Source organism: Perognathus longimembris, chromosome 17, assembly GCF_023159225.1.
Source record: "Perognathus longimembris pacificus isolate PPM17 chromosome 17, ASM2315922v1, whole genome shotgun sequence".
NCBI classification, from domain to species: domain Eukaryota; kingdom Metazoa; phylum Chordata; class Mammalia; order Rodentia; family Heteromyidae; genus Perognathus; species Perognathus longimembris.
The window spans coordinates 40,777,257-40,918,951 of NC_063177.1; the positions used below are offsets into that span (position 1 = coordinate 40,777,257).

Sequence of the window (141,695 nt, forward strand, 5' to 3'; positions counted from 1 at the left end):
GCAGCCTGGTCCCAGCCGCCTCTGCGCTTGTGGGAAGCGCTGACTCTTGTCCCTGCACATCTGCCTGTTGGAGGTAGGAAAAGGTAGTACTTGGGGGTCACAATCACTTTTTTTTTTAATTTGGTGGCTGTGTGCTGGTGGTTTATGTCTGTAATCCTACCTACTACTCAAGGCTGAGATCTGAGGACCGAGGTTCAAAGCCAGATAGCACAGGCAAAAAATCCATGAGATTCATCTCCAATTAACCACCAAGAATTCAGAAGTGGCAAAACAGCGGCCTTGAGTGAAAATGCTCAGGGATCACACCCGGGCCCTGAGTTCAAGCCCCAATACCACGCACATATAAAACGAAAAGCCCGGGGCTGGGAATATGGCCTCGTGGCAAGAGTGCTTGCCTCATATATATGAAGCTCTGAGTTCGATTCCCCAGCACCACATATATAGAAAATGGCCAGAAGGGGCGCTGTGGCTCAAGTGGTAGAGTGCTAGCCTTGAGCAAAAAGAAGTCAGGGACAGTGCTCAAGCCCTGAGTTCAAGGCCCAGGACTGGCAAAAAAAAAAAAAAGAAGAAGAAGAAGAAGAAAAGAAAAGCCCGACGGGACACACGTAGAGGTGCAGGGCCCTGGTCACATCCTGGGTAGCTGGTTCTGCCAAAAGCCAGAGCCCTGGTGTGGGCAATTTATATCAGGCACCGGCTTGAGCCTTTCTGATCCTCAATTTCTCCTCCAGTGCAGGGGAGCACTGAGGACCAGACCCCCCCCATCCCCCAGGCTAGCCTTCTGAGAGAGCAGAAAACTGCTGGCCTTGGGCTCTCCTGGAGTCCTCTCCCAGAATCCTCTGCCTGGCAGACTTTCTCCTTGTCCCTCCCCCACCCTGGAGAAGTCCAGAAAAGATGGATGACTGGGTGACTTTGGCTCATGTCAAGGGGCAGGGTCTCCTTTGGACTCTGACTCACCCTACCCCTCTCATCTCCTGTGGCCAAGGCCTGCCAGCAGCAGGTCAGGTGCCCCATGAGGAGGGCAGGCGCCTGGAACTGGGGTAACAGTTGCTCATCATAGAGTGACTCAGGCAGGCAGAGGTGGAGGGAGGGGGAGGACAGCTGGGTTGATGCCCTCTCTGTGACCTTAACCTTCCAGGGTGGCCAAATTTAGCAAACAAAATACTAGGTTGCACGCTGAAATACGTCTCTGATATTGTACTGGACACATTTATATGAAAGAAAATCCACTGTTAATCTGGCAATTAAAATGTAACTCAGCATTCTATCTGAAGATCCTGGAGAGGGGCAAACCCCTGTCCCGAATCAGCTGTGGCCCCTCTGTGTAGTCATTCTGGATGAAAAAGCTCTCAATGGACCCGGACCCTAGTGGCTCACCCTGTAGTCCTAACTACTGAGAAGGCTGAGATCTGAAGATCTCGGTTTAAAGCCAGCCCAGGCAGGAAAGTCCATGAGACTCTCAATTAACAACCAGAAAAGCAGAAGTGGAGCTGTGGCTCAACAGTGGTAGCTCTTTACATATTTATAACAAATCAAACCTAGGACCTTATGCTTGGTATGCATGCACTTCACCAACAAGCAGTCCAACCCAGAATTTAAATATTTGTAACCAGGGGAAAGGGGGACGGTAAAAAGCAGAAGTCACAAAGGATTGACCAATAGATGCTAGATGACAAAACAATGCTTTAAAATACAATGACAGGGCTGAGAATATGGCCTTGTGGCAAGAGTGATTGTCTTGTATACACGAAGCCCTAGATTCCATTCCTCAGCACCACATATACAGAAAAAACACACAGAAGGGGCACTGTGGCTTAAGTTGACAGGGAGCAAAAGAAGCTCAGAGACAGTGTCCATGCGCTAATACTGGTAAAAGAAAAAGAAAGCCAAAAGGAAGAATAATGAGGGAGAATAATAAAAGGGGTGACACAGATCAAGATATTGTACTCATAACCTGCCTTATGGAATTGTAACTACCCTGTACAACTACTGAATAGTAAAATTAAAAAGAAAACAAGGAAATGAGAGAAAAAAGGGAGGATCTGAGCAAGGAAATGTGGTTCTGTAGAGCAGATTATCCAGAGTTCTTCAACCCCACACTACCAGCACGCCCAGCTTGTGTCTGTCACCCACCTACACCCAACCCCCTTGCTTGAACATGGTATAACCTGAGTTTCAGGCCAGAGATCCAATCTAGTTCCAGTAGGTTAGGTCCCACTGCTCTCCCTAATGCAAAACACAGTAGCAGTGGAGGACAGAGAAAAGAGGTTGATTAACAGACATATCGCAGAAGATGCCGAGTGAGCACGTCTGCCCATATGTGGAATACAGGTATGACTTTTAGGTTTAAGTAGAAGAAGAAGGGATGGAGGTGTGGTTTAAATGGTAGAGCACTTGCCTAGCAAGCACAAAGCTCTGAGTTCAAACCCCAGTAAATGCAGCAAAAAATAGAGGAAGAATTCAGGCTGTGTGTGTGTGTGTGTGTGTGTGTGTGTGTGTGTGTGTGTGCAAAAGGTATGTGTAATTCAATAGTCCTGGAAAAACCGCAGTCAGTGGTTGTTCATTGTCCCGGGATTGATCAGGCACGGCCTGGTGGCACACAGTAAGTCATTGTTGCTTGGGGAGTAGCTTAGACTCTTGACAAAAGATGTTTATCCATCAGTCCTGACCTTCATGGACTCCAAGGTGACTGTAGGAGAGAATGGTTCAGAGAAAAGACAAGAAAGAGGAAGGTAGGGATGTCAAGATTTAATCTCGCTTTCAGTGAACTTGAGATCTCAGGAGTCAGTGCTTTTAGCAAAAACAAGTTCTAAATATCTGTAACAGCCACATCCCTGGCCTGTAACTGCTTTTCCTTTGTGGTTTTTCTTTCTTTTCTTTTATTTTTGGTCGGTTGTGAGGCTTGAACTCAGAGCCTGGGCGTTGTCTTTGAGCTTCTTTCTCTCTAGGCTAGCAGTCTATCACATTGAGTCAGTCACAGTGCCACTTCCTCCCACCTGGTTTTCCAGACTCTTCTTGACACCTCTGGGCAGCCACTGTTCCAAATCCTCCCCTCTTGCCACTTAAAACCCTCTTGGAGTCAGACCAATTCAGTGCTCCCAGGGTGGATTTAAATCTCTTCCTCCCAGCTTTGAGGCCATCTCCAGCCTCTTCCTTAAACACAGCCATAACTCCCGGCACACACGACCCTGAACCATAAATTACATTTAGTCTGAGACATGCGCGTCACTAATCCCCAGCGCCTGCAGGAAGCAAGGCCTGGAAGCTGTTTATCTTTGTCTTGAGCTTCCTTCCAGTCCCCACTGCCTAGCATTAAATCAGAGTTCGTGGAACAGAGCTGAAAGAGAAAGCCCAACTTTCTGCACCCAGACTCTGATGGACACCCCGTCAACGCCCGGAACTGCGCCTCCCAGGGGGGCAGCACTGTCTGCGGTCAATGTCCTCATCTCCAGGAACCCACGCCCCAGCGCTAGGAAACTGTCCCGGGAATCTGTAGGACCAGCAAAGGCCATCGACGGAGCGAGCACCGGCCACCCTGTGGTTACGGCCGCGGTGTCATATGATTCTCGAATCACATGATCCCAGAGAAACCGGGTGCGGGGAGAGGAAATGGAGAGGAGAGCGAATTGAGTGAAAAAGAAACTCAGCCTTCCAGGACAGCCCCGCCTCCATATCGGGGAAGGAGCCAATAGGAGCGCGGCATCCCGCACCCCTGGCCAATGGGAACCGCCGTGGGCGGGGCGCCGCGCCGAGGGCTGCCAGGCCGGGAGCGGACCCGCGGTGGCTGCCCAGGGAGCTCGGACGCGGCCGCAGGTAGGTGGGAAGGTGCGGGTAAGCACCCCGCTTCTGCTCCTGGCCCAGGGGCCTGCCGGAGGCGTGTGTGCTTGAGGCTCCCCTGGGGTCTCAGCCCCGAGACAACAGAAGACCCGCGCTGATAGCAGGACTGGTGCACGAGAGGGGAGGGGTTTTGTTTTGGGGGAAGGGAGATGAGGAGTAATTGCAGAGACCCCACCCCGTTAAAAAGGAGGTCTCTCTAGCCGGGAAGGCGGGGAGCGCTTTGTCCTCGGACCAGCACTTCTGCCTCGGTCGACAGGTGCCAGCTCGTTCCCTTTCTGGTGGTGGTTGGTGGTGGGTGGGCCTCCCCGTGGCTTGGAGTTGGGGGGCGCCCACCCCCTAGCCGGGGGCTCCGAGGGGCCGGAGTGGGAACTGGGAGCCGTGGCTGCCCGCCTGCCTCTGATGCAGGGTGGGACAGCTAACTTCGGCCTCTCCCCGCCCCTTTCCCCTGCCCCTTCGCAGCTGGGCTGGCTCGCCTTTCAGGGGTTCCTCGCCCCTGGACACTCGGGGTTGGGGGTGCCCTCTAGCGGAAGACTGCTGAGCTAGGGGCGTGGACAGCTTGCTGCCCCCGGGCTGCCTGGGCACCGTGAGGTGGGGCTGAGGGTGGGAGCCGCTCCGAACCCTACTAAGAGGAGCTAAGCCCCGTCCCGCGTTGTTTGTGCGCCTGCGCCGTGTTCCGCCGGAGCGGACGCCCAGCTCCTGCCCCTCGGGCTAAACAGGAAGGGAAGTAAGAATAAACCAGAAGAGCGCCACAGTCATCTCTGCTGCCGGCTGGGAGTCGCCCTCCGGAAGGCGCTGGATGCTTTACCTGAGAGCTGTGGCTTTTCCCCTCCGACCTGGCCAGGAAACGTTCATTGCGTTGGGGGTGGGAGGAAGCCAGGTGAAGGCAAGGCTAAGTAGGGAACCCTCCCAGCAAGGTCCACACGTTGGGTAGGGGTCCCCGCTAACCACACACGGGAGAAGTGAGGCACCTAGACCAGAAAGGAACTTCTGAGACCCTCACAATTGGTCGGTGGCGATTTCAGGACGAGGGCTTAAGTGGAATTTCTAGGCAGTCTCTGAATCCTTGGCTCTACCTACGCCCATGTCCCTCTCCCTGCACCTGGATCTCAGGCCTCTGTCCCCTGGGCCTTGGGGTCTGTTCCCTGGCAGTGTCTAGGGTGCCCCTGGTGATAGGAACCCTGGTCCAACATGCTCGGGAGGCATGTAGGACAGGGCGTGTAACAGTATTTCTGAATTTGTTTTCCCCTTTGAGAAATGAAGGTGGTGGTTACTGGTTTGGATTACAATGAGAAAAGTTGTAACTGGGTCCTGGGAGGTTCACTACATTGCTGGTTTTGCTCCCCCAGGCTGGGTAACATCTCTCTAGTTGCTCCAAGCTTGTTAGGGAAGTAAGAGACTGCCACCCTGAAGACACGGTTCACTTCTTCCTGCTGAGTCAGATGGGCAACCCAGGGGACACAGTGTCTTTCTACAAACTCTTGAGTTTGACTCCCAGGGTAGGAGGGAAGGCAGAGGTAATTGGTATATCTGGGGGTTTCACGAGGGCCCCTCATAGTGTTGGGGGGTGGGGGCTTCAGAGCATAATTATCTCAAAGGACGACCAGCCTGTGTCCCCTTTCCTGGCTGGAGAGAGGACAATGTGGACAGGCAGTGACTGGCTTCTGGGGTAGGGGGTAGACTCTGCTGCCACTTTGCTTCCTTTTCACATGTCCTCAACCCTGCGGTTTCCCATGTGATCACGTGATTGCCCCAGTCTGAAAGCTTTAGCAGGATGCAGATGGGAGCATAGCATCAACCAAGCAGGGGCCTGGCTGGCAGTGGAAAGGGAGCTCTGGTAGGAGGATTCCCTCCTTGCACCCCTGTACTTCCCACTGCCTCTGAGGCCTTCCTCATATCCTCAGATTTGGCCCACATCCTCATAGTCCAGACCCACAAAAACCACATGCCTTCCTTATTCTCCTAAGCCTGTATAGCACACCCACAGACTCTTGGACCAGGAGTTGGGCCATCAATCTCCACATGTGCTAATGGCAGCGTTCATGCTCATGTGTACATGCAGGTGCATGGATGATATATGCAAGGGATGCATGTAGGAAGCCATGCTTCTTTCCTCCTGCCTGCAGCTGGTGGGGAGGTGCGGTGAGTTCTGGCGTGCACCTTAGTGAGCACAGCCTCAGAACTGAGGATGGCCTGGGCTTAAGCGGGTTGATGAACATTCCTTGTACTCTGCAGGAAGACCATGTGGACCCTGGTGATCTGGGTGGCCTTAATGGCAGGCCTGGTGGCTGGAACACAATGCCCAGATGGCCAATTCTGCCCTGTGGCCTGTTGCCTGGACCCAAAAGGAGCTGGCTACAGCTGCTGCAACCCGGTGCTGGTGGGTGCCCTTCCTGCTCTAGCTAGACCAGAACCGATAGCCTTGGCTCTTTGGCTGGAGTGGAGATGCCTTGCACAGGTCCTTTGGTTTATCCTCTCTCTTCCCAGGACAAGTGGCCTACAACACTGAGCCAGCGTCTGGGTAACCCTTGCCAGACCCATGCCCACTGCTCTGCTGGCTACTCCTGCATCCTCACCATCACTGGGACCTCCAGCTGCTGCCCCTTTCCAAAGGTGAGAGTGCCACTTCCTTGATGGAGGGGCTTAGAGCTGTGTGCGCCCTTCTACTCTGGTGAAAGGGCCTTGCCCACACAGGCTTCTTTGTGTCCCGCAGGCCGTGTCATGTGGGGATGGCCACCACTGCTGCCCCCAGGGCTTCCACTGTAGTGCTGATGGGAAATCCTGCTTCCAGAGATCAGCTGCGGCAGAGGTTGGGGGTGAGCAGGCAACACATAGGAGCCTAGAGTGCTCAGGAGCCCAGTCAGCTGGGTGGGTGGCCCTGACTCCTGTCCTTGTGCTGTCATTCATGTGATATGTGTACTATGTAAGCTACTGCTTTGACTGGGCAGCTCCGGGGACAGGAGGGAGCAGGAGAGGATGCAGGTATTGTGGGGTAGCAAGAGGCCATGCTGGGCTAATTCAGTGACAGCCTACTTTCACTGGAGGCCCCATACCCTGTCATCTTTCTTTCTTTTTTTTTTTTTATCAGTTGTGAGGCTTGAACTGGGCCTGGGTGCTGTCCCTGAGCTCTTCAGCTCAAGGCTAGTGCTCTACCACTTGAGCCACAGTGCCACTGCTGGTTTTCTGGTGGTTAACTGGAGATAAGAGTCTCACACACTTTCCTGCCTGGGCTGGCTTTGAGCCGACATCCTCAGATCTCAGCTTCCTGAGTAGTTAGGATTGCAGGTATGAGCCACCAGCACCCGGCTTACCCTGTCACTCTTTCTGAGGCAGAGACTGGCTTACAGGGAAAGTGGATTACAGGACGTTGGGCTCTAGTAGCAACCCCTACAACTCCTGGAGCTGGACCTACAGGCCCTGAAGCCACAAGCTCTTTGAGTGATGGGGAACATGGCCTTCACTGGCTGGGCTGGTGGAATCCTGGATCATCTTGTCCACAGATAACCACTTCTTGGGTGCTGTCCAGTGCCCTGGTAGCCAGTTTGAATGCCCCGACTCCTCCACGTGCTGCATTATGGTTGATGGCTCCTGGGGATGCTGCCCTATGCCCCAGGTACAGGTGTGGGGAGATGGGAGTGGGGAGGTATGAGGGGCAGGGCAGGGAGCAAAGGCACATCCGTGACTATTTTTCTCAGGCCTCTTGCTGTGAAGACAGGGTACACTGCTGTCCCCATGGGGCCTCCTGTGACCTGGTTCACACCCGCTGTGTCACACCCACAGGCACTTCTCCCCTAGCAAAGAAGTTCCCTGCACAAAGAAGTACTAACAGGGCAGGTGAGGAGGTGGGAGAACCTCAGGCCGGGGTTTGGGGTGAGGCCTCATCTGACTCCTGGCTGAGATAAGTTCTCTCCACTTGGCCATCTCTCAGGCCTAGTTCCTCTTCCAGTGGCTTTGCCCACCTCAGTTGTATGTCCTGATGCACGGAGCCGGTGCCCTGACGATTTCACCTGCTGCAAGCTGCCCAATGGAAGCTATGGATGCTGCCCAATGCCCAATGTGAGTGAGGGCTGGAGCCAGCTTGGCTGTGTACCTACAGCCACCCAAGCCTGGACACTGCTTTACAGGGGTTCGGGGGGCTGGGGTCAGTTGGCTGGTTGCTGGAGCCTAGCTGACTCTGGGCTCATGCTGCCCCCTAGTGGGGGGACTGGAGCAGTGCCAGGCATAGGCTTGGCTGCTCCCTATGCTCACTGAAGACTGAAGTTAAGACTCACCCCTGGTCCTCACCTAGGCCATTTGCTGTGCCGACCACCTGCACTGCTGCCCCCAGGACACTGTGTGCGACCTGACCCAGAGCAAGTGCCTCTCCAAGGAGAATGGCGCTACAGACCTACTGACCAAGCTGCCTGCACACACAGGTAGCATAGGCAAAGCCCATTCCACCAAGCTGTTCCATGATGAGATGCGGGGATGGGTGCTAGTCCCAAGGAGAGATTAGGTAGCAGCAGCCTCTCCACATTGGCCTTGCCTTGGAATCTCTGCGGGGTGGTATACATCCTGCCTTCCATCTTCAACATCTGGTTCCAGCTGTGGAGACTGCAACTGAGTAGGCCCCACCCACTCCACCCACAAGCCTGACCTGTCCTCTCTATCACACAGTGCAGGATGTGAAGTGCGACATGAAGGTGAGCTGCCCAGATGGCTACACCTGCTGTCGCCTCCAGACAGGAGCCTGGGGCTGCTGCCCATTTACACAGGTACCCAGGAAGGCGGGGGGGAGAGCTGAGCAGAGGTGGCAGCAATCTGAGCCCTTGTGCTCACTGGCCCTGTTGTCTGCTCTAGGCTGTGTGCTGTGAGGACCACATACACTGCTGCCCGGCAGGGTTTACGTGTTACACAGAGAAGGGAACCTGCGAACAGAACGGCTTCCAGGTGCCCTGGGTGAAGAAGATCGCAGCCCACCTCAGCCTGCCAGACCCACAGTTCTTGAAGAATGATGTTTCTTGTGACGGTGTCACCAGCTGCCCCCCCTTCAGCACCTGCTGCCGACTCATATCTGGGGAATGGGGCTGCTGTCTTTTCCCAGAGGTGCATGGTTTGGGGGGAGGAGGGAGAAGAACAGTACTCGGGCCACAGTACCTTGGCCTGGTCAGAGGGTGTACTCTGCCTAGCCCGCACTAGCACTCAGCTCAGATTCAGCCCCCAACTGGAGCAGCTGTAGACGGGAGACATGGCCCACATAGCAACTTCTAGAACACCTTTTCTGCCTGTCCCCCAGGCTGTCTGCTGTTCGGACCACCTACACTGCTGCCCCCATGGCTACATGTGTGTGGCCAAGGGAGGGTGTCAGAAGGGAAACAAGATAGTGGCTGGACTAGAGAAAATGCCTGCCCACCAGGCTCCCCGGAACCACACAGGAGACACTGGCTGTGACCAGCATACCAGCTGCCCAGTGGGGCAGACCTGCTGCCCAAACCTGAGTGGGGGCTGGGCCTGCTGCCAGTTGCCCCATGTGAGTGCCTGTATGACTGACCTGGGATAAGGGGGCTCGGTGTGGAGGAGAGGCTGAGTGTGACGTCACTCCATCGCCCCTGCCCCAGGCTGTATGCTGTGAGGACCGGCAACATTGCTGCCCGGCGGGCTACACCTGCAATGTGAAGGCCCGAACCTGTGAGAAGGAAGTGGATGCTGCCCATCCTGCTGCCCTCCTGCTCCTCAGCCCGAATGAGGGTGTGGATGATGTGGAGTGTGGATCAAGGCACTTCTGCCATGATAACCAAACCTGCTGTCGAAACAGCCAAGGGGACTGGGCCTGCTGTCCCTACCGCCAGGTTAGTGCTAACCCTGACCCTGGCTCTGGGTATGGGCATGGGTCAGGTGCTGCCTTGTCTAACTCTGTTATCCCCCTCCCCCCATCCATTCAGGGTGTCTGCTGTGCAGATCGTCGGCATTGCTGTCCTAGTGGCCACCGCTGTGGGGCCAAGGGAACCAAGTGCTTACGCAGGCCCAACCTGCGCTGGGATAACCCTGCGGCTGCCCCAGCCCCCAGACAGCTGCTGTAAGGAGGGGCTGAGGTCCAAAGACACTTCACAGCCCTCTGGACCCTGTCCAGGGAGCGTCCACCTGCTCAGGCCTCCCTAGCTCCTTTCCCCCCTAATTTCCCTCTGACTCCCCCACTCTGAATCACCCCATTACTGTAGAAGGCGAGGGCTTCAATTGAAGGCCTTCCTCATCTAGGGGACAGTGGCAAAAGCCACATTACAATACAAACTGCCACCCCTTCCCCCGATTTCTTTGGACCCTGTGGCCAGGTGCTTTCCCCTATCCACAGGTGGTGTGTGTGTATGTGCGCGCGTGTTCTCCAATAAAGTTTGTACACTTTCTTAGCTGTCTGATTTGGCCGCCCTGCCTTACCTCCCCAGAAGAGCCCTGAATGGGGATCCTTGTCCAGTGCCAACATTCGCCCTACACAGAAAGACACACAAGGCGTTCACCTCACCATTCTATATTTGCTGTTTCCCACAGCGGGGGCCCCCGTCTGTCACCTTATCCCCTAGTCCCCAGGCCTACCCCGGTCACCGGCCCCGTGACATGGCAGCCCAGCGATGAGCCGGTCAGCAAGCAGCACCCCTCCCCTCCCAAGGGTCCACAGAGAATGCCCCTCCCTTCCCAGCCCTCACTAGTAGCCCAGGCTGGGCCACCAACCCCTCCTTCTCTCCCAAGATAGAACTTTCTATGTACAGCCACGTTTATACAGGCACTGCTTCCCCCCCACCCCCAGCCCTCGTCCCCAGCACCTCCCAGTGGGGGGCCTGTCCCCTCCCACCTCCCCCCAGCTCGGAGGCAGATCGATCCAGGGCCCCTTCCCAAGACTTTACCCCCCCGCACGCACGCACGCACGCACGCACGCACCTACCACGGCACAGCCTCGCAGGCGCAGGCCCCGGGACGGACGCCGCTCCGGGCCTAGGCGCGCGCGGCCCCGCGGCTCCCGGGGGCGCGCACCCTGGGGGCGAGCCCGGGCGGGAGGGGGGGCGGCGCTACTTGACGTTGAACACCATCAGCGGCCGCTCCTCCCGCCGCTGCCACGGGCTCTTCTTGTCGCCGGCGTCGTCGCCCACCTCGGCCCCCAGCTCGTCCTCCGGGCTGGTGAGCGAGTCGCGCCGGAGCTCGCTGGCACTGCTGCGGGAACTGTCCCCGCGGCTCCGGCCTCGGCCCCGGGGCACCGTGGCCGCCCGGCCCTCGGGCGCCGCCACCTCGTCCAGCAGCGGCGTCAGCGAGTTGTCCTCCGGCGAGCAGAGGCCCGTGCGGCTCTCGCTGCTGCTGGGCTCCGTGTCCTCGCTGAGCGCCAGGCGCGGCGGCGCGGGCGGCGGCGGCGGCACGGCGGCGGCGGCGGCGGCGGCGGGGGCGGGGCCGCGCTCGCGCTCCTCCCGCGGGGGCCGGCGGCGCGCGGGCCGCGCCTCGTGCACGTCGACGCCAGAGTCCAGGCTGGCGTCGGTGCTGCGGCCCCCGCCGCCCGCCTGCAGGTCGATGTACGAGTGGCGCACCTGCGAGTTGGAGCGCCCGTCCAGCGACACGAACCAGGCGCGCGGGTGAGGCTTCACGCCCAGTTCCAGCAGCTTCTTCTCGGTCAGCGCCTGCAGCTCCCCGTTGAGCTGCGCCATGGTGGACTCGTTGAACAGCACCGGGATGGTGACCGAGCCGCTGACGGGCGCCGAGCGCCCGCCGCCCCAGCCCTCGCCGCCGCCGGCCCCGCCGCCCTCGCTCCCCGCGCCCGGGTGGCCCTGGTGGATCAGCGGGCGCTGGGGGTCGGGCTGGGGGAAAGGGCGCGCGGGGCCGGCGGCGGAGCCCTCGGGCGGGGTGGGCTCGTCGCCGACCCCCGCGGCGCCCGCCTCGCCGCCCAGGCGCACGTAGTGCGCGGGGATCACCAGCGTGGGCATGACGTTGCGGTAGACGTTGTCCTTGAGGTGGTCGATGGAGCCGCAGAAGATGAGCTGCCCGGCCTGGCTGAGCGACGGCGGCCGCGCCAGCTGGTCCACCGACTGCGACAGCAGGAAGTCGGGCGTCTTGCTCTCGGCCGCCCCCTTGTGGCCCAGGTAGTGGTCGAACGGGGGCGGCGGCGAGGGGGGCTCGTGCAGGAAGGCCGCGGCCCCCGCCGGGCCCCGCCGGTACTCATCCAGGCCGGGCTCCAGCCCGCCAGGGCCCTCGACGGAGCGGGCGCCCTTGAGCCCCGCGGCCTCGGCCCCCCGGACACCCGGAGGCTCGGTGGCTGGGCGGCTGGACGAGCGCGGTTTGGCACGGAAGAAGTCATCCCGGGAGGAGGCTAAGTCTCTGGAGCTGGAGAAGGCCGAATGGAGGGGTCCCGGGGGTGGGGCCTCGGGGTCCCCCGAAGAGGCAGGTTCCAGGGGTCCCCCACAGATGAGGTGCAGCTGGGACATCGAGGTGGCCTGATCGCGCTTGTTACCGTCAGAGGGCCCGGAGAGCTGCAGTTTGCGGTGCTGCTGCCTGGGCTTCAGGCAGCGCCTCCTGGGGAGGACAGAGGGGGGACCATCAGGAAAAGAGGAAGTGCTCTAACCCTCCTCACCCTACACCCCTCATTTCAGGACGAGAGGTGAAGATAGAGGATGGAGTCCAATGCCTGGCGCTGTCAGAAAGGAAGAACTTGGGGCTGGGAATGTGGCTTAGCGGTAGAGCGTTTGCTTAGCATGCATGAAGCCCTGGGTTCGATTCCTCAGCACCACATAAACAGAAAAAGCCAGAAGTGGCTCTGTGGCTCAAGTGGTAGAGTGCTAGCCTTGAGCAAAAAGAAGCCAGGGACAGTGCTCAGGCCCTGAGTCCAAGCCCCAAGACGAGCAGAAAAAAAGAAAGAAGGGGGGGGGGGGGGACTTGTGTAGCAGAGGCCTGGGAGAAGGTTGTGGAAAGCAAGGGCCCTGTCCAGCAGTTTCATTTAGGTTCCCATGGGGCAGAAGTGCCTAAGCCAGCGAGGAGTGGGTCTGGCTTAGGTGTAGAGCAGATCGTTTGAGGTGAGAGCAGTGGAGGGCCAGGGCCGAGGCGCGGGCACACTCACCGGCAGTAGTAGATAAGCAGACACAGCAGTATGAGCACCAGCAAGGCCAGGGCTGCCAGGATGGTGAGCAGAAAGATGGTGTGGTAGGTACCAATGTCTTGGATGCCTGACGTGATGGTGACCAGCCCTGTGCCAGGCAAGGGTTTAGTGTTTGGGGATGGATGGCCCTTCCTGCTGTTCACCAGGTCTCCTCTTCCCTCCCCCTGCCCCGCTAACCCACCACTCTCACCAGCCGTGGGGGAGGCCATGGCAGCCACCCAGCACCCCAGCTGCGAGGAGACGAAGGTCCAGTAGAGCTGCCGCCCTTCCTTCCGGATCACCCCGGTGCCGTTGCGTACCCACAGTCCTAGGAGAAACCAGGGTGCATCAGTCTCCTAAACATTCTCCCTACTCCACCCCCCAACTCCAGTACTGACAAGCCGCGAGACACTTACCACTCTTGGGGTCAAACCGCCAGGCTGGAATACTGGTGCCCACAGCCAGGGCACGTGGCTCCGAGGGCACTGGCAGGGACAGGTGAATGGGGCCTGAGAGGGGCACTTCTGTCCCATTGCCTGTCAGCAGGTGAACACTCACAGCAGCCAGGGGGAGCAGCTCGAGCCAGGAGCCATTGCCTGAGGGAAGAAAACAGGAGAGCTGAGGAACTGGACTGGGAATGTGGCTTAGCGGTAGAGCGCTTGCCTGGCATGCATGAAGCCCTGGGTTCAATTCCTCAGCACCACATAAACAGAAAAAGCCAGAAGTGGCACTGTGACAGTGGTACAGTGCTGGCCTTGAGCAAAAGAAGCTCAGGGACAGTGCCAAGCTCTGCATTCAAGCCCCAGGAATGACAACAACAACAGAAAAGCTGAGGAATTGAACTGCGGGGAAGGGTTCCACATCAGCCACTTGGCTTACCTGAGCTGGAGGCCTCTGTGCCCAGGAAGGCAGGGAAAGCCCTCATTTCCTGCGGGGTGCTGGCAGGTGTGAGCGATGCCCAGAGCTGGCTGTAGGTGGAGCTGACTGGCAGGCGGGCCGCCCGGCGCTGAAACTGCACCCAAGGCTGAGAGCGGGCACCTGGATGGAGAGAGGGGCTGCAGTGGCCTGGCGAGGGATCAGAGCAGAAAGCAGGTATGGAAGAAGAGGAGCCATTGGGGGAGGCCAACTGAAAAGGCCAGGGATGTGGCGACCTGGAGAGAACAGGGCAGCCATAGGTGGTGGACTTGTTAGGGACGTGAACCTGTGACCTCCCATCCTGATTGTGACCCGCAGCAAGTTGCTTGCTTGTTGTGAAACACCATTTCCTTATACACCTATAAAATAAGCAGGGGATGGCATGGTGGAGCAAACTCGGAGGTAGAATGGTAGGAAGATTCTTGTCTAAATCTGTATCTGTGCAAAAGAAAGACCCTATCTGAAAACTAAGTAGAGGAAAATAAAAAAAGTTCAAACCCCAGAACTGCCAAAATAAATAAGTAAATATAGAATCCTACAAAATAATGAGGCTCAGGATCTCAAGCAATTAGCAGCATCTCTTCCATGGCAGGCAGTGGCCTCCATCCTAGGATACAAGGATAAGACAGACAGTTCCCTGCCTTCAAGTTCATGGTCAAGTGCAATGCTGTCCTTCATGGTACCATGAGAACTTCCTTCAGAGAATGTATCTGGGCCATCCATCATGGTCTGACAGGACCCTATTACTAGTACTTTTAATTTTTAAGCATTTAATGAATTCTTCCTGGGTGCTGGTAGCTCACGCCTATCATCCTGGCTACTCAAGAGGCTGAGATCTGAGGATCACGGCTCAACACGAGCCTGGGCAGGAATGTCTATGAGACTCATCTCCAATTAACCACCCCAAAACTGGAAGTGGAGCTCAAGTGGTAGAGTGCCAGCCTTGAGCAAAAGAGCTCAGGGACAGTGCCCAGGCCCTGAGTTCAAGCCTTAGAACCAGAACCAAAACAACAACAACAAAAAAGAATCCTTAATTTTTTCAATTAAGTAGACATAAATAGCTAATGGGGGGGGGGAGAGGACAGACATATAAATAATTCCAATATAGTGTGACAGCATTAAGCTATATGAGATGCTGGGCAGATTACCGGTAGTAACCCCTGTAATAAGTGTAACAGTATCTGAGGTAGAAGCTTTTATTATTAACTACATTTTATACATGCAGGGGCCCAGGCCCCTGGTGCCATGGCTCACCTACTTGTCCCCACCCCATCCTGTCTCTCTTAAATGCTGGGAGCTTGGCCCAGCCCTCAGCAGGGAAGGCCAACTAAGTGAAACTCATCCAGGAAGGAAAGTGGGAAAGGCCTTCTAGGAGGACAGGCAGGAGAAGGGTCTGGAGGCCTCAGGAGCAGGCTGTGCTGAGATGGCAGCTGAAGTCTAGAAGACACCGTCAGCTTTCCTTTTTATGACACTGCACGCTGTACTTGCAGCACACCCCCCTTTTTTATTGCCAGTCCTGGGGCTTGAACTCAGGGCCTGAGCACTGTCCCTGGCTTCTTTTTGATCAAGGCCAGCACTCTACCACTTGATCCACAGAACCACTCCCAGCTTTTTCTATGTATGTGGTGCTGAGGGATCGAACCCAGAGCTTCATGCATGCTAGGCAAGCACTCTCCCCCTAAGCCACATTCCCAGCCCTGCTTTTTGTTTTTTGAGATGGAGTCTTGATGACTTTGCCTGAGCTGGCCTTGATCTTCTGATTCTCCTGCCTCTGCTTCCTGAGTAGCTGCGATCAGACTCACACCGCCATGCCTGGCTGCACTGCCAACTTTGTGAAGGGACCTGGGCTTTACACTAAAACCTGTGGGAACTATGGAAGCCCGGAAGCTGGATGGCAACAGAGCCCATTTGGCATTTGGCATTTTAGAATCCTCTTGGGACATTTAGAAGCCTCTAGCCCACAAGGCTCAGAGGGATAGAGAGAGTAAGCAAAGCTGGGTGTGGTGGCTCATACCCATAATCCTAGCCACTCAGAGGCTGAGATTTGAGGATTGTGGTTCAAAGCCAATCCAGGCAGGAAGTCCATGAGACTCTTATCTTTTTTTTCTTCTTCTTTTTCAGTCCTGGGGCTTGAACTCAGGGCCTGGGCACTGTCTCTGAGCCTCGTTTTGCTCTACCACTTTGAACCACAGCTCCACTTCCAATATTTTTGAGCAGTTAATTGTCTCACAGGGCCTTTCCTGCCTGGTCTGGCTCCAAACCATGATCCTCAGATCTCAGCCTCCTGAATAGGAAGGATTACAAATGCGAGCCACTGGTGCCCCACAAGACTTTGGATCTCTAATCACCAAAAAGCTAGAAGTGGAGCTGTAGCTTAAGTGGTAGAGTGCTAGCCTTGAAACAATAAAGCTAAAGACAGCATCCAGGCCCTGAATTCAAGCTTCAGTACACACACACACACACACACACACACACACACACACACACACAGTAAGCAAGAGTAATTTGGAGTAATTTGCCAACTGGGACTCAAGCTAAGAATTTAGATGGGGGAGGGGCGGTCTTTCCCACTGTGGCTGTCTAATATTAGCCACACAGTGTCTAGCCTCTGTGCTACTCAGAATGTTCTCAGCCCTTGCTCATTGCCCCTCCTGCCTGGTCCCTGATGACTCCCAGGTCCTCCTCTGCTCGCTTTCCCCTCCAGCGCTCACAGGGTCCACTCTCCCTTCACTGAGTTCCTATCCATTCTGCCAGCTTCCACTCCAAGGGCAGGGGCGTCTCAACACCAAGCATGGCTGCCTTCTCCTCTGCTGCCTGGCCACTCTCGTAGCATTTGCAGTGGCATTTGTCTGACTTCCTACTTGCTTGTGAATTCCACAAGGTAGGGAGCAGAGCTGTTCTTCCCTACCACTGTGGTCGGCACCGGCCATCATATCATACCTGGCATGGGGCAGGAGTGGAAGGAAGTATTAGCTGAGTGGGACTGAAAACCTGTGCATACACAAGGACCCCTGCATGTTGCTCTGGGCCTTGTACTGGGTGAGAGTCCCCTGTGTATGGAGGACTCTCTCATGGCTTTCTCCCATTGCCAGGCACCCAGTATATAGGTACACAACAAGCAGGTAGAGATCCACTGCAGATAAAAGGTGGCAGGGAGGTAGGAACTGAGGGAGAGGAGAAACCACGAGAAACCCCAACACACTGGAACCATTTATTAAACACCTTTTGTTGGCAGGGTTGATGAGATTCAATCCTTATTTCAATTCGGTGATGTAGAGAACTACCTTCCACTCCTTTCACATGAACAGGTGTGGCTCAGAGAGGTTAAGTGACTTGCCCAAGGCACCCAGCTAACATGCAAAGAAGTAGAGGTCTCAGGTTGGGGGGGGCCAGGGAGGGGAGCTGGTGTGAAATGAAGGGCGGGGCGGGGGGCTTACCAGGAGAGCCTAGGAGAATGTGTACAAGGTCCTCATAGAGGATGAGAGTGGCTGGCCGCTCAGGGAGCAGGTAGAGGCTGACGGATGCGTACACTGCAAGAGGGTGGGCCTGTCAGTGCCAGAAAAGCCCCCGACCCTGCCTCCTACGCACCCGCCTCCCAGTGGCGTCCCTCTGCATACCCCAGCCCAGGCAGCAGCTGCTATCAAGTGTGCCTGCCCCCCTCCGCCCCCAAGGACTATTTTGGGTAGGGGCTGAGGGAGGGTCAGCTGCTGCCCCCCCTCCTCCACCTGCTCCTGCACTCACAAGGCAGCTTGTCAACACGCCAGGGCACAGAATTGGTGAGGAAGCCAGGGCGGGCAGCGGTAACCAGCACCCAGGTGCCCAAGCGGTAATTGAGGGGCAGTGTGGCCACACCCTCCGAGTCCGTGGTGCCAGCAGCCAGCAGGGTCCGGTTCCCAAACACGTCCACAGAGGCCCTGGCCAGGGGCACGAGCTCCCCACTCACATAGACCTGCACCTTGATCAAGATTTCTGTAGGCAAAACAAGGGGAGGAGGTGAGAAGGAGATGGGGGGAGGGGGAGGAGAACTGAGGGCAATCCAGCAATGGGGGGGGGGGGGGCTGTTGGTTACAAGAGGTTTGGGGGCTGATTCCAGAGTAGATATACTAAAGTAAGAGCTAGCATTTGTTTATGTTTTGCCATATTGGGGGTCAAACCTGGGGTTTTGAGCATGCTAAACATGAAACATACCAGTAAGCTACACCCTCAGCCACAGCCAGCGGCCTGAGAAGATGGTGGCAGGCTTACTGTATTTCATCAACTCTAACATATGCATGTTTTCACGGTTTAACATTTCTGCACCCAGGCTATGTCTGTGATTGATGATGTCATAATGACACCTGACAGCATTGTTCCCATTCTTACTGGTGCATGAAATAACAATGTGTCTTATAGTCCATGATGTATTAACTTTGATAAAACGTACCCTTAGCCCATTTTACAGACAACAAAACTGAGGGTCAGCGACTAAGTATGTGGCTAGTGTTCAGTGAGAGATAAGTCTACCTTTAAGATCTAAATTCTTAGCCACTTGTCTGGGGAGAGGAGAGGAAGAGAGGGCTGAGGAGGGATGCATAAGGGAGGAGGCAGGGCCCGACAACAGGGGAGAAGTCAAGATGGAGCAGTTTGGAAGGTAGATGGAAGTGGGTCTGAATTTAAGATCTCAAGAAAAACATGGAGAAGGGGATACAAGAAATTGTTCATTCCCATCACTCATCCTTTCCCCAGAATCCTTTGCACACACCTGTTTTCCTTTAGATTTAAGGACTCATCCCAACCCTTAGACCCAAGCAAGTATCTCCTGACCCTTCCCCCTCATGTCTATAGCTGGTCAGCAGCAGTCACCATGGCAACGCCCTCATTCCTCCCAGATCAGGCAGGGAGCTGGGGCCCCTGGCAAGGAGAATCCAGGGGCCTGCTGAGGTCCAGGGGAAACCAGTGTGGAGGGGGCTGGGAAGGGAAGTCTGTGTCTTCTTGTTTCCAGGGCTGCTTGTAGCCCGAGACAGTCCAGACAGGTTGGCCTTGCAGGTGTCCTGGGCTCAGAGGGGGTGATAGGGCCTCTGCTACTATTCCTCTCCACTCCAACCAGCCCTCCCTCAAGACCATGCCTTGCTCTTTGCCTTGAGGCTAAGAATGGATATGGCTGAAAAGGTTCAGAGGCCTCACTCAGTAAGGGGCCCAGGAGGTTAGGAGGGAGGGAGGGCACTGGGGGCTCAGGTACAGAAGGAAGTCTGAGAGCAGCAGGCCATAGGGAGGTCTGGAGCCTCAAAGACTTCAGGAAGGCCTTACATGTGGTGCCCGACACTCAACAGTGACAGGTGCCTTAGCTCAGGCGTCAACTCAGAGCTAGTGCCACGCCTGCCCCTGGCATCCCATCCAGCTGTTCACCAGAGCCCACCTCCCTTTCCCCTGTCAGGACAGCCTAATGGTGCTGACTGGGGCACACTGGACCCACTGGCGCGCGCGCGCGCACACACACACACACACACACACACACACACACACATCCAGTAGGAATTCTGGGAAGCTGGAAGGGCCTGACTGCTCTTTGGCCCTACCCAGGGCCAGGAGCAGCTGGACAGAGCAGCTGGGAAGAGGGGACCCAGGAGTCTGAAATGTGCTCACTTGAGGGAATGCCTTGGGCTCAAAGGCCAGGGCTTGGAAGAGGGGAGGGGTCTGGGGAGGCCAAACTGAGGTGGGCAGGTAAGGCATGAAACAGGCATTAATGCCAGGCTAGCAGATTCCCTTCCCCCTTTCCCTCAACCTGGGCTTCCAGCCAGCTGCCTGAGAGAGCCCCCTATCCTGGCTCCTTGCCAGGCAATTCCCTGGGCCCTCTCCCCTGGGGTGCAGGGCCTTGAGGGAGGGGCCTCACGGGAAACTAGAGCCTCTTCCTACCTGGCAAAGCCTCCTCTCTTAGAGAGAGCAGGAGAGACGGAGGCAGGAGAGACCCTTTCCCAGTTTCAAAGGCTGACAATCCACACTGTGTTAGCCTCATTTCAGAAGGAAATCCTACCTCCTCCTTCCTTCATCCGGACCCTACTTCCCTCAACAAGACCCTCCCCCCGCCCTTCCTGTCAGCTCCTGCGGGCTGGGGGAAGGCGTGGAGAACACTGCTTCGGGCAGGGATGGGGCGCACTGGCAGCGGAGGGGGGGCGGTCGCGGGGTGGTGGCGCAGTAGCCGGGGAGGTGGGCACAGGGCTGGGGTGGGTGGAGGCGCGGGAGCTCCCAGGGACCGGGCGTGGAGCCGTGGCCTCTCCCACCGCAGGAGCCGGCCCCACCCCCATCCCACACACCCACCTGGGCCGGGGAGAAGTGATGTGAGGAGGGGGTGGTCTGGAAGCGGTCAGAGGACAGGAGTGGCAGGAGGCCGGCTGGACGGGGACCCAGACACCTGCCCTCCCAGCTGGCACTGCCCACAGCCAGCCAGCTCAGCCTGGCTCCGCGACCACAGCCCAGCCGTGCGCCTAGAGTTGGGAATCCCAATGTACCCCCTTTTCTCAGGGCCCTCCAACTGCAGCCTTCTCTCCACCATGGGCTGATCAGCGCTTATTTGGTGCTCCCCGAATTCTAAACCTAGGTTCTGGCTTGAAGCTGTCAGACTCCCGGGCGAAGAACCCCATTCGAGCAGTCAATCCCGCCCACAGCCTCACCCACTCCCCCTCCTCCCTTCCCCCCTTCAAGCCCATCTCTAGGCTCCCAGCCCCCGTCCGGCCCAGGGTGGCAGCCGATGCCTGCACCCCCCACCCAGCCAGAGTCGCAAGCGAGAGATTCGCGGGGGGCCGTGGAGCGGGCGCCCGCCCCAGCCCGCCCCTGGGCGGGTGTCTTCGGTAGACAATGGCTCAGGCAGCAGAGCCTCGAGGATCAGGAGGGAGAAAAACAAGTCAGGAGGGGGTGGCGACGCCGAGCTTGGGGACCCCCCCGTCCTCCCCCATTGTGTCTCCCCGAGACCCGCGCCCCAGACAGTTCCCCCCCCCACTTTCCGCCCTAACAGCCGACCCCAGGTCGCTCAGCCCCCCCCCCCATCCCAATGCAAGGGACAGAATGCACCCCGATCCACTAGCACCACGAAGAGGAGGCTACTGGCAGGGGCCCGATCCCGGGGCGCAGGCCCACGACCGTCGCCCCTCCGAGCCGAGACTCACCCTGCGGGCTGGGGGGCTCCGGCGGCGACTTGCCGGGAGCCCGGGAGGCACCGCCGAGCAGTAGCCCCAGCAGCGGCAGCAGCCGCGCGAGGACGCTGGGGCCACTGGGCGGCGGCATCGCGGGGCTCCGGCCGGCCCTAGCGGTCCATAGCTGCCGCCCGGCCCGGCAAGGCCGGCCCCGCTCAGCCCCAGCTCTGCGCCTCGCCGCGCCGCGCCGCGCCGCTCGGGCTCGGGCTCCGGCTGCGGCGCCCGCTCCGCGCGATTGTCTCCGCCCGGAGCCTCCGCCAGCGCCCCCTGCAGGCGGCGCCCCGCACCGCGGCTCTCCCGGCGCCGCCCCTCCGCGGCCCCGCTCCGCCCGCCGCCCCCTAGCTCCGCCCGGACCGCAGCCCTTGCAGCAGCCCCCACCTCGCGCTCCCACACTCGGCGCTGCACGCCAGTTTAGCAATTAGGGTTAAGTCGCCAAGCTTGGAGATTCTAGAGGAGCTGACGTTCGGTGCACCATGTGGGGTGGGGAGCCTGGCTGTAGCTCACTCTCGAAGAAGTACGGTCATGAGTGTCTCAAAAAAGCGTAATTACTCCCCGCCCCACCGTCCACTCTCTCCACGCTGACCACCGCGCCCTGCACCCCCCCCCCCCAAACACCGGAAATCAGAGCTGGGGGCCCAGCCAGCCTACCTTTAAGGCACAAACGAGTTCCTTAGCCTTCTGATCCTCAGTCATCCTTTTTTTTTTTTTTTTTTTTTTTTTTTTTTTTGGCCAGTCCTGGGCCTTGGACTCAGGGCCTGAGCACTGTCCCTGGCTTCTTCCCGCTCAAGGCTAGCACTCTGCCACTTGAGCCACAGCGCCGCTTCTGGCCGTTTTCTGTATATGTGGTGCTGGGGAATCGAACCTAGGGCCTCGTGTATCCGAGGCAGGCACTCTTGCCGCTAGGCTATATCCCCAGCCCCTCAGTCATCCTTTTGAATGGGAATTGTAATCATTTCTACCTAGTAGGGTTGTTGCGACGATTAAAGTAAATAATGATGTGGATAATCTGGTTGCAAGTATGCAAGTATGTAATAAGCAGTGGGGACGTCGCTGTTCTTCCCTTAGGTAATGCGAGCCTTTCTGGGGCCACCATCATGGTGGGCAAGTTCCTCCAGAGGCGGAAGCAGATTGCTCGCTCTCTCTCTCTCACAGTTACCCACTGGTCCCACTGGTTTTGATTTTGTGAATGACAGCCTAGATCTTTCCTTCTTCCTCAGTCACTGGACTCCCCACAGCTGAAGACTGTTCCCAGCCAACCTTTCTTTCATGCTATTTCATTACTTCTGGTTGTCATGGCTCAAGTTCTGCTGTGCACATTCAAATCCTCATGGAAGCAGTTCTGCAGCCTCCTCTTGGTCCTCTCTGGCTTGCTTCTTTCTCTATCGCGTGCCCAGAGAGGACTGGACACTTCACACAAGGACCTCATCACCCAGGGGACAGCACGGGTTGGCCCCTGGTTGGAACCATTTGTTGAGTCTTCTGATTTAAGGAGACTTCAGAATGAGCTGTGGGCTCCTTTTCACTTCTTTCCCTCTTCCTCTTTCTCTATCCCGCCCCCCCACCTTTGACAAGGTCTTGCTATGTAGTCCAGGTTGGCCTTGAACTCAAGATCCACTCTCCGCAGACTCCCAAACAACTGGGATTACAAGTGTGCACCTCTGTGCCTACATCACTTCCTTTTTTTTTTTTTAAACAGAAATTTCTGCCTAACCAGATTTCTCCATCCTATTCTTATGTAACCAACTTTCTGGAACCTAAGCACAGGATTTAGCACTTTTCCCTGGTGAATTTCATCTTGCTGGTTTCAACCCAACTTTCCAATCTGTCAAGGCTGCTTTGAATCTGCTTCAGTCACCCATTGTATTGGCGTCCCTCCCTGCCCATCTGCAGAGTGAAGAGTGACTTCTTCTGCCTCCCCTCCAGGAACTCGTGTTGATGCCAGCCAGCCCAGGGTCAGGATGGAGCTTTGAGACACCCTGTGGAGCTCTCCTTCAGCTTTAGCAGAATTGTTCAGGTCTAAATCTGGATCTCTCTGATCCAGGTCATATTTCTTCCTTGTCTATAAGGACACATGCCAAATGCTTTGCTGGATCAAGATAAGTTGTTTGGGGCTATCCAATCCCAAGGTTGGAGTGGAGAGGGAATTGGCTGGTGTTCAATCATCATGGCTTAATCTTTTCTTAAATGTTTACACTCACCCAACTAGAAACCGGTTCCAGAACTTGTCATGCATGGATGTCAGATTATTCTTTTCAGAATTTACTTTTTGTGAGTGTGCCAGCCCTAGGGCTTGAACTCAGGGCTTTGGCACTGTCCCTGAGCTTTTGTGCTCAATTCTAGTGCTCTATCTACCATTTAAGCCCCAGCTCCACTTCTGGCATTGGGTTGTTAATTGGAGATAAGAATCTCACAGGCTTTCCTGTGTGGACTGGCTTAGAACTGCAATCCTCAGATCTCAGCCTCTTGGGTAGTTGGGATTACAGGTGTGAGCCACCAGTACTCAACTCAGCATTTACTTTTTTTGGGGTGTGTATGCCAGTCCAGGAGCTTGAACTTAGGGCCTGAGCACTGTCCTGGCTTCTTTCTGCTCAAGGCTAGCACTCTATCACTTGAGCCACAGCTCCACTTCTGGTTTTTTCTGTATATGTGGTGCTGAGGAATCGAACCCAGGGCTTCATGTATGCAAGGCAAGCTCTCTACCACTAGGCCATATTCCCAGCCCAGCATTTACTTTTTGTGAGGTAAATTTGTACATCAATGGCTTCCCCATCATTTAATGTCCAGTTCAAAGTTCTACCCAGGGCTCACCCTGTAATCTTACCTACTCAGGAGACTGAGATCTGTGGATCGAGGTTCAAAGCCAGCTTGGCAAGAAAGTCAAGAAAGTCCGTGAGACTTTTTTTTTTTTTTTTTTTTTTTTGCCAGTCCTGGGCTTGGACTCAGGGCCTGAGCACTGTCCCTGGCTTCTTCCCACTCAAGGCTAGCACTCTGCCACCTGAGCCACAGCGCCCCTTCTGGCCGTTTTCCATATATGTGGTGCTGGGGAATCGAACCGAGAGCTTCATGTGTAGGAGGCAAGCACCCTTGCCACTAGGCCATATTCTCAGCCCCATCCATGAGACTCTTAGCTCCAATTAACCACCAGAAAACTGGATGTGGTGCTGTGGCTCAAGTGGAAGAGTCCTAGCCTTTAGCTGAAGAGCTCTGGGACAGTGTCCTAGCCCAGAGTTCAAGCCCTACGACCTACAACAAAAAGCATAGTTCTAACCAGGGCCACAAGGTATGCCCACTTTTCTGCTCTCCCCTGATTGTCTAACATTATGTCTGGCCCTTTGCCTGCTCCCCTCACCTCAGAGCCATCTTCCCTGACCACAATCCATAAAATGGCAGTGCCCCAATACCCTCATGCATTCTAGCACTGTTTCCTTCCCTTCCCTTCCACATACAGCTCTGGCCACCACCACCACATATTGATTTCTTGGTTTAAACGTAAGTCCCAGAGGGCACCATTTGCCACTTCATCCTGGCACTGGAACAACAACACATGGTAGATGCTCAATAAACACAAGTTAACAAATCCTTCAGGATACCAGGGAACACCCACTGTTGTCTCCCAACTCCATTCTATGCAGCTGGAGGGTAGTCTTATACTCCTTCCCCCTTTCCTAACAGAGGAGCGCTCTCAGTGGAGAAGAGGAGGCAACATCTGCTATCCCCTCCTTGCTATGACACTGTCCTCAGGCTGAGAGATTAGGCAGCTCCCCTCTTTTCCTCCTCACTGTAAACACAGGTTGAAAGCCTATTTGGGGAGAGACAGGGAAAACATGTTATTTTCTCATGCCGTGCATCATCTGGAGGTTTGTTTATCCAAAGCCATGAAAAATATACTTCATCTATTTTTATTTTGACAGTACTCAGAACTTCATGCTTGTTTCACTACTTGAACCATGTCTTCCGCTTTTTTGTTCTCATTAATTTTTAGATACAGTTTTGTGGTATTTTTTCCCAGGGCAGGCCTTAAGCTATGATCTTCCTACTAAGGCCTTCCTTGTAGCTTTGATTACAGATGGGAACCTCCTCCATATCTGGATTATTTGCCTTAGCTGTCGTGTGTGTGTGTGTGTGTGTGTGTGTGTGTGTGTATGTGTTGGTCCTAGGGCTTGAACTCAGGGCCTAGGAGATAGCACCAAGGCTGACACTCTACTAGTTTAGGAACAGCTCTATTTTTGGCTTTTTTGTGGTTAATTGGAGGGGAGAGTCTTACAGCCTTCCCCCCTCCCCCAGGCTAGCTTCAAATCACAATCCTTAGATCTCAGCCTCCTGAGTAGCTAGGATTATAGGCATGAGCCACTGGTGCCCAGCCTGAGCTGTCTATTTTTTTTTTGGCCAGTCCTGGGGCTTGAACTCAGGGCCTGGGCACTATCCCTGAGCTTCTTTTTTCTCAAGGCTAATACTCTACCACTTAAGCCACAGCGCCACTTCCAGCTTTTTCTGTTAATGTGGCACTGAGAAATTGAACCCAGGGTTTCATGCATGCTAGGCAAGCACTCTACTGCTAAGCCACATTCCTATCCCCCTGAGCTGTCTATTTGTGTGTGTGTGTGTGTGTGTGTGTGTGTGTGTGTGTGTGTGTGTGTGTATACCAGTACTTGGCTTGAACTCAGGATCTTGTGATATCATTTGGCCCTTTCACTCAAGGCTGGCATCTGCCCCTTGAGCCACACCCCTGTTCCAGCCTTTTGCTGGTTAATTAGAGATAACAGTCTCACAGGTTTGTCTGCATGGGTTGGCTTTGAACTAAGATCTTTAGATCTCAGCTTCCTGGGTAGCTAGGATTACAGGCATGAGCCACCAGCACCTAGCTCTGAGCTGTCTTCAAACTGCCATCCACTCCATCTCTGATTCCTGAGTATTTCTGATTATAGGCATGAACCACTGTACCACCAAAAAATACATTTTAAAAAGCTTCCCAGTGGAACCCAGTCTTCCTTCTCTGGGGCTCCCAAACCCATTCCTACTACCTACATCCAACACCCTCACCCTCCTTCAGTATCACCCAGAAACCCTGTCTGCCATCCTTTCTCCCTCACTCCCTCAATCTTGCCACACCCACCCTCTACTCCCTGACAGTAATTCGCAGCCTTTATCCTGGCAGAGACCCACTCTGTCCTGCTCCCCACTCCAAGCATTCCACAGTCCCTTTCCCTCCTCTTGTCCCAAGGGGAGGCAGCACTCTGGGTTTGGGGGATCTGCTTCTTTATTATGCAGCAGGAAAGGGAGAAAGACTCCAACCATGGAGGTCAGAGCCAGGAGACAATTAGCTGGAGATGGAGCAAGTGCCAGCCCCCCACCATCCCACTATCACTCCTCCTCTTCATCTTCCTCTAGGGGTGGCCGATTCCGCTTGAAGAAGCCAACCTGGGGATGTGCAGGGGTCAGGTTAGAGAGATCAGAGCCCCAATGAGGAAGAAGCTAGAATCCGGCAAGCCACCAAGGCCTCTCCCTGGACCAGAACAGAACTTGAGCACACACAGGTCTTTCCTCATTTATAGATAATGCATGTAACAAGAAGTTGGGTTTAAAATGCGGGGGGCAGGTTCTCCCATGTATTTTTCTTAAATACTGGAGGTTGTGACTTATGGTTGTTTATTATAGGTCCAATATAGGTTTTCCCTAAACGCACCATGTCTTCTCAAAGCATGGACCTAGTTACCCAGGTGCAGAGCAGCAAGTGGCCCTCCAGAGTCTGCCTTCTACCTCCATCACTCAAGGGGAAGATAGACCAGAGGAGGAACTGAGCCCTTTCCTCAGCAGCCAGTTCTCCAAGGTAGGCCTCATTGCCTGTGACTTCCTTGCAGGGAGAAAAGGCTCTCCCAGGGGAATGGACCCTGGGTGGGAGAGATCCTCAGGAGAATGACATTCCAAGAGTGCACACCTTCCTGCTTCCTAGTCTGTACCCACTTGGGGACTCTGTCACCCTTCCCACCTTACCTTCCACATGAGCAGGACCAGGAGGGTGAGCAGCAGCAGGCCACCTAGCACGCCCACCAGCATCCACCAGATCGGGACGGCCCTTTCCTCCAAGGCACGCAGCAGCTGGGTCTGCACCTGGAGGCAAATTCCATGTCCCCTCAGTCCCTTGACACCTGCCTCTCAAGACTCCAACCTGGGCCCTGTGACTCCTAGCCAAACCACCTTCCAGCACGACCCCTCAGCCTCAGGGAGGCCCTGGGTGACCCAGAGTCCTGCAGTGTGCTTTTCCACCTGGGATCCCCCTCACTCACCAGAGCGTCCCCACTAGGCAGACCAAGCGCAGGAACAGCGTAGGGCAAGGAGGAGACGTTGAACCATCCGTGCGACTGCAGCACAAACGGCTCCAGCGGCCTCTGCAGGCAGCAGGGGTGCAAGCCACTTTACATCACCCACAAGGTCCTAGCCCTGGACGCCCTGCTGGAGAGCCCCGCCCCTGACTTTACCTAGCCCCGCCTACAAGGTAAATCTGGTCCTGGCCTCCACCAACCTCTTGAAGCCCCGCCCACGTCCAGAGCAACCCGCTCCTGTAGGCTCCGCCCCTCCACCATAAGGCCCGGCCCACCCTATCCCCTCCTCACCTCTCGGAAGCTGGATAGCTGCAGGAAGCCCAACACCGTGACCATGGCCCGCTGCCCACGTGTCATCTCCTGCAGCTCACACTGCACCACTGTACAGGGTGCTGAGTCGCAGCTCTGCGGGGACTTGACATCAGTCCCCCCGCTCCTCTGGGTCCATCCCCCTTTTACGCCCTCTTCACCTCAATGAGCCAACACAGCCCCTCACAGAGAGTGAGGACTCTCCAGCCACCCCCTCAGGAGGAGTCTTGGATTCAAGCTTCACCTCTATGTGTGCTTGCTTAACAGTCTCTGACATGCAAGGCTGGAAGGAGGGAGTCGTCAAGGGGTTACCCAGAATCTGGGTAGCCCTTGCTTTGACCTTTTAAAATGTACTGAGAAGGGGCTGGGAATATGGCCTAGTGGTAGAGCTCGCCTCTTATACATGAAGCTCTGGGTTCGATTCCTCAGCATCACATATACAGATAAAAGCCAGAAGAGGTGCTGTGGCTCAAGTGTAGAGTGCTAGCCTTGAGCAAAAAGAAGCCAGGGACAGTGCTCAGGCCCTGCGTCTATGCCCCAGGACTGGCAACAAAAACAAAACAAATAAACAAAATAAAATGTGCTGAGAAGCTTAAGAATCCAAGTGTCCCAGGCCCACCCTACATGCCAGTCCAGCATCATCTTTCAAGTTTATCTGGAGAACTCCGTGGGAGCAAGAGAGACCCCAGAGAGGCCCACATCCCACACCCAGCGGTTCTCCCTGCCACCCATCCTCTCTGTCTCCCAGGCCCCAGTGAGGCCCCAACTGGAACCCACAAAGCCTGCTCACCACCAGAACTGGCTCCTGCTCCCCCAGTGGCTTCGGCCCACGCAGGACAGCCTGTCTGCGCTCTCGCTTGTGATGTGCCGGGCCAGTGGGGGAAGGGCTGGGGGTGGGTAGCCTCCACTCCAGCTGGGGGGCAAAGACACAGTCACTTCTCCAAGTCTACACTCTCATCTCTGAGGTGAGCTAGCCAGAGATCTGGGGATGTCCCAAAGCTCCTTCTCCCACCCCGGGCCTCTCACCTTGAGGGGATTGGGGGAGGGCTGTGGGGAGCACTGGAGGCCCCCCTGCGGCTGTATGTCCAGGATGTAGAGCAGGTCAGAGGGCTGAGACTGGCCAGGGAGGTAAATGCTGAGGCTGAGGCCACTCACAGTGCCAGGGCCATCATTGTGGAGCTGGAGGGTGGTGACAGGGTGAAGGGGCTCAGCACACAGCCCGCAGGTCCCAGGACCATCTCACCCTAGCCTAGGACATGCAGGCTCCTCCATACCTCATACGTATGCTCCACCCTGAGGACCGAGGTGTCCAAGCCATTCTGCTCCTTGTCACCTTCTTCAGCTGCCACCACCAATGAGGCTGGAAAGGAGTTTCTAGGGGTACCCATGCCCCAGAGTGAGTCAGGCTTGTGAGGAATACTCCATGATTGGCTGAACTGTTTTTGTTTCATTGTTGTTTGTTTGTGTTTGGTACTTAGAACCTGACACATGCTACCTTACCCCTGAGCTATAGGGGGTCCCCAGTTCCCCACCTGAGTGGTAGAGTGCTGCCTGCCATCTCCTTTTCCCACTCCTGGCCTCTTACCCTCGAAGCTCCACTCTGGCATCCGCCCGGACTGGCACATCCAGCGGTACTGCCTCGCTGTTTGGATTCTGGCTGTTCTTGCTGGAGGGGGGCGGTGAGAAGAGGCAAGTGAGGCACACCAGATCTTTTTAGGATGGCGCCAGAGTTTTGAAAGGCTCAGAGAGAGCTACTAACTTCACAAACAGCTGCCACGCCAAAGTCAGACCTGGGGAAGAGCTTTCTTGAAAGCCAGGCACCAGTGGCTCATGGCTGTAATCCTAGCTACTCAGGAAGCTGCTATCTGAGGATCAAGGTTCAAAGCCAACTCAGGCATGAAAGTCCAGGATATTCTTATATCCAATTAACCACCAAAAAGCTAGAAGTGGAGGTATGGCTCAAGTGGTAGAGCACCAGCCTTGAGCTTTAAAAAAGCTACAGGACAGCACCGAGCCCCTGCATTCAAGCCCCAGATTAATAAATAAGATAGATGAACAAGAGCTTCCTTGAAAGCTCCAAGACTAGAATGAATAATTTTTCTTTTTTCTTTTTTTTTTTTTTTGGTACTGGGGATTGAACCCAGGGCTTCACACTTGCTAGGCAAATGCCTAGCACTTGAGCTATGCCCTTGCCCAAGACTAGAAACTTGTAACTAGAAGTTAGACCTGGGAAAGAACTTTCCCCGTAGGGCTTTAAGACTAGGTAGAAGTCTCTGAGGACCAACAAGACGTGTGAGGAGCAGACCTGTATGGGAGTCTGCATGCCTCTGAGGGAGGAAGGGTGGCAGGTGGGGAATACCCGAGTCCAGTACCTCCTGACTTGCAGCTGGAAGGACACAGACTCCCCAGCCTCTTCCAGGTTCCCCACACTCACCAACATTGTGATTCTTATCTGGGAGAGGGGAGAGCTAAAGTGAGTGCACAGACACTCCCCTGGATGTGCCCTCCAAGGCCGCCCTTGTTCTCTCCATTCACCCCCACTCAGAGATGACGCTCCTGCACTCGCCCAGGAACGTGCAGCTAGCAAGTGTGAAGACCAGGATGGCAAGTCCAAGCTTCCCCCTGCAGCTCCTCCCCCTGCCCAGGAGGGTCTCACCTGGGCATCTTTCTTCATGGGGTTACCCAGCTCACACAGCACCACCCTGCTCTCATTCTCCTTCTTCTGGTTGCAGATGAGCCTCTCCAAGCCCTGCAGGGAGCAGTTTCAGAGTCAAAAGTGGGTTCCCCTGTAGCCAGTGTATATTTCAGCTTCTGGCAAGTCCACAAACATCTTGTGTGATTCACGCTTATAATCCTAATGACTCAGGAGGCTGAGATCTGAGGATCTTGGTTTGAAGCCAACTCAAGCAGGGAAGTCCACAGGTAGAGGCTATAATAGAGTTCTTCAATTTTGTGGTATTATTAAGTGTTCTACACACACACATATATCTATACATATTAATATTAATTGCATCTTTCCAGCAAAGCACAAAAGAATTGTGAGCTCAGAGCTGGGAGTGGGGGGGAGTCAAAGCTCTGCCCAGGGTGAGGCCTCACCTCCATGTTGCTGAGGGCCCTCATGTAGTGCGCCCCGGGGGGCAGATGCACAGCCAGCTCTGCCTCATAGGCCCCCTCGCCCTCATTGGCTGCCTCCATTTGCAGCTCCAGCACATTGTCAGCTCCGATTAGTAGAGGGGAGCCCTTCCTGTAGGGGACACAGGGTGAGGTTGGCGAAGCTGGATGTGGGAAGAGGAGAGGGAACCCAGGTGAGGAGGGGGTCTGATAGGGCAGGGGAAGAAGAGTGGGAGGTCCTCTCACACAGTGGCATTGAGCTGAAGCTGGGGCACGCACAGATCATCTTCACCACAGTCCAGGATGATCCGGGTCTAAAAGACAAATCAGGGTCGGAAAACCACCATAGGCTCTGGACTCACAGCACAGCTTCTGAATAAGGGACCCCAGGATGAGGAAGGGAGGGGAGTCGTAGGGCTTTGCAGTTGATGGTAAAGTCCGGGACAATGTTAGGCTGTAGTATTTGGATATTGGGGATATCTAGGGCTTCACTGGGACTTGGGAGTGACATCAGGGTTTGGGGATTTATGGTGCAATTTGTGCACTAATCTTGCCCTTCTGTTGGGGATCTCACACTTCCCCTGCCCCGTCCCTGCCGTTCCCCACCTGTTCCTGGACATGGGTGTCTCCGTGCAGCACGACAGCAGGTGCCACCCCAGTCTCCGGGGTGGGCAGGGACACGTTGAGGCTGAGCACGATGGGGCTCAGCTTGTCCCGGAAGTCTGCCTCATCCTAGCAGGGGGGCAAGTGTCAGGCCATCATGCACTAACCTTTGCCGGTCAGTGAGAACCATATGCTGGCTCCACAGTGCCCATCCAGTGCCCTGGGGCTGGGCACCCCTGTAAACCCAACCCAGACGTACTCGAAGGAAGGCTGTGGTAGTGTGGCAGGTGGGGCTGTGACTTCCGCTAAGGTCCAGTCTCAGGGTGAGACTCGCCTGTTGAGACTCCAACAGGAGAATTCGTCTCCCCTGGCGGGGCTTCTGACGGTCCAGCTGCAGCTCAGCAGTTAGATCTGACAGGAAAAGCAGGAAGGGTCAGAATCTCCCAGGCCTAGCTCTATAAGGAGGAAGCTAGGCCAGCCACCCTACCCGTACTCCCCAGGCTGCTCACGAAGTTTCTGAGGAATGTTGTGCCCAGTGGCTCCCACGCACATCTGGACAGTGAAGCTGCAAAGATGTGAGTGGGTTGAGGGGCAGGAAGCTCTGGAAGCCCCAGCTCCTGCCTAATCCATGCCCTCTTCCTCCTCACCAGCTCACAGGGGTCTTGGTGGGCTGCAGGACACAGTTCTTCAGAGCAGGATTCAGGGAATCTTGCACCAGCAGCTGGACAGTGGCCATCACTACCGGCTGAGCTCTGATAGGATGAAAGAGGCTTGTCATTGTGTCTCTCCTGGCTTACCCCCTTACCCACTCCCAGGCCGGTGCTCACCTGTATACAGCCACCTTGTTGACCCCATAAGCTCCTACCAGCAGGTCTGCAGATATTGGGGGAGAAGCATTGGGGACCAGAGATGGCAATTGGAGAAGGTCTGGGGTCCTTATCTTTTCAGAGGCTCCCCACACTGCTTTCCCCTCTGGAGATTCCATCCACCCCTCCACCTCCTGGCATCCTACTTAGAGAAGGCAGAGCCCCCAGGGGCTACTAGGTCATACATGGGCCCAGTTGTGACTCAAGAATTCCAACAAGGTCCAAAGACCTTTCTGTCATAGCGGAGGCGCACCTGGGTATCCATTGTCATCAATGTCTATGGAACCTCGCAGGGAGAAGCCAAAACCAGAGCCTGTGGGAAAGGGGCTGTCTAGGACCTGGGAGGGGCGTGCGCTCAGCCCCTCACTCTGACCCAGGAACACCAGCACTTGGCCTCGACCATCTGGACCCCCATAGGGGGCAGCCACTGCAACATCTGGAAAGAGTGACACACAGGGAGCAGAATTCAGTCCCCAGGAGACGCAGTGATACTCTCTTACCTACTACTCTGGGGGAACCCCAGGAGGTCAGACTAGCACAGTCTGGGTCAAGGCAGTCACTACCCTGCCCTCTGGGAGTAGACAGTCTAGCAGGAGAGAGACTGGTCAAGTAGATTTTTTTTTTGGGGGGGGGGCCAGTCCTGGAGCTTGAACTCAGGGCCTGAGCATTTTCCTGGCTTCTTTTTGCTCAAGGCTAGCACTCTACCACTTGAGTCACAGCGCCACTTCTGGCCCTTTCTATATATGTGGTGCTGAGGAATCGAACCCAGGGCTTCATGTATATGAGGCAAGCACTCTTGCCACTAGGCCATATTCCCAGCCCCTCAAGTAGAATTTTTATAAGAACTCTAATAGTGTGGGAAATATAGTGACAAGACTTCATTTACTTCTGACAATTAGGCACTATTATTCTCATTTTAGATGCAAAAACTGAAGTCAGGTATGGTGGTGTACAGTTGTAATCCAGCCCTAGGGAAACTGAGGCAGAAGTATCAAGAATCTGAGATCAAAAAGGCAGGTGCCAGTGGCTCATGCCTGTAATCCTAGCTACTCAGGAGGCTGAGATCTGAGGATTGAGCTTGAACTCAGAGCCTAGTGGATGTCCCTGAGCTTTTCTGCTCAAGGCTAGCATTCTAACACTTTGAGCCACAGCTCCACTTCTGGTGTTTGGGTAATGGAGATGAGTCTCATAGACTTCTTTGCCTGGGCTGGCTTCAAATCACAATCCTCACATTGCAGCTGAGTAGCTAGGATCACAAGTGTAGCCATTTCTTCTTTACCAGGCCTCTGGGTGGGGTACTTCACCCCAAGCACCCATGACGACCTTCTTGTGGCTCACTCTCCTATTTCCCTGCAAAATCATTTTCCTCCACATTCAACACATTGCCTTATTCTTCCAAATTACAATGAACTTCCATGGCCTCTATTTCCTTTCCATGATCATCTTGTTTCCTCTCACAGTCAAACTGCCTGAAAAAGTAGTCTACACACTGCCTCTAATACTTCACCTCTATTCATACCTTGCCCCATGGCAAAGTTCCAGCTTCCATTCCTACAACACCCCAGGTTAGGTCCTGTCACTATCACCACTGACCCTCTTTTTGCCAAAGCCCATGGATGTCTCTTCAAGCCTATCTAATTGTATCTTTCAGTATTATCAAGAGCTGCTGCCATGCCTCTTCTTTCTGCTCCAAGTTCTCTTCCCTGCAGTTGTGAGTCATCTGATCTATTCCCCCCCCCAATCTTTTTTTTTTGTTTTTCTTTTTGCCAATCCTGGGGCTTGAACTCAGGTCCTGGGCTGGGCACTGTCCCTGAGCTTCTTTTGCTCAAGGCTAACACTCTACCACTTGAGCCACAGCGCCACTTGTGGATTTTTCTGTTTATGTGGCACTGGGGAATCGAACTCAGGGCTTCAGGCAGGGCTACTGCTAAGCCACATTCCCAGCCCCACTCTTGCTTTTTTTCCTAGATTCATCTTCTCTGGGTGTCCCTACGTGTTCTTGCATCCCAGGTATCTATCCTGGGCCTCTTCTCCATTCACTCCATTCATAGGCTCCATATCTCATCTTCTTTCCTCAGTTTTCTCTCACTCGACTCTCCCTCATGGACTGGGGAGAAGCAACAAACAGTAGATGATTCTCTGCATGTTTTCTCCTACTGCTCTCAGGCCCTTCACCTCCTTGCACCTTTAGACTTGTGGCATGGCCTTAGCTTCAAGCAATGAAGAACACCACCAGTACCTCAACTCTTCTTTCTCCCTTACCCCAGATCTCATCTCCCATCAAGTCCTAATAACCCAAGTCCTAAATATCTGCAAAGTCATCTCATCACGAATTCTACCGCCAAACGCTGTGTCCAGGTGGTTATCTTGCCGGGCTTAAGGCAAAGACATGCACATCCTATTAGTCTTATTAGAACTCTGCTCTCCACTTAGTAGATTTTCTTTAGGTCCAAGACCAGGACTCAAACTCGGTATTTGACACTTTCACTCACTGGCTAGTGCTCTACTGATTGAGCCATGCTTCTAACCCCAGAAGCCAGGGTTTTAAACCATTTTGGGATGAAAAAACACATATCTGATGAGGTCATTGTTTAAACCTGTCCTGACTCCTGCTGTCCTGTCCTCAGTTCAAGTCTAGCTTTAATTTTTTCCCAGTACTAGGGCTTGAACTTTAGCTGTCCTTTACGTGCTGTCCTTTAGCTTTTTACTCTAGGCTGGTGCTCTACCATTTGAGCCACACCTCTACTTCTAGCTTTTTGGTGGTTTACTGGAGATAAGTGTCTTATAGGCTTTCCTGCCCCAGCTGGCTTTGAACCTCTACCCTCCCATCTTAACCTTCTGAGTAGCTAGGATTACAGGTGTGAGCCATTGGTGTAAGATTGAAGTCCAGCTTTTTCTTGGGGCTGTTAACCTTCCTGCAGCAAATGGAGCTCCTCTCTTCCCTCACCATTGTAGCCATCCCGGTTGAGATCACCCAGGGGTGCAATAGTGGAGCCAAATCGCCCATAGAGCTGTGTGCCGGTCAGCAGGAGACTAGGAGGTCCCAGTCCATGGGGACTTCGGGGCTGCAGGAATAAGTACACTCGCCCCACCTCAGCCAGCTTGCGGTCAGCTCGGCTTTCCATGTACAATGGAGCACCCACCAGCAGGTCGTGTCTCCTGCGGGACAGATGGGTGCTTAGGTGGGGTTGGGCTAGAAGATGCCGGGGATGAGTGCCAAGTCTTGCCCACCCTTGCTGCCTGCCTTGCCTGCGTGGTCACATGAGATTGGGGAAGGGAGAGATGGGGGGTAGCTCTTGCCTCTGATAACTGGGGACCCTCATTGGGCACGCACGGAGCATTCCCCCTACTCACCCGTCCCCGTTGACATCAGTGACCGCCACTGAATGACCAAAATATGATGCCATCTGCAAGACAAAGAGCATCTTAGCTCTCCTCAGCACTAGACACCTACTGGACATCCACCCTCACATCCCATGAAACATTCTGGGGTTTCAGCTTCCTGGCTTTCGCCACTTGGGTACCTGATCCCTACCTGCTCTCCATGCAGCCGGTGCAGTGTCTGGTAATGTCTATCCAAAATTTCCACCTGCACGGAGGGATGCATTGCGATTCATCATTCTTACTCCCTCCGCAGCCTCCCGAGCCCAGAGAGGAAGGGCAGGAGGTATGGAGGTGTGGGAAATTAACCCGAGGACTGGGTTCTGGGGCTTCAATGTTGAATAGAGGGACAAGGGGCACTCACCGCTCCCAAGGTCCAGCTCCAAGTGGGGGCACCGAAGATATACTCTGGAAGGAGTGAGGCTCAGAGAATGAAATCCTAAGAACATATTTACTCCCATCGGCCCATTCTGCACCCAGGGGAGACTTTGGGAGAGATGATTCTCCCTGTGGGTTCCCCACTTGCTGCCCCTGAATGGATTTCTTACCTGTAGTGCTTGGATTTCCATCAAACTCACCGATGGCCACCGAGTACCCTGAAGACAGCACAGTTAGTGTTTTTGGAAATGTAAAGCAAGAAGAAAGAAGGAGGGGACAGAGAGGCCACTCAATGCAAACCCTGCAGATGGGAAACCTCAGGTCAAGACCTGCTGGAGGACACACAGCAAAGCCAAGGTGGAAAGGGTAAGGTGGGGAGCATAGGAGTTGGGTAGGCTTTGGGGGAAGCAGTTGAGGCAGAAGGATAGCCTGGTAGGGTTGGTGGATGGCCCCTCAGGGGTAGGGCCTGACCAGCTTGGTAGGCAGTGGAAATCCTGGAAGGCAGGTAGGTGCCAGAGTTACCCCGGTAGCCATCGTAGTAATCCATGTTGCTGGAATCGTAGGTGAAGCGCTGGCTGGGAACGTGCCACAGAAGGGTACCGGGGCGATAACTTGAGATGATACTGGCAATTGGAGCCCTGACCAGGAGGCCTAAGGCATAAAAGATGGAAGGCACAGGAAGTGTAAGGAACCAATTACCTGAGGTCGCCCCAGACCATGAGATGAGAGAGGGTTGTACCACCAAGGCACATACCTAAGAAAAAATAGCCACCAGGGGCTCCAAGCACCAACTCCCCGGCCTGAAAGAGAAATCACGGTGGTGAGAGGGGCAAGGACTCTCCCCATCACCCCCCACACCTAGGAACGAACTTCAGGGCCGCGGAGTCGCTAGGCAAGCTGTGCTCCCAGCACTTTTCTTTTTCCTCCTCCTCCCTTCTACCCCTTCCCCTCCCCCCCTCCTCTTTCTCCTTTTTTTCTTTTTCCCAGATACAATCTTGTGCTAACTGCTCGGGCTGGCCTCTGACCATGAACCTCTTGTTTCCACTTCCCGGTAGCTGTTGTTTGTTTTCGGTGGCACTGGGGTTTGAACTCAGGCCTTGGGGGGTACTATTTTGTTCTCCCTCTATGCTCTTCCTTTTTTTTTTTTTTTTGTTCGCAGGATCACGCTATGTAACCCAGACTGGCCTCGAACTCGACATTCCACAGCCTCAGCCTCGGCGAGTGCTGGGATTACTGGCAAGGTACCAGCGACTTCTGCATCTCACTTGCCTGGGTGACCGCAGCGCTGAAGCCTGCTTCGCAGTACCGCTTGTCTCCGCCTGGAGGAGGCAAGAAGCGTTCAGCAAACGGGGCGGGGGGGGGGCGGGTTTATGGGGTGGGGGCGTGGCTTCGAAGGGCGGGGCGGGGCCAGGAGCAAGGCGGGCGCCGGTTGGAAAGGACGGTCTGCGACACTGGAGGAGGTGTGGGCTTAAGGGTCAGGCTACGCAGAGCCCAGGGGAGAGCAGCACTTACTAAAATCACTTTTGATGTACACCGAGCTCATGGTGTTGGCCCTGCAGGGTGAATACTCTGCTCGGCCCCCGCTTTGAAGTTGAGCCACGTAGCAGCCGCCCACCGGCGCCTTTTCGGCCTCCTCGGTTCTGTCGAGGGCGTTCCAGTGCTGCCAGGGGGCGCAGGCCTGGAACAGGGCCACCGGAGAGTCGGCAAGCACGCCAGGCGCGAGACTCGCGCTGCCCCCCCCCCCCACGCATGCACGGGGCGCCCCGGCTGCTCCCGGGGTCCTGGCTGCAGTGCCCACCACAATGACGTCGTTCCAGCTGACCACAGAGGCGCCAAGTCCTTGCCGGGCCTTGAAGGTCTGAAAAGTCTGGGAGCCTACGTTTCGGGTCTCATCCCCTGGAGGTTACAAGAAAAGAGGAGGAACACTGAGGCCGGGCTGTCCACGGTCCTTTGGTCTCCCCCCCCATCCCCCCACCCCATCCCCTTCATGCCTGGGACTCACTGAGGTCGAAGGGCAGCGAGGTGCACTGGCCGCCCTCAGCCTTCCAGGGACACAGGAACACGCCACCTGTCTCCTCCTGGCTCGGGCCCAGGGTCCGCGGGGCGCCCACCACGATAGCTACGCTGCATAGGAGAGTTGGATGAGCCCAGCTCAGATGACTCTGCATCTGGCGGGGTGCCTGGCACCGGGAGCCTACATCATCTAGGACGACCTCTTCAATGTATGGACAGTGAAATGGACCCTCAGATAATTCACACGCGACTCAAACCACCTGGTCTGATTTGAGGACAAAGAGCTGGATATATGTACTGATAAAGGCCTCCTAAATTCAGTTGGCAAGTCTTCAATCACCTACTCTCCACAAAAACCAGACCTTTAGCTCTGGGTGCCCGTGGCTCAGGCCTGTAATCCTAGCTAGTCAGGAGGCTGAGATCTGAAGATCCCTGTTCAAAGCCAGCCCAGGCAGGAAAATCCCTGGTACATCTTATGTTCAACAAACTACTCAGAAAAGTCCAGTGGCTCAAGTGGTGGAGTGCTAGCCTTGAGCACAAAGAGGTTCAGGGGCAGCACCCTGAAGTTCAAGTCCCAGGACTGGGAGGGAAGGAGGGAGGGAGGGAGGGAGGGAGGGAGGGAGGGAGGGAGGGAGGGAAGGAGGGAGGGAGGGAGAGAGAGCGAGAGAGAGAGCTTGGCAGACAGGTTTAAACCTAGATTTGCCTTATGGAAAAAAAAAAAAAAAGAGGATATCAATGCTGTCAAAAGGAGTGAATGTGGGCTGGGGATATGGCCTAGTGGCAAGAGTGCTTGCCTTGTATACATGAAGCCCTGGGTTCAATTCCCCAGCACCACATATACAGAAAACGGCCAGAAGTGGCACTGTGGCTCAAGTGGCAGAGTGCTAGGCTTGAGCAAAAAAAAAGAAGCCAGGTACAGTGCTCAGGCCCTTAGTCCAAGCCCCAGGACTGGCAAAAAAAAAAAAAAAAAAAAGGAGTGAATGTAATATATGTATGAGAAACATTTATCATAGCTCCTCCCAAGAGCATTTTAAAAAATATGCTGTACATACTGGGCACTGGTGGTTGACACCTCTAATCTTTTTTTTTTTTTGCCAGTCCCGGGCCTTGAACTCAGGGCCTGAGCACTGTCCCTGACTTCTCTTTTGCTCAAGGCTAGTACTCTGCCACTTAAGCCACAGCGCCACTTCTGGCTGTTTTCTATATATGTGGTGCTGAGGAATTGAACGCATGGTTTCATGTATACAAGGCAAGCACTCTTGCCACTAGGCCATATTCCCAGCCCAGACACCTCTAATCTTAATTTCTGAGGAATGCTGAAATCTGAGGATTGCCGTTCAAAGCCAGGCGGGGCAGGAAGTCCATGCGAGTCCTTTTTTTTTTTTTGCCAGTTCCAGGGGCTTGAATTCAGGGCCTGGGCACTGTCCCTGAGCTTCTTTTGCTCAAGGCTAGCACTCTACCACTTGAGCCACAGCACCTATTCCAGCCTTTTCTGTTTATGTGGTACTAAGGAATGGAACCCAGGGCTTTATGCATGCTAGGCAAGCACTCTACCACTAAGTCACATTCCCAGTCATCCATGAGACTGTTATATAAATCTGCAATTAGCCACCAGAAAACTGAAAGTGAAATTGTAGCTCAAAGTGGCAGAGTGCTAGCCTTCAGCAAAAGAGCTCAGGGACAATACCCAGGCCCCGAGTTCAAGTTGCATGACTGACAAAAAAAATGCTGTACATACATGTGTATCTACACATATGTAAGTGTGTGTGTGTGTCCCACAGTTGTGCCCATGGGACCAGTGCTTGTGGAAAGGAGGAAAACACAGCAGGAGGGAGAAGAGGAAGTAAATGATCCAACACCCCAGGAGCTCTGGAGCCAAAGTACCTTCTCGAATGGTCAAGTGGGGCCCTTACACCCCTATACTTCTCATTTGTCAGTCATTGAAAGTGAGTCTCCCTCTTGGGAAAGGGACTTCACTTTGGATGAAGTGGCTCTCCCCAGCAGAGAAAATTCCCCTCTGTGGTCGTCGCTTGAAGCTCTCTGCCATTACAACTCCTCAAAGCTGAGTATTGCAGGGTCTACCACAGTAAATCATTCACAGCGACACAGGATGGTCATGAAAGTTTGGTTTTAAAGCCTGATTAATACCAATCATTAGTGACATATTACTTCTCAAATATCTATAATTTGGATAGGGATGAGAGAAATGGAGTAGACAAGAGTGGTGAAGCTGGATAGACAGATGGGAGTTTTGCAAATCAACTCAAGATGTGCACTTCTATGTAAGAGGAACCAGAACCATAGAACTAACAGTTATTTGAGGAAAAAATAACACATCAACTTTTGTACTCTTCAGTATCCATCTCTCCATGGGGACCCCTCCAACACTCTCACCAGAACCTGTTCCTTCCTCAGCATTCCTGACAAAGAGCTCAGTCCCAATGAGCCTGGACTCTACCTTGCACAATGGCTACCACAAATGGAGAACTAGCGGCCCACAGAAGCAGAGATACTCACACTTCCCCCCATGGCTCACCTCCCATGGCTGTCCTTGTGAAAGTCCACTGAAAATCCAAAGTGGCTGCCATTGGGGCCCGTATAGAAGGTGAGCTGCGCTGGGTTCAGGTTCAAGGCCCAGGCTGGAGGGGCAGCACCAGGTCCCAAGAACAGTGGTGCCCACTCAAGAAGCCAGAGGGCATTTAGTGGATACAAAGCTCTGGCCATCTTCCTTCTCCCAGTGTTTTAAGCAGAAATGGCTCAGCTCGTTCCTCTCCTTTAAGTTTCCACCACAGGAAGTGTTTTCTTATCAAACTAGAACTCAGTAACTTGCTGAAAAGCAGGCAGAGTGCAGGGCTATGGCCCCTGGTCCACATGGTCTCTAGGATTGCCTGGAAGGGGGTGGGGCTACCCTGGGGACAGTGTTGATGGTTGAAAGCTATTGCTCCCCTTCTGTCTCCTGACAGTTTATCCCCAAGTCCTGCGGCTTCTACCCCTCAACTCCATCTCTTGAACCTTATCCTATCTCCACTTCTACCATGCTAAACTAGTCCAACTACCATCATTTTCTCTTTGGGATAGTGCAACTGTGAACTAGCCTCTACTATCCCACTCTGGCCCAGTTTTACAGATCTTTCCACCCTGTCAGCTGGCTGCACTGCTGTTAAGACTTTTATGACTTGGCCAGAGATGGGGGAAGGAGTAAGGAAGCTGTTCTCTCTTGATTAGACCTGAGGCTGCCATCTTTTTGATTAAGGCATTTATCCACTTCCTCCTTACAGGCCCTTGGGAAGCCTCAGCCAGCCATATTGGTGCTGCAGTTTCCTCACTCCTCCATAAACCTAGGTCTTACTGCATGGTCACAGTGGTACAGCCTGTACTGGGGTAAGGGCAGTGGATGGATCCTGGACTAAGGGGCAGAGACAAAGACAAAGTGGAGATGGGGGATTCTGCTCACAGGCTTTGAGATTATGCACTAGCTGTTCAATTGAATGGCTTCACTCCTAGGGGAGAACAAGCTTCCGTTGTATAGTCCTAGGATCTAGTCAAGATGTACTAGGCATTGCCGAAAGACAAAACAGAGGCATGCACATCTATAAGGGACTGAAGATGGCACCATATGGTGGTAAAGTGGAAAGAGACAAATTTTGATGTGTATATATAATTTTTTCAGGGCTGGGTATTGATCATAAGGCCTCATACATGCTAGACAAAGCTACCACTGAGCTATAGTTCAAATGCAACCTAATTTTTTTTGGCAGTCCCGGAACTTGAATTCAGGGCCCAGGCACTGTTCCTGAGCTTCTTTTCTTTTGCTCAAGGCTAGCATTCAACCACTTGAGTCACAGTACTACTTCTGTTTTTTTCTGTTTATATAGTATTGAGGAATTGAACCCAGGGTTTCATGCACACCAGGCAAGCACTCTACCACATTCTCAGCCAGCAACCTAAATTTTGATCTAATTTTCTGATCAAACTTAACCACTTCTATATACAACTCAGCTTCCCTGTGGCACCCCCTCCCCCCTCTGGTATTGTGGTTTGTACTCAGGAGCATGTGCTTGCTACCTGAGCTACAACATTAACTCAAATTACATTGTACTCTGTTCAAGGTACTGAGGTGACCAAGGATACATAGATAACCATCCAGGACCCTCAGTCCAGAGTTAACACAGAAGGGTCAACAAGCACGCTTTGAAAGAGAGAGATCAGGAAGTGAATCTGTGAAATAGGTATGATTATAACCATTTCATGCAGGTAAAACTGTGGCAAAAAGTTTTAGGTAATTTTCTAGTGTTTATACAGCCAATGGAGGGCAAGACTATGATTTAAAGACAGATTGCCTTTTGTGTTTTAGGCATAGAAATTATATAAGCATAGGGAACAACACATAAGTCAATATTAAGGATGGGCAGCAGGACTCAGCAGAAACTTTAGATTGAAGCAGGAAGGTGGAAAGGAACAGAGTTCAAATCACAGGAGGTTCTTGAATGCTATGTTAAAAAACCTGGACTTTAATCCATAGATGAACCATAAAGATTTTATTATTTTGCCAGTCCTGGGGCTTGAACTCAGGGCCTGAGCACTGTCTCTAGCTTCTTTTTGCTCAAGGCTAGCACTCTACCACTTGAGCCACAGCGCCACTTCTGGCTTTTTCTAAATATGTGGTACTGAAGAATTGAACCCAGGGCTTCATGTATTCAAGAGGCAAGCACTCTACCACTAGGTCATATTACCAGCTCCACCATAAATATATTTTTTTTCACCATAAAGATTTTTAAAGTCAGAGAATAAGAGACTAAATGATCAACTGTGCTCCAATTTGGAGCACATTATACGGGCTGCCTGTGGAGAGAAGGGCAGGCTTTGTGGGAAGATGGGCAGTCTTCAGGGTTAAAGGCAGGGAGGCCTGCACCAGGACACTTGTGGTAAGAACAATAGATAGCAGAGATCACAGCAACAGGATCTGGATGTGGTAGGGATGTGTCATCGGTAATTCAAAGCTTTGGTGCCTGGTAGGACAGTGGAACCATTAACTTAAACTGGAAATACAGGAGATTTTGGTGAGAGGAGTTTGGACTATATGCACTATATGTCAAAGAGATGATTTGGTGCTGACATCTTGTTCCCACTTTTCTCAGCCTATGAGCCAATCATTCTTTCAATGAATTCATTAAAAAAAAATTTTTTTTGGCAAGTCCTGGGGCTTTAACTCTGGACCTGGGCTCTGTCCCGGAGCTCGTTTTGCTCAACCTAGTGCTCTACTTAAGCTACCACTCTACTTCCAATTTTCTGGTGGGTAACTGGACATAAGAATTTCACAGTACTTCCTGCCCAGGCTGGTTTTGAATCATACTCCTCAGATCTCAGCATCCTGAGTAGCTAGTATTACAGACATGAGCCACCAGCACCCAGCTTGTTCATGAGGCTCCAATTAACTACTAAAAAGCCGGGAGCAGAGCTGTGGCTCAAGTGGTAAGAGCACTAGCCTTCATCACAAAAGCTCAAGGGACAGTGCCCCAGCTGAGTTCAAGCCCCAAGGACTGGCACACACACACACACACACACACACACACACACACACACACACACACACACATTTAACATGAAGAATCAGCCTCCATCTTCTCAGAACTCATATTTTACTAGGAAGTGGTGAATACAAAATGAACTGCACAGCTTCTGAAAATGCATATAATTAACATGGGACAGGCAATTAGATGCTAGGGTGAGGCCATTCAGGAAAATGTTGCAACAATCCAGATATGGACTGACATGGGGCGGTGAAAGTATCAGTCGCAAATAAAGCCTCATTGTCATCAAAGATTAGATGAGTACTTCTGATTCCAGCCGAGGTGATCAAGGCCCTATCAGAGGAAGACAGTTGCACACTAATTTCACAAACAGGCCTGTCTACCTCCTTCACCTGCCATTTTGCTTGTTCTTGGGAAATTATTTTCGTTTTTCAACACCACTACTGAAAGCACTAATCCTTATTATTTTAGGAAAACAAGCAGATATGAATACTCAACCCAAAGTTTAAGGTGCGGGGAGAACCTAGGTTTATGGACAGGAGAACACACTGGTATCAAGACAGTAGGAAAGAAATATAGACATTGCACAGTTCCTTCTTGAAAGGCTGGAGAAGGGAAACTAATTATCACTGCAAACCTGTGACACCTTTCCATGCTAAACCGTCCCTGAGATTTCCTCATGTGGATCAGAAGGGATTTTTTTTTTTTTTTTTGCCAGTCCCGGGGCTTGAACTCAGGGCCTAAGCACTGTCCCTGGCTTCTTTTTGCCCAAGGTTAGCACTCTACCACTTGAGCCACAGCACCACTTCTGGCTTTTTCTATGTATGTGGTGCTGAGGAATCAAACCCAGGGCTTCATGTATATGAGGCGAGCACTTTACCACTAGGCCACATTCCCAGCCAGAAGGGCTTTTATCGTCTCAGTAACAATGGAGCTTATTTCCTTATACCACGTGGAGGCAGGCCCTCCAACACTGTAGTGGAACTAAAAGGTTGAGGATAATAGTCAATCAAGCCTGCAGGGTAAAGGCCTCCTACAATCCCAATGACTTTAAGTTAATCCAAAAATCCCAAAACTCAAATCTGGAAACTTTGAATCTACTTAGTGAACACTTACATGCTATATATATTCTACTACACACATTATCGATCTAAAAGAGCAAAATAGAAGAAAATCGTGTGGCAAAGTAGTGGAAATGGAGTCACACTGGAGACCAAGAAAAAAAATGGATGAGTCCTTCCCACAACCATCTTTCCCCCTCTCATTGGACAGCCTGAGCTTTAGAAGCAGTCCAAACATCTCAAACTTGTTTACAAGCAGCATCTATTCCCTGACCACTTCAAACACGATGTTACTTGTAACCCACAACTCCAACCTTTCCCAACTTGAGTGGATAGGGCATCAATCACGACAGACTCTGCTAAGTTTCCACAAATCATTGGTTTATTAGAAAGTTCCTTTCCCTCATTTTACAGCATATATATCTCTATCATACGTGATAAAGTTAAATACAATCTGTTATGCTTGTAAGTAAGGATAGGTTATCTTGTTTTTCTTAAGTTTTAAAATGACTATTTTGGAAGTTAAAGAAAACTGCCCCCAGGAAGGCAGAGAGGCAGCCAGAGTATGGCTCAATCTACAAGCTAACGGGAAGCAGCACAAAAATGTTAATACTGTGTTTTTAATATTTACATGGGTTGAAAGCAAAGAAAAATGAATCCCTTCACTTCATACAAATTTCATGTTTCCAGTGCTAGTCATTACTTGTAGTCAGAAGAGCACTGAACAGGTAAGACGGAGACTTAGCCAAGAGCTTTGCCCAGAACTTGCTTTTCATGAACTCAAAACCTTTTTCTTTTGGAAATCTGAGATGGCATGGAAACAGAACCTTGGCCCAGCTTAGTAATGGGGATTCCTGTCAGTTGGCCGCTCAACCAATTTTAGCCATAAGAACAGGTAAGGATGTGCCAAAGATGAAACCACTAACTACAACAAGGAGATGGGTCCTGCAATACAGCACCTTTGGGTCAGTACGTTAACTAGGGCAGAGAAGCCTGGGTGAAAGACAAACAGGAGGAAGAGGGGCTGAGGTGGTAATTTCTCTGGTCAGTGTCATGCGAGAAAAGGAAAAAGGAACCTCTACTGCTGAAACTGAGCTGGATAGATAGCATGGAACTATGAAATGAAAGAATTTGAAGTATCTATAAATATGCTCACCTCCCAACAGGAGGAGGAAAAAATTGTACCAACTCTATTATCCTCTGGTCTACTTCTACTTCAGTTCCTAGCCGACCCAAAAGGCACATTAAAAAAAAAAAAAAAGTCAGAGGGGGCTGAACACTAGGAAGGCAAATGAATGCCTGGAACAAAGTACCAAGGGGACCTGGGGATCCCCCCCCCCCCCCAGACAATCACTGAATCTTACTGCTTCCAGAGAATAAAAAGTGTTGAATCTCTCCCTTCTCTGTGGAGTTCACTTGTTTCTTTGTATAAAACAACAAAGCATGCAAGGGAGACAGTCACTACCGAGCATTCCTCTGACACCTGCAGCAGACTGCTGCCCATCATCTCAAAAATCCCAGTGCTGGGGGCACTAATTAATGACTGCAAATTACTTAACATTTTGTCCCAGAGGAAAAAAAAAGTTTTAAAACATTTTTATAGTTCATAACTTCAAAAAATACATGAGCTTGATAAAATATACATGCTTAGTCATTTTTGCATCTAGCAGAAAACAAATACTTTATTTTTTTTGTTTTCATTTTATAACCTTTAAAGTTTCTTAATTCAACTAGGGCAAACATATTTACACAAAGCCACCAGAACAAGGATCACTTAAAGAGCTGGATGTAAAAAATATTATTGCAGTATACTACAAATATGGAACCTTTTTATTATGAGCTACAAAAAGCAGCATTTACGTTTATAGAGTTCAGTGCAATTTTTACATTAAAAAATCCTATAAATTAAGAAGGAAACAACACAACAGAAGAAAATATACCCTTCAGACACATGAGCTCCTGTCTAGGAAGCACATGGGAGACTATGTCCCACATCGCTTCTATTCATGATAGGATCTTCTTTTCTGGGATATGCAGGTGTCTCTTCTGGGATGAGGGACCTCGAGGACAACAGTGCCAAATGCGTGACGCTGTTTCTACGGGAAGTGGACAAACTGCAGCCTGAGTTGCTTCTGGTTCCAGGTCAGACTCCCTTTCCACCTCACCTGGGATAACATGTCACCAAGGGATGGTCAAGGGCACTGCCCCAAAGCGGTGGAGCTTTCACCAGCGGAAAGACAGCTTGGTCTTCCATGTGGCACTGAGAAGGCAGGACCAGACTGGGTGCATGGCAAATGCTTTGGTGACAACTGGGCCAGGGAGGAGGAATATGTTTTCAAATTTTATAGATGGGAAGAGCAGAGGTTAAAAATTAGAGGAAGAAGGAGCCACCTAAACTTGACAGTCTGGAGACGTTGCTGCAGAGGGGAGGGTAGCACTTACTGGTGTTCTCCTAGCTTAGGAACACAGGACAGGGAGAGACAAATAGAGGGGGGAAAAAATCCCTGATAGTAAACCCAAAGCAAACCTCAAAAAACCATTTCTGTAAGCCAAAACAGAATTCTTTGGCTGTCAGACACTGCCCATCCCAGCTTTTACTTGCTGGTATTAATGGCTCAACACCCCCAAGGAAAGAATTATGGATTACCTTCCCTGGCCCTACCTAGGTTCCATCCCCCAACTCATGTACCATGGCTGGGGGGGTGCTGCAGGTCCTGACCTGAGAAGATGGGGTGCAGTAATGGGTGAAGGTGGAGGGCAGTGGCAGTTGCAGCAGCAGGCCGTGGAGCAAGTAGGGTAGGGTAAAGGGCAGCATGTGGGACAGGGTGGAAGGTGAATGGCCCAGGATGGATGGCAGAAGCAGGAATTATGTGGATGGGATGGCTAGCAAGGAAGGTGGCAGGGTGACCAGGGATGATAGAGTGAGTGAGGTGGGACAAAGAAATGGGAGTTAGATGAGGCTGGGGAATATGATGCACTTGGGCAAGAGGCTGGGGGTGAGGATGGGGGTGGATGCCAATGGCGGCAGCAGCAGCGGCAGCATGATGCTGGAGGATGGCATGCTGTACAGTTGTGATGGAGGTGGCTGCGGCGGTGGCTGGCTGCTGAATGTGGATGGGCTGCAGGGCTGGGGTGGCTGGGGCTAGGGCTGCTGAAGCTGGAAAGGCCTTTACTTGCTTGGCCAGAAGCTGCTGCTGGATGTGTTGCTGTGCGGCCTGCTGGAGCTTGCTGTACTTCTCCATCTCCTCAGGGGTGAACGTAATGGGTTGACTCTCCAGGGGAGCCAGTGAAGCATCCTCAGCCCCATCTGTTGATTCAATACTAGGTTCCCCACTAGGAGGCGCATAACCAGGGAAGTGCTCAAGATCTGGTGCTATAGGAAGCAAGCTGGATTCCACAGGGCCTGGGTGACTGCTGCTCTCCAGGGACTCTAGGGTGTCCCCATCACTGGGGTCAGGGAGGTAGTTATGGGAGATGGTTGGATCCCCGGGGTAGCAGTCAGCATGTGCCGGGGTACCTAGTGGAGCCACAGAGTGATCAGCAGTAGCTTCTTCGGACTTTGGATCTTCTGGGGGTGGGTCTGATAAGGGGCCAGCTGTTTCCTCTGAAGGGAACTGGTGCCCAAACGGGGCATCACTACTCCCTGGGGGCCCTTCTTCTGTCTCTGACTGTTCTTGCTCTTCTCCCCTTTCCAAGCCAGACTCTTCACATTTTTTGTTGGGCTTTCGGGTAGCTGGGAGCTTCCCTATCAGTGGAAGCACAGGCTTATTGCCAAGAGAGGGAGGCAGCTTGGGCCCAAAATAACCTTGGGGAGGGTCCTTGAGCTTGAGCCCAGCTTTATTAGGGGTGACCAGCACCTCCTCACTCATACTGGGTTTCCTCTCCACTTTCCTGGCCTGGATTTTCTCTAGTAGCAGTCTGGCAGTAACAGAGTTCTTGTCTTCAGGGCTGCAGTCACTTTCTGACCCCCTTCCTGTGCCAGTGATGCTGTTCTGGGAGGGTGGGCCTGTCCCCTTACAGTCATCTCTGCCATCATTTTTCTTCCCAGGACCTTCTCCTCGGCCTGCTCGAAAATAGTGAGGGGACTGAGAGCGATAGATCTTTGAACGAATGAAGTCTCGACGGCCAGAACGCCTTTCCTCAGGGCTCTCGTGACCCCATGATCCCTTCCTAGAGCCCGATCTCTGGGAAGGACTCCTGGTGCTGCGGCTGCGATCGCGGCTATAGCTCCGGCTCCGCTGCCAGCTGTGAGCTGTGGTACTGCGGCTTCTCCTCTTGCTCCGACTGCGACTACAGCTGCTGCTGTGGCTCCGGCCTCGGGATCTTGAGCGCTCCCTGGTGTGACTCCGAGATCGGCTTCGGGACTGGCTGCAACTGAGGCTATAGTCATCATCAGATGATGAGTATTTGTGTCGTTTGGACCGGTGCTTGGAGCTGGCATAGTCTGAGTCATCTGAGTCATGAGAGCGCTTAGAGTGCCTTCTTGATCGGTCACTATAGTCACTGTAGCTGTCATCAGAGTAACTATGCTTTCTACTGTAGCAGCTCTGGTCTGAAGAACCTTCTGAGCTACTGGAGTAAGAACGCCGGGAAGAGCGATGTGAGGAATGGCGCCGGCCAGACCGGGAGCGGCTGCGGGAATGCTCACTGCCAGAGTCTTCCTCTTCCTCCTCCTCTTCTTCCTCCTCCTCCTCTTCACTGTACTGGGATGGTGACTTCTGGTGGAGCCTACGTGATGAAGCATCATCACTATCTTCCTCTCCACTACTGGGTCGGCTCCGATGGCTGGACCGGCTATTCTGTTTGGTACCAGCCCTTCGCTGACAGGATGAAATTGGGGGTTCACCTTTGTGTTTTCTTCCACCATGGTCTTGGGAACTGCTACCACCCCCACTTTCCTCCTTCTTGCCACTGCTCCCTTCTTCAGCAGGGAGGGACTTCCGCTGGGAGTCATCTTGGGCTCGTCGTCGTCTCCTGGGCGGTGCAGGACTGCCACTCCCAGGGGGTTCTGGTTTGGGTCCTCGTTCAGAATCTGCTGGGGCTGATGACTTATTCTTCTTTCGTTTTCGCTTCTTGCGCTTCTTAGACTTCTCCCCAGACTCTGCCTTACAGCTTTTCTCTTCTGTATCAGCCTTGTGTTTCCGTTTGTGCTTGCTGGACTTTTTGTGTTTCTTTTTCTTCTTGTGTCGGTGGGACTTCCCAGATCGTTCTTTCTTGCTAGGAAGGCTTCGCCCTATGTCTTCACTCTCTGACCCATGGCTACCTCCAGGCTCTTGCTTGTTACAGGCAGACCCTGACGCAGGTGCATCCATTCTGCCTTCTGAGGAATGGAGTACATTCTCTTCCCCTGCATTGCTTTTATTAGGCTCGCTAGGATCAAGACCTTGGAGATAGTCCTTTGAGGAACTTCCTTTATCCTTTGGTTTTTCAGTTCCTTTACCTCTGGCATCCTTGTTCCTTGAAAGTTTAAAGTCAAAGTATAAAGGGTTACAACTGTAGGAAATGGAGGGCTCTGCCTTGGTAAAAACTAATAGTTCTGATGGCCACTGGAGGGCAGTGCTCTCGTCTTTGCTCAAAACTGGGAAGAAGGGGCCCGTAGGATGTTTGGGTCCTTCCTGGTTTGCTTTTCCTGCTGGGGTGGGCTGAGGGGTTTCTTTAGAAAGAGGAGACTCACACATTTGGGTTTCTGAAGTCTTCTGACTCTGACTTTCTGAACTCTGCTCAGTTCCATCCTTTCCTGAGGCTTCCCTTCCCGAGGCCTTCTTTATCTCAGTTTTGCTTCCAGGCTCTGAGGGCTCAGTCATAGTGGTTTCCTTCTGCTGCTCAGAAACTTCACTGCTAACTGTCTTTTCTGTTCCTTGGCTTGCTGCTGCCTTACCACCGCCTTTAGGCTTAGGAGAACTGCTTTTTTTGCTCTCTGGGGCATTCTTAGAGTGTGTACAATTATCACCTTCCATTTGTTCACTGGCTCTCATAAAAAGTAGAAAGGGGAAATTAGGTTTTACTTTACAGTGTGCTGGGGGGATGTAGTGGTAATACTCTGGCTCTGTACCTCCAGTTCCTTCTTCTCGCTTCATCTTTTTTAACTTGGATAATGTTGAGGCGAGGGATCCTCCATCCTGAGGCTCTTCATCTTCTTTTTTACTATCAAGATTACCACTACCATCACCATCTCCCACCTTCTGCAATCCTTGGTCAGAACCTTTCTCGTCAGATTTTGTTCCATCTTCAGAGGTCCCTTCCTCTGCATGATCTTTGAAAACGGATGCGATTGATTCAAGTTTGACAGGAGCCTTCTTGGCAAAGGAAAATGATACTCCCAACTTTTGCAGTGGGGTCCCCAGATTATTCTTAATGCCAAAGCTGATGCCTTGGGAGGCTAACCCAGAAGCCGGTGCCAGTCCAGTAGTGTTAGTGATTTGTACTGCAGTAAAGGGGCCTCCTTTATCTGTTGGGAATTCAGATCCAAGGCCACATGTGGTAGTGGCACCTGTGCCACTGTTTGTAGTTGATTCATCCTTATCCTCATCTCCACCTTCTTCATCTACTGCCACTGTGGTTGGTCTGAACATGGGACCACTTCCAGGTGCACTACATATTGGTTTAGAAAAGTGAAACAAACAAAAAACAGGTTTAGGGGTACATTTTACCTCTTTTATTAAATACTCATCATTTAACAGTGGAATGCACCCTTCCATCCCCCAGTGCTGAAAACTGAATCCAGAGCCTTGGCCATACTAGACAAGTGCTTTGCCAAGAGCTACATTCTCAAGAACTCAACTTTTATGTTTATCATTCCTCATGCGTAGGTATCCAGCACTGACAGGGGGCCCTTTCTAAGCCCTATACTAACAAACAAAACTTGCTCATGTTGCTTCTTTTCTCCCCCTCCCCCCACCCCCCAGTCTGTTGTGGGGCTTGCTCTCAGGGCCTGGGCACTGTCCCTGAGCTCTTTTGTTCAGGCTTAATGCTCAACCACTTTGAGCCACAGACCCAATTCTGTTTTTTGAGTTGTTAATTAAAGATAAGTCTCACTGGGACTTTTCTGCCTGGGCTAGCTTTGAACCACAATCCTTAGATCTCTGCTTCCTGAGTAGCTAGGATTATAGGCGTGAACCAATGGCTGTTGTTGCTCCTTAAGCAGTCAAAACAGTCTCCATCACTACCATTGCATATAGTCTATTTCAACTTGTTTCATTTCATACTGTACCATTCTTTCATTGGTATGCTATCAGATATATGTCTACACAGTCACATCTATATAATCTTCACAAAGATTGTATTTCAGCTAAAGAAAAAAAATCTAATTTTCCTCTATGCATTAAATTTTCATTTCTTTTTTGGGGGGAGGGGAAGGGGCACTGTCCCTGAGCTTCTTTTGCTACTACCATTTGAGCCAGTGCCACTTCTGGGGTTTTCCTGTTTATATGGTACTGAGGAATAGAACCCAGGGCTTCATGCATGCTAGGCAAGCACTCCACCAGTTAAGCCAGATTCCCAGCCAAATTTTCATTTCTCAAAAAATGTATACATTTTCGTTTCCCAGACAGGCAACCAAAAAAAAAAAAAAAAGTATGCATTCTAACTTAAACATAGCCAGAAACCTCTATTAAGCTACTCTATGGCAGTCTGTGGCTAATAAGCCTTTTTTTGAAACTAAATAGTCTGTGCCCATCTCTTGGACACTATGTCAAAACATTTGCTTTGCTTTCGTGATAGAGTAGTTTCCCCTGAGCCAAAGGAGATGTTTCTGACTTCCAGTAAACCTAAAACTGTACACCATTAAAAAAAACCACAATCGGGCTGGGGGTATAGCCTAGTGGCAAGAGTGCCTGCCTCGGATACACGAGGCCCTAGGTTCGATTCCCCAGCACCACATATACAGAAAACGGCCAGAAGCGGCGCTGTGGCTCAAGTGGCGGAGTGCTAGCCTTGAGCGGGAAGAAGCCGGGGACAGTGCTCAGGCCCTGAGTCCAAGGCCCAGGACTGGAGAAAAAAAAAAAAAAAAAAAAAACCACAATTGTACATCTTTATATATATGATGTTTACACTTAAACACTCTCCCCTACCACAAAGTTTAATTTGTAGATTAGGTAAAGAGTTTAACAATAAAATAGGACATTTGTAACAATCCACTGTAACCAAGCCACATGAAAGTCCTCTCTCTTAATGGGATAACAGGGATACAATGGCCAAAAGGATGATTCATGTCTCAGGCAGGAGAGAAAAAGACAGCTCAAGATTTCAACATACTTAGAATGGCATACAATTCAAAACTTGTAAATTCCTTATTTTCCTTTTAATATTTTAATTTTCCTTTTAATATTTTCAAATCAATGGCTAACAGAAATAGAAACCACAGGGACTATTGTAGTTTCTGGACACAGAGCAATGATCATAATCCTTTCAGCTTTGACACTGGGAACACTGGGGAGACTTAATGCCACTTATAAACTGCCTCTCTTCCCTGAATTTTTCAGTGTGTGGCCTATATGGATGGGTATCCTTTGAAGTTCAAACTCAAGAATGAAATAAATTTAGATACTCATTTGGATAAAGCTTCTGTTAATTGACCCTTATCTCCTAACTCTTCTTAATTCTGAAATTGAAAACATCCAGACATGTAGTACCTCTTGCTATGTGAAAATGGGCACTCAACAGACGTGACAGATGTTTACATTATGTTATGAAACGACCCCAAAGAAACAAATAAGTAAAACTCCCAAACACAAAATGAAAGTCTGGGGGGTTGGGAATATGGCCTCTAGGTAAAGTGCTCGCTTCCTATACATGAAGCCCTGGGTTCGATTCCAGCACCACATATGTAGAAAAAGCCAGAAGTGGCGCAGTGGCTCAAGTGGTAGAGTGCTAGCCTTGAGCAAAAAGAAGCCAGGAACAGTGCTCAGGCCCTGAGTTTAATCCCCAGGACAAAACAAACAAACAAACAAACAAAATGAAATTCTGAAATTGAACAAAAAGGAGACTCATTTTGACCTTTTACTTTGTTTTTGTCTTGTTAGTTACTTCAGTAGTATCATGGACTCACACATTATTTCTAGGATGAAAAAATACTGGATCATGGATCTAAACCTTTTATTCTCTTGAGATTACTTGGTCATCTTTTTTATTTTCCCCAGTGCTAGGGATAGAACTCCAGATGAAAAGCAAGTGGTCTACTACTAAGCGTACATACACCCTTAACCCCATTTGGCAATCTTTTAATTATTCACTTACAAAACTGAGAACTGAAACTTATCACTGAAGAAAAACACATATTAGACAGAATATATCTTGAACTAGAAAAATGGTCTAGTGTACTTTGCTTGAACCGGGGCCTGGCGTTATCCCTGAACGTTTCTGCTCAAGGCTGGCACTCTACCACGTTAGCCACAGCTCCACTTTCAGCTGTGCTCTACAGCGCCACAGCTTTCAGGTGTGTGTGTGTGAGTGTGTGAGTGAGTGTGTGTGTGTGTGTGTACTTAAATGGAAATAAGAGTCTCAGACTTTCCTGCATAGGCTAGCCTCAAACTATTATCCTCAGATTTCAGACTCCTGAATAGCTAGGATTACAAATGTGACTCACCAGTGCCTGACCGGAATAATTTTTTTTTTTTGGCCAGTCCTGTGGCTTGAACTCAGAGCCTGAGCACTGTTCCTGGCTTCTTCTTTTTGCTTAACGACAGAACTCTACCACTTGAGCCACAGTGCCACTTCAGGCTTTTTCAGTTTGTATGGTGCTGAGGAATTGAATCCAAGGCTTTATGCAAGCTAGGCAAGCACTCTACCACTAAGCCACATTCCCAGCCCCCCTCAGCAAAATTTTAAAAGCTACAGTCACAGTCTTTCTGTCTATTCTTCCTCACCACCTCTATCCGACCTCCTTTCCACCCTCTCTTTCTTTGACACAGAGCCTAGCTATGAAGCCTAGGCTGGCTTTAAATTCTCCATTTTCCTAAGTGCTGAGATTATAGGTAAGCCACTTATTCTTGTCGTCATAGTTTCTCTCTGTACTAACTAGAACTAGTGTCTCCTCTTTGGTCCTGGATAGCCACTGAAAAACCAGGGATCTCACTTCTTTTCCTTTCTGATTGAAGCACTTTATCACATAAAACCTACAGTCAGCTTCAAATGCTAAAAAAATTCAGTGCCTTAAGTTAGGTAAATTTGTCTAAGGCTAAATATCAGCTAAAAAAGTGGTAACCAGCAATAACTATGAAAGAACATTAAAAACCTTCAAGAAGGCAGGAAACTACAGAGAAATAAATGGATAAAATTTGGTGTTAGAGTATTTAGTACTAAGCATATAGTGTGTATCCCAGAACTTCCTGGATAAAAATAACAGAATACTGAAGTATTAGAGAGTAGTGACATTACTTTTTTTGGTGCCAGGCTTTAACTGAGAGCCTCTGAGTTTCAACTCAGTTTTTTCCTCTCATTTTGTCACTCACTGCTGGCACTCCACCAACTGAGTCATGCCTCACCTTCTGATTTTTTTTTTTTTTTTTTTTTTTTTTTGCTGATTAACTAGAGATAAAGAGCTTCTCAGATCTGTCTGCCTAGACAGGCTAAACTGTGATCCTCAGACAAACACCAGTCTCTTGAGGAGCTAGTAAAGGTGTGAAGCCCTGGCAGGCCTGGTGTGATATCATTTCTTAATTATCTGATATACTAGGTGTTCTTCTGAATATTTCTTTATTTTTTTGTTGTTGTTGTTGTTGGTCGTCGGGCTTAAACTCAGGGCCTGGCCTCTTTTGCTCAAGGCTAGCACTCTACTACCTGAGCCACAGCTCCATGTCAGGTTTTCTGGCGTCTAAACCTGCCCTACTGATTTTGAACTATGATCCCCAGATCTCAGCTTCCTGATTAGCTAGGATTATTATGTATGAGCCACCAAAACCCAGGTTTGAGTACTTCTAATAATAACTCAATCACTTCTTACAACAACTGTTAAGTAAAATCATTATTCTTAGAGATAAGGCAACTAAGGCATACAGGCTTACATAAGGATATAACAACAATATATTAATTTTAAAGATGAATATATTTTTAGTTTAAAAGAAGAATCTACTAAAAGATGGAAGCAAGGATCTTGCTTTGGAGCTTAACCACAGGGCCTGGGCATTGTCTCTGAGCCTCTCTGTGGTCAAGGCTAGCACTCCACCACTTGAGCCACAGTGCCATTTCTGTTTATGTGGTACTGAGGAATCGAGCTCAGGGCTTCATGAATGTTAGGCAAGCACTGTACCACTAAGCCACATGCCCAGCCCATGAGCCCAAGGGTCTTACATTAACAAACAACACCTCTAGACTTTGTGCTTTTGAATAAGAGTCTTGCTAACTTAGTTTGGGCTACTTACAATTCGAAATCCTCATGCCTCTGCTTTCTGAGTAGCTGGGACTACAGGTGAGTGCCACTATATCCAGTTTAAAAATTTTAAGGCTTAAAAATATATTAAGGCTTGTGATTTTTACACCTCAATTTAAATGTTAAATCATCATCTTAAATCTATAGCTCTAAGTCTTAAGCATTTTAGCTATCTGTAAAACACTATAGCAGAAAATTTCCTTACCATTCAGCTTGTTTTCTCTGCTCTGCCAACTCATGGAGCCGCCGAAGGGCTTTTTCTTGTTTCTTTTCATCTTTGCGAGATCTTGAAGAAACATTTCGGGCAAACTCTCTCTGCTTGAGATCTTTTAATCTCTGGGTAACAGAAAGAAAGGAACAGAGGGTGGGTGATTTACAGTAACTTCGAGATTTTAAGACAAAGCCTTTAAAATATTTACTCTCAACCAATGGTTATGGTACGGAGTGTAGAAATACATTATTATACTTTCTTATGGTACTGAAAACACAACAGCTGATTACTCTGGGTACACACGTGTGATATCTGCATTTATAATTAGGACAGCAGTCATTTGCCTTACTGGGCAAAATAAAATGGTTTCAGAAGCAAAAAGCAAATTTTAGAACACCGGGAAGAAAGAAAAGGGACTATTTAATCACCTGTTTTTCCAGGATGCAAAACTAGACAAACAGAACATGAGATAAATTGTAGTAACACAAGCCAAAGAGAACAAAAAGGGGTTAGGCTAGCACAGAAAATTATTTGCGATGTAAGATCTTAAAAAGCAATGTACAGCTTTCATGGGGGAGGTTAAATCAAAACAAGTAGATGACATACTTTTATTTTACCATAAAAGGTGTTGTTTCTTTTCAGCATGTTTCCTGCCACATTAAACAAACCCTAGATGTCTTCCAATGCTAGTACATTCAGAGTTCATCAATTTGACCACTTTCATCTGGTCAGTCTGCTGAAATTAGATTATAATATGAATAGCTTTTATTCCTTCATGGTTCTGAGAGAAATACCCAGAGGATAAAGAGGGAAAAATACAGATAAAGCTGAAGATTTGAATATTTAGATAACAGAATAGGTCTTTTATTCTCAAAAGCTACTGTACACATTTCCTTAAGATAAAAGAAACAACCAAAAAAGAACAGTGCCATAATACACTGCTGACAAAGTCCAGACATACCTATCTGCAATGACAACAGGACTAAAATTATTTTCAACACAGTAGATATTGTAATATCAAAACAAAACAAAACAAAACACATACATTAGTCTATGTTTTTACATCAGCATGGGAAAAGGACTTTGACCCAATATAAAGTGGACATTGCTTTGTAAAAAGATATGATGTTGAACAGACAGAGGTATTTTCATATCTAATATTTATGAAGTGTGTTTTGAAACTTTTGAATTGGGAAGGGGTAAGGGTAGAAAGACACACAGGCACACACAAAAAAGAGAGATACAGCTAAAGACACTAGTAGAAAAACTCACTCTTGTGATCAGGGCTCCCAAATTAGAAGGATTTGCTTTCAATACATCAGCTGAAAATGTCATATCACAAAGGAAAAAAAGTAAAAAATAAAACAAGAATGGAAGAGAAAAAAAATAAAGCAAGCATTACTACATAAGCTCTCTTAGTGAACCTGCAAACTATTATACTGAACAATCAAGGACAAAGCCATCAACTTTAAAAGTGCTGGGAGAAGGGAAGCACATATGTACACAGAGACTGACAATAATACTGCCTAGGTATATGAAACAATCTCTGTTACTTTAATAAAAATGACTGTATAACTTTGGAAAGGACTGCTGCTGTCTAAAAGCAGTTAGCCTTGCTTTATTCCACTTATCTTTGTTTTGGGGAAGTTCAAGTAACCAACAACTGGCTAAACTGTTACTAAGACAGGTTGATCACATACAAGACTATAAAACCACTTCAAAATGGAGAACTATTCTATGTAAATATGAATCCTATTTTCTTCTTCGAAAGAAATAGGGTAAAAAAGAGTCCCCATCAGGACATCATCATCATCACCACCACCAGCATCATCATTATTTTGCCAGTACTGGGGCTTGAACTCAGGGCCTAAGCACTGTCCCTGGCTTCTTTTTGCTCAAGGATAGCACTCTACCACTTGAACCACAGGGCCACTTCTGGCTTTTTTGATATATGTGGTGCTGTGGAATCGAGCCCAGGGCTTCACGCATCCTAGGCAAGCAGTCTACCACTAGGCCACATTCCCAGCCCTATTATTAATAATACTTTTTAATTTCTACCATTTGAGCCACAGTGCCACTTCTGGCCTGTTCTGTTTATATGGTACTGAGGAATCAAACCTGGGGCTTCATGCATGCTAGGCAAGCACTCTACCACTAGGCAACATTCCTGGCCCCAGCTATATTAATTATTTTAAGGCTACCAGCCTAGCCTTTTCTTTTCTTTACAATACGCTTTTTAGTCAAAACTTAAGTACAGTGTATTTTTCTTATATATGCCATCTTCTTTCTAGCCACCTTATTATAGTTTCCCCATGCTTAAGTCATTTTCTTCCTTCTTATAAATATTTCATCTTATTTACGAAGCATTTATGTTATTTTGTATGATAGTATTGGGGCTTGAACTCAGGGTGTGAGCACTGTCCCCAAGTTTTTTTCTCAAGACTGGTACTCTACCACTTGAACTACAGCTTTACTTCTGGTCTTTTTGTTTTGGATTCAAGGGCAAACTAAATCCCCTTCACAAAATCTCTATTGATCCTTCATAAGGCGGGATATCTCTTTCCGAACTGCTAGTACTTTTGCCAAAAGTCTCATTAGCAACTGTCATATTCTGCTCTCTAATTAGTTTTGTCTTTCAGAAAAGCAGTATGTATAAGCTTCATAGTCTAAAAGACCTACGTTTAAATAATTCAATCACTAGGTGGTTTTTATACCTCACAGCTTCAGTTCCCTTAGTGTAAAAATAGGGCTATCAGTAGATTTATGATACTGTCAAAATAAATGTAAACTACTTAATAAGTCACAACAGTTCAATACCATCTTCCCTTAAGTCTACTTAATAATTTGGTTTAAATAGTGGATCTCTGTTTTAGTCCCCAAATAAAAATGTCTGATATTTCTAGGAAAGGCTAATACCAAATATTCTCAAATCTCTAATAGGGACACATTCTATGCAATCAATATATTTGTATTCCAGCTATTATTAAGATAGCAGAAAAGCCTCTTATTTGGAGAAACAATAAGCCTAGAAATGAATATTCCTTACTCCTGAATAAAATTAAGTCAAATAACAAGATACATATTGATCAGAAACAATTCCCTATATGCAAAAAAGTAATTTTGGGGGGAGATGCTAGGAATTGAACTCAGGGCCTTGAACAAATTGAGCTACATCTCTGACCTAAAAAATAATTTTTATAAAGGTCAAGGACCTAATCAGAAGTCAATTTTTCAAAATTGTCCATTTCATTCAACAGGCTAGCAGTCCTGGCTCATTTGCCACTCAGTACTCATATGAAATTCTGTAAACCGTACATAATTTTTGTTCTCTGTAATCCTAAGGAAAATAACATCTACAGATAACTTCTTTAGCTAAAAATAAAAGGTCAACGTGACTGTTTAGAAGAGAAGAATCAGGGAGGGAAAAAGAGAAAGGAGAGGGTAAGAAGATCCCCAAAACTAGCTGGGCGCTGGTGGCTCATGCCTGTAATTATAGCTACTCAGGAGGCTGAAATCTGAGGATCATAGTTCAAAGCCAGCCAGGGCAGGAAAAGTCCGTGAGACCTCCAATTTACCACTAGAAGACTGGTAGTGGAGCAGTGGCCCAAAGTGGTAGAGTGTTAGCCTTGAGCCAAAGAGTTCAGGCTCTGAGTTCAAATCCCAAAACTGAGAGAAAAAAAGTGTGCAGGGGCTGGGAATGTGGCTTAGTGGTAGAGTGCTTGCCTAGACTGCATGAAGCCCTGGGTTCAATTCCTCAGTACCACATAAATAGAAAAGGCTAGAAGTGGCGCTGTGGCTCAAGTGTAGAGTTAGCTTTGAGGAAAAGAATCTCAGGGACAATGTCCAGGCCTAAGTTCAAGCCCCAGGACTGGTAAAAAAATTAAAAAGTAATAATAATAATAATAGTAGTAGTAGTATAGGCATGATGGTGACTCTTTCTACCCTATTTCTTTCAGAAGAAGAAAACTGGACTCATTACATCTGTAATCTGAGCTATTCAGGAGGCTAAGACCTGGAAGACTGTGATTCCAAGTCAGTTGGAGCAAAAAAAAAAACAAAACCCTGAGATGGGGCTGGGAATATGGCCTATGCCTCGTATATATGAAGCTCTAGGTTCTATTCCTCAGCACCACATATATACAAAAAGCCAGAAGTGGCGCTGTGGCTCAAGTTGGCAGAGTGCTGTCTTGAGCAAAAAAGAAGCCAGGAACAGTGCTCAGGCCCTTAGTTCAAGCCCCAGGACTGGAAAAAAAAAATCCTTGAGACGATCTCCAAAATAAGTAGCAAAAAGCCTTTAGGCTGGAGGTGTGGGTTCAAGTGGTAGAGTGCCAGCCACGCAATCAAAAACTGAGCAAGTGTGAGGTCCTGAGTTCAAACCCTGGTACCAGGGGTGAAGGAAAAAGGTGTGAGTCACAAAAAATTGGGTTGGGGGTATATTTTAGTACTACCCTTTTCTATCAAAACAAAACCTGGTACTAGGAAAACAAAACTATTCCCACGACAAGGAAATTTCAGACATCAGAAAGGTAAAGGCAATGGATTTCCTATTACCACTAAAACAATTATGTTCTATATTTACTCAGTTCAGAAGAAAAACACTTAATTTAATTAACAATAGCACCAGGACTGAATTTCCCTAACTAAACTTGCAATGTTCATATATGGCACAAAACAGATGCTCAATAAACATTTATTAAACTGGTTTAATTTTTTAAAATGAGATGTTGGGAGAACACATGCACTTTCATGCAGTGTTTCTTGTTTATGAAGACACAGGATGAATTTTTAAAAAGGGTGGTTGTTAGCTTCTTTTTCTGCTTATACATAATCTGGCCTTAAGATGGCCAGAAGTAGGCTGGGGATATGGCCTAGTGGCAAGAGAGCTTGCCTCGTATACATGAGGCCCTGGGTTCAATTCCTCAGCACCACATATACAGAAAACGTCCAGAAGTGGCGCTGTGGCTCAAGTGGCAGAGTGCTAGCCTTGAGCAAAAGGAGGCCAGGGACAGTGCTCAGGCCCTGAGTTCAAGGCCCAGGACTGGCCAAAAAAAAAAAGATGGCCAGAAGTGGCACTGTGGCTCAAGTGGCAGAATGCTAGCCTTGAGCAAAAAAAATAAAAAAGAAGCCTGGGACAGTACTCAGGCCCTGAGTCCAAGGACCAGGACTGGCAACAAAAAAAAAAAAAAAAAAAAAAAAACACAAAACAAAACAAAAAACAATCCTACATACCCCAAATCCATGGCTTCTTCAGTTCAGCTGCTTATTTCTTTTGTGCCTGTCCTGGGGTTTGAGCTCAAGGCGTGCATGCTCTCCCAGAGCTTTTATGCTCAAGGCTGGTGCTCAACTACTTGGCCACAACTCCACTTCTGGCCTTTCTTTCTTTTGGTGGTTAGAGATTAAGCGTCTCATAGACTTTCTTGCCCAGGATGGCTTCAAACCTCTCTCCTGAGATCTCAGCCTCCTGAGTAGCTAGGATTACAGATGTGAGCCACTGGCATCCAGCAGCCTACCGGTTTTTGCTTCCTTTTATAACGTAACAACATGTTCTCATTTTCTCTCCCATTCTGAAGTAATCACACTGTAGCTGTAGCTTGAACATCTGATTTAAGCACCAGGTCTAATGCTAATGGATAAGATCACCTTACGCCATCACCACTTGGTTAGAGAAAAGTACAGGAGTCAAGATTATAATAGTGAAGGAATCTAAGTAAACAAAAGATGAAATCCTTTAGTAATATCTATCTGTAAGGGATGAAAACTCATTTTACGTAAGAGTACCTAAGTATAAGAAAATGCTAATGCAGATTACCGTGAAACAATGAGAAAGAAGAAAAATATAAATCCTTTATGGTAACAGTCATGTTAACTGTAGTCATTCATGATAATACTTACCAATTATTATCAATTACTTTGCAACATAGACTATTAATGTCATTAGGTAGACATCAAGTAAGTTTGTCACAAAATTACTGTGTAATATTTGTTTTGCTATGTTGAGGAATTCAGTGGAAAATCTTAGAAGTATGGTATTTAGAAAAACAAATGTGCCTACATTAAGGAATTTTCATATATGTTTTTAAATGTCCTAATATACACATATGTATATAAGTGTACATATATGCATATATCTTCATTTCTATTACCATGGAAATTTAACATGAATAAGCTGTTAAGATAACTGAGATAATTTTAGACCATAACTTAACCATTTAAAGTGTCCAGTTTAGGGGATTTTAGCGCAATCATCCACAAACTTTTATTTAGGCTGCTTTATCCTTTCAGACAAAAATAGAACACAGAGCCTAATCTTAGAATCTCTGTAGTACATCATTGTGATAATTTAAGTTTAGGGAAAGGAACGAGCTAAAATGGAAGAATGTGAATAGAGTAAAATAATTTTTGTTAGAATTGTGTGCTGAATTGAAAAAAAAAACAACAATTAGAACTACATATGAGAATTCCTGCAACAGTCTCCTGAATGGTCTATTTAAAATTAACACTACCTGTAAAAACAGACAGCTCCTCTACATAGACACAGATTTTTCCCAAGGTATACGTTGTGACTGCTAGATCTAAGCAGCTCTTCCCAAGACAAGACCGGGATGAACACATATGGCTTAGCAGCCAATAAAGCCCAATAGACAGTCAAGTTTTACAGAACAATTAAATGATTTAATTCTCTATTAAGCAAAATAGTTCCAATAGTTACTGTACCAATAACAGAAAGTACTACTATATTTGAAGTTTCATTTCTGCTACAGCTTATTAAAATAAGCTATAAGCCAAGCACCAATAGCACATACTTATAATCCTAGCTACCCAGGAGGCTGAGATCTGAAGATAATGATTCAAAGCCTACCTGGGCAGGAAAAGTCCTTAAGATTCTTATATCCAATTAACTCCCCAAAAGCCTGAAATAGAGCTGTGGCTGAAGTGGTAGAGCACTAGCCTTGAGCAAAAAAATCTCAAGGACAGCATCTAGGCCCTTAGTCAAAGTACTTAGAACCAGCATACGTGCACGCATGCGCATGCATGCATGTACATACACGTGTATATACACACACACACACACACACACACACACACACACACACACACACACACACTTTTAACCTGAGTGCTGGTGACTCATGCCTGAAATCCTATCTACTCACAGGGCTGAGATACAAGGATCAAGATTTCAAGCCAGCCTGAGCAGGAAAATCTATGACACTCTTATCTCTAATTAGCCACCAAAAAGCCAGAAGTGGAGCGGAAGCTCAAGTAGTAGAACAAAAAAGCAAAAAAGCTAAGGGACATGTTTGTACCCAGTTTTCAAGTTCAAGCCCCAGTACTGCAACAACAACAACAAAAAATCTGTTCTGTAAAATTTAGTGGCCACTTGCTTTGAGTTCATCTGCTTTAGTTATTTCAAGCTCAGGAAACTAAAGTTGGGTTTGGTAGTACATGCCTGTAATCCCAGCTACTTAGGAGGTGGAGACAAGAGGATCGTAAGTTTGAGTCTGGACAAGGCAAAATCATGGGGACTCTAACTTACAAATAATCAAGGGTCACTCCCTTTCCTGTCAGTGTCTTGCTTGCAGGTCTCTAGACTGTCTAAATGATGTTCAGTGGATGAAGTAGAGGCAGCTAGCTATATTACCAAGTCCAAAATCTGGGAATGATTGTCTTCTTCACACTAAGGCTCTGGAAGGGGTGAAGGGTAAGAGCGGGGGGTGGCCCAGCTGTACTAGTACTTGGTGGTAGCATGTACATGCATTTCATAGAGATCTTTTTCTAACGAACCAAATGAAAACTCCCATATGGGTGGGGGGAACTTGCTGGTTCTGGAATAGAAGAGAGCTCCTCATAGTTCATAGTTCATCAAGTTGTGAAGATTCATAAAAAGCAATAAATATATCATTCTGACTGAAGGGGATAATATAGCTGTTGATGATCAAGGCCTCTAGAAACAAGGAGCACATTGGCTAGAGAAAAAAGATGTGGCACTGTTGGCAACCCCTATGAATGACAACTTTAATGTATGCAGCCTTGAATTTTCTGGGTTTATTTGTGCTGGTACATTGTAAGAAGACAGCCTCAATATTCTGGCAACATGTGTACTTTTGTTACTGAATATCTGGGGCAGATGTTGGTTTGTAGTTGGTAGAACAAAGAACACACAGTGATGGCACTTCCTGGGAACATGGGTTTACATGCTTGTGAGCATTAGTTGATGTTCTCACACCAGAACTGTGTGTGAGTGGACGCATGCTCACCATGTAGTGCACTTCATGGGACTCCCCTAATCACAACTTTTCATATCTTGTGACTGTCACTATTTCACATTTTAATAAATTAGTGAATTTTTTTATATTAAAAGGTTAGGAAGGGTTGGAAATGCAGCTTACTGGCAGAGTGCTTGCCTAGCATACATAAAGCCCTGGGTTCAATTCCTCAGAACTATATAAATGGAAAAAGCTATAAGTGGCACTGTGGCTCAATGGTAGAGTACTAACTTTGAACAAAAGAAGCTCAGGGACAGTGCCCAGGTCCTGAGTTCAAGCCCCAAAACTGGCAAAAAAAAAAAAAAAAACAACAACCAACAACCCAAAAACCCAAAGGGGGAAAGGGACTGGGGAGGGGGGAAGGCAATGGAGAAAAATGAGAGAGGAGGTAACAAGTTTGATAAGAAATGTCCTCACTGCCTTAAGTATGAAACTGTAACCCCTCTGTACATCACTTTGACAATAAATAAATAATAAAGTAATTTTAAAAATCTCAACTGGGAAAATTACTACTTTTTTGGGGGGGCAGTCCTGGGGCTTGAACTCAGGGGCCTGGACACTGCCCCTGAGCTTCTTTGCTCAAGGCTAGCACTCTACCACTAGAGTCGCAGTGCCACTTCCATCCTTTTCTGTTTATGTGGTACTTAGGAATGGAACCCAGGGCTTCATGCATGCTAGGCAAGCACTCTACCACTAAGCCACATCTCCAGCCCCAAACTACTACTTTTATCATCTGCTATTTGTTACCAAGTAAGATCAGTCTTGTGATCGCTTATGTTAAAGAAAAAAAAGAAAGCAAAAAAGTTTTCATATTAAGGTTATGTTTGCAGAAAAAAGAGGGAGACTAGAGCAAATTTAAGAAACTGCTTTATAGTACCAGATTTTGCCAAGTGGATTAGTGTACTGAAATTCTAAGTAAGTTGTTAAGGAGGCAGTCTTCAACTTTATACTTTCCCAATGTTAATCAGAACTTCACAGAAACTTGTGAGAGGAGAAGGAAAGGAATAGCCCTGGGTCACAAACAAGCTCAAGTATTTTGAGAAGACAGGTAACATTAAATCACACAGCTGTTAAGAGAAAAGAGATGCAGAAATGAAGTCGAAACTACAACTGAATACAGAGAAAGTAAGGAGCTAACAAGGACTCAGCTCTATTCAAGGGGTTATACTGAAATGTAGGCCCAGTGTCACTAGATATTAATTTTTAAAGGTAAGTCAAAGCTGAATTATGTAAAATTCAATCTGCTCTTCTTTTTTCTATAGAGACAGGCACGCTTATCATTTCAGCAGTTGGGAGGCTGAGGTAGGAAGACTGAGAATTCAAGGCTAATGTGTGCTACAAGGTCTTGCTAGACAGCAACAAAAAATATCAACAACAAAAAATACAAAACAAAAATCAAGAACAATAACAAAAGAAAAATAAAAAACTGTAACAATAACAAATAAAAGACATGGATTCTCAACATGTTGTCAAGGCTGGCCTTAAAATCATGGTCTCTCAAATAATTCTCCCTTGATCTCCAGAGTATCTGAAATTACATGTGTGCACCACTGTGCTCAGCTTTCATTTTTAACAAGTTTGGACCAAATGAAAATTAAAAGTAGAATAGTTAACACCATGAAGACCAGACTAAATACATCTGCTAAGACAACCTGTGATCTCTGGCTCATAATTAGAAGAATCCTTAGTAGCATAAACACAAGATAAAGATTGGAAGAATCTTGAGTGGGTCAAAACTGTTAAGGCATTGACTATTATTATCATCATTATTACTATTTTATTAAATAATCAAAATAAAAGCAAAAGGATTGGGAGCATAGCCTGAGAGCTTGCCTAGAAATTGTGAAGCTATAGGTCTAGTCCCCAGTACTGCCACATAACAATGACAATATTGTTTGAAGTTTGAATTTTAAAGCTCTCTATGAAAGTTAAAGAAGATGTCCATTAGCAGATGAACATTTTTAGATATTGGAGATAAACTTTAGCTTTAGTCAGTTGCCGGTGGTTCATGCCTGTAATCCTAGCTACTCAGTAAGAGGCTGAGATCTGAGGACTGAGGTGTGAAGCCAGCCAGAGCAGACTGTCTAAGCGATAATAATTTCCAATTAACCACCAAAAAGCCAGAAGTGGATGTATGGCTGAAGTGGCAAGCACTAGCCCCGAGCAAATAAAGCCAAGTTAAAGCGAAATGATGAGACGACACACACACACACACACACACACACACACACACACACACACACACACACACACACACACACACACACACACACACACACACACACACACACACACACACACACACACACACACACACACACACACACACACACACACACCCAACAAAAACTAGTTTTCAGGCTGGGGATATAGCCTAGTGGCAAGAGTGCCTGCCTCGGATACACGAGGCCCTAGGTTCGATTCCCCAGCACCACATATACAGAAAACGGCCAGAAGTGGCGCTGTGGCTCAAGTGGCAGAGTGCTAGCCTTGAGCGGGAAGAAGCCAGGGACAGTGTTCAGGCCCTGAGTCCAAGGCCCAGGACTGGCCAAAAAAAAAAACAAACAAAAAAAAAAAAACAAAAACAAAAACTAGTTTTCAAATTTAAGTGTAGCTTAAAATTAAGTCAACAAAAGTAGATGATTAGTATTAGTGTTTACAGAGCACTCAGAAACCTCACAACATATAAAAATCAAATAATTGATTTGTATTATTTACTGAGGAATGGCTTATCTTTTGGAGATTTCAAAATAAAATAAAACTGATCACTTTAAAACTAGAATTAAGTTACTGAAGAGTAAAAATGTCAAGTTAGTTTTTACTTTTGGGAGATTTAAACGTGTGTGTTGTGTGTGTGAGTGCTGGTCCTTGAGCTTGAACTCAGGGCCTGCATATTGTCCCTGAGCTTTTTTTGTTCATGGATAGTGCTCTACCACATGAACCACAGTTCCACTTCTGGCTTTTTGGTGATTAACTGGAGACAGAGTCACATGAAATTCGAATAGCGATCCTCAGATCTCAGGTTCCTGAGTAGCTAGGATTATAGGTGTGAGCCACTTGTACTCGACCTGGTATTATTAACTTTTTGTAGTAAAGTTTTCACAAAATCTTACAAAACTGGAGAAAAACTAGTAAATAGGGAAAGGCATGGAAAACCCCTCCCCATCTACAGAAAAAAAAAATCATTATATACTAAGAATTACCACACAGCTTCTTTTTTGAGAAGGTGAATGGGGGGGGGGGTCAGTCGTGGGGCTTGAACTCTGGGCCTGGGTACTGTCCCTGAGCTCTTCAGCTCAAGGCTAGTGCTTTACCACTTCCACAGCTTCTTTTTTTGGGAAAAAAATCTATCCTTAATTTAGGTAAGTGTATGCTTAAGATCCTGTGAACTCTAGTAGTTTACTATCAACAAATTGTTTTTCTGAAAAATTTTAATGGTGAGAACTTGATGAAAGATGCAAACTAGGGATTACTAACACAGAGTAAAGTACTTACCTATTGTCTCAGATTCATAATAATCCTGTGTGCCTTCCTGGAAGACAAGACGGGGTGTCTTTATGATTTTAGAGCATGAATGTGGAAAAATGGTAGGCCCATTTGTATGGTAAGTTCATGTCCATTGAAGAGGAATAAAAAAACATACTCTATCTCCTCTTAGGGGATATTTAGCTATGTTGTACCAAGGTCAACTAAAAGTTCTTTAGAAATTCTAAGTGTAGGCAAGGAGACATGGCTCAAGTGGTAAAGCACCTGCCTAGCAAGCAAACCCCCATCCTGCCAAATAACCAAAATATAACCCTAAATACAGAGAAGAGTTAAAACTACAAAGGTTAGCACTTTTATTTTGGTTGACGTGTAACATGCTGATTTGAGATTCTAACACTTACAAAGACAAACAGGAAAAGTACAAAGGCTTACTTTTCAATCTATAAGAACAAAAGACATGCTACATCTGTTGTTTTTTTTTTTTCTGGTACTGAGGCTTGAATTCAGAGTCTCACACACTTGCTTGGTATTTTCACTTGACATTTAAGATTACATTTGGGGCTCTACCACTTGAACCATGTCTTCACTTCTGGGTTTTGCTGGCTAAGTGAAACATGATCCTCAGATATCAGCCTCTAGAGAAGCTAAGATTATATGCTTGAGCTTGTAAGTCATCATTTCTTAATCATCTCTGATGTCCCAGGCATTCTTTTAGGTATTTTTAATACAAAACCCAATCACTTCTCACAACAACTGTAAGTAAATTTCTATCTTATAGATAAGGAAACTGAGGAATAAGCTTTACATCTGCTCTCTTTTAAACTTGACATTAAGCGGAAGAAACTCATTCATGAGTTAAAAGATTTTTCCCAGACCAATGATCACACACATAGTCCATACTAAATTCTTATTTTTGTATTTTAATTTAAATAATAAAAAATAAGTGAATATACTGGAACACATATATAAGTACTTCACAAATGTTTGTAGTTAGTGAAGTAAAATAATTCATTTGTCTGTACTAAGCAACGGCCATATGGTATCACAACAACACCATACACATTTAAAGGTTTTCAGTAATTCTAATAGTATAGGGATTTTCAACCTCAGCACTATGTACTATTTGTCATTTGGGGCCAAGAATTTCCTTTTGAGAGGATTTCTTGCACATTGTAGGATGTTTAGCAGCATCCTTGACCTTGACTTTGGTTAACAACCAAAAATGTCTCCTGATAATGATTGCCAAGTCTCCCCAGAGGGAAAAGTCTCTCTAAGGTAAGAATTCTGGGTCAACACAAGCTATGTAGAAGTATAAACATGTCACATACAATGAAACAAAAGTGACAACATTTCTACTATAAGCAGGTTGAGAGCGGTATCACTAAAACAGTATCATATAAAGTCAATATGAATTATTAGGTCTGAAATGCTGTTCAGATTTTTTACTTTGATATAATTTTTCCCCTTAAAATTTCCTACTTCCCATACTACTCAAGTTTGAATTACATTTTACTTGGTTTACTTTTCTAGCAGAAATCTCTAGTTTAAGAGACTGATTGAGCTTTTGTGCCCAAGGATAGTACTCTATGACGAGCCACAGCTTCATTTCCCACTATTTTGGTGGAGATAAAGAGTCTCACAGACTTTCCTGCCTAGGCTGGCTTCAAACCATGATCTTCAGATCTCAGCCTTCTGAGAAGCTAGGATTATAGGCTTGAGCAATTGGCATGAGATGGAATATTTGTTTATTTGCCAATTCTGGAGCTTGAACTCAGGGCCTGAACACTTTCCCTGGCTTCTTTTTGCTCAAGGCTAACACCCTACCACTGAGACACAGTGCTACTTCTGGCCTTTTCTGTTTATGTAGTACTGAGAAATGGAACACAGGGCTTCATGCATGCTAGGCAAGCACTCTACCACTAAGCCACATTCTCAGTCCCGAGATGGCTTTTTAAATTAAAAAAAATTTTTTTCAATGTGTCACTTTATGAGTACAATATCATCACTCTGTTTTCTTTTTGATGTGTTCACAGACACTTGTTTTTGTCCGTTTTTTAAAAAATGTTCCCCCCTATTAGTTTATATTAGTTATATGTCTATAGTTTATTCTGTATTCCAGTCAACTGCACCCCTTCTATCATTTTTCCTGTCCCCTTTTCTGGACTTTTGAGACAAGGTCTCACTAGTAACCTGGGTGGGCTATGAATCTGTTTATGTAATCCAGGCTGGTCTTGAACTTTGAATCCTCCTGGCTAGGTTTTCCAAGTGCTGCAATTACAAATACAGGCCATTATGCTTAGCTCCATAAACACATAATTCTCAAGAGCCTAAAAGGATGAGTAAATATTTAGATACTTTAATTCCATTTAAAAAAGAAAAACTTGTAAGGTGCTGGTGGCTCACACCTATAATTCTAGCTACTCAGGAGGAAGCTGAAATCTGAGGATTGTGGTTCAAAGTCACCCCAGGGCTGGAAAGTCTGAGAGACTCTTATTTCCAATTAACCCCCAGAAAACCCGGAAGTGGTGTGCTGTGGATCTGGTGTGCTGTGGATCAAAGTGGTAGAGCACTATTCTTGAGTGACAAAGCTCAGGCCTGGCATCTAGGCCCTGAGGTCAAGCCTCACAAACCCCCACCCCCCCCCCAAAAAAATAAAAAAACAAAAAACACCCCAAAACTGAACTGGAAACCTGGAAAAAATTTAAAGGTAGAAAAGTTATCTGAAATAAACAGTACTCACTGTAATATTTTTCTTTTCTAAAAGCTAATTTGTGGGTTTTTTTGGGGGGGTGGCACTATTGTAGTTTGAATGGTGTTGCACTTGCAATGGTGTTGCACAGGCTCCTTTGAGCATTATTTATTTGGGGGCTGAGTTCTTATGCCTAGGCTTCAACCCTTCTATTTGTGCTTTCCTTTGTCACTAGGGTGACAGAAGAGTGCGTGCCACGGTACCCAGCCATTGGCTGTGATGGGGTCTCAAGAACTTTTTATGTCTGGATTTGCCTTAAACCTTGTGAAACCCAGACTTCTACCTTCCAAGTCAGCTAAGACCTCAGCTTGAGCCACTCCTGGAGGAAAGATGAGTCTTTTGGTGCCAGTATAGGGTTCAGCTTAAACTCAAGAGCTTCATGTTCTCACTCAGCTTTTGCATTCATGGTTAGCACTCTGCCATTTGAATCATGCCTCTACTTCCAACTTACTGCTGATTGGTTGGATAAGAGTTGCTCAGATTTGTCTGCTTAGGCTGGCTTCAAGCCAGATCCTCAGATCTCAGCCTCCTGATTAGCATGAGCCACTGGTACCCAACTGAAAACAAAAATGATTCTTTGAAGGAGTAACAAATAATGTATCTCGCCCATCTATATGCTTTTAAAATTTCTTATTTGAATCAAGCAGGGTATGAAACATTAAAACAATTTTCAAAGGTATGTAAGAAGTTAAAAAGCTGTCTTGAATTTGTAACTATCAGCAGAAGAATTTAACTCGGTTATGTGTGGTTAAATGTGGAAAGTATTGTTGCAAAGAGATGTTATCCTATCTTCATATAAAGATAAGGTGGAAAATAAAGCTTTAGGAACAAGATGCCACCAGGTTCAACAGGTCCAGGTCAACAGAGAAGTTTGAGCAATACAACCTACTACACCCCACAAAGACTAATAAGCAAGTCGTGTTAAAGTCATCCAAGATCAAAGCTTAAAATCCTTTTATTTATTTACTGATTGATTGACTGTTTTGTGGCATCAGACATTTGAACTCAGGGCCTCAGTCTTGCTAGGCAGACATTCTACCTATCACCTGAGTCCTTCCCGCCTGCCCCCTCCCCCCACCCTGGGGCTTATAGGCCTGGGCAATGTCTTTTGAGTTTTCCAGCTTTTTGGTGGTTAACTGGAGATAAAGATCTCTTGGATTTTCCTCTGGGGTGGCTTGAAACAGTTACCCTTAGATCTCGGCCTTCTGAGGAGCTAGGTTTACAGGTGTCAGTCACTGGGGCCTGGCTTTAGTCATTTTTTTCAGATAGTGTTTTATGTTTTCACTTTGGGAAGACTGTAGACTGAGATTTACTACCCATGGACTGCCATGAAGCTGGAATTACAGAGGCAGACTATCATACTTGTCTTAGATGGAGTCTCACTAACTTTTTGCCTATGCTAGCATTTGAGTTGTGATCCTCTCAATTTCTTCCTCCTAATTAGCAGAAATTAAAAGATAGGAGGGAATATGGCCTAGTGTTAAAGTACTTGCCTCGTAAAAGATAGGAGCCATGGAATCTAGCCTAGGAATTCTTTAACATGCCAAAATTGTCCTATTTACCCCTAAGTATTTGTTTCCCCCTAAGTATTTGTTTCCCTCTTCTAAAGTCACTCTGGACAATCAATGTTATGAACTAGTTGCATACAAGTGTCTTCTCCAACAAAAAGAAAAAGTGCAATCCATGTCTCAGTTCTTCAATATGCAACATTAGAGTTTTTTGTTAGTTAAGATAGCATTTTATTTTGTTCTCACAATTTATCTACCTTCCAAGGTATACTGAGTAGCAAAATGACTTACTGATCAACAAAACTGCAGCCAAGAACTGTTACACTGAGGGTTCAAAAAGACAATAGTCTAGAATAATCGTTTAACATATCCGGAAAAAGAGAAATAAAAACAAAGCTCCTGGCAGTCCACAAATTACCAAACTAAATTCAGAAATTGTTCAGAACCACAAATATTATATAAGGTTTATGTAACTCGCAATCCTTTCTATAGAAATACTGGGAAAGTGGCAAGAAGAAGAAATGTCAGAGGAGCTTTACCATGGAGTTTATCATGAAAAAAAAATCAAGTGAGAAACCTTAAAGACCAGCAGACACACACAAGCCAGTCACATTTTTGATATACTTATAAAATTCAACAGTTGTGACAAGAGCTAAACTACATTTTTCTTTCTTAGCAAGTAATTAATCCTCACCTGCTTGTGTGCATGATCATAGGAGTTGATGTGATTATCAAATTCCTGATGCTTCTGGTACTGTTTATCACAGAGTTCACAGTAGAAGTTGGCTCTTAGGTCTTCCAAGGCTTTGGCAATTGCCTTTTCTTTATCAACATAATCCTGTAAGAATCATAAAATAAAATGAACAAACATTTTAAAATCTAATTTTTGTAGCTAGGGTACAGGTAGCTTATGCCTATAATTCTAGCTACTCAACAAGCTGAGTCTGGAGGATTATTCAAAACCAGCACAGGAAGAAAAGTCTGCAAGATAACATCTCCAAAATTTTAACCAGCAAAAAGCTTAGCTAAGGAGCTGGGAATATGGCCTAGTGGGAAGAGTGCTTGCCTGGTACATTCCCCAGCACCAGACATATAGAAAAGGCCAGAAGTGGCACTGTGGCTCAAGTGGTAGAGTGCTAGCCTTGAGCAAAAAAGAAGCAAAAAAGGGACAGTGCCCAGGCCCTGAGTTCAAGCCCCATGACTGGCCCCCCCCCAAAAAAAAATCAATATAAAATACAGTATTTATTGCACTGCTGGAACCATAAAAAGAAAAATATAACCCCAAGAAGGAAAGGGAGGAGAAAAAAATGCCACAAAAACTGAGAAGGGGAATACACAAAAATCAGTCCAGGGCCTGAATTCAGGCATGGGCACTGCCCCTGAGCTGCTTTTTTTTTTTTTTTTTTTTTTCACTCAAGGGTAGTGCTCTACCACCACTTGAGCCACATCCTGCTTCAAACCATGATCCAACCATGATCCTCAGATCTCAGCCTACTGAGTAGCTAAGATTACTGGTGCCCAGCAAGTTATATTTTTGATATACTAACAATGAGCTAACAAGATCAACTGCTGCCCAGCCAGTTGTATTTTTGCTATACTAACAATGAGCAATTGGAAAAAAAGATTAATATAAACATTCCTATTAACACACAGAAAAACATAGAAGATAAAACTCTGAAAACAGCAAAACATTAATGAATAAAATTAAAGATCCAAGTGAGCAGTAAAACATCTGAAGCTCATGGACTCTGAGATTTAACATTAAGACAAAAATATTTCCCAAACTAATTTACAAATCCACTGTAATAATGGTCAGAATCTCAGTGGATAGTCTTGACATCTTTGTGATGATGAGTTATTTTAATAGCATTTTTAACAAATGGTGCTGGGGTAACCAGAAAGCAACATGTAAAAGAATCTAATAACATAAAGACTAACTCAAAATGAATCAAAGTTCTAAAACTAAGAACTAAGCTATAAAGGAGAAAATGGGTACAAATCTCCTTGGAATAAACAACAAATTCTTAAACAGGACATCAAAAACTCAAGCAGCAAGTCGGGTATCAGTGGCTCATACCTATAATCACAGCTATTCACAAGAAAGGAAGAAAGGAAGGAAAGTCCAGGACACTTTTATCTTCAATAAACCACTCAGAAAAACCTGGAAGTAGCACTGCGTCTCACAGGGTAGAGTACTACTAGTCTTGAGCAAAAGAAGCTCAGTGACAGTACCCAGACCTGAGTTCAAACCCTAGGAGTGGCATAATAAATTAAAATTTTTGAATTAAATTAAAAGAACAGAGCTGAAGGCACTTCTAATTCCAATATCTGGGAAATCAAATAGAAAGACTGTAAGTTTGAGGCCAGCCTGAAGTACATGGTAAGGCCCTGACACCAGCAACACCCCCAAAAAAGAAAAAAAAAAGTTATCTATAGGATCAATGAAATTTAATGTTTTATGTTGCTTCCCTCCCTCAAAAAATGTTCAGCTGGTGTAGTTTAAGTGGTACAGCACCATTTGAGCAAGAGTTGAGCACAAGGCCCTAAGATCAAACCCCTGGGCTGGGAATATGGCCTAGTGGTAGAGTGCTTGCCTCATGTACATAAAGTCTGGGTTCAATTCCACAGCACCACATATATAGAAAAGGCCGGAAGTGGCGCTGTGGCTCATGTGGTAGAGTGCTAGCCTTGAGCAAAAAGAAGCCAGGGACAGTGCTCAGGACCTGAGTTCAAGCTCCAGGACTTGCAAACAAACCAAAACAACAACAACAAAAAGATCAAACCCCTGTACCACAAAAAAGTGTTCAAGTTTACTTATTACAGAAAAATAAAAAATAAAGAGAAAATGATAATACAGGCAAGTGGAAGGTCCTAGTTAAGAAAGGGAGGGGTCGGGGCTGGGGATATGGCCTAGTGGCGAGAGAGCTTGCTTCGTATACATGAGGCCCTGGGTTCGATTCCCCAGCACCACATATACAGAAAACGTCCAGAAGTGGCGCTGTGGCTCAAGTGGCAGAGTGCTAGCCTTGAGCAAAAAAGGAAGCCAGGGACAGTGCTCAGGCCCTGAGTCCAAGGCCCAGGACTGGCCAAAAAAAAAAAGAAAGGGAGGGGTGAGCCTGGTGCTAGTGGCTCATGCCTGTAATTCTAGCAACTCAGGAGATCTGAGGATCATGGTTTGAAGCCAGCATGCAGAAAAGTCCCTGTGAGACTCGTATCTCCAATAAACTACTCAGAAAAAGCCAGAAAAAGAAGCTCAGGGACAGCACCCAGGCCCTGAGTTCAAGCCCTAGGATTGGCACAAAAAAAACAAGAATTACATCTCAGTTCTGAAGGCCCACACAGTAAAGTTGAAACAAAGAATTTAAAAATGACTGCAAATACATCATTTTGTACTGACTGAGGATAGACTTTTGATGAATAGGTATAATAAAAGGATTAAAAGGAAAGGGAAGGGGAACAAAATGCTTTGGTAGGTAAAAATGCGGCTCCTTTCCTGTGGAAATTAAATGATTGAATTACTGAAGTTAAGGTTTTAAAGCTGTCTGAAACTGAAGAAAAAATATAGTCAGAAAAGGCCCCCCCCCCCAAAAAAAAGAAAAAGAAAAAACAGCTCTGTTAACATCCTCTCTGCTCAAGGATGGTGTTATTTATTTATTTATTAGTTGCCAGTCCTGGGGATTGAACTTGGAGCCTGGGTACTGTCCCTGAGTTCTTTTGCTCAAGGCTAACTCTCTACCACTTGAGTCACATTGCCACTTCCAGCCTTTTCTGTTTATGTGGTATTGAGGAACTGAACCCAGGGCTTCATGAGTGCTAGGCAAGTACTCTACCACTCTACCACTAAGTACTCTAACACTAAGCCATATTCCCAGCCTGTTAATTTTTTTCTACTAGTCCTGCAGGGAAATGGGAAGTGGGGCATGTTATATTCGTTTGTGGACAGGCAAGTTAGCAATGCAAAAGAAAGCTGTCAATTTGTTATTTTAAATACCACTTCTATTGAGGAGAAGAGAGGAAGGCCTCTAAGGACTCTCTACCATTTTTTTAACTGCTACATTACTCAGCTACCTGTGTACCAGACTGTATTTTCAAATGTTAATATAATCTTTTCAACATATTTATGAAATAGGTATTATTACCTTATTTTGTTTTTACAAATGCAATAAGTAACTAAAAACCTTAGATGAGATCTACTATTATTAAACATCAAAGTTAAACCAATGGTATGGTATTAAGAGATCCTTTCCACCAAAAAAATGAGTATCTCCTTTTCAATGTGCAAATCCTCCACAGGAGAATGAGTTTAAGTACCTTGTACTTTTGTCTCAACTCTTCTGTATCTTCTTTTTCTACTTCTAGGACACGGCGTCGTTCGGTAGCATCTTCAGCATAATCAAGCTTGATAAAAACAGATATATTTAGTTTATTTCCGAAAGTACTCAAGATTAGCAAAGTAAAAGTCATTTGCACAAATGCAATAGTATTTGAAAACAAAAAAACTTATAGGTTTTGCTCAGCTACTTCTTGCTTTTATCTTCATGTCAGAAAGAAAACAGCAAATAAAATAGTTCCTAATCTTTCCCTGCTGATGGTTGCCAAAAGACACACCTGTTGATAATAGACTTCAGTTGAAGGTTCAATGCCAAGAATTAAGAATAAATGGATAGGGCTGGGGATATAGCCTAGTGGCAAGAGTGCCTGCCTCGGATACACGAGGCCCTAGGTTCGATTCCCCAGTACCACATATACAGAAAACGGCCAGAAGCGGCGCTGTGGCTCAAGTGGCAGAGTGCTAGCCTTGAGCGGGAAGAAGCCAGGGACAGTGCTCAGGCCCTGAGTCCAAGGCCCAGGACTGGCCAAAAAAAAGAATAAATGGATAAAGTATTATTGGTGATAAAAAGCAGGTATTAGAGATGATGCTATACACAACTTAACATGAGCAAAGCTCCGACCACATCAAGTATTTTAAGCATTGAACAACAATGCCTGCTTTACTGTATAACCCACCCTAGGCAAACTATTTGAGTTTGTGTCATTCAAAACAGGGCCATTATTTAAATCCTATATGGCTCAAAAGCAGCAGTAAATGAAAATGTAGTATATGTTTGTATAGAATTAGCACACATTTGTAGTACATGGGGGTTTCATTATATTTCCATATATATGCATAGTGCATTTTGAACTAATTCACCACTTCCACTACATACTTCATTCCTTCTCTTCATTTCAAACAGCATCTGATGGGTTTATTTTGTTGTTGGAAAATGTATTTTTAACTGTCCCAAAATACCAAAATTAAATCCTCTCATAAATGTATTCTTACACTGACATCTGGATTTCAAGTTAATATAATTTTTAAATATTCCATAAAATGAGTTACTAAGATCCATTTACCTCCATTTCCATGCGACCCATGCCCATGACATCATACTTGACAACGATTGGAATGGGATCTGTTCTCCCTGTAATAGGAACACAGAATCAAGGTAAGACACAAAGCTAAGCCAACAACTCACTTTACACATTAGGTTTGGGTGGTTAGAGATCTTGCCTTGGAGTGCAGAGACCAGAAAGCTACAGTGAACCAAACACAAGCCATTCTCACAGCTTACATCCAACCCTTTCTTTCCTAGGTTAAACCCAGCTAGCCACTTTGACCTTCCAGTTGGAGAACTTCACAAAATTAAATAATAATATGCATTCTAAGCAACGGCACCAGGAAGTATGAAATTAAAAATTTTAGAAGTTTCTTTTAAGAAGATAGTCAAATAACTTCCCACCACAAATTACTTCAGTCTGCCCACTAATAATCTCCCGCCCTCAAACACTTAAAACTGGTAGTATCTCAGCTGACATGATTACAAAGTATACTTTTAAACATGATATAGGAAAATTATAATTACAAATTAGTAAGTCAAATTTGTTTTCAAAAGATGCTTCAAAATTTAATGGGTTTATGAACTTTGTAAATAGAAAGCTAGTTAGCTGTCCTTAGGGACAAATAATAGTTTTAATTTGGTGCCAAGGTCCCATTTAACAGAGTGGATTTAACATGGGCAGTAGTAATTGGTAAGCTGTGAAAAGGACTAGTTGCGAAGAAAATTGACTTTAAACTAGTTGATCTATGCTGGAGATTTTTAAAATAAATATATATTTTTATCCACTCATAACCAGCCAAACAAAGCAAAATGGGGCAGACAAGCACTTTACTACCACAGCTGTTTTACATCACAACTTGCGCTGTTCATTGTGATGTAAGCCCACTGAAAAGAGGACTTACCTTATCTGCTGTACACCTTTAGTGAAAAAGCACAATGTTTACTTCCCTCATCATTTCACTCAGGCTGGTGTAAACAATTGTTTTTTGTTGTTGTTGTTATACACACATATATATTATACCTTTGGGCTACAAACTGAGTTTTATCAAGGCTAATTCCCAAGTCTGAGGAAGCTTTCTGTTTGATGATTCTGGGGTTTTAATTTAGGGTCTTGTGCTTGCTATGCAGGCGCTTGACCACTTGCACAAAGCTCATGTTGACATTTCCCAATGTTGAAATTTTAAAAATAATAAATACCATGATTTTGATTTGTATGATCCCTGAATGAAAAAAAAACCCTTTTCAAAATGACCAGCAACCACTTATATCCAGTTGCTTTATACTTTGTGAGATTAATTTGTCTTGAGAAATTCAAAAGTTTACTTAATCATCAATACCCCCTTATTGCTTTCAGATAAGAGAGGTAGGAATTACTGTATTTTTAAAAAAACCAAAAATCCAAAAACCTTATTACAGAATATTGTAGGCCAGAAAGAAAAGGGGGTTAAAAAAAACTTTTAAGAATATAGCCTTTTTTCTAGATCTTATCAAAGACTGCTAGCAAAACAAATTGATAATGCATTTCTACTTTATGCCCAATGGTATAATAAATAAGCAGTGACTGCAATCTTTAGCAAAAGGACCAAATTAAAGACAAGTTATAAAAATGACTTCCTAGGTGCAATATCACTTTCATAACGTCTCAATCAGGGATTTACTGGCAAAAAAACAAATAGTCTAATGAAAGAATTGAAAAGAAAGATCAAAATTTTATTTTGGAATCTTTTTTATCTGTGAGAATTTGTTTTGTAAGAATCAAGAAGGTTTTGGCACAATTTCATTACCTCTGTAAACCCCTGTTTATAAACTCTGCATTAGTACTTTTGCCTTCTAAGGCAGTCAAAGTTTGTTTTAATTTACTTATAAATTGCAGTAGCAAGTGCTAGTGCCCATTACATTGGGGAGGGGAAATCAAGTTTTTGACAGTATTAGAATATTTAACTGATTTTTTGGCAGTTTTAACATGAACAGATACATCCCTTCTTAACATTATCCTTTAATGAACAAGGATCAGACAAGTTGCATAAGGAAAGGAAAGGAAAATGAAAAAGACCAAGCAGAAGGATGAAGGCTACAACAGAGAAAGTAAGCCTAACATATTGGTGCACTGATGACAAAAGGAGTAATTCAGTCTGAAAATAAAGATTACCACTGCTAAGTTTACCATCACCACAACAAGTCCAGGATCATAATGCTGTAAAAAAGAAACACCATTTGTTAGGCAGAAACCATCAGGGTGGGAAACAGGCCTTCTAGCAGGCAGACAGGATAGTGTAAAGAACCAATTGGGCTTTGCCCCTCCCCCAATTTCAGCTGAGGACATAGAAAGGACATTTTGTACTGCAACAGCTGTTTTCATACTGGTCAGACCAGGGTGTGAGATTTTTCTACTGCTACTTGAGAACATGACCAATCTCTCCAATAATGCAGGGGTTGTGGTGTCAATTTAAAGGGAGAGAACTACCCCTAGATTATCAGAATATTAGAATTATGTAATATCCATTCTGGTAAATTAGTATTCAAAAGGCCCAAGATGGGACTTTTTAAAGAAATCACATTAAAGACTGGATAGAATCAACTGGACATTTGAATCAATGAAAGAACTATAGGGGGCTTGGGGGAAATATGGTTTCAAAGATCTCTTTAAAAATATTTAACAATTAAAAGATCTAGACAACAACCTTAAATTCAGTGCTTAAAGAATGCTGTGCATTTGATTTGTTATGAATAAATAAAACTCATTAAGCTGTTCTTCTCAGATCTTTCTTTTAAGTTGCTTTCTACTAAATGAAAATTATCCAGGCCCATGGACATCTAACTTTCTGCATACAACAAAGCTAATATTCAAAAGAGAGCTCCAGAAAAACTCCAGAGGGGGAAAACTGGCAACAGAAGAACTATCGCAGCCAGGCACCACTGGCTTTTCCCTGTAATCTTAGCTACTCAGGAGGCTGAGATCTGAGGATCGCAGTTTGAAGCCAGCCCAGGCAGAGAAGTCCGTGAGACTCTTATATCCAATAAACCACCCAGAAAAACCAGAGGTGGTGCTGTGGCTCAAGTGGTAGAGGACTAGCCTTGAGCATTGAGGCTCAGGGACATCATGTAGGCCTTGAGTTCAAGCCCCAGGACCACCAAGCAAAAGAACAAACAGAAAATAATTATCATATTAGTAAGTTCCCCACTTTAAGAATTAATGCACAAGGGGCTAGGAATGTGGATTCCTCAGCACCACATAAACACAAAGAGCTGGAAGGGGCACTGTGGCTCAAGTGGTAGAGAGTGCTAGCCTTAAGCAAAAAGAAGCTCAGGGACATTGCTCAGACCTGAGTTCAAGCCCCAGGACTGGCAAAAAAAAAAAAAAAAAAAAGAATTAACTCTCAGCCAGATACTGGTGGCTCATGCCTGTAAGCCTAGCTACTCAGAGGACCTGATATCTAAGGACTCCAGTTCAAAACCAGCCTAGGCAGACAAATCCAAGAGACGCTTGTCTTCAATTAGCCAGCAAAAAGCCAGAAGTAGAAGTGGATATGGGGCTCAACTGGTAGAGTACCAAGCTGAAGGAAACACCAAGCCCCAGAACTAGAACCAAAAATTTAAATAAAGTTAGCTTACAAAAAAATGAAAAGGCTGGGAACATGGCTTAGTGGCAAGAGTGCTTTCCTCATATACATGAAGCCTTATGTTTGATTCACCAGCACCACATATACAGAAAATGGCCAGAAGTGGCGCTGTGGCTTATGTGGTAGAGTGCTAGCCTTGAGCAAAAAAGAAGCCAGGGACAGTGCCCAGGCCCTGAGTCAAAGGCCCAGGACTGGCCCAAAAAAGAAAGAAAGAAAGAAAAATTTAGCTTTCAAACCTATCTGAAGGTGGCAATCCTGCCTGAACCAAGTAGTAATTGTTTAGCATTATTAAATGAGCTACATTCTGTACATCACCTTTATAATCACAATTAAAAATTGGTGGGGCAAAAAAACAACAACAACATGGGGCTACATAACAAGGAAAAGCCACAATTCATACATGAAGAGGCTGCAGCATGTTTTTTTTAATTTGTTTACAATGAATGATAAATTCTAAATTCTACCATAAAGAATATTACTTTAAAATATTACTTAGAATATCAGGTGGCAGTGGCTCATGCCTGTAATCCTTACTACTTGGGAAGCTGAAATTGGGAGAATCACATTTGAGGCTACTTAGGGCACAAAAATTCAAGAGACCATTTTTCAATGGAGAGCTTAAACAAGATAATGCAAGCATTTTATCTGCGATGATGGGAAGCCAAAAATGGGTAGAATGTGGCCAAGCATGAGCATGTGTCAGGAAGAAAACGAGACTCTGTCTTGACAACAGAACAAAAAAGGGCTGGAAGTATGGCTCAGTAGCAAGATCATCTTCCTGCCAAGTGTGAGGCCCTGAGTTCAAACCACAGTACTACCAAAATTAATTAAATAAATAAATACCTTAATAATCAATTTGGAGCAATGAGGTACTTTTGTTTTTTTTTTTTTAAAGAAAGTAGCAATAAAATATTTTGCAATATGAATTCGCTAGAAAAGACAACTTCTTAAGTAATGAACTAAACCCAGATTCTCTGTTTCTTGGTTTAAAGTGACATATCATTTAAAGTATCACATTATTATGAACACTTATGGTTCATTTCACCACAAAAGAAGTAACTTCAAAACACAAAACACTCTTCTTAAAAGAGATTAGACTGGGGCTGGGGATATGGCCTAGTGGCAAGAGTGCTTGCCTTGTATACATGAGGCCCTGGGTTCAATTCCCCAGCATCACATATACAGAAAACGGCCAGAAGTGGCGCTGTGGCTCAAGTGGCAGACTGCTAGCCTTGAACAAAAAGAAGCCAGGGACAGTGCTCAGGGCCTGAGTTCAAGGCCCAGGACTGGCAAAAAAAAAAAAAAAAGAGAGATTAGACTTCTCACCAAAAGCGTTATATATGCTGTCTATACTCTGGCCAACTGGAGGAAGGAAAAGTTAAAAGAACCGGGGAGGGCTGGGAATATAGCCTAGTGGTAAAGTGCTCGCCTTCGTATACATGAAGCTCTGGGTTTGATTCCTCAGCACCACATATATAGAAAAGGCTGGAAGTGGCGCTGTGGCTCAAGTGGTAGAGTGCTAGCCTTGAGCAAAGAGAAGCCAGGGACAGTGCTCAGGCCCTGAATCCAAGCCCCAGGACGAGCAAAAAATAAAAAATAAATAGAGAGAGAGAGAGAGAGAGAACACATAAAACATCAAGAATATGTACGATATATTCATCTAATTGAAAAAACTGATATGTGTATTTTCTAAATCAAAACTGTAAATGTCATGGCTTAACTGGAATTTGATTGTTTTTATTTTATCCTATGTGTTTTTTTTTTACAGTGCTGAGGATTAAACCCAGTACCTCTACCTACCATTGAGCTATACCTTCAGCTATAATTGTATTTTAAAGAGTAGTTTATTTCTACTATGAGAATAGTCCTTAAAAGCTCTAGTATTACCAGAATCTTGCTAAAATACAAAGCATTATGACATAATCAGTGAATAAGATTAAATGTTAAAATTCCCTTTGATTATTTGTAGTCAGGTGCCAGTAGCTCATGCCTGTAATACTAGCTTCTCAGGAAGATGAAATCTAAGGATCTCAGTTCCAAGCCAGCCCAGGCAATAAAGTCCATGAGACTCTGGTAAAAACTGGTTTAAAAAAAAAAGCTGAAAGTGGAGCTGTAGCTCAAGTGGTAGGGCCAGCCTTGAGGAGAAAATCTCAGGGACAGTGCCTAGGCACCTAAGTTCAATCCTCAGGACAGCACAAAATAAAATTATACCCATACACATTTATATATATATGTATGTATATACGTACACATATATATTTAATTGATATACAAAACTGGCACAAAAGTGCCCCTAATTTTTTTCTGTAAAAATACTGTATTTAAAGAAATACACGCTAGGGCTGGGAATGTGGCTTAGCGGTAAAGTGCTTGCCTAGCATGCATGAAATCCTGGGTTCGATTCCTTAGTACCATATACACAAGAAAAAGCTGGAAGTGGCGCTGTGGCTCAAGTGGTAGAGTGCTAGCCTTGAGCAAAATAAGCTCAGGGACAGAGAAAAATACCTTCTAGGAATAGAATGAGAGGAAAAAAAAACATTAAAAAGAAGTCATAATTTGGTAAACAGTCAAAGAACCCTCTAAAAGGATTACAACTTTGACTGAATGGTTAAAACAGGTAGAAGAATGCAATGCATCCTATAATTTATCTCTGGTGCTTTCCCTCACAGAGATTCATTCAACATAAATGTACATTAGAAATCCTAATGCATACCAGGCACTCTTCTAGGAACAGAACACTTAGCAGTGATCAGGGGAAAGTGTTATGCCTTCTGCATTACATATAATTCAGCAAAGTAATCTAATCATCTTGAACTTCTGGTAAGACAAGGCAACCAGGACGCTTGTAGAATTAATGTGTAAAAAGTTTAAAAAGCTTTAAAATATCTTAGGTTGTTTCTAAAAATCAGCCCTAATAAAGCAAAAGTAAATATAAAAGCCATCTGCTAAAAAACCCTAAACTCAAAGGCTAAGACCTTGGTCCAACGTATTTCTTACTTCAAGCAATTCAAATACATATGTGAAAATGAAAAATACTACAAAATCAAAAAGGTAAACTTTGTGAAGAATTTAAAATATAACTTTAAAGTAAGGATGTTTGTGCATCTATTTCTAATTTCTTTTATTAAAATAGTGACTTGGTGCAAACTGGGAAATACCAAATAGAAAAGAAAAAAAACACATCTATTTCCAAACCAAGGTTTCACTTTTCAACTATTTCCTGAAAATTCGTCTTCAGTAGAATAAAAACAATCAGAATCATTTACATTTTCTTATTAACTATTAGCATATGATATATTCTACTCAATAAAACACTTAACTAGAAACACAGAATACATTAGTCACTTTAGAAAATAACTGGGCTTAAAAAAAAGACTTTTTATAGCTGGGCACTGGTGGCTCAGGCCTGTCTGTAATCCTATCTATTCAAATGGCTGAGATCTGAGGATGGAGGTTCAAAGCCAGCCTGGGCAGGGAAGTCCATGAGACTCATATCCAATTAAGCACCAGAAAGCTCTAAGCGGAGATATGGCTCAAGTGTTAGAGGACGAACTTTGAGTGAAAAAGTTAAGTACCCAGGCCCTGAGTTCAAGCCCCAGGACTATCATGCATACACAAAAATAGTTCCAGGGTTCAGGTCCCCTCTTTCACTTCATGAACGGGGGATATCAGATGATCTCCTTCATGAAGAATTTCATGAGTCATGAAGCTGTCTATAGCTTCTTTAGCTGTGCATGGCATGAGGTAGCGTGCCTCCTAGGTAGACGGGCCTGGCTTTACTTCAGGGACACATGCACCTGTCGTTTGGGGATGCAGCTGCAAGTATGGGGGCTTGGGGGATATCAGCCTGCCCTGGACTTGTGCTATGAGGGTTGCTATATAGGCTACCTTCAAAAGGACATAAAACTTGGTGACCTAAGATGAAGGCCTAGATGAAGCAGTCCAACCAAAATCTGAGTAAGCAGTTGGGCCAAGAAGACTGGTTGGGCACTGGATTAAAACCCAAACCTTCGCCCACTCAAAACAAAAACAAAAGCTCTAAGCGAAAATTAACTGCTTCCTAGTAAATGTAGCACGTTCACATGCACATATATATGTAGGCCAAATAAAAGAGTTACAATGTGTGTGAGAGAGAGAGAATGTGTACACACATCTCTCCCTCTCCCTTCTACTCTCCTCCCCCCCCTTTTTCTTCATATTGAGGGTTTAAAATCAGGGCCTCATGTTGCAAGGCAGGTGCTCTTACACTGATCCATGCCTCCAGCCCTGTTTTGTATTGGGAGGGTCCTTAGGTAGGGTCTTGCCTTTTGCCCAAGCCCTTGCCTCAATAGCAATCCACATATTTTAGCTTTCCACAGCAACTTTAGCAAATACCAGCTTTCTTGCTTTCAGATGGACTCTCTCAAACTTTTTGACCAGGCAAGCTGTCTTGGAACTGTGATTCCCTCAATCTCAGCTGTCCCTGTAGCTGGGATGACAGTTACACACCACTAAGTCCAGCTAGCTATGGGTTCAGAATTGTCCTGCAATTTTTTTTACCCAAGCTGGCCTTAAAACTTGATCCTTTTACTCTCAGCCTCCCAAGTAGCTAGGATTACAGGAGTAAACTACAGGCACCTAGGGGTGGATCTCTTTCTTTTGTCTATTTGTATTATGTATGCATGAATATCTTCTAATTATAACATTCCAAAAGAAAATGCAGTGACATTCTGGAACTCAATGGAACTAATATATCATTAACTGAGCACATGGCAAATCAGTAGCTATATTCGTTTCATGATCCAAAAATAAAAGAATAACATGGGCTTGGCTAATAATCTATACAGTTTACTTCAAGTTTGAAGTATGAGGATAGAAAACACTCTCGTTCTGTTCTTGGTCAGTCCTGTGGCATGATAGTAATCCAATATTCCAGTGTCTTCCTAAAAGTTGTATTATTGTAAGTGTTCCATAACTACATTGAGAACTTACTATTTCAAGATTACTCTGTAACTCCAACACTTTTCCAGATTCATTTAAACTGCTCCATCTTGACATAACACAGTAACCCATCTGTATTTCTCTTTAATTAATTGCTCTCTACATTTTTCTAGGATTGTCTATAAAATAATTGGCTACAAAATTTAAGTTCTCTGCTACAGAAAATAAATATCTGTGTAACCTTTTAACCCAAATGTGTCTAGGCTCTGTTACGTGAAGATATCCCTGTTTTCAGGATTGTTATACAGATCAGAGATAACAAACAGACTAACAAATTTAAATCCTTATTCAAAATATCAGTGAATAATAGTAATCTCAAGATTATAGACTTGTTTTCACTTTTTAGGTGGTACTGGGTTTTGAATGCAAGGCTTCATGCTTAATAGTCAGGTGTACTAATGCTTGAGCCATGCCTCTAGCCTAAAAGATTTTTTAAAGCCATCCTTATTTCCAATTTGGGCATTAAAAATAAACACTATAAAATGAAAGATACTCAGAATAGAGCCGTGACAAATTTTAATGTTTTATATACCATTTGCTATGCATAAAACCCATTTCCAGATGGAGATTATCTAAGGTCAATAAAAGTATTACCCAAAAGTCCTTTCCATGTATCATCAATCAAATTAGTGACTACTGACTTTGAAAAGCAACTGACAATATAAATCAAAAGACTGACTTTAAAGAAGAAGAAAAAAAATATTATTTTTCTTTTTTTGCCAGTCCTGGGCCTTGAACTCAAGGCCTGAGCACTGTCCCTGGCTTCTTTTTGCTCAAGGCTAGCACTCTAGCACTTGAGCCACAGCACCACTTGTGGCTTTTTTTTTTCTATATATGTGGTGCTGAGGAATCAAACCCAGGGCTTCATGTATACGAGGCAAGCACTCTACCACTAGGCCATATTCCCAGCCCAAGAAACAAAATTTTTAGCGAGACCTTCTTCAAATTAAACACATAGTACATATTACCTAAAGAAAACCAAAAGCTGAAGCAGGAAAATCACTTGTTCAAGGTGTTCAAGGCCAGTCAAACTGGACATGGTTCTTCAGATACTACTAGTAAATTTATACGAATGATTAAGAGGCTGAGATCTGAAGATTGTGGTTCCAAGCCAGCCTGGGCAGGAAAATCTGTAAGACTCCTACCTCCAATTAAGCACTAAAAGGCCAAAAATGAAGCTGTGGCTAAGGGATAACAACTGAGCCCTGAATTCAAGACCCCGGTATTAGCAGTAACAAACAGATAAATGACTTTGTATTCCCACAGAAAATAAAATGCCTTGGTTTTAATAATTAACCCCGAATTATAAAGAATATTCTCGACACATTTATTTAGCCAAAAAAAAATTTTCTTTTTTTTTGGCCAGTCCTGGGCCTTGGACTCAGGGCCTGAGCACAGTCCCTGGCTTCTTCCCGCTCAAGGCTAGCACTCTGCCACTTGAGCCACAGCGCCGCTTCTGGCCGTTTTCTGTATATGTGGTGCTGGGGAATCGAACCTAGGGCCTCGTGTATCCGAGGCAGGCACTCTTGCCACTAGGCTATATCCCCAGCCAAAAATTTTATATAGTCAAGTTTTTGTTGTTGCTTCAAGGGCTAGAGGTATGCCTCCAAAGTATGCTTAGCAATCACAGGACTCTAGTTCAAATCCCAGTACTGGCCCCCCAAAAAACCCTTTTGTTTTAAACAAAATACTATCAACAAAAATACATGAGAAATCAGGCAAAACATTCCAAATAAAACTAGAATTTTACAAAAAACTATTTCAGAATATGCAAAATGTCACTGTATAGAAATCAATTATGGTCAGGCACTGGTGGCTCATACCAGTAATCCTAGCTACTCAGAGGATTGTGGTTTGAAGGCAGACCCAGGTAGAATGCTGCTAGCAATAAGCACAAAAGCTAAGGGACAGCATCCAGGCCCTAAGTTCAAGCCCCAGGACTGGCAACCCCCCCCCACACACAAAAAAAGGCAGCTTTGTATGTTTTCGTTATGTTTTAGAAACTGATTAAATTTGGAAGCTGACAATTCATTTAAAATAATGGAGCACCAGAGGATCGCACTGTAATCATAGCAACTCAGGAGGCTGATACCTGAGAATCATAATGATAGTTTGAAGCCAGCCCAGGCATGGAAGTCTGTGAGACCCTTATCTCCAATTCAACACCAAAAATCAGAAGTGGAGCTGTGGGTTAAGTGTTAGAGTGCCAATCTTGAGCAAAAATAAGCTCCAGGAGTCTAATGCTGACTTTTTCATGACTGTAATCCTAGCTACTCAGGAGTTGGGAGATTGGAGGATTGCAATTCAAAGCCACCCTGAGCAGGAAAGTCATTGAAACTCTTATCTTCAATTAGCCACTGAAAACCTGAAGGGAAGTTGTGCCTCTTAAGTGGTAAAATGCTAGCCTTGAACACAAAATTCCAGAGACAATACCCAGGATGAGCACAAAACTATAAAATACAATACAATAAAATAATGAGTAATCAATTTCCAGGTAAGTTTTCATACAGAAAGCTTGACATTTCTCTTTGAAATACCAATTTTAAAAAGGAAGTACACTTGCAGTTATATATGTATCACTTAACACAAATGTTACAGATAATATACATAATACATACTGTTCTGTATCTCTCCTATTAATAGTTCTATACATATTAAATACATACATCTTTAAAAATCCTTTTAAAGATGCATGGTTTTCATTATACTATTTTAGGATTCTATAAATGAGTGTCATTAAACATAAAACACATTATTTTATGAGCCACTAAGAAATTAAAGGGCAGTCAATTGTAACTATAGTACTATTAACAAAAGATACCTTGGTTTTAGCTTTATTAAAATATGAAAAGTCTAAATGAAATATAATTTCCAATTTATTGTTGCTACAAATATGAAATAAATTAATACCAATCATATATTATTTTGTGTATAACAGTTCAGTTGTAAAAGAAATTACACACACATACACACACACACACGTGCTTTTTTTATTCTTTCTTTTTGTTTGCTGGTCCTGAGGCTGGAATCAACACCTTCTGCTATCCGTGAGCTTTTTTTTTAATTTATTTTTTATTTTGCTGGTCCTAGGGCTTTAAATCAGAGCCTGGTCCTGTCCTTGAGCCTCTTTGTGCTCAAGGCTAGTGCTCTTCTACCATCTGAGCCACAGCACCACTTCCAACTTCTGAGTAGTTTATTGGAGGTAAGAGTCTCACAGACTTTCCTGCCTGGGTTGACTTCAAGCCTCAATCCTCAGATCTGAGCTGAGCCTCGTGAGTAGCTACTATAACAGGTGAGCCAGTGGCACCAGGCAATCCCTGAGCATTTTTACTCAAGGCTAGAGCTCTACTACCTGAGTTACAGCTCCACTTTAGGCTTTTTGGTGGTTAGAGATGAAGATTCTCAAAGACTTTCTTGCCTAGGCTGGCTTTGAACAAAGATCCTCAGATCTTAGGATCACAGGTACAAGCCACAGGTGCTGGACAAGATATATGCTTTAAAAAAAAAAAAAAAAAAAAAGGACTGGGAATATGGCCTAGTGGCAAGAGTGCTTGCCTTGTATACATGAAGCCCAGGGTTTGTTTCCCCAGTACCACATATATAGAAAATGGCCAGAAGTGGCACTGTGGCTCAAGTGGCAGAGTGCTAGCCTTGAGCAAAAAGAAGCCAGGGACAGTGCTCAGGCCGAGTCCAAAGCCCAGGACTGGCCAAAAAACAAACAAACAAAAAAAAAAAACAAAAAAACCAACATATACAAATTACAAGGTAGATTGGGGTGATTTCATTGTTACTTTTCCACCCATGTTTACAAAGTATGACAATTAGCAAAGATACACACATTTTAATCTCCAAGTAATTTTCTCTGTGTAGTGGTTTTCCTTACTGATATTCTCACTGTTGCCATGTAACTGTCTATATGTACTTGGTAGTGTTGGGGCTAGAACTCAAGAGACTTGCGCTTTCTTGCTCTACTACTGGAGCAAAGCCTGGCTGCAAAGCTGGTGTATCTGCTGAGGCTTGTACTCAGGGCCTCATGCACTCATTAGGCTTTCTTTGCTGATAGCTGGTACTCTTCCACTTGATCTACATCTTTTTTTTTTTTTTTTTTGGCCAGTCCTGGGCCTTGGACTCAGGGCCTAAGCACTCTCCCTGGCTTCTTTTTGCTCAAGGCTAGCACTCTGGCACTTGAGCCACAGCGCCACCTCTGGCCATTTTCCATATATGTGGTGCTGGGGAATGAAACCCAGAGCTTCGAGTATAAGAGGCAAGCACTCTTGCCACTAGGCTATATCCCCAGCCCTTATTATTATTTTGCCAGTCCTGGGGCTTGGACTTGAGCACTGTCCCAGGCATGGTGCTACAGACCTTTGGTCCCAGCTGCAGGGGAGGGAGGTGTGAAGGAGGAGGGAGGTGAACCATGCCCAATACAAAACAACCAAAACAACAAAACCTGAGACTCAATCTGAAAATTAAAGCAAAAAGGACTAGGGACATGGCTCAAGTGGTAGAGCCACCTGCCTAACAAATAAATAGGAGGCCTTGAGTTCAAACTCCAGTACTACTAAAGTAAAAAATGAAAAAAAAAAAAAAAAGGAAAATCATAGATAGTCCTCTCATGAATTTTCTTACCTTAGGGTATAATATATCCAAATTTATCCTCTAATGGCCATTCAATGTCTGTTTTGGAGCTACATTTAGAAAGGCTTTCCTTATTCAATTTTTCTTTTCTTTTTGGAGACAGTACTAAATTTTTTAATTAGAAACTAAAGTGCTTCAAATGCTCTACCACTTGAGCCACATCTCTAGCACCCTGCCACAAATATTATCTTGCTTTAGTTCTTCTTCAGATAAGATCTCATACCTTTTCTTTCTTTTTTTTTTTAGGTCTAAGACTGGGACCCAAATGAATTTGACACTTACACTCACTGGCTAGCTATTCTACCAACTGAGCCATGCCTCCAACCCCAAGGTCTCATACTTTTTTGGCCAGCCTACTTTAGACCACAATCCTCCTGCCCTATAGCTCCCTTATAGTGGTGGTTACATGTATGTACCACTGTGCATGGCTTGTTTGTTGGGGCAGGTGGCTCACTAACTTTTTTGCTCAAGCTGGATTAGAACTGTGATCCTCCAAATCTCTGCCTCCTCAAGTAGCTGGGATTATAAGTATAAGCCATCATAACAAGCCAAATATTACTTTTAAAATAGCTCCAAAGGTGGACTAGGAAGGTAGTGTGCTTGTATAAGTACCTGAACTCAATACTTCGCTCTAAAAAATAGTACTAATTCTCCCATTGTTCATTCTATAATTTTATGACTTCATTTTTCCCAATTAGTCTTTTATTCTTCTGGCTGTATTTCAGAATAAGGGATCAAACTCCTTTTGTCCACAGGTTGTTACTCAGTTGTCTTCAACAACATTGTTGCAATACTGAGGCCTTTTTAAAATTTCCAGTTTTAAGGATTGAACTCTAGGCCTGATGCTTGGTATGCAAGCTCTCTACTACTTCCTTTTTGTTTTTCAGTTTGTATTTGAGATAGGGTCTCATTAACTTTGGCCTCAGCTGACTAAGAACCTCGATCTCTCTATCTCTGCTTCCAAAGTAGCTGGAATTTCAGGCATACACCCTCAAATCTGAGTCTTATTGAGGTTTTTTATTCAAATATTGCCAGACTCAGAAGTAGATATAACTAATGAGTTCAAAACTGGTGCAATAGAAACAAAAGTTGGGGATTTAGAGGCCCCAATACAGAAGCCAGATATGACAGTTCATGCCCAACTATTCAATATGTGGAAGCAGGAGGATCCTGAGTTTGAGGCCAAACCAGACAAAAGATACCAAGATTCTGTCTCAAAAATAAAATAAAAACAGGATAACCAAATAGAAGGCATAGCACTTGGCTAGATGTGAAAGACTATGAATTGACTCTCCCAATATGGGAAACAAAAATTAAAAATGCATACAATATTAATAGCATAGATCTTAACATCCACAATATAAAACATATAATGTGTTAGCTACTACTATTGTCAATTCTGAGAAATAAGACAGCAATAAGAAAGCAGCAATTGGGCCTACCAGTGGTCACGCCTACAATCCTAGCTACTGAGGAGGCTGAGATCTGAGGACTGCAGTTCAAAGCCAGCCCAGGAGAAAAAGTCCTTGAGACTCTTACCTAGGGCTGGGAACTGGCTCGGTGGCAAAATGCTCGCCTGCATGCATGAGGCTCCAGGTTCAATTCCTCACTACCACATAACAGAAAAAGCCAGAAGTGGCATTGTGGCTCAAGTGATAGAGTTAGCCTTGAGCAAAAAGAAGCCAGGGACAGTGCTCGGCCCTGAGTTCAAGCACCAGGACTGGTTAAAAAAAAAAAAGAATTGAAAATTAATAAACAAGCCCTATGACAAAAAGAAGGAAATTAGCCACTAAAAAAGCCAGAAGTATAGCTGTGGCTCAAGTGATAGAAAATAAAGCTCAGGAGGGGAAGGGGGAAGGGGAAGGTGGAGGAAAAATGAGGGAGGAGGTAACAGTTGAACAAGAAATGTACTCACTGCCTTACATATGAATCTGTAACCCCTCTGTACCACACTTTGTAATAAAGAAAAAAGTTTATTTTTTTAAAAAAGAAAACTTCTGTCAAAGGTCAAGCTTATTGAGAATGTACATTAAGATATCCAAACTCTCCTATGTCTTGATGAGCTAAATGTCCATCATGTGTAAAAACATGTCTACTGGTTTGTTTGAAATGGCCAAAAATGTCAAAATAAACAATTATTTACCATAAAAAAAGAAAAGAAAGCTCAGGGACAGTGCTGAGACCTTGAGTTCAAGTTCCAGGACCAGCACACACAAAAAAACTACAATAAAGAAAATAGAAGCATTCCTGTTTATGATTTTTACAAAAAAATAGATTACCTATCATTAAGTTAAATTATCGAAAAGTAGAGCCTGGTATGGTAGCATGTGCCTATAATCCCAGCATTTGGAAGGTAAAAGCAGAAGGATCAAAAGTTCAAGGCCACATTGGGTTACATATGAGTTACAGGCCATCCTGGCTACATAAAATGAAATCCTATCTCAAAAAAAAAAATTCTAAATATGCACAATTACAATAGAGGTGGTTAACTGTGAATATTTATGTAGTATTTTACTGTTTTTACAAATTAATCGTTTACGTTATTAACATTATTATTTCTTTTCTTTTTCTTTTTCTTGCCAGTTCTGGGGCTTGGAACTCAGGGCCTGAGCACTGTCCCTGACTACTTTTTGCTCAAGGCTAGAGACTCTACCTCTTGAGCCACAGCACCACTTCCAGCTTTTTCTGTGTATGTGGTACTGAGGAATGGAACCCAGGGCTTCATGCATGCTAGGCAAGCATTCTATCTCTAGGTCACATTCCCAGCCTTGGTTTTGGTTGGTCATGGGCTTGAACTCTGGGCCTGGGTACTATCTCCGAGCTCTTCAGCTCAAGGCTAGTGATCTACCACTTGAGCCTCAGTGCCACTTCTGGTTTTCTGGTGGATAATTGGTAAGAATCTCATGGACTTTCTGGCCCTAGCTGACTTTGAACCTGGCTTTGAACTACGATCCTCAGATCTCAGCCTCCTGAGTAGCTAGGATTAGAGGTGTGAGCCACTGGCACCCACCAAAGGTTGCATATTTCAACGAGGGAAAAAGGCACTGTAGTATTCAAAAAAGGGCAACATATTGGTGGATCATGCCTGTAATCTTAGCTATCCACAAGGCTGAGATCCAGAGAAAGCAAAGCAAAGGTTTGTTCAAGCCCCAGGACTGGCTGAGAGAGCGAGCGAGAGAGAGACAGAGAGCGAGAGAGAGAGAGAGAGAGAGAGAGAGAGAGAGAGAGAGAGAGAGAGAGAGAGAGAATGGAGAAAGGAGGGAAAGGGGGCTGGGAATGTGGCTTAGTGGTAGAGGGCTTACCTAGCATGCATGAAGCCCTGGGTTTTATTCCTCAGTACCATATATACAGAAAAGCCGGGCTCAAGTGGTAGAGAGCTAGCCTTGAGCAAAAGGTCAGGGACAGTGCCCAGACCCTGAGTTCAAGCCCCTGGACTGGCCAAAAAAAAGCAAGGAGAGAAAGGAAAAGAAATAAGAAACTAAGTCATACATTTCCAAGAGCCTGGTCTGAACCTGGGAAATAGCTTCTGCTTGGAGAATGCTAGAAAATATCTTATCATTTAATGTTTTTTATGTAGGTTAATTTTTCTCTGTGCCACTGTAATGGATTCTCATCACAGAGCACAAGAGTCAGGGAATTTGAAAGGACAAAAGTTAAACGTTGCTTGTTTTCTCTTTATAATTTTCTGAAGGGGGCTGGGATTTGAACTTGAAACCTTATGCTTACTAAGCAGGTGCTCTGCCACTTGAGTTATACCACAAGTCCCTTTTTGTGTTTTGCTTATGCCAGTCCTGGGGCTTGAACTCAGGGCCTGAGTACTGTCCCTGGCTTCTTTTTGCTCAAGGCTAGCACTCTACCACTTGAACCACAGTGCTACTTCTGGCCTTTTTTGTTTATGTGGTGCTGAGGGAACTCAGGGCTTCATGTATACAAGGCAAGCACTCTCCCATTAGGCTATATTCCCAGTCCACAAGTCCCTTTTTTACATTGTTTTTTTTTTGGTTGTTGTTGTTTTGTTTTTTAGACAAGGTCTGGCTTTATTTTATGCTCAGGCTATCCTGGACTGCAATCCTCCTATTTGTTCTTCCCTCTATCACTGTAATGACAGGCACATTCCCCCTAAGCCATGGTACTTTCCAGTAGCTTGGGATGGCTGATGGGTGCCATCACACCCATATGGTCTCATAAACTTTTATGCCTAGGCTAGTCTTGAACCACAATCCCCAATCTTCACTTCCCAAGTAGCTAGGAATTACAAGCTTGCCACTGTCCCTGACTTTATAATGCACTTAACTTTACTCACTCGTCACTACAACACACACAAATTCAAAGTAGAACTACACACAGTATGTTGACCTGCAGGTTTTAATGACACGCAGCTTACTGTTGCAAATTATTGGCAAATATGGAGGCTAAACACCAATCCAAAACAGTTACAAGAAAAACAGGCTATGCTAGAAAGGGAGGAGAAGAGGGATAAACCCAAATACTTATTATACAAAAAACAACAAATTCAAGTACAAGATTTACATCAGGAACATTTTTTTTTCTTTTTTTGGTAAATTTAAAAAACTTACCCTGAAGAGATTTTCCCAATCCCTGGCCCAGCTTCCACCCATGTTTCTGGAGTAACCGGTGTCCAATATTATCCTGACAGACAGAACAGAGAGACAAACCAAAAATATTCCAATAATATATTCTTCCCTTCCTAGTGACATTTAAACAGGTGATGAGCAAGAGATAATTCTACATATATGCATGCAAAGAGTGCTAATAATAGGGTAAATGTGCCCCAGTAAAAAGGCCATTAATGTAAAAAGAAATGCTAGTATTTTATATGGGAAGAACATATGGGATAGGGTCCTTTTTGATAGTGTGCTGGGCAACTTTTCTATATAACACTTTAAAAAGGAGCAAATCAGGATAGGAAAAGGGGGAAGAATACATTCATGAAGTTTTAAAACTAACATTAAAAAGCATAAAATCAAGGTACTTATACAATCATATCCACCACCTAGACAGCACCACTTTAAGATTGTTTAAGTAAAAAAATAAATAAATAAAAGGAAAATCTATATTGTGTTTTGTTATTTTATGTGTCAGGCTTTCAGGATACAAAGTAGTAAGTGTGAAACTGCCCCACCACTAGAAATGAAAAAAACCATCAGCAAAATCCAGGCTAGACTTGATTGGGTTTTTAAATAAATAAATATATGTAATATAAATATTTAACTAGCATGCAGCCAATATTAAACTGAAAAAACAGTGAGGTTAGTAAAACAAGAAATTAAATTGATTAAACATAAAAATAAAATGAGCTCAAGCACAGACTGAGTGATGCATTTCAACATGTAGTCTAACAAAAATGCTAAGATGTTAGAATGAAACAGGCCTAGCAATAAGTTAACAGTAAAGAACCATTAGTGCATGTAGAGGGAAAATCAACATACATAATGTCTCATCTTCCTAGAAGCATACTAGAAAAGTAATTTCAATGTAGAAAGATACCAGAAATAACAATTAAATGTCAGCTTTTGTGTAAAGGATTAAGAAATTAATTTTTTTCTGCAACCCTTTGTTCAATTTTCTGATCTTTACAATTATTGTGAAGTAACAAGTCAAAGCTAAAAATAACCATTTACTGTAAAGACCTCCCCCAAATTAAGTACTAGCTTATCATCTGTGACTAATGCCTATAATCCTAGCTACTCGGGAAGCTGATATGAGGATTCTGGTTTGAAGCCAGTCTGAGAAACTTATCTTCAATTAACCAGTAGAAGACCAAAAGTGGAGACAGGGCTCAAGTGGTAGAGTGTCAGCCTTGAGGAAAAAAGACAAGCAAGACTTTAAGGCCCTTGGGGCTGGGGATATGGCTTAGTAGCAAGAGTGCTTGCCTGGTATACATGAGGCCCTGGGTTCAATTCCCCAGCACCACATATACAGAAAATGGCCAGAAGGGGCACTGTGGCTCAAGTGGCAGAGTGTTAGCCTTGAGCAAAAAGAAGCCAGGGACAGTGCTCAGGCCCTGAGCCAGGTCCCAGGACTGGCCAAAAAAAAAAAAAAAAAAGACTTTAAGGCCCTGAGTTCAAGCTCTAGTACTGGCACTAAATTAATTAAGAGGCTGCTGATGCTGATGCTGATGATGATACTAACCCAAAGGAAAACACTGAAGGCAGAATGCCGAGTATGCACAAGGCCTTGTGTTAATATATCCTTAACTGAAACTTTAGTATTAATCTAGTATCACCATCTGGAAATAACATCATATCTGAAATCAGTTTATAAAGCTAAAACACCACAAATGTCTCACTGAAACCAATTATCTCAGATTAAAATTATTTTCATCTAGCTTCATATTTGATGATAAAATGGTCATTGGAGTGGTAGACAAAAGTAATTACTGCTACCTTCCATGGCAGCAAATGAAATGCTCTGATTGTTCATTTTGTTTTGTTAAAGGACAATTTCCTTCAAGTTTAAGATGTTGTTTAAACTATAAAACTGAGCTGAGTTGAATGTTGGTAGTTCATGCCTGTAATCTTAGCCACTCAGGAGGTTGAGGATCACAGTTCAAATCAGACCACAGTTCAAATCAGACCAGGCCAGATGAATCTGAGACTCCTAACTCCAATTAACCACTAAAAAAACAAAAGTGTAGGGCTGGGGATATAGCCTAGTAGCAAGAGTGCCTGCCTCGGATACACGAGGCCCTAGGTTCGATTCCCCAGCACCACATATACAGAAAACGGCCAGAAGCGGCGCTGTGGCTCAAGTGGCAGAGTGCTAGCCTTGAGCGGGAAGAAGCCAGGGACAGTGCTCAGGCCCTGAGTCCAAGGCCCACGACTGGCCAAAAACAAAACAAAACAAAACAAAAAGTGTAACTGTGGCAAGTGCTGTGTTACCCTTGATCAAAAAAGCTGAGAGAGGGGCTGGTAATGAAGCCTAGTGGTAGAGTGCTTGCCTCGTATATAATATGAAGCCCTGGGTTCGATTCCTCAGGACCACATAAACAGAAAAAGCCGGAAGTGGTGCTATGGCTCAAATGGTAGAGTGCTAGCCTCGAGTAAAAAAAGAAGCCAGGGACAGTATTTAGGCCCTGAGTCCAAGCCCCAGGACTGGCAAAAAAAAAAAAAAAAAAAAAAGCTGAGAGCGAGCATACTGCCCCAAATTCAAGCCCCACTACTGGCACAAAATTAATTAATTAAATAAACAAATAATAAAAACTGGGCTGGACAGCTGGTTATTTAATCAATTAAAGAGATAAGGATTTTTTTTTTTTGAGAGATAGTTCAGGCTGGCCTGGAACATTACATCCTCTTGCCTTCAACTTCCCAAATACCTCAGCCTCCAAGAAGGTCACATGGCTTAAGCTTCTTAAGCTTGTTTATTTATTTATTGACCAGGTCTTGTTATATTGCTCAGGTTAGATAGAACTATTATTATTGACCTATGCCACCATTCATGACTCTCAAAAATACCTTTTAAAAACAAAAAGTAGAGGCAAGCCAGAAACAGATATTCGTACTCCTAGTTACTTCAACACTTAGATTAGGAGCATCAAGTTCAGGCCAACAGGGGCAGATAAAGTCTGTGAAACAATCTCAATGAATAAGGAGGAGGTACAGCTAGGACAAAAGCCCAAATTAGATGGATGTGGTCTGGTCACCAACTGGGCAGAAAGCAATACCCTATCTCAAAAAGAGCCAGCTCAAACAAAGGCTGGAGACATAGCTGTAGGGGCAAGTAGGTGGCCCTGAGTTCAAATCTCAGTACTGCTGGATGGGAGCAAGGAGAGGCAACCAATAATAAATTTTAACAAAAATGCCACATAAAGTGGCTTATGCCTTTAATCCTAGCTACTTGGGAGGCCTCTGCCTCCCAGGGATTGTTGATAGTTTGAGACTAGCCAGGACAAAAGTTAGCAAGACCAAATTTCAACAAAACAAGCATGATGGCATTATCCTAGTTACATGTTAAGTGTAACTAGAAGGATCATTCTGATGTCAGGTTTGCTCAAGTAAAAAGCTTGAGACTGTACCTGAAAAATGATAAAAAGCAAACAGGACTGGAGGAGTGATCAAACTGCAGAGTGCTTGTCAAGCAAGCACAAGGCACTGAGTTCAAACTACAGTACCACAAATAAACAAACAATACCACTATATTATATGGTGCACGAAAGTCATTAGAAATTATTTTTGCTAATAATCAAAACAACTAGAGGGCTAGGAATGTGGCTTAGCAGTAGAGTGCTTGCATAGCATGCACGAAGCCCTGGGTTTGACTCTCAGCACCACATACAGAGAAAAAGCTGGAAGTGGTGCTGTGGCTCAAGAGGTAGAATGCTAGCCTAGAGGGGAAGGAAGCTCAGGGACAGTGCTCAGGCCCTGAGTTCAAGCCCCAGGAATGGCAAGAAGGAAAGAAGGAAAGAAAGAAAGAAGGAAAGAAAGAAAGAAAGAAAGAAAGAAAGAAAGAAAGAAAGAGAGAGAGGGGGGAGGGAGGGAGGGAAAGAGAGAGAATGGGCTGTGTCTGAGGGTGGGTACTAGCAGGAGGAGACAAAAAGGAAGGAAGGAGGGAGGGAGGGAGGGAGGGAGGGAGGGAGGGAGGGAGGGAGAAAGAGAGAGAATGGGCTGTGTCTGAGGGTGGGTACTATCAGGAGGAGACTAACAAGGATGTAGGTGGATGAATATGGTGGAAATAAGACTGTTTGCAGCTATGACAATAAAACAATGAAATCTGCAGTAATTTTTCTGGGAAAAAGAGAGGGGAAAGGGAGAGTGATTAGAAGGGATGAGATGGATTGGAACATATTGTAAACATGTATGGAAATGTAACAATGAAATCTCCCCCTCTATAACACGTAAGAATTTAAAAAATATTTCTAGCTGGGTGCTGGTGGCTCATGCCTGTAGTCCTAGCTCTACTTAGGAGGCTCATATCTGAGGAACACCGTTCAAATCCAGCTCAGGCAGGAAAGTCCACGAAACTCTTATTTCCAATTCACTACCAGAAAATGGCAAGTGGTGCTGTGGTTCAAAGTGGTAGAGCACTAGCCTTGAGCAAAAGAGCTCAGGGATATTGTCCAGACCCTGAGTTAAAGCCCTAAGACCTATCAAAACAAAAAACAAAAATCCCACAACAACAACAACCACAACAAAAACAAAACAACAACTTAGCAGGTGCTGGTGGCTCATGCCCATAATCCTAGTTACTCAGGAGGCTGAGACCTGAGGATCACAGTTCCTAGCCAGCCTGGGCAGCAGAGTCTGTGAGATTCTTATCCCCAACTAAGCACCAAAAAAAGTCAGAAGTGGAGCTGTGATTCAAGAGGCAGAGAGCTAGCCTTGAGCGAAAAACCTCAGGGACAGCGCCAAGGCCCCGAGTTCAAGCCCCAGGACCGGTACAAAAACAAAAACAAAAACAGTTCTTACAGGCTGGCTCAATTGTACAACACTTTCTTAGTATGGTAAGACCTTGGGTTTGATCCTTAGCACTGTAAAATAAGATACAATAAAACATATTCAGTCTTAGTGTAAGTAATATTAGCAGAAAATGCAAAAGAAGCTATTATTTTCTTGCTATGAAAACAAAGTTATTTATATAAAATCCTTATTTTGAATCATGATTCCTATAATTCAACATACCTCTAGAAAGTACTAGGATAGTATAATGGCTCTTCTAAAGAGTATGTAGTTGGTTAGTGTTTAATCTTACTATTTACTAGTGCTGTCAATTTTCTGGCACAAAGTTTTAGATATTAAGCAATGCTGACAAAAATTGTTGCCACCCTCCCTCCATTTGGTTATGGTTTTTCTTTTTTAAAGAAAACTCAATCTTTAGCTAAGTGGAGATGAGACATTATGCTGACTGTGTTATATTATGAATGCACTAAAATAAACAGACAGATGAAGCAGTATGCTATTTCCAAAAGCAGTGCAAGTGGAGTGAAAGCATTTCCATACGAACCTGGCTTTAAAAACTGGGCTGTCAAAAGAACAGTTAAATGTAACACAAAGTAAGAAACCGTCCAATCACTAATGGTTGTTTATTTATTTTTTTGGTTTTTTTTGTCTTGTTTTCAATTCACTGCTTGCAAGTAATGTACTTATTAAAGAAGAGTAAAAGCATAAGTAAATTCACAAGTCAAGACCAGCTGAAAGGTTCAAGAGCAGCGTGTTGTGACTGACAATAGTGAAAGGAAAAGCAAATGTTAAAGGGAGAAAAAAGAAAAATTTAGGGTATACACATTAGCACCACTTTTACAAAACCACTCAAGAGAATGGCTGTCACCTCAGGAGGAAAAAAAAGCTAAGAAACAAAATTACAGTGGCATATCTCTTCTAAAACTTCAGATTTAAATTGTTTTTAAATTAAATCTTTCTTGGTACAAACAAGAAAGGAAATGTTGGAAGCTTCATTAGCATAGTTAATATACTATTCTTTTAATTTTTATTTTTGTCAGTTGTGGGGCTTGAATTTGAGGCCTAGGCACTGTTCCTGAGGTCTTTTGTTCAAGGCTGGTGCTCTACCAGGCTATCCCTTGAGCCACAGCTCCACTTCTGGTTTTCTGGTGGTTAACTGGAGTCTCCCTGACCTCATATGGACCTCTCCTATCATTCCAAGCTACTTGCTTCTGTGGAAAAGACAGCTTAGTAGCTCCTCAGAAAGGTCTAATATTCAGTGTGATAGCCTTAAAAAAGAAAAGAAAAAAAACCCCAAGGTTTGATAAATTCTTATCAAAAACACAATGGGCAGCAGTGGTTCACATCTAATAATCCTAACCACTCATGAGGCTGAGATCTGAAGAAAGCAGTTCAGAAGCCTGGGTAGTAAGTAGTCTATGAGACTTTTTATCTCCAATTAACAGCCAAAAAGCCAGAAGCTTAGCTGTGGCTCAAGTGGTAGAGTACCAGCCTTGAGCAAAAAAGCTCAGTGACAGAACTCAGGTTCTGAGTTCAAGCCTAGGACCAAATACAAAAAACAAAACAAACAAACAAAAAAATGGGCTAAAGATGATAGATAATACCAGGAAAACAAACCAAAATATCTTACAATAAAATAAAACAAGGTGGTCATGTCTAACTCTTGAAAAGATCAAAACTTTATCAAAAACAAGGGGATAGGTGGGTGCCAGTGGCTCATGCCTGCAATCCTAGCCACTCAGGAGACTAAGATCTGAGGAATGCGATTCAAAGCTAGTCCAGGCAAGAAAGTCCATGAGATCCATATTGCCAATAAACCACCAAAAAAGCCAGAAGTGAAGCTGTGGCTCAAGTGGTAGAGTGTTAGCCTTGAATAAAAAAACTGAGGGACAGCGCCCAGGCCAGGACCGGAATTCAAGCCCTAGGACAGGCATAAAATAAAATAAAGCAAAATAAAATACACAAGGGACTTAGCAGAGTGTCAGAAGCTCATGTCTATAATTCTAGCTACTCAGGAGGCTGAGATTTGAGGACTGTGGTTCAAAGCCCTCCCCTCAAGCAGGAAGTTCATGAGATTATTTCCAATTAACTACTAAAAAACTAGACTTGGAGCTGTGGCTCGAGGTAAGCATAAAAGCAGAGTGAGACCCAGTGTTCAACTCCCAGTATGAGAAAAAACAAAAGGGGTAGGGGAATGTAGTTGCCAGTTTTTCAGGATTATGATTTTGCCAATAATTCCTATGAATGCTATTTATAGCAGTAAATTGGCAAACGTAACTTACATTTCCAACTAGTAAGTTTTTCTTCATAGAACAGGGCAATGAGTACTAAAAGTAATTCTAAAATTTGAACTATTAGGAAAAAAAATTAATCCAGGAATTGATAGCTCATGCCTATAATCCTACTTAAAGTAGTTTCTCAGGAGGCTGAGATCTGAGGATAAAGACTCCAAGTCAGACCAGGCAGAAAAATCCCAGGGAGTCTACCTCCATTAAAAGCAAAAAGGCTAGGGCTGGGAATGTGGCTTAGTGGTAGAGTGCTTGTCTAGCATGCATGAAGCCTGAGTTCCATTCCTCAGTACCATATAAACAGAGAAGGCTCTGTGGCTCAAATGCTAGAGTGCTAGCCTTGAGCACAAGAAGCTCAGGGACAGTGCCCAAGCCCTGAATTCAAGTCCCAAATACTGGCACACAAAAAACAAAGAAAAAAAGAAAGAGATAGAAGGAGGGGAGAGGAAGAAGGGGAATAAGGGAGGGAGGGAGGGAAGGAAATTCTTATACTTGGGTTAATCCATGAAGCTAAAAAAAAAAAATCCTTTTTTTTTTTTTTAACTAATCACCTCAGTTGGCCTTTTCAACCAGCTTCTTTATCATGTGAGAAAGAAACAGAGCTTTGAAATGGGACAATCTTTAAAGCAAGATATGTGTGTTCTAAGCAATTATCAATATGCTGAAAAAAAGGACAAGTAAATTTTTTTTTTTTTTTTTTTGTGCCAAGTTCTGGGGCTTGGAGTCAGGACCTGAGCACTGTCCCTGGCTTCTTTTTGCTCAAGGCTAGCACTCTACTTGTTTAGCCACAGTGCTACTTTGGCTTTTTCTGTTCGTGTGGTGCTGAGGAATCTCTCCCAGGGCTTCATACATGCTAGGCCAGCACTCTATCTCTAAGCCACATTCCCAGCCCAACAAGCCATTTTTTAAACTCATTGTTACTGTTTCAGCTCTTCCTCAGCATTTTTCCTTATTAAATATTAAGTAGAAAATATTTCCAGAAATTTCTCTCTGTTCTTTATAGCTACATACTCCCACAGTAACAAGGATCATTCTGGCAACAGCACCAATGTGTATGGTGGGAGCTTGCCAAAACAAAGATAAAAATTCACTACACGGGGCTGACTCCAAATTTCTATACTAGGAAACAGGATATTGTATTTCAGAAAAAACTATACTACAGGTATACTAGTGACACCACCAGTATTAATTCTGCACTGAATTTTTTTAGTTGACAGCCACATTTAATTTAAACAATTTATCCCATTTTCAATAGTGACAAAAATGGTAAGTCTCTTGAGTGGATTGTAAGCTTTGCTGATTGTGTATCAGAGACTCTATAAGCAAGAACCAAATGCTACTAGGTGAACCCATGCAACGTTGTAAAACTTCCCCAAACAAAAAAATCTATAGCTCACTACAGATGACACAATGAAGACTAGAGAGAAAAGCCATATAGTAATGCTACACCATTCAGCTCCAAGAAGCACATTGTATATTGTGCAGTCCACATTAAGGTCACTGCTAAATGTCAATCAGCAGTCTTATAGAGTTACAGTTTGGAACTAGTGGAGTCCACAGATCTAAACAGATATACAACATGACAAAATCTATTTATACATATACTTCCAAATACCTATAAAAGCAAACTAAACATCAGCAACTAGAGTGTGAAAACTCACACTAAATTTTAAAACCTATTCAATCAACCTGACAATGATTAATGCCAGGATTTTAATCAGTCAGGCAGAGCAAAAAACCAATAGCTGATGGGTATTTGCATTTCCAATTACAACAATAACATATTTTAAGTCTATGATGCAGGCATTTTGCTTTTGTGTATAACTCACCATCATTTTCCCATCTGGTTTCTCATTTTCAAGCTATAATAAAGGTCATAAAAGGACCATATCCCCTAAATCACACCAGCCAATACTAGTAACTATGACAGAAACTAGATTGGGCTATAGCTTTAAATAAAACTTTGTTTTCCAAATATTCTAATATACAGAGGTCATAATTACAATGGTTTGCACTTTAAAATATCATAAAGCAACCATGGCTTAAAATTCAGGTTCAAAAGTTTGTTGTAATTAGGATACTTTGCACTTTCACTTTAATCCAGATAACCAAGTAATCTAGCAATTCTTGAATAATTTTCTTAAAAAACTATTTATTTATTTATTGCTGGTCCTGAGACTTAAATGCAGGACCTGGACGCTGTCCCTGAGCTTCTTTGTGCTCAAGGCTGGAGCTCTACTACTTGAGCCGTTGCACCACTGAGTATAGTTTATTGGAGATAAGAGTCACATGGACTTTCCTACCAAGGCTAGCTTCAAACTGTGATCCTCAGCTCTCAGCCTCCTGAGTAGCTAGGAATATAGGCATGAGCCACCGGTGCCCAGCACATTTTATTCCTGACCAGAAAATTCACTGAAGAATATTTGGTTGGTTGAAATAAAAGAAAATACAAGTTTTTAATTACTAATTACTTTCTGAATGCAGGATTAGGACTATTTTCACACTTGCCTATAGAAATTAAAATGCCTGTTATATCTCACTAACAAATCTGGATTTTAAGTTCACTAAAAGCATAATGCACTATTTTATCTTTTGAATCTTATTTCCCATCTTCCTGGTTTTATCAAATTTACTACAAAATGAAAAGACCTTAATCCTCTACTCACAATACCCTTGACACAGGCATATTCTTGGCACAAACCTGTGCAGAGACTTCCATGGTTACCAGCTGCTGCAGAATACCTTTGTTTAAAAAAAAATGACTAGACCTTTAGCTCCTGCAATGATCTGTAGACTCCCAAAGCTGCATATTTCCAGCCATTTTGAGTTGCATGCTGTAGCAAAACAGTCAGCACCTCTCAATAGATATTGCTGCAGAGAAAGATTTTAATTCAGCAGAGACATACTCTGTGATAAAAGCGACATTTCCCCCTAAGAACAAAACAGCTCAATATAGCCAGCCAGCCATATAACTTAATATATACTATTATTTCCTAAGCATTCTTTAGGTGATAGAGGACTTTTATCTTTGGGAAAGGAAAGAGGGAATGCTACCTACTTTGATGCCAATCATGTGGGAGTTTCTTTTAAAACTTTAAATTTTATTGCTAAATGATTAGGCAGCAGAAATAAGATCCCTCTTTATCTTGTTATTCTATTCAACATAAACTACCAAATCACAAATGATGCATATATTTGTATTTCAGAAAGAAATTTTTATTAGTACTTGTCATAATTGAGTAATATACATCTTTTTATTAAAAAATTAAATATATAGTCTGAGTACTATACCATTTACTTTAAGAGGATAACATTATTTAGCAGCTAACACATATGTCAGTTCCACTACTAGTTACTGAAATAACTCAACATTGACTTTTCAATCAGATTGTCTTCTCACAGCACTGTCCCTATGACATTTGGCAGAAAACCCTAGACATTGTAAGAGCAATGTATCATTAGCCTCACATGCCACAGAAATGAATTTTCAAAAATTTCTTATAATGTGGCCCTAAAAAGAGGCCTTAAAAATGTTAAATATCAATTAGATTTTTTTAAGTCTTTGTTGAGTATAGCAATAATAAATAGTAGGCTGCAAATTCATACTAAAGAAAAAAATCCTACTACTGACAATCGGAGTATTCAACAGAACTCTAACTTACATAGGAATATTAAGCAGCCATATACCTTACAGAATATGGTACTGGGGACTTGATATTGACAGTTTGTTCTTAAGCTCTGACCCTAAGAGAAAAATACATAAAATGGGGAAATTAAATTACTTCAAGTACAAGATACTGATCTTGCCTATGGGTTTCATTATAAAGTTCAGCCTGGTAATTATCCCCAAAATGGAAAAAGTTTTAACTTAATAAACTGAGCTTGGCATTTTAACCTTATGTCAAAACACAAGACTGGACTTGAAGCACCGTATCAGATTTGAATTCTCCCTCTGCAGCATTATCACATGCGTCATCAATTACTGCCATGCCTAAGTCTAGCACCATGCCAGCACATTAAGACAGAAGGTACTATATGCAGTGTTCACTGGACCAGAGGACAGAAATAAGAAGGGGAGGTGGGGAGAAAGAAACCCTTGAGAAGAAATTAAAAAAAAAAAAAAAAAAAAGGCAGACCGTGCAATACAAACCAGATCATGGCTGCTTAGCTAATATGGGCCAACTGCTGTGGAAGAAAAATGTCGAACACCCCAAGTTGTGTAAATTTCTGTAAACATCTAAACACACACACAAACACACACAACACCAACCTAATTAGGAACATAAATATATGTTGATCCTTTACTATATTACAGTTTAAAAAATAAAAACTGAAAGTATCTATGCTCTGTACATCTCTACATTGCCTTATTTCCCACAGGAAAAAGAAGCTAATGCTTCTTAAAGGAAAGGGGGGCTTCTGTTGACTGATACAAAGACTAGTTCCTTAACTCTTGTCCTCATTTAAGTTTTATCAATGCCTCAATAAAACCCTTAAAAAGTAGGTACACTTAAGCACAAATATTCAATGCTGACAATTATGACAAACTTAAGACATTTTGACAAAGGACTAAGCTATTTAAAAATAATGGGTTTTTCAAAACAAAGTATTTTAAAATTTAAAACTTAAGGGGGCTGTTTTTGTTCTTTTAACTAAGAGACAGGGAAAAGACATCTCTTCATTCTACTGCTTGACATTAATGTTCCAAAATATGCAGTATGAGAAGATAAAAATAACTAACTTTGACCCCCCCAAAAAAGACTTTTGTTTTGTGGTGCTGGGATGAAACCCATGGCCTTGTACATGGCTAGGCAAGTACTCTACCACTAAGCTGCATCCCCAATTCTTACACCAGACATTAAGCTACAGAGACCAAATTTTCCATGTTACACAGGAGTCTGGTAAATGAAACTGGTAACTGTTTCTATACATGACTATATTTATTGCCCAGAAAAGGTATTAAAGGATCAAAATACATTTTACTCCTTTATTCAATTTACAAAGCACTAAACTTTAACTTACTATTTTAAATAGTAAATATTAGTATGAGCCATAATTACATTTCCACCAAATTTTTAATCTTTTCTCTATGTTTTAGGCTGATTTTCCAACATACTACATATTACATTAAAAAATCTGATTACTGTAGGACATGCAAGAAAATAGTTCTAAACTATTCTGTCAGTTATTAATAAGTTTAGCTTCATCCACATCAAGTGTCATTCAAACACTACCTAACTAACTGGCTAAGACCTAAAATAAAGTGCTGATCATCTTACCGATTCTATAGGCTTGTCGAGGGACGCTTGTTCAATTTCTAAGTGTCCTTCTTCATATTGATCAAAATGATTACCCTAGAAAAAGAAGACCACAGTTACTTTTGAAAAATAAATCAAAATTATTAAGACTACCAAAGTAAGAATTACTTCCACCTTTGTATTCTTTTTTAGCAGGCAACCAAAACTGTACCACTAATTCAGACGCGCGCGCGTGTGTGTGTGTGTGTGTCTGTGTCTCCTGCCCAGGCTGGCTGTAATCCTCAAATCTCAGCTTTCTGAGTAGCTAGGATTACAGGCATGAGCCACTGGCACCCAGCAAATTCACACAGTGTACGTTAAGGCCTGGGGCTTGTATTCGGGCCCTTGGTACAATCTCTAAGCTTTCTGGCTCAAGGCTAGTGCTCTACCACTTAAGCCACAGTTCCACTCCTGGCTTTTTTGGTAATTAATTGGAATAAGAGTCTCATGGAACTTCCTGCCTGAGTTGGCTTTGAACCCTCTGCAGTTATCAGATCTCAGCTAGGATTACAACCACCGGCACCCTGCCAGAATTTTTCAAAAGCTGATTTAAAAAAACACAACACAACTAGTATACAGTTTCACAGAACAGCACTTGCCTAAGCATGTACAAAGCCCTGGGTTCAATTCCTGGAGCAGGAAAAAATATGTTAAATCAACTTAGTAAGAGTTTAAGCCTAAGAGAGTTATTCTAATTGAACTACAGTATGTGCACATGCAAAACAAAAGTTTAAATCTAAATCTACTTTTAAGACATCAGCTCTTGCTTACACTGACTATTGCAGAATTCTAAAAACAATCCTAAAAACAAAGAGCCATGCTTATAAGCAATATTACTTTTTTGTATGTACTAGTACTAGAGCTTGAACTCTGGGGCTCTCCACTCTCGCTTGGCTTTGTGCTTAAGGATGGTTCTTTATCACTTGAGCCAAACCTTTTAATTCACCATTTTGTTGGTTAATTGGAATCGGAGTTTCAGACCCAGGCCGGCTTCAAACCTTGATTTTCCAGCTCTTGGCCTCCTGCGTACCTAGGATTATAGGTGTGAGCCACCAGTACCCAGCTTTAATATTGCCTTTTTTTATACCAGAGAAAGTTAAGTCATGGCCTGGTATAATGGTACATACCTATAAACTCCAACATGTAGCAGATGGAGGTAGGATGACCCTGAGTTCTAGGACAGACTAGGCTACACAGCCAGACCCTGGTCTTGAAAAAAAAGGAAGGGAGGGAGGGAGGGAAGTTATATTATTTGTATTTTCTTTTATGTTGCTAGAGATCAAATCCAGGACATTGAGCGTGCTAGCATACTCCCAGTTGAAGAATCATTAAAATACCAGAAAACATGATTAATTACTTATTCCTAGTACAACTTTTAACCTGTTGTGTTATTCTGTATTACAATTCTATGAACACTAAAATAGTATTTTTTGATGGTTACTGGGGTTTAAACTCAGGGCCTCAGCACTTGGGTCACTTAAGTCACACTCCCAGCCCTAAAATAAAATTATAATTCCTCTTTGAAATTAATGTAATTGCAACAAATAAGACGAATGGCAACTAATAACTGGAACCTTATGAGATGAAACCAAATGTAATATTGCAAAGATACTTTCTAGTTGCCTGAGTTATATCCAATACAGGATTTATCTTCTCTCAAAACTACCACAAAAATAAAAGGCGGGGCTGGGGATATGGCCTAGTGGCAAGAGTGCTTGCCTCGTATACATGAGGCCCTGGGTTCAATTCCCCAGCACCACATATACAGAAAACGGCCAGAAGTGGCGCTGTGGCTCAAGTGGCAGAGTGCTAGCCTTGAGCAAAAAGAAGCCAGGGACAGTGCTCAGGCCCTGAGTCCAAGGCCCAGGACTGGCCAAAAAAAAAATATATATATATGTATTGGGGCTGAGGATATGGCCTAGTGGCAAGAGAGCTTGCCTCGTATATATGAGGCCCTGGGTTCGATTCCCCAGAACCACATATACAGAAAACGGCCAGAAGTGGCGCTGTGGCTCAAGTGGCAGAGTGCTAGCCTTGAGCAAAAGGAAGCCAGGGACAGTGCTCAGGCCCTGAGTCCAAGGCCCAGGACTGGCCAAAAAAAAAAGAAAAGAAAGAAATCTGAAAAACAAACAACAAAAAAAAAACAACATGTATTAAGCACATTCAGTGTTAATTCTTCCACAGCTAAATGGACAATTCACTCCATTTTTTATGCCAGTCCTGGGGCTTGAACTCAGGGCCTGGACACTGTCCCTGAGTTGCTTTTTTGCTCAAGGCTAGCACTCTTACCACTTGAGCCACAGGGCCACTGTTTATATGGTACTGAGAATCGAACCCAGTGCTTCATGCATGCTAGGCAAGCAATCTACCACTAAGACACATTCCCAGCCCAACAACTGACTTTTTGTAAGTGAAAAACCATGACCACATTTTCTGATATATGCTGCAATATCAAAATAATGACTTCTTTCAGAATTTGTGATGGTCTTTTGTAATTCCTTTGGTAATTACCATGAATGTGCTTTCACTTAGTGCTAAGCCATACCATTATAAAAAGAAAATTAATAGCAGACACACAAGCAGAAGTAGTAAATTGCTTCAGGGAATCCCAGAAACTCAAGAACTAGCTATCTGGGCTGGGAATATGGCCTAGTGGTAGAGTGTTTACCTCGTATACATGAAGCCCTGGGTTCAATTCCTCAGCAACACATATATAGAAAAGGCCAGAAGTGGAGCTGTGGCTCAAGTGGTAGAGTGCTAGCCTTGAGCAAAAGAAAAGAAGACAGAGACAGTGCTCAAGCCTTGAGTTCAAGCCCCAGGACTGGCAAAAACAACAAAAAAAAACCTAGATAGATATCTGACTGAAGCTATAATCTTTTCATTAAGAAAATATTAAAAACTGAGTAAGTAAGGTGGGGCACTCCAGTAGCTCACACCTGTAATCTTAGCTATTCAGGAGGCTAAGATGTGAAGATCGTGGTCCAAAGCTGGTCCAAAGCCAGTCTGGGCAGGAAAGTCTGTGAGACTCATATCCAATTAATCACCAAGAAACCGGAAGTAGAAGTGGTGCTATGGCAAAAAGTGGTAGAGTACTAGCCTTGAGGGAAAGAGCTCAGGGACACACTGCTTACATCCACCAGGAGTTCAAGCCACATGACAGAAAAACAAAAACAAAAACAAAAAAACAAAAATAGGACAACTGAGTAAGTCACAAGAACAAAATGAAACTTCTACATAGGGTTCAGATCCAAAATTCAGGATCTTGTCAGCGTTGGTGGTATAGTGGTGAGCATAGCTGCCTTCTAAAATTCAGGATCTCATAAACTTTTGATGTTCCTTTTCAGAAAATAATAAACTTCTGTTAAATTGCTGGGCTTTAAACCTGGGTACTTAAAAGAATTTTATGGAGGTGGGGAAAGAGGGCGAAGGAGGAGGAAGGGAAGGGAAGGGAAGGGAAGGAGAGGGAAGGAGAGGGAAGGAGAGGGAAGGAGAGGGGAGGGGAGGGGAGGGGAGGGGAGGGGAGGGGAGGGGAGGGGAGGGGAGGGGAGGGGAGGGGAGGGGAGGGGAGGGGAGGAGAGAGAGAAAGGAAGGAAAGGGAAGGGAAGAGGAGAAAAGAACACTCATCCAGATCCATTTCTTCTTGGACTTCCTGCCTACTTCAAAACAATACCATCGGGGCTAGGAATATGGCGTAGTGGTAGAGTGCTTGTCTCACATGAAGCCCTGTGACCACTCCCATCCCCCAAAAATCCACTTCTAAATGTCTTTCTCTTTCACATTTTCTTTCCTCCCTCCCTCCTTTCCTCTGTGTGTGCATGCTTACACATTAGCCAGTCATAAGGATTGAACTCAGGGCCTGGATGCTTTCCCTGAGCTTTTTTGCTCAAGACTAGCACTCTTACCATTTGAGCCACAACTCCACTTCAGGTTTTTGTTGGCTAGAGATAAGAATGTCATGGATTTTCCTGCCAGGGTTGGCTTTGAACTGGGATCCTCATAGCTCAGCCTTCTGTGTAGCTAGAATTACAGGACTGAGCCTCTGGCACATGGCTTTGATGCTGTTTCTTGAAATGTTCCACATCCTTTTCTTTTTGTGCTGGGGTCCCATGGTCTCACAGGGCTTATTTTTTTTGCTCACTGTAGGTATTCTACCACTTGAGCTACACTTCCAGTCCTGCATTTTGCTGGCTAACTGGAGATAAGAGCCCCACAAACTTTTCTGCCTGGGCTGGCTCTGAATGAAACATGATCCTCAGATCTTAGCCTTATGTGAAGTTAAGATTGTAGATATTAACCCTCTCTTATGCTGATCTTTAGTCACTCAACTCACTGAGAATTAAGTAGCCAATAACATCTTTTTCAATTACTAATAATTACATCAATTATCAGCATTTTGAAATTAACAGTTTTAGCTCTCTCGCTCTCTCTCTCTTTTTTTTTTTTTTGCCAGTCCTGGGGCTTGAACTCAGGGCCTGAGCACTGCCCCTGGCTTCTTTTTGCTCAAGGCTAGCACTCTACCATTTGAGCCACAGTGCCACTTCTGCTGTTTTCTATATATGTGGTGCTGAGGAATCTAACCTAGGGCTTCATATGTAAGAGGCATGCACTCTTGCCACTAGGCCATATTCCCACCCAACAGTTTTAGTTCTAATACTTTCTCCCTATCTTATTATAAAAATAGGAATGGGAATGACTTCTGCCTAAATTTCTGTATCGTAAGCGACTCTGATATTAATTTTTAAAACTTGTATCATTTCTTCCAAATGAGAGATACAAAAGAAACAAAGAGTGGAACACTTACCCACCTTCTAACACAACTACAGCAGAAGACCAAACTCTATTCCAGATACTACACATTAAATATACTAATATGTGTCTGTGACCTAAGTATATTAAAATTATGAGCCTCTTCACATAATGTTCTCAACTAAAAATTTCCTAAAAGTCACATTCTGTTATCATATATAAGACATAAAGAGAAAAGGAGGCTAAGGGCATAGCTAAGTGGTAGAGTGCTTATCTAGAATGCAGGAAGCCCTAGTATGATGCCCAACAAAAAAAGAAAAAGAAATTAACCCTGCATATACACTACTTGACAATATATAATCTGCTTATTGCTATTCAATGTTGATTATACAATTTATAAATTTCTTGAACCATTCTTACATTTTTATTATTACCTTTAAAATATTTGTTTCATCATCACTTTATCACTCACTAGTCTATTATTATACGCCATTTTCATTAGAAACCAAATGCAGGAGCCTAGAATGTGGCTTAGTGGTAAAGTCCTTGCCTAGCACGCATGAAACCCTAGGTTTGATTCCTCAGTACCACATAGAGAAAAAAGCTGGAAGTGGCACTGCGACTCAAGTGGTAGAGTGCTAGCCTTGAGCAAAAGCTCAGGGACAGTGCCCAGTCTGCGTTCAAGCCCCAGGACTGGGCAAAAAAAAAAAAATCAAATGCAGAATACAGCAAGACCAAGAGAGACTATATTAAAACATTAGTGGAATCCAAGGCGGTCCTTTTCTGGTTCAAATGTTAGCAGTGGCCAGGCATCAGCACCTGTAATACTAGCTACTCAGAAGGTTGAGATCTGAGGATTGTGGTTCAAAGCCAGCCAGGGCAATAAAGTCCTTTAGATTCTTATAGCCAATGAACTACCCAGAAAAAGCCAGAAGTGGTGCTGTAGCTCAAAGTGGTAGAGTGCTGCCTTTGAGCACACAGAGGTTCAAGGACAGCATCCTGGCGCTGAGTTCAAGTCCCAGGACCAGCCAATAGAAATGCTAAAGTGATGCAATTAGAGTGATTTACTGCTTATTTTATACCTTTTGTATTTGTCAAGTTTTCTATTATGGTTAAATATTACTTTGATTACCAAAAATATATAAGGTAAAAATAAATTGCATATTTTTAAGCACTCTACATTCAATGTAGTATTGTTTAGCAAATTTGCTTTTAAATTCTTTCCAACTTTAATTTCATTCTCTTTTTTTCTTTCTTTTTTTTTTTTTGTGCCAGTCCTGGATGGTCAGGGCCTGGGCACTGACCTTGAGTTTCTTTTGTTCAAGGCTAGTACTCTACCACTTGAGCCACAGCTCTACTTGTAGCTTTTTTTTAGTAGTTTAGTGGAAATAAGAGCCATGTGGACTTTACTGCCTGAGCTGGCTTTGAACCTCTATTCCCAGACCTCAGCCTCTTGAGTAGCTAGAATTATGGGTATGAGCCACTTGTGCCTGGCTTCCAAATTTTCCTTCTAAGAGCCCAAGAGTCTATAAGGAAAATCAGGACATCAAAGTTGGAAAGGTTACATGTTTCTTTCCTTTTTCTTTTTAGCCAGCCCAGGGGCTTGAACTCAGGGCCTGTGTACTATCCTTGAGCTTCTTTTGCTCAAGGTTAGAGCTCTACCACTTGAACCACAGCAACACTTCCATCTTTTCTTTTTTGTCAGTCCTAGGGCTTGAACTTAGGGCCCTGGGCACTGTCCCTGAGCTTCTTTTGCTCAAAGCTAGCACTTTACCACTTGAGCCATAGTGGTACTAAGGAATTGAATCTAGGGCTTCATGCATACTAAGCAAGCAAGCACTTTACCACTAATCCACACTCCCAGCCTCTTCCAGCTTTTTCTGAGTAAGATGTTAAGTCTCAAGGACTTAACTGCCCAGGCTAACTTCGACCCACAGTCCTCTGAGTAGCTAGGGTTACAGGTATGAGCTACTGGCACCTGGCTCCAGAGGGGGAAAAAAGTAAGGTCAGACTCTTAAAGAAGTTAAAGCTCCAGAAACAATTTTTTTTTTAAATATCCATCTTGATTACACAGAGACTAGGACTGCACAAATCTCTTGATTCAATCTCTGGCACTGCCAAAGAAGGAGTGGGGGAGAAGCTAAACAAAAGGATGCTTAAAAAGTTAACAATATATCCTTTATAATATAGTTGTAACTTATCACTGTCAGAAGCCTCCCTAAACGTTCTTGGGAGACCAACAGAAACAGACTTGGACAAAAGAATAGAGTAAAAGCTGTAATTGTATCACCTTACTAAAAGCTCCCTTATTGTGACTTGTTAGTTTATCTTCCACATCTGATGATTCAATTAGAACTGTATAAAATATATAACTGACAGCAAGGGTAATAATGAACACAGATTTAAGAGTCAGAAAGCTAGTCTAAATCCAAGCCTGCCATTTAACAGACATATATACTTATCCGAGTTACCTAATTTCTGTGTCATATCTACTTCATTTGAAAATTAGAATAACACCATTAACACTACCTACCTCACAGATTTATTATAGTGATTATAAGATAATAAAGCCTGTAGAGTTGCACTTGCTTACCATTATAAAGACACCAGGGGCTTGGAATGTATCTTAGTTGCAGAGTGCTTGCCTAGCATGCATGGAGCCCTGGGTTCAATTCCTCAGTACCACATAAACAGAAAAAGCGGGAAGTGGTGCTGTAGCTCAAGTGGCAGAGTGCTAGCCTTGAGCAAAAGAAGCTCAGGGACAGTGCCCAGGCCCTGAGTTCAACCTCCTAGACTGGCAATCAATCAATCAAATTCTTGGGGAAAAAGGTTTCTGATAATATATATTCTGAGGTGCTTCAAATGGCACATCAGTTAAGCTTCTTAGATGCACACAAAACCTAACAGTCCAACTCTCTGATGCCATACTAACAGAACGTCAAAATTCTCCAATTTGTACTTGATAGTAAACTGATAAAAATGAAACTAAGGGGCTGGGAATGTGGCCTAGTGGTAGAATGCTTGCCTGGAATACGTGAAGCTCTGGGTTTGATTCCTCAGCACAACATATATAGGAAAAGACAGAAGTGGTGCTGTGGCTCAAGTGGTAGAGTGCTAGCCTTGAGCAAAAAGAAGCCAGGGACACTGCTCAGGCCCTGAGTTCAAGCCCCAGGACTGGCAAAAAAAAGTGAAACTAAATTGGGCATTGGTAGCTTACACCAAGATACTCAAGAAGTTGCGATCTGAGGATCAAGGTTCAAAGCCAGCCTGGACATGAAATCCCATGAGAGTCTTTTTTTTTTTTGGCTAGTCCTGGGCCTTGACTCAGGGCCTGAGCACTGTCCCTGGCTTCTTTTTGCTCAAGGCTAGCACTCTGCCACTTGAGCCACTTCTGGCCTATATATATATATATATATATATATATATATATATATATATATATATATGGTGCTGGGGAACTGAACCCAGGGCTTCATGTATACAAGCCAATCACTCTTGCCACTTGGCAATATTCCCAGGCCCCCATGAAACTCTTATCTCCAATTAACTACTCAAAAAGCTGGAAGTGAAGCTATGGCTCAAGTGGTAGGATGCTAGCTTTGAGCAAAAAAAACAGGGACAGTGTCAGGCCCTGAGTTCAAGCCCTAGGATCTGAACATTCACACATACAAACGTATGCGCACATACATGCACACACATCTTAAAAGGAGGCCACTTTTATTTTTTAGTAACTTAAATTTGAAAAATGTTTCAGATACATTATTACTAGGTCTTATTACATTTCATTCTCTCTTTAACTTTATAATAACTTTAAGTCACAAGACAAAAGACAACCTATACTGTCCCTGTACTGAATGATTCAGGAAAAAAATATCACATTAAGCTTCATCATCATTATAGAGATGATATCAAACCCAGCACCTCACACATGGTAAGCAAGCACACTCTCAACTATACCCCTAACCTCTAAGGTTTTTTTTAATAAATGCTAGACACGGTAGCATAATAATTTACAAAAAGGAGAGAGAATGTAGCTCAGTAATGGAGCACCTATTTACTATCTTATAATTTTCCAAATGGTTTCCATCACTTATCCTAGTCACCCAAAAAGCAAGGACATCTAATTTTTTTTAAACAGAAGTGAGTTATTTTAATGTAAGAGCAGAAAAGTAGTACCAAATATCTAAGAACAAACCCTGTGTTAACCCAACTAACTGAATATTAAAAGGTACAAGAGAATTTCAATTCTGGGAGTGACTGCACTCACACCCTGCTACCCATATTTTCAAATTTTTCAATGTACTGTATTTTTGTTGGTGGTGGTGGTGGTTAAACCTGCTGAGATGGCTGGGAACCATTTTCCCCAAAAAATTTAATTGCCCATATGACTATTTTCAAATTATATTAGGTCACCTTGAAATTCTCCTCTGGAAAGCATTTGAGCTTCCACAACTTGCACCTATTCATGTTTTATGGTGCTTGCGATTCAAACAAAATAATAATAAAACCTCAAAGATCAAATTGCTTCGAACTTTAGAGGTCCCGAGTTACATCCTAAAAACACCTTGAGGTTCTGTGTAGCGCCCTGCAGCATATACAGCAGGCACATGATCACAAGGCTTTTCAACAGCTCCCAGATGCCTCGCTGCTGCAAAACTTCTCATAGCGTTCCATGTACCAGACTGTTAACAGTGCTGGTTTAAAACTGTTAAACTGCTTTTCCTGTTCATTTACCAACCCGATCATCTCAGGTAATTCAAACCCTTCAAACTGCCGTCTCAAACACATTTAGAGCATTCTCGGGTTGCTTTGGGAAAGATCTACAGCGGGATAAAAACTTGAGTTCGGAGGATTCATCCCCTGACCCAAATTACTGTTGCCAGGATATGAGGTAGTAATGCAGTGGTTTCTTTTGAGACTCTGAGGCTCTAGAAATAACCATCTCTACTAAATCCCTTTCAGTTTCCGATATTTCCGCGGCAACAATGCTCAACAGAAAGTATTTTAAACAGCCAAAAGATGAGCTATTCTAATTTGGCCGCTATCTTTCCTTCCAGAATGTTTGCCATCACAAGGGCATTTTTTATCCCACACCAACATTTGCAATTAATAAAGAAATCTTTTGCCACTAGTTATCACACGCTTGAAAATGCCATTATTATTCACAATTCTTACAAATCGTTCGGGGGAGGGGGGAATTAAAGTTTACAACGATCCATAGTCCTTCCATGTATTATTTTTCCCGATCTCAATTAACGGCTTAATAACAACAGCCGTATCTATGCGGGGAGGGGGGAAATCTGAATATTCGACTCAACAAGAAGGCATCTGATAACTGAGAGAACCTTTTTTTCCTGGGTGAGGAAAGGTTGGGGGAGGGGAATAGACAATGAAGGCATTTGTTTATTAAAGTCAAAGAAAAAGGGGGATAAGCACCCCGGGAAGATGCGAGCGAGCAAGAGGCGGAGGGCTGGAAGCCCCGATCGCCACGACACTCGCCCCAAGCCTTCCCCAACCCAAAGCCTCGGCTCCCCGGGGAAGCCACCCCTGCGCCGCCGGCACAGGCCGGAGCTCCGGGCCCGGCCACCGCACAGCCGCCCGCAAACAGCCCGGCCGGGGTTCCGAGACCCAAGGCCAAACAGGCGGAAACCGGAGTGGAAAAGGAAAGAGAAAGGAGACGCGGGGAGACGCGGCCTCGTCGCCAGCTGGGAGGCCCCTGGAGGAACGGGAGACACAAGAGCGAGCCGGGTCGCGAGCGGCAGCGGGGCTCCCCCCCCCCCCCCGCTCCCCTAAGGAAAGCGAGGCGGGAGGCCGCGATGACCGAGGCTCCGGGCTCAGCCAGCGCCCTCCCCGGAGCGGCGGCGACGCCCGTGTTTACCTGAAAGTCTCGGTCCTCGTTGAAGCGGGAGAAGCGGTCCGCCATTTTGCCGCCTTCACTCTTCTCTGGACGACGCTCTCCGGTTCGCTCTTTCCCTCCCGCGACACCCGCCCCCTCCCGCGTTCCCCGCCTCCTCCCACGCCCACCGGGCGCGCGCGCGCAGACGCGAGAGGGAGCGCGCGGGAACGCGCCTTCCGATGGGAGCTTCCAAGGCGCAGGCGCCTCCCAGCGCCAGAGGCCAAACCCTCCCCTTAAGTCCTTGTTCTGCGCTCGGCCCCAAGCGACCCTGCTCCCGGCGACTGCGCGTGCGCAATTGCACCCGCTAGTCGCTAGTGCTTCCGGAGGAAAGGTCAGAGGTCTTGGTACGGGTGGATCTGGGGAGTTTCCAGTTGATCACTACCCAGAGAGCGTTTCTCACCTCTCTGTGTCTCTTTAGACGCGGAACCCCATCCTCTACTTTATTCACAAAGTAATATGATGTAGTCGTTGGAAGTGTTGACTGGAACAAGGCTAGTTTTGCCAAATATATATGTGTGTATATACTATATATAAACATAATGTCTGTGTGACACATAATACTTGCACATATTTTAATGGGGCAAAGTGCAATAGTGTGACACATGTAAAGTCTAATGATTAAATAGAGTGATTAGCCAGACTTCAGTTTCCAATCTCCATTTACTCTTAGGATTAGAAAGCTAACAGGAAGGATACTTTACATATTCCTTACATATACCTAATGCAATAATTTAATAATTGTAAACATTAAAGATTGTCCAAAATTAATATTAGTGCAAACTGAGTCCGGTAACTCACCTATAATCCTAGCTATTCAGTAGTCTGATATCAAGAGGATTATAATTTGGGGCTGGGAATATGGCCTAGTGGTAAGGTGTTTGCCTCATATACATGAAGCCCTGGGTTCGTTTCCTCAGCTCCACATAAACAGAAAAAGCCGGAAGTGGCGCCGTGACTCAAATGGTAGGGTGCTAGCCTTGAGCAAAAAGAAGCCAAGGACAGTGCTCAGGCCCTGAGTTCAAGCCCCAGGACTGGCAAAAAACAACAACAACAACAAAACAAGAGGATTATAATTTGAAGCCAACCAGGTTAGATGTCTGCAAGACTCCATAGCCAAAACAATCACCAAAAAACTGGGCTAGGGGCATCGCTTAAATGGTAAAATGCCAGACAATATGAGGCTCTATGTTCAAGCACTGACACTAGCACAAATACAATTTTAAATCACATTCCCACTTGAATACCCCAAAGAGAAACCCTGTCTGTCACCAGAAAGTTGGGGCAACTATCAACCTCAGTCCTTTGTGTCCAGCTAAAAGAGAATTCAAGCAAGACAAGATTCACATGACACATAGTGAAAGTGACAATAGCTGGGGGCTAGTGAAAGTGATAATAGCTGGGGGCAGATGGCTCACGCCTTGTAATCCTAGCTACTCAGGAAGCTGAGATCTGAGAATCCTGTTCAAATATAGCCCAGAAAGAAGGGCTGTGAGATTCTTACCTCCAATTAACTGTAAGGTCCACCCCCTCCATGGAGATACTCCCTACCTGTTTAAGTCTGCACCTAGTACCTGTATTACCTAGGTAACTGGCGCACCTGGAGGCAGTTACCTCCCCCTTCTCTGAGGTCACATCCAATCCACCTGGCCATTCCTCCCTGCCCCTGCTCTAGATAAGGCCTGGCCCTTGGGTGGTTCAGCTCTTCTCTCTAGCCATGTATCATCTCAGCCACAGTCCAGCAGTTCAGGAATAAACTTTTCTCCACTGCCTGAATGCCATGTGATATTCTCCTTTATGGGCTACCTACTTTAATAAACCTTACATTAACCACCAGAAAATGGAAAGTAGAGCTGAGGCTCAAAGTGGTAGAATGATAGCCTTGATCACAAAAGTTCAGGGACAGTGCCCAGGCCCTGAGTTCAAGCCCCACATCCAACAACAAGAACAACAAGAACAACAAAAATGGCAAGAAAGTTTATTGCGAAAGAAATGTGCAATGAAAGCAGATTAATGCAAGCACTTCCATTTATTTTTAACCACCTTCCAGATTTGTGCTGAATCATCAATGCTACGGGATCTGGGTTCCAGATTCTCTTCATCCCAAAGCATCAAGACCCAGACAGGTAGCAGTGAAGGATAGGAAATAGGACGTGTGTCCAGCAGGAAATGCATCGGTAGGATGGGCTGTAATGCTTGAGCCTTAAGGGCTCCCCCTTGGGAGTCAAGAAAGTTAGGTGGTGGGCTGGGAATATGGCCTAGTGGCAAGAGTGCTTGCCTCCAACACATGAAGCTCTCGGTTCAATTCCCCAGCACCACATATATGGAAAACGGCCAGAAGGGGCACTGTGACTCAGGTGGCAGAGTGCTAGCCTTGAGCAAAAAGAAGCCAGGGACAGTGCTCAGGCCCTGAGTCCAAGGCCCAGGACTGGCCAAAAAAAAAAAAAAAAAAAAAAAGAAAGAAAGTTAGGTGGGTCCTTCATTTGGTTTGAACATCGATGGACAGGTTGATTGATAAGTGAAGCTTATATAATGATAGCTTTGGATAGGCCAGTGCTCAGGTTTTCCAGGATAGCTGTGCTCATTGCTCCTCAACAGTCTAAAACCAATGTCCTGAGCATAGTGGTACCAAAAGGTCATTATAGAGCTATAGTCTTTGTCCCTTGCATGTGTGCACACTGTGAGGGCTATGTTTTATAGGATAAACCTCCTGATTATCAGGACTTGGGACCAGATTGTCTGGCCCCAGGAATTTTATCAGCACCTTTATTATCACTTTTATGGTAGTCTTGGGGATATCCATTTGGGATACGCCACATACAAGGTGGGGGACGGGGGGTCTATGGGTAGATCCAGCCTTTGCAAGTGGCCTTGGCAACTAGCTCCACCTGCTGCCCTGGCAGCCATGGACCCTATACTATCTGCTTGCCTCACATTCACACAGATAAGGAGTTGAGGGTGTAGCTCACTGATAGAGCACTGGCCTAGGGTACATAGGGCCTTAGGTTCAATCCCCAGCATTACAGGAAAAAAGAGAAGAGAAAAGGAAAAGAAAAGAGAAAGGGGAAAGCTAAGGGACAGCACACAGGCCCTGAATCAATAATAATAATAATGTTAGGTTTTTAAAGTAGGTAGCCGGTAAAGGAGAATGCCACGCGGTATTCAGGCAGGAGAGAAAGTTTATTACTGAACTGCTGGCCTATGGCTGAGGTGATCCATGGCCAGAGAGAAGAGAGAGAAGAGGGAGAGAAGAGGGCGAACCCCACCCAGCCCTGCTTTATTTAGGGCAGGGGCAAGGGGTGTGGCCAGGTGGATTAGGATGTGACCTCAGGGAAAGGGAAGGTAACTGCCTCCAGGTCTGCTGGTTACCCAGGTAACTGGGTGGAGACTTAATGAGGTGGGGGCATCTACATGGAGCCCTCTGGGAGAGGACCTTACAAATAATAATAATAATAGCAAAAAAAAGCTGGAGGTGTGGCTCACGTGGTAGATGGTCTGCTTACAAAGCATGAAGCTCTGAATTTAAACAGCATTAAAATAAAGGAAAGAAAAAAGTAAAATAAAGGAAAGAAAGAAAATATGATGGTACTGAACACAAGTTTATTTGAGGAGGTGGCAGTGCTGAAGTGGAAGGTACGATTTTGAGACCATTTAAGTATCTTATTTTTCAAGCTCCTTTCACTACTGTCATTCAGTTACCACTAGAGCCACACTTCCATCCCATGTGTCTTGTATTTTGGTGTCTGTCCTGGGGATTGAACTCAGTACCTTGGGACTGTCCCTGAGCCTTTTCATTCAAGGCTGGCATACTACCATTTGAGCCACAGCCCCACTTCCAGCTTTTTGGTGCCTAATTGGAAATATGAGTCTCATGGATTTTTCTACCTTAGCTAGCTCCCATGTCCAGCCATATTTGAAAGGAAGTCTCCTGAACGTTTGGCCCATATTGGCCTCAAACTAGATCCTTCTGATCTCCAACTCTTAAATAGCTAGGATTATAGGTGGGAGTCACCTTCCTTTCTCCTTCCCTCCCTCCCTTCCTCCCTCCCTCCCTCCCTCACTCCCTCCCTCCCTCCCTTCCTTCCTTCCTACCTTTCTTTATTTCTCTCTTTCTTCCTTCCTTCCTAGCAGAACGGGTTTAAAGTCAGAGCCTTCCAGTGGCAAAACACCCTACCATGTGAGCCACATTCCTAGACGTTGTTTTACTCTGGTTGTTTTTTTTGAATAGGGTCTTATATAAAATGCGATCCTCCCAATTTTAGCCTAGCCTACCCAGTAGCTAGGATTACAGGCATGAACCACCATGCCCAGCTTCATTCACTTTGATACTCTGATTGTTCCATGTTTGACCAGGGAGAACAATTGCTTTTTTTTTTTTTTTTTGCCAGTCCTAGGGTTGAACTCAGGGCCTGAGTACTGCCCCTGGCTTCCTTTTCTGCTTAAGGCTAGCACTCTACCACTTGAGCCACAGAGTCACTTCCAGCTTTTTTTTTTTCCTGTTTCTGTGATCCTGATTAATCGAACCCAGGGCTTCATGCATGCTAGACAAGCACTCTACCTCTAAGCCACATTCCCAGCCCTACTAAATGTTTTTTTTTTTAAGTATGTCCTTATGCTGGGCACTGGTGGCTCACGCCTGTAATCCTGGCCACTCAGGAAGCTGAGATCTGAGGATCATGGTTCAAAGCTAGCCTGCGCAAGAAAGTCCTGAGACTCTTATCTCCAATTAACCACCAGAAAACTAAAGTGGCACTATGGATCAAAGTGGTAGAGCACTAGCCTTGAGTGAAAGAGCTCAGGGATAGAGGCCAGGCCCAGAGCTCAAGCCCTACAAGCAACAAAACAATAAAAGAGCAGAAGCTAGTGACTGGTGGGAGCAGAAGGCCCAGGGGCTGAAGGCAAGGGGACACCTTCTAAAGAGAAGTAGCTGGGACAGCTACTTCTTAAGTGACCCTCCTCCACTCCAGCGCTGCCACTCCCACCTTCATTCATGGTCAGGAATTGGGGCTGACTCAGAACCCCCAGTTTGCAAGAGCCTAAGGGATAATAAATATGGAGAAAGGGCTGGAAGCTGCCAGTGTGGAAAAACACAAAGAGTTGCTCTTTTATGAGGCAGAAAATGTCTTGGTTTCCTGTAGAATCAAACTTGTGTTCCTTTCTCATAGTGGAGAGAGCCAGTAGAGGGGGCGCAACCAAGAGCTGTGCTTGGGCTGTGTGAATCCAGATGTGTCCCCTGGGGATGCTCTAACACAACTGCAGGGAGACAAGCACTCCTGATGGCTAGGAAGAACTCTTCCTGGGCACTACTTATGTCCCCTCCTCCAGGAAGAGGCAAGAACATCCCACACCTTCATCAAGAACTTCCCCTTACAGTGGCTGAGGATATGGCCTAGTGGTAAGAGTGCTTGCCTCATATAGATGAAGCCCTGGGGTTTGATTCCCCAGCACCGCATATGCAGAAAATGATCAGAAGTGGCGCTGTGGCTCAAGTGGCAGAGTGCTAGCCTTTAGCAAGAAGAAGCCAGGGACAGTGCTCAGGCCCTGAGTCCAAGCTCCAGGACTGGCAAAAAAACAAACAAACAAAAAAAAACCCTAACAGAACTTCCCCTTACAATGCCAACCATACTGTGATGGCTTTCACTGTCACCAGTGTAGATGAGGGTGTAGAGGCTTTGACAGCTGGAGTTCCTTGGTCAAGATCACACCGAGAGTGAACAGCTAGAAACAGAAACACAGAACTTTGTGGCTTACCCACTTTCTCTCCCCGCCTTTTTCTTTTTTCTTTTTTTTGCTAGCACTCTCGTTCTTGCTTTCAAACACAAGATTTTCCTTTTTGAGACAGGCTCTCTCTCTATTTTTCTCAGGCTGGTTCAAACTCCTTGGCACAAATGAGCCTCTCACTTTCAATCTGCACAGTAGCTGGGACTAAAGGCACGTACTACCGTGCTTGACTTGTACTCCCATTGCTTTTCTTTTTTTTTTTTGGCCAGTCCTAGGCCTTGGATTCAGGGCCTGAGCACTGTCCCTGGCTTCTTCCCGCTCAAAGCTAGCACTCTGCCACTTGAGCCACAGCGCCGCTTCTGGCCGTTTTCTTTATATGTGGTGCTGGGGAATCGAAACTAGGGCCTCGTGTATCCGAGGCAGGCACTCTTGCCACTAGGCTATATCCCCAGCCCCTCATTGCTTTTCTTAAACCAATAGCAGCACTCATTAAAAAAAAATTTTTTTTAGGGTTGCTGGGTACTGGCAGCTTGCACCAATCTTAGCTACTTAATCTTAGCTACTTAAAAGGCTGAGATGGGAAGGATCGTAGTGTGAAGCCAGGATGGGCAGAAAAGTTTGAGAGGCTTCTTCTCAACCCATAGCTGGGCACCATTGCACAAACCTTGTCATTCTAGAACAAGAATCCTAAAATAGGCAGATCCAAGTCCAAGCATATGCCTGAGGAACAATCAAGACTCTAATGTAAAAATAGACAGCACCAAAAAAACAAGGGCTGGAAGCATGAGTCAGCAGTAGAGCACCTGCTAAGAAGTCTAAGGCTCTGAGTTCAAAACCGTAGTACCACCAAAACCAAACAAATACCTATTTCCATGCATCTTATACCTATCGTTGCATTGTGTTCCAAAATTGATGGAGAGAGCTAGCATTATCATTACCCTCAGGGAGGAGGTAAGAAAACCAGGCTCTGAGTGCATGCAATTAGCTCATAGAAACAGGGAGAGGAAAGGTGAGAAACTGAAGTGTGAGAATGGAGACAGTATGATGGCTGTGGTCATTTTACAGCAGAAGGAGCAGTTGTTGATGTTGTTGTTAGGTTTTTCAAACGGAAAAAAAAAAAAAAAGAAGAATACACTACTCGCTTCCAGGGGACCTCTGTGGAAGGAGGCCAGGACACAGACTAATTCCCCAGAGTGCTTTCTTGGTTGTATCTTTGCCTGTATTCATCAAATATAGATCATGACCTGATCTGACTCAGCCTTGTCCTGGGTGCTAGAGGCACTGAAGTGAGCGTGATCCACAGCAAAGGTGCTTGTGCTTATCCAGTTCCTGTTCTTGCCCAGGAAGGTGTTGGGGGTGGGGTGGGGTGGAAATTATTACACAAGGAAACAAACCAGGCTGGTTCAGGCAGGCAAGGTGGTAAGAGGATGATAACACAGGCGGCAATGTGATAGAGGTAAACTAGATGAAGCTACTTTAAATTGAGCAAACGCGGTCAGGTAAGACCTCTAGAGGTGACATCTGAGATGTGAGCTGGGAGTTAGAAACTGGGGCAGAGCACTCCGGGGCCAGGAGGAGACACAGCTAGAGGTAGACAAAGCAGGTGGCTCAGAGGTTTGCATCAGAAGTGCCCGCACCCAGAAGGGCCACACTGCACTCCATGCTCTGATTTCACCAGCTGGAAATTCTTTTGGTTTATTTGTTTTGTTTTTGTTGCCAGTCCTGTGGCGTGGACTCTGGGCCTGAGCGCTGTCCCTGAGCTTCTTTGCTGCTTGAGCCACAGTGCCACTTCTGGAATTTTCTGTTTATGTGGCACTGAGGAATTGAACCAAGGGCTGCATGCATAGTAGGCAAGCACTCTACCACTAAGCCACATTCCCAGCAGATGTGAATTCTGAGATGAAGTAGAAAAGGAGATAGAGGCCCCAATCACTGGGGAAGGCTTTCAAGTGCCTGTTAGGAGACAGGAATGTGTTTCATGATTGCAAGAAGTCTGACAGATTTGTGGAGAAAGTAATGTGATCTTATTTCAAGAGTTCCATCACTGCCTCAGTGCGGAGTATTGGAGTATCATTGGTAAAAGAGCAAAAATGAGAGTAGAAGCAGGGCATCAGTGGCTCACGCCTGTAATCCTAGCTACTCAGGAGACTGAGATCTAAGAACTGCCTAACAGACAAATCCATGGAATTCATTTCCAGTTAACCAGCAAAAAGCCAGAAGTGGGGATAGGGCTCAAGCTTTTAATTGAAAAGGCTAAGCAAGAATATGAGACCCTGGGCTGGGAATATGGCCTAGTGGCAAGAGTGCTTGCCTCCCATACATGAAGCCCTGGGTTCAATTCCCCAGCACCACAGAAAATGGCCAGAAGTGGCACTGTGGCTCAAGTGGCAAAGTGCTAGCCTTGAACAAAAAGAAGCCAGGGACAGTGCTCCAGAGTCCAATGCCCCAGGACTGGCAAAAAAAAAAAAAAAAAAAAAAGAATGAGGCCAAGTTCAAGCAAGCCTAGTACTGGCACACATGTGCACACACACACACACACGCACAGAGACACACATACACACAAGGATGAAGGCGGGAGGTCAGACAAATAATGTAGTAATTTATATGAGCAATGATAGATGCTAATGCTCTCAACAAAGACTAAGATGAGGCTAATAGCCATACTGATGAAGCCCAAATAGTAACACTACCACTTAGGTGAAGGAGAAGGATTCAGAAAGTTCTAAGCCAGGAGGCTGGGAATGTGGCTTAGTGGTAGAGTACTTGCCTACTATGCATGAAGCCCTGGGTTTGATTCCTCAGTACCACATAAATAGGAAAGGCTGAAGTGGTGCTGTAGCTTAAGTGGTAGAGTGCCAGCCTTGAGCAAAAGAAGCTTAGGGACAGTGATCAGGCCCTGAGTTCAAGTCCCAGGACAGGCAAAAATAGGAAAGTTCTAAGCCAGCCTGGACTACATAGCAACACCCTTTCACAGTTTTAGTCAGAGCTATACATTCATTTTTTCCATTTCGCCAAAAAGCACATTAAGAATATTATATTTTTTCTTGGGCTGGGAATACAGTCTAGTGGTAGAGTGCTAGCCTTGAGCAAAAAGAAGCCAGGGCAGTGCCCAGGCCCTGAGTTCAAGCCCCAGGAATGGCAAAAAAATATATATTTTTCTTAATGCATAATTCTCTCAAGGATGGAGGTTCTGCTAATAGCTTATCAAGAAGATAATGAATTAGATTTTGGGAAAGAAGACAAAAAGGATGTAATTAAGAATAGCTTTGAGGGCTGGGAATATGGCCTAGTGGTAGAGTGCTTGCCTGGCATACATGAAGCACTGGGTTCGATTCCTCAGCACCACATATACAGAAAAAGCTAGAAGGGGCGCTGTGGCTCAAGTGGTAGAGTGCTAGCCTTGAGCAAAAAGAAGCCAGGGGCAGTGCTCAGGCTCTGAGTCCAAGCCCCAGGACTGGCAAAAAAAAAAAAAATAGCTTTAAGGGCTGGGAATATAGCCTAGTGTTAGAGTTATTGCCAGCATGCATAAAACCTTGGGTTCTATTCCTCAGCACCACATAAACAGAAAAAACCAGAAGTGGCACTGTGGCTCAATAGATAGAGCACTATCTTTGAACAAAAAGAAGCCAGGAACAGTGCTCAGGACCTGAGTTCCAAGACCCAGGACTGGCAAAAAGAAAGGAGGAGGAGGCGAAGGAGGAGGAGGAGGAGAAAAAGGGCTTTACTCTTTTTTTTTTTTTTTTTTTTTTTTTTTTTTTTTTTTGGCCAGTCCTGGGCCTTGAACTCAGGGCCTGAGCACTGTCCCTAGCTTCCTTTTGCTCAAGGCTAGCACTCTGCCACTTGAGCCACAGCGCCCCTTCTGGCCATTTTCTGTATATGTGGTGCTGGGGAATTGAACCCAGGGCCTCCTGTATACGAGGCAAGCTCTCTTGCCACTAGGCCATATCCCCAGCCCAGGGCTTTACTCTTTAAAAATCATAAACCTTGGCTTTCACAATAAACCAATCGCTAAATGGGCAAGGGAGCTAAGGAGACACTTCTCAGATAAAGAGGTAAGAATGGCAAAGAAGGGGCTGGGAATATGGCCTAGTGGCAAGAGTGCTTGCCTCATATACATGAAGCCCTGGGTTCGATTCTTCAGCACCACATATATACAAAAAGGCCAGAAGTGGCACTTGGCTCAAGTGGCAGAGTGCTAGCCTTGAGCAAAAAGAAGCCAGGGACAGTGCTCAGGCCCTGAGTCCAAGCCCCAGGACTGGGGGAAAAAAAAAAAGGATGAGGCAATGGCTCAACATCCCTGGCCATAAAGGAAATGCAAGTGAAAACAACTCAGATTCCATCTCATCCCAGTTAGATCCGCTAACAATTTGAATTTGAACAACAAATGCTGGCGAGGATGTGGAGGTAAAGGAACCTCATTGCACTGTTGGTGGGAACATCAACTAGTGTAATCTTTCTGTACAGCAGTATGGAGGTTCCTCAAAAAACTAAACACAGGCCAGTGCTGGAAGCTCACGGCTAGAACCTTAGCTCCTCTGGAGGAAGCTGAGATCTGAAGATTGTGGTTCAAAGCCACCTAGGGCAGGAAAGTCCAGGAGACTGTTTTTTGTTTTTGTTTCTGTTTTCCCAGTCCTGGGGCTTGAACACTCAGGGTTTGTCCCTGAGCTTCTTTTGCTCAAGGCTAGCTACTCTACCAATTTGAGCCACAGCACCATTTCCGGCTTTTTCTATTTATGTGGTGCTGAGGAATACAAACCCAGGACTTCGTGCATGCAAGGCAAGCACTCTAGCATGAAGCCACATTCCCAGTCCAGTACATCTTTTCAAACAATGTCATCCTTACCTTTGCCAGTTCCCCTGCAGCACCCCACCCACCCCGAGCCAACCTCATACCCCATCCCTGCCCACAGTTGAACCGTTCATTTTCCACATAGCTCTACTGAGTGCAAACGATGAGGCCTGAATTCTACAAGATAATTTTAATCCAAATTATTTTATTAGTGTGTGTGTGCGCACATGTGTGCGCGTGCGCATGGATAGGAACTTGAAATCAGCGCCTGGGCGCTGCCCCTTAGTTTTTCCTCTTAAGGTTAGTGCTCTACCATTTGAGCACCTGAAGATAATTCACAGACATTCTGCTCAAGCTGACTTTGAACTATGATCCTCAGATCTCAGCCTCCTGAGTAGCTAGGATTACAAGTGTAAGCCACCGATGTCTGGCTATCTTTTTTTTTTTTTTTTTTTTTTCCAGTCCTGGGCCTTGGACTCAGGGCCTGAGCACTGTCGCTGGCTTCTTTTTGCTCAAGGCTAGCACTCTGCCACTTGAGCCACAGCGCCGCTTCTGGCCGTTTTCTGTATATGTGGTGCTGGGGAATCTTTTCTTTCTTTCTTTCTTTTTATTATCAAACTGAATTACAGAGAGGTTACAGTTTCATACATTAGGCATTGGATACATTTCTTGTACTGTTTGTTACTTCGTCCCTCATTCCCCTCTCCCCCCGCCATTTTCTATATATGTGGTGCTGGGGAATCGAACCCAGGGCTTCATGTATACAAGGCAAACATTCTTGCCACTAGGCCATACTCCTATCCCCTGGCTATCTTATTTTAGAATTACTTTAATTTGACTTTCATTTTCTTGAGCTGGAATGGATAGGAGGGGAGATTGAAGGGGCTAATAAGAAAGTGATAGAGCAGGAATGAAGATAAACAGCCAAGTAATTGGACAGGGAAACTGCAATTTGGTGGGGTGTGGCCATAGCAGAGCATGGAGAGAAGGTTAGACAGGAAATCTTTCTGAGGTCTTGGGGATAGAGAAATCAACTTTGGGAGGTCAAATTCCAGCATTCCTTGTTAGATTCTGACTAGACTCCAAAGTGCAGCAGATTGGATACCAGAGCTGCAATGGGAATGTGCTGCTATCTACTGTTGGGATTAGGGAATGCAGTAACCTTTACCCCTCATTAGCTCCAGAACTGCCTGAATAAGTTTCCACACACAAGCTCTTTTCCCCAGCCTACTCCAGCTTTGGAGAAGAGGTCCCTGAGAGTGATAAAAGTTAAATGCAATGGTGTAGAGTTAGAAGGGTGTCATATAAATGTCTGGTCAGACCACAAAAGCTGCTTAGCACCTACTGAGCCCAAATCTCTCCCAGGGCCTCGCACATGCTAGGCAAGCACTGTGCAGTAAGCCACATTCCCAGCCTATCCTTGGCCTTTTCATTCAAGGCTGGTACTCTATCAATTAAGCCACAGCTCTACTTCTAGTTTTTACTTCTAGTTTCACGAACTTGACTGTGCAGGCTAGCTTGGAACCACCATTCTCACTGATCTCAGCCTCCTGAGTAGCTAGGCCTTCAAATGTGAGCAACTGACACCCAGAGCTCTGCCCGGGTTTTGCACTACCAATCAAAGAGTATCTGTGCCTTTCCTGGGTTGATTATCTATTGCAGAAGACAACGACGAATCAAGTTTCTTATAAATAATTCAAGAGAAATCTCTGTATGCTGATATTGAATGGGAAACCATTGGTTTCCCTTTGGGTGCACCAGGCAAGAGCTGAAAGAAGAGGTATAACTGGCGGGGGGTGGGGGGGGGGAGGCAGTCCTAGGCTTCAATTTGGATCATTAAGGAAGGGAGAACACAGGTTAAACAAAAGGAAAGAGGAGATCGAAGGACTTCCATTTTCAGTAACAATAGGTCAAGTTATTGAGACCAATCCTCCAAATGGGAACAATTACATGCTGGATAAAGGATTTTTTTAAAATCTCCTTAACAGTATCAAGACTTTTGACAAAAGAGATGAATTTGTGGATCAAAGGCTAAGGGAAAGAAGGATGAAAGAGACACATAGAGAGAACAGAAAGTAGAGCAGAAATAATGATCCAGAATTTGGGAAAGAGTGTGGGATCCTCACAGGAGAGGCCAAACAAAGGTAATGAGACATCATTCCTGTGATTTCCTCACATCAGATCTTTCTTGCTAGGTAGCTCACTCCAGAGACTCTCCTGGCTGGCCTGGTGAAGCAAGCAGCCATGCTGGGTGTGTAGTTTCATTTTGTGGATAGCTTGGGCTAGGTGCTAGGAGCCAGGCAGTCGAGGTGGTATTGTTAGAGGTATTTATAGATGTAGTTACTGTCTTCAGTAGGTTAACTTTAGTATAAAGTATCTTCAGTAATGTAGATAGGGCTTCATCCAATCAGTTAAAAAGTTTTAAGAATAAAACTAAAGGGGGCTGGGGATATAGCCTAGTGGCAAGAGCGCTTGCCTCGTATACATGAAGCCCTGGGTTCGATTCCCCAGCACCACATATACAGAAAACGGCCAGAAGAGGCGCTGTGGCTCAAGTGGCAGAGTGCTAGCCTTGAGCAAAAGGAAGCCAGGGACAGTGCTCAGGCCCTGAGTCCAAGGCCCAGGACTGGACAAAAAAACAAAAAAAAAACTAAAAGTTCCTTGTTCCATGCCCAAAGAGAGAGGGGTGTAATACAGACACAAAGAAAAGAACTTGAAAAAGCAGGCCTTGGGCTGGGAATATGGCCTAGTGGCAAGAGTGCTTGCCTTGTATACATGAAGCCCTGGGTTTGATTCCCCAGCAGCACATATATAGAAAACGGCCAGAAGTGGCGCTGTGGCTCAAGTGGTAGAGTGCTAGCCTTGAGCAAAAAGAAGCCAGGGACAGTGCTCAGGCCCGGAGTCTAAAGCCCAGGACTGGCAAAAAAAAAAAAAAAAAAAGCAGGCCTTAAACATGGTAGCATATTCCTGTAATCCCAGCATTCAGAAGGCAGCAGGAGAAGAAACTGAGGCAATTCTGGGCTGCTTAGCAAGACAGTGTCAACAGCACAAAACAAAATCAAATTTAAATTGAACTTAAAAACAAAAACTAGGGGGCTGGGAATATGACCTAGTGGCAACAGTGCTTGCCTCTTATACATGAAACCCTGGGTTCGACTCCCCAGCACCACATATATAGAAAACGGCCAGAAGTAGCACTGTGGCTCAAGTGGTAGAGTGCTAGCCTTGAGCAAAAGGAAGCCAGGGACAGTGCTCAGGCCCTGAGTTCAAGCCCCAGAACTGGCCAAAAAAACCCCAAAACTAGCCTTGCTGCCAGGTGTTGATGGCTCACATCTATATCCTAGCTGCTACTCAGGAGGCTGAAATCTGAGGATAGCAGTTTCAGTTTAAAGCCAGCCTGGGCCGGAAAGTCTTTGAGACTTATGGCCAATTAACCACCAAAGAGCTGAAAGTGGAGTAGTGGCTCAAGTGGTAAAGTACTAGCTGAGAGAGAGACCCAGAGAGCAAGAGAGAGAGCGAGAGCGAGAGCGAGAGAGAGAGAGAGAGAGAGAGAGAGAGAGAGAGAGAGAGAGAGAGACCAGAGACAGTGCCCAGGCCCTGAGTTAAAGGCCCAGGCCCAGCACACACACAAAAATTTTCCCTGGGTCTTCAGTTTTGATTTCTGAATTCTTTCATATCATATAAAACGTGCTGTGGCATGTTTATATGCTTTCCTCTCGTTAATGTCTTTTGTCACATATTTATCATCCATCAGTCCTCCAATAGGTGAAGAAAAGATTTTTTCTCCCCTACATATACAACAAATTAATCAATGTTAATCCTGACTATTTTTGTTAGTTTATTTTTGCCATTGTGGGACTTGACCTCAGGGCCTAAGCAATGTTCCTGAGCTTCTTTTTGTTCAAAACTAGCACTCTACCACTTGAGCCACAGTACCACTTCTGGCATTTTCTGTTTATGTGGTGCTAAGCAATCAAACCCAGGGCTTCGTGCATGCTAGGCAAGCACTCTGCCACTAGGCCACATTCCTAGCCCTAGTCCTGACATTTGAAAACATTATTTAGTAGTTTGAGAAGCAGAAACAGAAGTAGGGAGGTGTAGATCCATGAAACTCCCAAAGTCCCTGTCTATGTAAGAAAGGATGGTCTTGAACATGTGTTTTGTTTAAGGTAAATTTGTTTTAATAAGGAAGTTCGTTTTCTTTGGTCTTGAACATTTTTTAGAGCTAGTGAATGCTTGGTGGTTTGGGGGTACCCACTCTGGATCCAGATTCCCCTACACATTCTGGCTCTTCTAGCTGTATCACATCACCTTAGGTAACTAACCTATCTTTCTGGGCCTCACTTTCCCCATCTGTAAAATAACACAAAAAGAGCACCTGGTACATGGTAAGGCTCTATAAGATTCCAGTGCTATGATTATTGTTTCTAATGTGCAGCCCACTAACACTAAAGAATTAGGAGGTAGGGTAAGTTTAATATAGTACACATTTGTCTACACCAACTGTGAGCAATTAAAGAGCTAGTCACTGATCAAATTTCAGAGGTTGATCAAATTTCAGAGGTTGCTCGTTCCTCATGCACTTGCGATATTTTGTTGTTGTTGTTAAGGGATTCCAGTACACAATCTTCCCAGAGGGTTTGGGAGTGGCAAGGACCAGATCTCAAGCAGCCTGACTAGTTTTTGTTGTTGCTGCTGCCCCAGACCTTCGGGACCAGCAGAGGGCGCTGTGGGTTCAAAATGCAATCTTTAGCAGCTTTCTCTATTGAGGCCAACTGCAGGGGAGGGAAGTTACTTGCCAAAGCCATTGATTGGGCTATACTCCCATCACACTTTGTCCCAACTAGTCTCTTTTTTTTCCCTCCCAGCATTCAGGAAACATCCCCTGCTCACTGCTGTTGCAAACTTTATCATGTTCCTTGAAGAGTTTTGGAAATTCATAACCCTTTATTTTGACCTTCTCCTTTGAAGAAGCTTCATTTCAGCAATGAATTATCCTGGCCGTATCTTGCTCTGCAAAGTTCTCAAGGTTAGTGAGATACTGCTTGGGGTGTAGGGCGGGGGAGGGGACGCACACGGGGAGGCAAAGACCAAAACTAAGGTGAAGAAGTGGCGTAGTATGACTCCATCCAGTGTGAAGAACCTCGGCCCTGTCAATCCCCTCACCAGGGTGTGTGCACACGCTGCACACACACACACACACACACACACACACACACACACACACACACACACACACACACACTGGGGGTTGGGGGGGGGACTCTTTCCAGACTGAAAGAAAGGAAAAGGACTTTGTTAAATCCCACAGGAATTAATCTGAGCGATTCCTTCTTTCCCTAAAACCACCGGAGGCTTGCTACGCCTCTTCTCTGACTGTAGATCTGCAACTTTCTCACTGTTGAGAGAAATGAGACCCTTCTGGAAGTCTGTAAGTTTTTTGTTTTTGTTTTGTTTTGCCAGCTCTGGGGCTTGAACTCAGGGCCTGGGCACTGTCTCTGAATTTATTTTTGCTCAAGGCTAGCACTCTACCACTTGAGCCACAGCACCACTTTCTGCTTTTTCTGTTTATGGGGTACTGAGGTATCGAACCCAGGGCTTCATGCATGCTAGGCAAGCACTCTACCACTAAGCTACATTCCCAGCCCCAGGCTGTAAGTTTTGAGGATCTATCAGAGGTTGACTTCCTAAGCCTAAGCCATAGGTAGTATACTATGCAAGGGGAGAGAGCACCCCCAAAGAAACCAGCGCAGCTCAGCTCCCCATGGGCCTTCTCCTGGGCCTGGAAGTCATCCCTGCCCTTCCCTGCCCTGCTCCAGTACTATGTCCTCTGACATAGCTGCTCAGGACCTCCATCCAAACAAGAAACCCGATTCCTCCAATGGAGCCCACCCCGGGGGAGACATAGTTCCTCTATCTTGTCTAGTCACCTAATGTCCAGTGAGGCCATGGGGGTGCCAGGCATTTTGCTTCCACACCTCAAACTTTTAATGGCAGGTGCAGAATTCCCTCAAAGGATGGGGATCTCCTTTACAGGAGTGCTCCACCCCTCCATCCACGGTAAAAAAAAAAAAAAAAAAGAAGAAAGAAAGAAAGAAAGAAAGAAAAAGAAGTCCCTGTGGGTGTAGGCAATGTAGATCTAGCTGGACAGCAGTCCCCTAGTTATCTTCTTTCCACCCCTACTCCAGCCTCAGTCTCTCCTTCCTCCCAAGTTCCAGAATTCCCATCGTACCAAGTGCTCCCCCTGGTGGCCATCGGAAAAGCCTACCAAAGACTTGGAGAGAAGAGACAAAGGAGGCTGGAGGAAAGAAATGTGGGTCAGTGGCTTGGAAAGCCATCCAGAGGCTGACTCCCTCAGCCACCCCCCCCCCCCCCCCGCCGCAATCCCCCAGGCACTGAGGAGTGGATTCTGAGAGCCAAATAGGAGGCCTGGAATTCTAGCTCCTCTTTTTCATTCTCCAAACTTGCCCCACTGGGAGGCCACCTGTAAATGAAAGTCAATCCAGTAGCCAAGCTCAGGCCCACCAGGGTGGACAGGAGTCCCCGGTTTATCCCAGCCACAGCCTCCCCCTTCCCCAACCTCCCTGGACCCTGACTCACCAGCTCATCCCCAGGTTTCTTTCTTTGCTCAAGACTAGCACTCTACCACTTTGAGCCATAGCTCCTCTCCCAGTTTTTTTTTTTTTTTTTGGCCAGTCCTGGGCCTTGGACTCAGGGCCTGAGCACTGTCCCTGGCTTCTTCCCGCTCAAGGCTAGCACTCTGCCACTTGAGCCACAGCGCCGCTTCTGGCCGTTTTCTGTATATGTGGTGCTGGGGAATCGAACCTAGGGCCTCGTGTATCCGAGGCAGGCACTCTTGCCACTAGGCTATATCCCCAGCCCCCTCTCCCAGTTTTTTAAGTGGTTAGTTGGACATAGGAGTTTCACAAACTTTCCTGCTCAGGCTGGCCTTGAACTGTGATCCTCAGATCTCAGCCTCTTGGGTAAACTGGGATTACAAGCATGGGGGTTTGCTCTCAGGTTTCTTTAAAAGAAAAACAAAACACCTCCTCCTCCACATCTAAAAGCATCTGAAAGCTAAGCCTGATTTTGGAGATGGAGTGGCAAGTTTAGGAGGGGGGTCCTCTAAGCAACCTTACCCCCCCCCCATGCCCACCCTCAATGCCCTGGGCTTGGCCCCTCGGAGTGTCCTCTTGGGAAAGCCCCCAGAAGTAGTGAGGGGGTGAGGAGGGAAGGGGAGAGATCTGGAGGCTTCGGAAGGTTGAAGGCTGGGCTGGAGAGGTGAGGCCAGGCATCCCTCTGAGCCTAGTGGTGAGTTAGGCAAAGAATTGCTAATTGCAACTCCAGGAGAGGCCTGGGGAGGGGCAGCCGCGTGGGGGAAGGGGCAGCCCGGGCTGTCAGGGGCTACCACCTCTTTGAGTGCCCGGGTGAGGCCAGCCCAGCCCGCTCTTCTCATGTAAAGCAGCTTTTTTGTCTGGGGGAGACCAGTCTGGGGCCAGGGGCAGGGGAAGGGGGCCCAAGCCATTAGCAAGTTTCTTGTTCCCCAGAAACTGAGAAGGGTGCTGAGGCCTCCTTGGAGTGTGATCATAACCGCCCCCCCTTGTCCTCTCTGAAGCTTTTTATGTTGATGGGGTGCTGCCCAGCAGGAGGGGGTGGGTCTGGGATCCCAGCACCCCCCTAGCCAGGCTGTGGGAAAAAACTGAGCACAAAGAAGGGGGCTGGCCCAGTGAGTTAGGAGACTGAGCAACTCTAATGCTGGGATACCCTGAGGATGGAGGACCCCGGGCTGGAACCCCCCCCCCCCCCCATAAGTCTCCAGAGGCCACCAGAATCTCATCTGATCATCTAGGCCCATTTCAGACTTTCTCTTCCACTTTGCAAACCCTTCTTTTTTTTTTTTTTTTTTTTTTGGCCAGTCCTGGGCCTTGGACTCAGGGCCTGAGCACTGTCCCTGGCTTCCTTTTGCTCAAGGCTAGCACTCTGCCACTTGAGTCACAGCGCCACTTCGGGCCGTTTTCTGTATATGTGGTGCTGGGGAATTGAGCCCAGGGCTTCATGAATGCACGGCAAGCACTCTCGCCACTAGACCGTATTCCCAGCCCCTTTTTTGTTATTGTTAATTGGAGATTTGTCTCTGGCGTTTGTCTGGCAGGGCTAGTTTCAAATTGTGATCTCAGTATCCTGAGTAACTAGGAGTTAAGTATGACCCAGCAAAGCTCAACTCCTCCCTAAACTTTTGTCTTATGGGTTGGAGTGAGATTTAAACTTGCTTCCTAATTGAGCCTACCAAAGTTAGGAGAAGGAATGAAACCTATGGAGAAATCTTTGCTCTGAACAGAAACCTAATAACACTCTGAATGGACACTGTAGTCCCAGATATTTCAGAGGCTGAAGTCCAGGAGTTAGAGGCTACTTTGGCAATGTAGTGAGACTCAGCCTCAAAAAAAAAAAAAAAGTAATAATGTTTCTGGACCCTGGGGCTATATTTTTTTTTGGGGGGGCGGGCCAGTCCTGGGGCTTGAACTCAGGGCCTGAACACTGTCCCTGGCTTCTTTTTGCTCAAGGCTAGCACTCTGCCACTTGAGCCACAGCGCCATTTCTGGCTTTTGACATTTATGTGGTGCTGAGGAATCAAACCCAGGGCTTCATGTATGTGAGGCAAGCACTCTACCATTAGGCCATATTCCTAGCCCCAGGGTACATAATTTTTAATAAATGTGGATAGATAATTTTGTATAACCTATTGAGTTTTGGTTTTCTCATCTGTAAAATAGGGAGTATAGTACTGTTCTCTTAAAATCCTTATAAAGGTAGAGAGAATGCAGCTGGGTCCTAAGGGTCACACCTACAATCCTTTTATTCAGGAGGCTCAAACCTAAGAGATGTCAGCTAGAGTCAAAGCCAGCTTGGGCAGAAAAGTGCAGACTCCATCTCCAATTCACCAGCAAAAAGCTCGATGAAGGGTAACTGAAATGGTAGAGTACTAACCATAAGTAAGAAAGAGCCCTGAGTTTAAGCCTCAGTACCAGCGAGAAAGAGAGAGAGAGAGAGAGAGAGAGAGAGAGAGAGAGAGAGCAAGCTAGGAGGAAGGAAGATGGACACTGATGGTTCACGCTTGTAATGGCCTGTAATCCTAGCTACTCAGAAGGCTGAGATCTGAGGACCATGGTTCAAAGCTGAAAGGATATGTCCCGGCCATCCCAGAGGACCATGCGGAGATAATCACAGGCAGGAGAAGGTTCATAAGGAGGTTTATTAGTGGGGCCATAGTTCCCACGAGAGGGGGAGCTACATGGGGTCTGCACCTTATCCAGGTGGCAGCTTCTCTCTCAGGGGGTAAAGGGGAAGTAGGTAGGTAGTGAGTAGGAGAGGCTCATTAGTTATGTGTGGATCTGGGGGCTAGTGGGCGGAGCTGAGGACCTGAGGCTAGGAAAATGCTAACAAAAGCCAGCCCATGCAGAAACCGGAAGTGATGCAGAAGTGGTGTGGTGGCTCTTAAGTGGTAGAGCACTAGCCTTGAGCAAAAATACTCAGGGACAGTGCCCAGGCCCTGAGTTCAAGCCCCATAAGAGAGAGAGAGAGAGACAGAGAGAGAGGAAGGAAAGAAGGGAAGGAGGGAGGGAGGGAGGGAGGGAGGGAGGGAGGGTGGGGAGAGAGATCCACCAACAGGGCTATCCCTGGTTATTAATGCTCCTTCCTAGGGGCAATCATGGAAAGGGCTAGACACAAATGAACCCCAGAGGTGAAGATATCAATCTCTTAACAATGTATCTGTAATTAGTGGACACCCTCCCTCTCTATATTGGGTGACAGAACTGAGAGTCCAAGATTCCAGTGCTGTCAGACTCCCAGGGTGGCCTCACAGATCACATCTCACTGACCAGACAAGTAGAGCTCAGAGCCAGCATGAAACCCGTCCTGGACCAGGAGGTTCAAGGTAGCTGGGAGACCCAGAGAATGTGGGAGAGGAACTCACTGCTTTTCCAGCTAGAGGTGCACTACATTCATGTTCATGCAGTCTCCTCTTTTTCCTTCTCCTCTCTGCTTTGGGGACTCTAGGGTCTATTTCACCTTCCCTACCTGTCACAAGGCTGGCCCCCCCTCTTGGCCAGGTGGAGGATACTGACACACAGCCTGCCAGACACCCAGGGGCTCCTGATCCCAGAGGGCCTTCAGCCAAGGGACTCTGGCAGAAGTCCAGTGTCTTTCTCACTGCCCAATTCCCTCCGCCCAGGCCCCTAATCCATCTCACCCAGCAGGAAGCCCTTAAGCTGTCTTTTCAACTCCTTCCCCAGCCCGCTGTGGGCTCAGTGCCTTTCTATACCACCCTTGGCAGGAGCTGTGTAATACAAGCTGGAGAGAGCCGCCCCCGCCAAGAGGTCATCCCGCATCAGGCAGCTTCCAGCTCCTGCCTGGCAGCCTCTTCTCCCTGGTCCCCTCCCCAGGAAAGTTCGCCCTCCCATAAGCTCCCTGGGTACTGACACCATTGGCTAGAGCGCATCCAAGCTTCGGACTGGATCCAGGTGGGGTAGAGAGACAAGGAGATGGTGGGCTAGGAGGGCAAGGCCTAAAGAAATGTGGCCAGCAGGAAGGAGGGTCCCTCTGGCTCTGTACCCTCTATCCTTTTGGCTGCTTTCTTCATCTTTCTTGATTCCAGCCCCTGCCTCCTACTCCTCCTTAGCCTTCTGACTTAGATAGCTCACTCTGAGGATTTGGTTCCTAGGGGAAAAGAGGCCAAGCAGACAGGAAATGAGAGTGGGCTATTTGTTTTCCTAGGTCATATTTGGGTGACTTCTTGTCCCTCCTAAGGCAGAGACTTTCACCGCTTGGGTCATTCTAGGACAGGCTTGATTTCAAACTTTCAATATTATGGCTGCAACAAGTCTATTTGGGTTGTTATTATGTGTTATTTATTTACTTTTATGACACTGAGAGTTGCACTTAGGGTCTCATGCTTGCTAGATGAATGCTCTATTCAGCCTCAGATTTTTTTTTTTTTTAATCTGTAGTGGGGCTTGAACTCAGGGACTAGGTGCTGTCCCTGAGCTCTTTTGCTCAAGGCTAGTGCTCTACCACTTTGAGCCTCAGTGCCACTTATGGTTTTCTGATAGTTGTTTGGAGATAAGAGTCTTGAGGACTTTTATGCCTGAGCTAGCTTGGAACTGTGATCTTCAGATCTCAGCCTCCAGAGTAGTTAGGATTATAGGCGTGATCCACTGGTGCCCAGCCGGTGGACTCACTCAGATCTTCATCCTCTTACCTTATGACCTTCTGCACAGCTGACATGACAGGTGCACCACTGCACCTAGCTTATTGAATGAGATGGGTGCTCTCTCTCTCTCTCTCTCTTCGGTCATAGGGTTTGAACTCAAAAGTGTCTCACAGACTTCTCTGCTCAGACTTCAGACTGGCTTTAACAGTGATCCTCAGATCTCAGCCTCTTGAGTAGCTAGGATTACACACATGAGCCACCAGTGCCCATCTTCACTTTTGGTGTGTGTACTGGTTCTAAGGCTTGACCTTTGACCTCAGAGCCTGGGTGCTATCCCTGAGCTTTTTTTGCTGAAAGTTTGTGCGCTACCACTTGAGCCACAGCTCCACTTCCAGCTTTTTGGTGGTTAATTGGCAATAAGAGTCTCAAAGCTTTCCTGCCTAGAATAGCTTTGAACTGATATCCTCAGATCTCAGTATCCCAAGTGGCTAGGATTATAGATGTCAGCCACCCATGCTCCACTTTTTAAGTGTGTATGTATGCGGGTGCATGGGCACACATGCATACACACACGCATGCACACCAGTCCTGGGGCTTGCACACAAGGCCTGGGCTCTGTCCCTAAACTTTTTTGTTCAAGGCTAGCACTCTATCGATTGAGCCACAGCTCTATTTCTGGCTCTTTTGTTGTTTTGGTAGCTAATTGGAGATAAGAGTCTCACCCCCTTTCCGGCTTGGACTGACTGAACTACACTCCTCAGATTTCTACCTCCAGAGTAGCTAGGATTACAGGTATAAGCCCCTGGCCTATGGCCTCACTAATATTTTTATCTCTAATTCCCGTCTATCTGGGACTACACAAGTATACCATGATGGTATTCAGTAGCATTTTTCTTTTCTTTCTGGCTTTTTTTTTTTTAACAGTAGTGGGGCTTGAACTTGAGATCTGGCTTCAGCTATGCCAAGTCTACTTCTGCTTCGCTGGTTCTGATTTTCCGTTTCAAATCTATGGTTTTTATACCCCCTAGTCCTAGGCTTCAGCCATCCTTTCCTTCCCCTCTTCCAGGAAAAAGAAAATCTCCCCACCTAGGCCCCTTCTCCTAGGCCAGCCAGGCGGTGAGTGTCCCGCAGGAAGGCTGCTTTCTGCTGGCGGAGAGTGGTGGAGTGGTTGGGTGCCGCTGGGAGGTCTGTTTGTAGTTCAGATTCTTCTCATTCCAGGCTCAGCAGGCTTTCTCTGAGGGATGGGCCTGGGATGGGGAGAGGGAGGGGGTCCTTGGGGCACCAGCTGCAGGGAAGGGAAACTTCCTGGGGAGAGGAGGGAAGTGTTTTCTCATGCTCCTATTCACCATAAGGTAGAACCCTAGGACCTGCCCTTCCCAACTCTAGCCCTCCAGAAACCATAAGAACTGTAAGCCCTGCCCCCCCCCCCCATACAAGGAGATCTTGCTTGGCCTCCCTAAGTGTCTGTTTCTCAACCTCCTGAGTAGCTACCAACTTTGCAACCCACTCGGGACGTAGAATTGCTTTCTGTATACCTTCCCACCCAATCCCCAATTCTCCC

The 141,695-nt window shown here is 45.6% G+C and overlaps 4 protein-coding genes across 15 annotated transcripts; 1 reads left to right on the forward strand and 3 right to left on the reverse strand.

The window, feature by feature from the left end:
- The first annotated feature begins 3,726 nt into the window (after positions 1-3,726).
- Positions 3,727-10,211, forward strand: Grn (granulin precursor). Of its 7 annotated transcripts, none has more exons than XM_048365940.1 (15): positions 3,788-3,810; positions 5,894-5,968; positions 6,067-6,211; positions 6,319-6,444; positions 6,545-6,647; positions 6,775-6,813; positions 7,332-7,444; positions 7,527-7,665; positions 7,760-7,887; positions 8,120-8,246; positions 8,488-8,585; positions 8,671-8,916; positions 9,107-9,340; positions 9,429-9,659; positions 9,753-10,211. In XM_048365940.1, the coding sequence occupies exons 2-15, from the start codon at positions 5,934-5,936 to the stop codon at positions 9,888-9,890; spliced, it is 1,902 nt and encodes a 633-aa protein (XP_048221897.1). In that variant the 5' UTR covers positions 3,788-3,810; positions 5,894-5,933; the 3' UTR covers positions 9,891-10,211. The 7 variants fall into 7 exon arrangements, with proteins under 7 accessions (XP_048221900.1, XP_048221901.1, XP_048221897.1 ...); XM_048365941.1 differs by lacking the exon at positions 3,788-3,810 and adding an exon at positions 3,850-4,090; XM_048365943.1 differs by lacking the exon at positions 5,894-5,968 and having other exon boundaries at positions 3,727-3,810.
- A 531-nt stretch (positions 10,212-10,742) lies between these two features.
- Fam171a2 (family with sequence similarity 171 member A2) lies at positions 10,743-21,206 on the reverse strand. The gene is made up of 8 exons (XM_048366518.1): positions 20,968-21,206; positions 17,570-17,797; positions 17,266-17,358; positions 13,793-13,951; positions 13,330-13,509; positions 13,125-13,241; positions 12,896-13,022; positions 10,743-12,354 (listed from the first exon to the last, which is right to left on the reverse strand). Exons 1-8 carry the CDS (start codon positions 21,083-21,085, stop codon positions 10,869-10,871), a joined length of 2,508 nt encoding a protein of 835 aa, XP_048222475.1. The 5' UTR covers positions 21,086-21,206; the 3' UTR covers positions 10,743-10,868.
- Positions 21,207-26,241: 5,035 nt separating this feature from the next.
- On the reverse strand, positions 26,242-41,737 carry Itga2b (integrin subunit alpha 2b). Of its 2 annotated transcripts, XM_048366348.1 has the most exons (30): positions 40,512-41,737; positions 37,965-38,086; positions 37,761-37,858; positions 37,475-37,640; positions 37,232-37,281; positions 36,717-36,762; positions 36,485-36,613; positions 36,133-36,180; positions 35,949-35,992; positions 35,739-35,792; positions 35,558-35,610; positions 35,151-35,362; positions 32,457-32,639; positions 32,165-32,210; positions 31,985-32,089; positions 31,847-31,902; positions 31,597-31,748; positions 31,341-31,466; positions 30,981-31,048; positions 30,720-30,867; positions 30,280-30,372; positions 29,996-30,075; positions 29,209-29,289; positions 28,898-28,997; positions 28,650-28,802; positions 28,414-28,536; positions 27,606-27,719; positions 27,279-27,380; positions 26,986-27,102; positions 26,242-26,412 (listed from the first exon to the last, which is right to left on the reverse strand). In XM_048366348.1, the coding sequence occupies exons 1-30, from the start codon at positions 40,697-40,699 to the stop codon at positions 26,356-26,358; spliced, it is 3,114 nt and encodes a 1,037-aa protein (XP_048222305.1). In that variant the 5' UTR covers positions 40,700-41,737; the 3' UTR covers positions 26,242-26,355. The 2 variants fall into 2 exon arrangements, with proteins under 2 accessions (XP_048222305.1, XP_048222306.1); XM_048366349.1 differs by lacking the exon at positions 26,986-27,102.
- Positions 41,738-44,927: 3,190 nt separating this feature from the next.
- Gpatch8 (G-patch domain containing 8) lies at positions 44,928-118,631 on the reverse strand. Of its 5 annotated transcripts, XM_048367194.1 has the most exons (10): positions 118,398-118,429; positions 107,756-107,830; positions 100,733-100,750; positions 95,347-95,419; positions 79,681-79,725; positions 77,548-77,615; positions 76,465-76,551; positions 72,848-72,991; positions 56,138-56,268; positions 44,928-51,158 (listed from the first exon to the last, which is right to left on the reverse strand). In XM_048367194.1, the coding sequence occupies exons 6-10, from the start codon at positions 77,572-77,574 to the stop codon at positions 47,249-47,251; spliced, it is 4,299 nt and encodes a 1,432-aa protein (XP_048223151.1). In that variant the 5' UTR covers positions 77,575-77,615; positions 79,681-79,725; positions 95,347-95,419; positions 100,733-100,750; positions 107,756-107,830; positions 118,398-118,429; the 3' UTR covers positions 44,928-47,248. The 5 variants fall into 5 exon arrangements, with proteins under 5 accessions (XP_048223151.1, XP_048223152.1, XP_048223149.1 ...); XM_048367195.1 differs by lacking the exon at positions 79,681-79,725; XM_048367192.1 differs by lacking the exons at positions 79,681-79,725; positions 100,733-100,750 and having other exon boundaries at positions 118,398-118,631.
- Positions 118,632-141,695: the final 23,064 nt, after the last annotated feature.

Excerpts from the sequence above, each read along its gene's own strand:
- Grn (XM_048365939.1), top strand. The coding sequence starts at position 5,909 with ATGCAAGGGATGCATGTAGGAAGCCATGCTTCTTTCCTCCTGCCTGCA. Across the intron at positions 8,247-8,487 it reads CAAGCTGCCTGCACACACAG|TGCAGGATGTGAAGTGCGAC; the intron begins GTAGCATAGGCA and ends TCTATCACACAG. Across the intron at positions 8,586-8,670 it reads GCTGCTGCCCATTTACACAG|GCTGTGTGCTGTGAGGACCA; the intron begins GTACCCAGGAAG and ends TGTCTGCTCTAG.
- Fam171a2 (XM_048366518.1), bottom strand. The coding sequence starts at position 21,085 with ATGCCGCCGCCCAGTGGCCCCAGCGTCCTCGCGCGGCTGCTGCCGCTG. Across the intron at positions 13,952-17,265 it reads CATTCTCCTAGGCTCTCCTG|GTGCCCGCTCTCAGCCTTGG; the intron begins GTAAGCCCCCCG and ends CTCTCCATCCAG. Across the intron at positions 13,023-13,124 it reads CATGGCCTCCCCCACGGCTG|GGCTGGTCACCATCACGTCA; the intron begins GTGAGAGTGGTG and ends TGCCTGGCACAG.
- Itga2b (XM_048366348.1), bottom strand. The coding sequence starts at position 40,699 with ATGGCCAGAGCTTTGTATCCACTAAATGCCCTCTGGCTTCTTGAGTGG. Across the intron at positions 35,363-35,557 it reads ACTGATGTCAACGGGGACGG|GAGACACGACCTGCTGGTGG; the intron begins GTGAGTAGGGGG and ends TCTGTCCCGCAG. Across the intron at positions 32,211-32,456 it reads TGATGACAATGGATACCCAG|ACCTGCTGGTAGGAGCTTAT; the intron begins GTGCGCCTCCGC and ends CAATATCTGCAG.
- Gpatch8 (XM_048367192.1), bottom strand. The coding sequence starts at position 118,442 with ATGGCGGACCGCTTCTCCCGCTTCAACGAGGACCGAGACTTTCAG. Across the intron at positions 77,616-95,346 it reads ATTGGGAAAATCTCTTCAGG|GGAGAACAGATCCCATTCCA; the intron begins GTAAGTTTTTTA and ends TTCCTATTACAG. Across the intron at positions 56,269-72,847 it reads ATGATCATGCACACAAGCAG|AGATTAAAAGATCTCAAGCA; the intron begins GTGAGGATTAAT and ends TCTGTTACCCAG.